Source organism: Acipenser ruthenus, chromosome 49 (genome assembly GCF_902713425.1).
Source record: "Acipenser ruthenus chromosome 49, fAciRut3.2 maternal haplotype, whole genome shotgun sequence".
Classification (NCBI taxonomy): Eukaryota; Metazoa; Chordata; class Actinopteri; order Acipenseriformes; family Acipenseridae; genus Acipenser; species Acipenser ruthenus.
In genome coordinates, this window is record NC_081237.1 from 855,323 (window position 1) to 961,866 (window position 106,544).

The 106,544-nt window shown below is 41.4% G+C and overlaps 2 protein-coding genes and 2 long non-coding RNA genes across 11 annotated transcripts; 3 read left to right on the top strand and 1 right to left on the bottom strand.

The window, feature by feature from the left end:
• Positions 1-36,474: 36,474 nt before the first annotated feature.
• LOC117970308 (single-pass membrane and coiled-coil domain-containing protein 3-like) lies at positions 36,475-49,486 on the top strand. 3 transcript variants are annotated; one of them, XM_059014883.1, is made up of 3 exons: positions 36,478-36,634; positions 44,796-44,843; positions 46,681-48,225. In XM_059014883.1, exon 3 carries the CDS (start codon positions 46,703-46,705, stop codon positions 47,375-47,377), a length of 675 nt encoding a protein of 224 aa, XP_058870866.1. In that variant the 5' UTR covers positions 36,478-36,634; positions 44,796-44,843; positions 46,681-46,702; the 3' UTR covers positions 47,378-48,225. The 3 variants fall into 3 exon arrangements, with proteins under 3 accessions (XP_058870867.1, XP_058870866.1, XP_034774025.1); XM_059014884.1 differs by lacking the exons at positions 44,796-44,843; positions 46,681-48,225 and adding an exon at positions 48,238-49,486 and having other exon boundaries at positions 36,475-36,634; XM_034918134.2 differs by lacking the exon at positions 44,796-44,843.
• Positions 49,066-82,400, bottom strand: LOC131721844 (uncharacterized). Its single transcript, XR_009319930.1, has 3 exons — positions 82,305-82,400; positions 81,791-81,942; positions 49,066-49,142 (listed from the first exon to the last, which is right to left on the bottom strand). It is a non-coding gene; the product is annotated as an uncharacterized LOC131721844 (long non-coding RNA).
• LOC131721843 (uncharacterized) lies at positions 66,833-72,013 on the top strand. The gene is made up of 2 exons (XR_009319929.1): positions 66,833-67,230; positions 68,751-72,013. It is a non-coding gene; the product is annotated as an uncharacterized LOC131721843 (long non-coding RNA).
• On the top strand, positions 80,377-101,808 carry LOC117401297 (HEPACAM family member 2-like). 6 transcript variants are annotated; one of them, XR_004544328.3, is made up of 7 exons: positions 80,379-80,668; positions 84,990-85,307; positions 85,908-86,180; positions 88,360-88,455; positions 89,460-89,542; positions 100,614-100,650; positions 101,621-101,808. XR_004544328.3 is itself a non-coding variant. In XM_034001868.3 (7 exons), exons 1-6 carry the CDS (start codon positions 80,611-80,613, stop codon positions 100,635-100,637), a joined length of 813 nt encoding a protein of 270 aa, XP_033857759.1. In that variant the 5' UTR covers positions 80,379-80,610; the 3' UTR covers positions 100,638-100,650; positions 101,621-101,808. The 6 variants fall into 6 exon arrangements, 3 of the variants coding, with proteins under 3 accessions (XP_058870865.1, XP_033857759.1, XP_033857760.1); XR_004544329.3 differs by having other exon boundaries at positions 101,625-101,808; XM_034001868.3 differs by having other exon boundaries at positions 89,460-89,503.
• Positions 101,809-106,544: the final 4,736 nt, after the last annotated feature.

Consider the following 106,544-nt stretch of genomic DNA (forward strand, 5'->3'; position numbering starts at 1 on the left):
AAACGGGGCTAGAGGAAGAAAGACAGCTGTTGGTTCCGCAACAGTATAAACGCACGGTTTTGGATCTGGCACATGGACATGTGCTGGGAGGTCACTTAGGTGTTGAGAAAACTAAAGACAGGATAACCAGACGGTTTTTTTGGCCAGAGATACATGCCGAGGTAAATAAACATTGTGCATCATGCCCAGAGTGTCAACGTACTGCACCCTTCAAGGCTTTTCATAGTCCGCTAATACCATTACCTATAATTGAAACACCGTTCGAATGCATAGCCATGGACTACATAGGTCCATTAGGGAAATTCGCTAGGGGACACCAACACATTTTAGTTAATATTAGATTATGCCACTCGTTACCCGGAAGCCATACCTATACGTAACACTTCAGCCAAGACTCTAGCCAAAGAGTTAATGCTATTGTTTAGTCGGGTCGGTATACCAAAAGAGATTTTGACAGACCAAGGGACTCCTTTTATGTCCAAGATTACCAAAGAGCTCTGCAAAATGTTAAAAATTAAACACCTCAAGACTTCAGTTTACCATCCACAGACGGACGGTCTGGTGGAAAGATTTAATAAAACCCATAAAGCCATGCTACGGAAAGTAGTAGATAGAGATGGTAAAAATTGGGATTATTTACTACCCTATTTAATGTTTGCAATTCGGGAGGTACCTCAAGCATCCACGGGGTTTACACCTTTTGAACTTCTGTATGGCAGACATCCTCGGGGCCTCTTAGATATAGCGAAAGAAACCTGGGAACAGGAGGTGACACCCCACAGAAGCATAATTGAACATATCACTCAGATGCAGGACCGTATTGCAGCGGTTATGCCGATTGTAAGGGAACACATGAGACAGGCTCATGATGAACAAAAACACACATATAATCGCTCCGTGGTTATTAGGGTATTTCAGCCAGGGGATAGAGTGTTGGTATTGGTCCCAACCGTAGAGAGTAAATTCTTAGCTACGTGGCAAGGGCCTTATGAGATTATTGAACGGGTAGGCCAAGTAAATTACAAAGTACACCAACCGGGACGAAGAAAACCGGAACAAATTGATCACGTAAACTTGTTAAAAGCGTGGAAAGACCGAGAAGTACTAATAGCCACTGAAGTAAAAACCGGGCCAATCGATACTCAACCAGAACCGAAAGTACAAATAGCGGAAGGTCTTACACTACCGCAAAAACTGGAGGTAAGACAGTTTTTGTGGAACAATAGGGATGTATTCTCCCCTGTTCCAGGAAAAACTAACATTATTGAGCATGAGATTTTAACCATCCCAGGAAAAAGGGTCAATTTAAAACCCTACCGAATCACAGATGCTAGAAGAGAAGCTATTCGCTTAGAAATAAAAAGAATGCTTGAGTTCGGGGTTATTGAAGAGTCTTTGAGTGAATGGTCAAGTCCAATTGTGTTGGTACCAAAACCGGACGGTACGGAAGGTTTTGTAATGATTTCCGAAAATTGAATAATATATCCAAGTTTGATGCATATCACATGCCCAGGGTTGATGAACTAATTGATAGGCTCGGCACAGCAAGGTATCTGACCACCCTGGACTTAAATAAGGGATATTGGCAAGTCCCCTTAAATCCCGAAGCTAAATGTAAAACAGCATTTTCCACTCTGGATGAGCTATTTCACTATACAATACTGCCATTTGGGTTACATGGGGCTCCTGCCACCTTCCAACAAATGATGGACCGTATACTGAGACCCCACAGAGAGTATGCAGCTGCATACATAGAAGATGTCGTTATACATAGCTCAGACTGGGACTCGCACTTAAAGAAAGTGAAATCGGTGATTGACGCTATCAGAGCCGAAGGGTTAACGGCTAATCCAAGTAAGTGTGCTATAGGCTTAGAGGAAGCCAAATATCTGGGCTACACAATTGGGCGGGGACTGGTAAAACCCCAAAATAGCAAACTCGATGCTATTAAAAATTGGCCACAGCCGATTAATAAGAAACAAGTAAGGGCTTTCTTGGGCCTCACCGGTTACTACCGGAGGTTCATTGCAGATTTTGCATCGATAGCAGCTCCCCTAACCAACTTAACCAGAGCTAGAGCACCCCTAATCGTGAAATGGACTGAGGAAGCTGAAAAAGCTTTCCAGTTATTGAAAAGCGCATTATGTGCCCAACCCTTTTTAATAACTCCCGATTTTAATAAGGAGTTCTTGGTGCAAACTGATGCATCTCAGGTTGGCCTGGGAGCAGTGCTTTCTCAGGTTGTTAATGGAGAAGAGCACCCTATTATTTTTCTCAGCAGAAAGTTGAGTCCACCAGAGAAAAATTATGCAATTGTAGAAAAGGAATGTTTAGCAATCAAGTGGGCCTTGGAATCACTTAGATACTATTTATTAGGAAGACGCTTTAAATTGATTACAGATCATGCCCCGCTAACATGGATGCATCAAAACAAAGAGAAGAATGCACGAGTCACCAGATGGTTTTTAAGCTTACAACCATTTAACTTCTCTTTGGAACACAGAGCAGGAAAGAAGCAGGGAAATGCAGATGGGTTATCACGTGTTCACTCCTTCTTCTCACAGGTCGCTCGCCCCATTGGGTCTGAGCTGGGGGGGGAGGATGTGTAACAAAGTACGGGGCAAGGTAATGGATGGGATATACATTCGGCCCCGATTTGTACAAGAGAGAAATGTAGTTCAGCGTCCGTGGCCTACTGAACTACACTTCCCAGGTTGAAAGACAGGTTCTAATTGAACAAGTGCCAGATTTGATTAGGCACCTGTTGGCAATTAGCACAGGTTTTTAAACTGGGCTGAAGCAACAAGGCGTGGCTTTTTGACAAGGCTCAGTCCTGCACACAGAGCTGGCGTGTTGCTGAGGAAAGTATTGTTTTCGATTGTGGTTCTCTTGTAGAAACAATTACACTAGGAAGGCGTTTGTTTTGTTTGAATTTATTTTGTTTTGAAAAGTCATATGTATGTCAGTGTTTGAACAACCTGCCGAAACAAAGACTAAGAATAAACATACGAGTACCGTCTCGTTCAACCAAACTTGCGTTGTCAAAGGAATCAATTATTTACACTAGAAGACCGTGGTTCGACAGGAAGTATGTGACAAAACCTCCCCCACTTTGTCACAATATATATATATACAGTGCCTTGCGAAAGTATTCGGCCCCCTTGAACTTTGCGACCTTTTGCCACATTTCAGGCTTCAAACATAAAGATATGAAACTGTAATTTTTTGTGAAGAATCAACAACAAGTGGGACACAATCATGAAGTGGAACGAAATTTATTGGATATTTCAAACTTTTTTAACAAATAAAAAACTGAAAAATTGGGCGTGCAAAATTATTCAGCCCCCTTAAGTTAATACTTTGTAGCGCCACCTTTTGCTGCGATTACAGCTGTAAGTCGCTTGGGGTATGTCTCTATCAGTTTTGCACATCGAGAGACTGAAATTTTTGCCCATTCCTCCTTGCAAAACAGCTCGAGCTCAGTGAGGTTGGATGGAGAGCATTTGTGAACAGCAGTTTTCAGTTCTTTCCACAGATTCTCGATTGGATTCAGGTCTGGACTTTGACTTGGCCATTCTAACACCTGGATATGTCTATTTGTGAACCATTCCATTGTAGATTTTGCTTTATGTTTTGGATCATTGTCTTGTTGGAAGACAAATCTCCGTCCCAGTCTCAGGTCTTTTGCAGACTCCATCAGGTTTTCTTCCAGAATGGTCCTGTATTTGGCTCCATCCATCTTCCCATCAATTGTAACCATCTTCCCTGTCCCTGCTGAAGAAAAGCAGGCCCAAACCATGATGCTGCCACCACCATGTTTGACAGTGGGGATGGTGTGTTCAGGGTGATGAGCTGTGTTGCTTTTACGCCAAACATAACGTTTTGCATTGTTGCCAAAAAGTTCGATTTTGGTTTCATCTGACCAGAGCACCTTCTTCCACATGTTTGGTGTGTCTCCCAGGTGGCTTGTGGCAAACTGTAAACGACACTTTTTATGGATATCTTTAAGAAATGGCTTTCTTCTTGCCACTCTTCCATAAAGGCCAGATTTGTGCAGTATACGACTGATTGTTGTCCTATGGACAGAGTCTCCCACCTCAGCTGTAGATCTCTGCAGTTCATCCAGAGTGATCATGGGCCTCTTGGCTGCATCTCTGATCAGTCTTCTCCTTGTATGAGCTGAAAGTTTAGAGGGACGACCAGGTCTTGGTAGATTTGCAGTGGTCTGATACTCCTTCCATTTCAATATTATCGCTTGCACAGTGCTCCTTGGGATGTTTAAAGCTTGGGAAATCTTTTTGTATCCAAATCCGGCTTTAAACTTCTCCACAACAGTATCTCGGACCTGCCTGGTGTGTTCCTTGTTCTTCATGATGCTCTCTGCGCTTTAAACGGACCTCTGAGACTATCACAGTGCAGGTGCATTTATACGGAGACTTGATTACACACAGGTGGATTCTATTTATCATCATTAGTCATTTAGGTCAACATTGGATCATTCAGAGATCCTCACTGAACTTCTGGAGAGAGTTTGCTGCACTGAAAGTAAAGGGGCTGAATAATTTTGCACGCCCAATTTTTCAGTTTATTTGTTAAAGTTTGAAATATCCAATAAATTTCGTTCCACTTCATGATTGTGTCCCACTTGTTGTTGATTCTTCACAAAAAATTACAGTTTCATATCTTTATGTTTGAAGCCTGAAATGTGGCAAAAGGTCGCAAAGTTCAAGGGGGCCGAATACTTTCGCAAGGCACTGTATATATATATATATATATATATATATATATATATATATATATATATATATATATATATATATATATATATAATAATGAATGAGTAGAAAGTAGCAATGCCGGCGCTACAAAGATGCCTCAGTCACTTTGATCGGAAACGAGGTGCTTCGTCCCAGGAAAAAATAGAAGTTATTTGTGTGATGTTTAAACCACTGAAGAATGAAGACGGCAACTCTCGCTGAAAAAAGATATTAAAAAGATATTAAAGTGTGTTTCTCATTATTCATGTTTTATTTGATTAAGAACAAGGCAAAAAAATTAAGCTTGCGTGTTTCGACATATTGTCTTCATCATAACATGTAAAAAATGGAGTTCAAAAGATCTATTAAATGCAGCTGGTATTCATTGTCAATAGATCTAATTGTCTAATTAGTTAAAAGTATGATCACATCAATTGATTCAATTACACCCATATAGAGTAAAACACAAATATGGACCTGTTATTAGACATTTCATCACATAAAAATCACAATAGTATTAATAATTTACATATCCAATAGCACATTATTTCGATTAGAATATAATTTCCATAATTTCATCAATGGGAGTTAAGATAACTGAGGTTTGCCCACAAGCTTCCTGTGTGTGTGACGTCATTGCTGGTCCTCCCAAAGACTACACTTACTACCCTCTAACACTATGTTAGACATTTCGTTTTTTCACACACAATTCCGTACTTTCAATGTTCTAAACATGTCCACTACCAAAGTATCACAGCAATATTAATAATCTAAAAGATGTATTCGGGAACTATTAGTATTTAAAGCATACCAGTAGAGTTAACCACTTAACTCAAACATTTTTAGAGAGATACTATAGACTTAGGGGCCTCACAGCGCCAGGGTCCTGGGTTCGATTCCGGCCTAGGGGTCGTTTGTTAGGAGTTTGCATATTCTCCCCGTGTCTGCCTTTGTTTTTTCTCTGGTTTCCTCCCACAGTCCAAAGACATGCTGTTCAGGGTGATTGGTTACTCTAAATTGCCCTCTGTGTGAGTGTGTGGTGACCTGCGATGGACTGGCGTCCCATCCAGGGTGTAGTCTCGCCTTGCGCCCTGTGTATGCTGGGTTAGGTTCCGGCTCACCGCGACCCTGTAAAGGATTAAGCGGTTAATGATAATGGATGGATGGATACTATAGATTTAGTATTTAAAGAATAAAAGGTAGAGAAATGGAATGAAAAACTGAATGAATGAACCAATTTGTTTAAAGGCAAAATAAGGTTGTTTTTCAATTCTCGAATTTAAGGAGTGATCACTTTGCAATATCTGCCACTGTTTTGACACTATCCCTTTTATGTCATTGGACAAATAATTAAATTAAGAGATGAAGCAAATAGTTGAATTACTCTTAGCATTTTTACCTTTACTCTGTCCCATTCTTTGGCTTTATGCATTCATTCTTTAAGAGATTGTTCGTCATATCCTTGAGCAACAAATTTTGAGTACATTTCATCAGATTTCATTTTTAATTGTTCCGTACTGCAATTCCTTTTTAAGCTTAAGAATTGACCTCTCGGTATGTTTCTTATGAGTGAACGAGGATGTTGACTTTTTGCTAAAAGTAACGAGTTCCGATCCATTGGTTTGTTAAATACTGTATGTTGTAACGTACTGTCCTCGCCTTTTGATATTTCCAGATCCAGAAAAAGTATCCTATCTAGATCAAATTCACATTTAAATTTTAGATTACGTTTTACAGAATTAATGTAGATAACAAATTGATCAAGTTCAGCTTTTGTACCAGACCATATTAGTACAATGTCATCAATGTATCTAAGCCAGAGAAGAGATGTGGTAAAAATATATTGTCATTATTATAGATAAATTTCTCTTCCCACATCCCATGTACAAATTAACATAGTTTGGGGAAAATGCTGCACCCATCACTGTACCTTTTATTTGGGAAAAATATTGACCCTCTGTGACACGATGAATGGTGCAGTGCAAGAGATGAATGATGTCCAGACTCTTGTCTCCCAAAAAAAATCAACTTTTAATCAAAAAACAGAAATAGTACAAACATAATCCACACTGGAAAATAATAAATAGCCCCACTACCAGCGATGGAATTGGGGCAAAACACGCCAGGGTCCAAACTCAAACAAACGAAAATAAACAGACACTCCGATAACCACAGTCCCGTGCACGAAAATGTGCTCTTCTTCTCCGGGGCTTGTGGTGTGTGCGGTGTGTAGTGTAGTGCTGTGTGATGAAGGGCGTGCTCTGGGGTAAGTGCTGGCTCGCTGGCTACAGCATCCCGTCCTCCGGCTCCTCTATTAACAGACAAAACAAAAACACGTAACACACACAAAACAAACATCGGCCGGTCGCTTTCATTACCTCAGCACAAGGGGAGGTTTTGACGTAGCTGCTTCCCCTTTGTACCCAGCAAACTCCTCCCTGCAGTCAACGTGTCGCCTGTTTTCTCCAATAGAGGGCTGCCCCGCAGCTGACTGCAATGGAATCGTCCTGAGTACTTGCAGCTACGCGCCCCTCCTAATATGGTTACCTTCTGGTTTCCAGCTACCACCGAGGTAGTAGATCTAGGAGGCAGCTTACCTTCCCCCTTACACAGCACCCTTTCTAATCAGGAGGGAGATTTACAGCATCAATCCTTTCTCTCGCTATCACATATCTCACCCCTCAGAGTGATGCCGAAGGAACACTTGGCCAACTCTACATTCCCCAATGGTCCCCCCTCCCTTGAAAAAAAATCTGCATTTTGATGCTCCTTACCCACACGATGTTTCACTGTATAGTGGAAGGGTTACAGCGCCAGATACCACCGAGTTATCAGAGCGTTATTGTCCTTCATCGTATGTAACCACCTTAAAGGAGCATGATCAGTGATAAGAAAAACCTACCCTCGATCCCACCTCCCTCCAGAGCTACCGTCCTGTCTCCCTCCTACCCTTCCTCTCCAAAACCCTCGAGTGGACCGTACACCGCCAGCTCTCTGCTTTCCTGTCCAACCACTCTCTGCTTGACCCTCTCCAATCTGGCTTCCGCTCTGCTCACTCCACTGAAACCGCCCTCTTGTCTGTCACCAACTCACTTAAGTGTGCCCGAGCTGCCTCTCTCTCCTCTGTCCTAATTCTCCTCGACCTCTCTGCTGCCTTTGACACTGTTGATCACTCTATTCTACTATCATCTCTCGCTGACCTGGGGATCTCTGGCACTGCTCTGGCCTGGTTCTCCTCCTACCTCTCCAACCGCACTTGCCAGGTAACCTGGCATGGAGCAACCTCCACACCTCACCCTCTCTTAACTGGAGTCCCCCAAGGGTCAGTCTTGGGTCCTCTCCTGTTCTCTCTCTACACCCGCTCCCTGGGCCCCCGCATCGCATCCTATGGTTTCTCATACCATTTCTATGCTGATGATGCTCAGATTTTCCTCTCCTTCCCCACCTCTGACTCCACCATCTCCTCCCGTATCTCTACCTGTCTGTCTGCTATTTTGTATAATTCTTTCAAACAGTGTGACATGAAGTTCGTTCTGTGATCAGTGAGGATTTCTTTTGGAATCACTACTCTCGATATAATATTCACTAACTCTTTAGCAATGGCTGTGGCACTAGTGGATCTCAATGGTACTGCCTCTGGATATCTGGTCGCGTAGTCCACCACTACTAAAATGTGCATATATCCAGAGTCAGACTGGCTCAATGGACCCACTATGTCCATAGCAATGCACTCAAAGGGAACTGAGATCAGGGGCAGTGGGACCAGAGGGGCCGGGCGAACTCGCCCCGGCGCTACTTGCTGGCATTCCGGGCATTCCGCTACATATCGCGCCACCTCACTAAACACTCCCATCCAATAAAATCGAGCCAATATTCGTTCCCGAGTCTTATCGATACCTAAATGGCCCGAACAGGGGACATTGTGAGCTAACCGCAGGATCTCACGTCGAAAAGACTGGGGAACGAGTAGTTGTGTTACAATCTGACTTGTGCTCGTGGCTTGGGATACTCTATAGAGTAAATACCCAACAATAATGTGGTGGGGATATGTAAGCGGCCGGCTATCCTCTACATCCTTCCCCTCGATAGACCAAACCTGCCCCCAGATGTGGGCCAGCGAAGGATCGTTCTTTTGCTCCAATGCTAGGTCCACATCTCGGTCCCAGAATTTCGGGATATCGAGCGGAGCTAAAGTAGCTTCAGCACTGGGGGCCTCAGTAACCTGCCCCTGCAGGTCACACTGGGTCCCAACCCCCTTTCCCTTACATTTGACTGATCCTGAGGCTTCCCCCACCAAACCCCAACCTTGTTTCATTAATGTTCCTTCCCATTTTTCAACCCTTCGCTCTTTTTTTTTTTTGGCGAAATCGAGAGTGGAACAAATCGGTGTGCAGCGGGAAGATATTCCCAATAGTTTCCCCCGCTGCTCCTATGGTCTTACCGGAGACTGGCTTTACCGTTTTATTAATCATGCTGTCAAAATGCGGCCAGTCTCAACCTAAAATAACTGGATATGGCAGCTTCTCTGCCACAGCCACGATTACATGGCGGGCATGACATCCAACTGTCAAATCTAATTTGGTGAGGGGGTAGTCCTTGTTATCCCCATGAATACAGGAAATAACCACGACCCCTCGTGACCACCAAGGTACCCCCTTTAATAGAGCTCGTCTAAATTCAAGTCTGCCCACATCCTGAGTCCACTAATGCGTGGGTGCTCACCTCACCAACCCGTACATTAACAACACAAGGCCCCTCCCAATCATTACCCCAGGTATTACCTGATGCTGTCAGGATGTAATGGAAGGTCACCCCACACTCCATGGCCGCTGGACAATTCCGCGCCAGGTGACCGACCTCCTGGCACCGGTAACATGTGGGGTGAAAGGGTGCCCACAGAGCCTGCGTGTCCCGTTGCTGGTTTGGCAACGGGGAGGGGTACTTTGCTCTTACCCCGCTGGGGGTCGCCCTCGCTCTCCACTGTGTTGGTTCTGTCGCCGGTCCCCCCCGATTGGCTTCCAGGAACATGGTATGCATCCGCTCCATCATGGTTGCCATTCCCTCCTGGTGTCTTCGCTCCTGCGCCTCCAATATTGCTCCTAATACGGCGGCATCCATCCTGAGTCCCTCTTCTGATCACCAACTGTGACACGATGAATGGTGCAGTGCAAGAGATGAATGATGTCCAGACTCTTGTCTCCCAAAAATAATCAACTTTTAATCAAAAAACAGAAATAGTACAAAAATAATCCACACTGGAAAATAATAAATAGCCCCACTACCAGCGATGGAATTGGGGCAAAACACGCCAGGGTCCAAACTCATACAAACGAAAATAAACAGACACTCCGATAACCACAGTCCTCCGTGCACGAAAATGTGCTATTCTTCTCCGGGGCTTCTGGTGTGTAGTGTAGTGCTGTGTGATGAAGGGCGTGCTCTGGGGTAAGTGCTGGCTCGCTGGCTACAGCCTCCCGTCCTCTGGCTCCTCTATTAACAGACAAAACAAAAACACGTAATACACACAAAACAAACATCGGCTCCGGCTGGTCGCTTTTATTACCTCAGCGCAAGGGGAGGTTTTGACGTAGCTGCTTCCCCTTTGTACCCAGCAAACTCCTCCCTGCAGTCAACGCGTCGCCTGTTTCCTCCAATAGAGGGCTGCCCTACAGCTGACTGCAATGGAATCGTCCTGAGTACTTGCAGCTACGCGCCCCTCCTAATATGGTTACCTTCCGGTTTCCAGCTACCACCGAGGTAGTAGATCTAGGAGGCAGCTTACCTTCCCCCTTACACAGCGCCCTTTCTAATCGGGAGGGAGATTTACAGCATCGATCCTTTCTCTCGCTATCACACCCTCTAACATAAAATAATTAGAATTTAGACACAAATCAAGGAAATCGATAATTAAGAGAGTGGAATAACTTAAGCAGGTCGGGACTTTAAATAAAAACTGACTGCATTAGTACCTCCTGTATGTGGAATATTTGTGTATAAACTGGTGACATCAAATGTAACGAGAAGACTAGAGGGGGTCACTTTCATTTCATTAATACGGTTCAGGACATCACATGTGTCAGATATGAATGAAGGCAGTTTGCAGACAAAAGGCTGTAGATAAAAATCTATGTTTTGGCACAATGGTTTAATAACTGAGCCTATTCTTGCGACAACAGCCAATGCCTGCGAAAAATGTCGATACGCGTAAGCTTAACATTTTTGCCTTGTTCTTAATCAAATAAAACATGAATAATTGAGAAACACACTTGGGATTTAATATCTTTTTTCAGCGAGAGTTGCCGTCTTAATTCTTCAGTGGTTTAAACATCACACAAAGTACATTTCTCATATATATATATATACACAGTGCCTTGCAAAAGTATTCAGACCCCTGACCAATTCTCTCATATTACTGAATTATAAATGGTACATTGAAATTTCGTTCTGTTTTATATTTTATTTTAAAACACTGAAACTCAAAATCAATTATTGTAAGGTGACATTGGTTTTATGTTGGGAAATATTTTTAAGAAAAATAAAAAAACTGAAATATCTTGCTTGCATAAGTATTCAACCCCTGTGCTGTGGAAGCTCCCAGTTTACACCGATGAAAGAAATTGCCCTAACGAGGACAAAATTACCTTACCATTGGCCAATAAAGTTGCTGTCACATTTTCTGGATAAAAACCCCACTGTTGAAGGATCATTGGTCAGGCTGTGAATCTGAAGGAAAATGAAGACCAAAGAGCATTCTACAGAATATAGAGATAAAGTAATACAAATGCATAGATTAGGGAAAGGGTGCAAAATAATATCCAAGTGTTTGGATATCCCAGTGAGCACAGTTGGATCAATAATCAGGAAGTGGAAGCTGCATCACACCACCCAGGCACTACCATGAAAAGGCCATACCTCAAAACTCAACGCTCAAACAAGAAGGAGACTTGTGAGAGAAGCCAACAATCACTTTGAAGGAGCTACAGAGTTCAGTGGCTGGGAGTGGAGTAATGGTGCACCAGTCAACCATATCAAGAGCTCTGCATAACACTGGCCTGTATGGGAGGATGGCAAGAAAGAAGCCGTTACTCAAAAAGTACCATCTGAAAGCACGTCTGGAGTTTGCCAGAAAGCATGAGAGACACCCAGCTGCGATGTGGGAAAAGGTTTTGTGGTCAGATGAGACCAAGAAAGAGCTTTTTGGCCAAAACTCAAAGTGCTATGTGTGGCGCAAACCTAACACTGCCCATGCCTCAAGACACACCATCCCTACAGTGAAGGGACTGGGCATCTTGTTAAAATTGAAGGAAGTATAATTACAAAATACAGGGAAATACTGCAAGAGTACCTGCTTCAGTCCGCTAAAAAACTGAAGCTTGGGAGGAAATTCACCTTTCAGCAGGACAATGATCCCAATTACAAGTCCAAAGTAACATTGGAGTGTGTGACAAGGAAAGACCGAGGTTGAGACTCAGACAGTTTAAAGTTCAAAATAAAGTTTTTAATTAACAAAAATACAAAATAAACAGGCACAAGGGCCAAACATAAAATAAACACAAAACAAAACTTACAAATAAAGTTTCCAGGCTGGGCGTTGCCTTCACTGGTCAAAAAAATTTACAAAACACAGCACACACAAAAACACTTCTTCTCTTCTAGAACTCTCTCTCCCAAATGGGAGGCTGAGGCCTCATTTTATGCCAGGTGGCTAAGTCCATAATTGAATAATTAATTGACTGATTGCTCCCACCTGACACAATCAACCTGGGCAGGGAGTAGAATTTAACTCCTTCCCTGCCAGTATTTCTAAGGGCAGAGCCCTGCTCTGCCACAGAGTGGCTCAAGAGCAAAAAGGTGAACGTCCTTCAGTGGCCCAGTCAAAGTTCTGATCTCAATCCCATTGAGAATCTGTGGCACTATTTGAAAATTGCGGTCCACAAGCGTTGTCCAACCAACCTGAACAACCTGGAGCAAATCTGCCAAGAAAAATGGGCCAAAATCACTCCGACACTGTGTGCAAAGCTGGTACATACTTGCCCAAAAGACTTAAAGCTGTTATTGCAGTGAAAGGTGGCTCTACCAAATATTAATGTGTGGGGGTTGAATACTTATGCAAGCAAGATATTTCAGTTTTTTATTTTTCTTAAAAATATTTCCCAACATAAAACCAATGTCACCTTACAATAATTGATTTTGAGTTTCTAAAGGAACCCTAGGCATATTGTAAATTAGTAAATGAATCCTAATCCTAAATCCCAAACCTGTTAATTGTCACAGTTTGTTTTTATAGTCATTTCATGATGTTTTCTGCATTTTGTTGTATTATTGATTGTAAAACTACTTCCAGTTGTATTCATATTTACATTATGTCTAGTTGAAGGGAAAGTAGAATTTATAGTTCTAGTAGCTTGTAGCAGGGCGAGCAGCCCTGTACATTGATTTGTTTATTTTATTTTAGAGCGGGGTCCCCCTCCGCCCCTGTGTTTATTTTGTATTGTTTATTTTATTTTTATTGTATTATATTTATGACGGCGAAGCGCCGCCGTGTTATTGTTTTGTTTATTTTTAAAACGTGTCCTGGCAGAGGCAAGATCGGTGCTCGTCCTCTGCCAGGAGTAATTGAAAAACTCGTGCAGAAGGTGGCCATCTCCCGAATTAATTAGGTGATTAATTTTGTTGCTGATCGGGAGATGGTCACCTGCATATAAAAAGCCTGCAGCTCTCCAACTCGGGGTGGGTGTATTAGGAGCGAGGGTGGAGAGAAACGAAACGTAAAAACGAAACGTAAAAACGAAACGTAAAAACGAAACGTAAAAACGAAACGTAAAAACGAAACTTAAAAACGAAACTTAAAAATGAAAGAAAGATTCCAGGAACAGTGACGGCGACTGCCCAGCCTGACCTGGGATCGTATTATTTTGTGTTCATGATTTGTTTTTGTTAAACCTTTTATTTTTGCTCTGCGAGCAAGTGTTTATTTTTGTTTAAATATTTTATTTATTTTTGAATTAAAACGGCGCAAGCCTTTAAACTGCAGTACTACCTGGTGTGTTTTTAGTTCCTGCTTCTGCCGTGATGTCAGACCACTCGTCATTCCTGTCACATAGCTGTATGGAGGTGAGTTTTTTTTTTTTATATAGTCAAACCCACTCAAAGAGTAAGTGGCGGGATTCCAAAAAATATAACGTTACACGTCTCCACGTGTTGCTACAATTGTTTAAATAACGTTCCTGTCATTTCTTTTCATTATTACAACCTGACAACTTTTTACACTTAGAACTTTAAAGTTGGCCGCTCTCGTTCACTGAGAGTGTAAGGATTATTACAGCAATAATGATCCATGCTGTGGTACGGAAAAGAAACACCAGAGCATTTCTGTTTTTTTTTTTGTTTTGTTTTTTTTCAATCACTCTTCCTGCAGTGATTTCGAGGTCAGATCTCAAACCCCAGTGCACTAGAGCGGACATTTTGAAAGAGTGTAAAATGAAATACTTTACGCAGATGTTAAAGCATTTTCTTTGCAAAGAATAATTTTGTGAAAGTTTCTTAAATTCACAGAGAAATTGTTTGCTTACAAAATGACTTGTTAAAACATCTTGTGTAAAAACACAGGGTGAGGGGTTCTTCTTTAACTTCCTGTCTCGCTTGGCTGTTGACAAACCCTTCCTCTCTGTGGCATATCACAGCCGCTTCTTAACCACATTCTGCACAATAAGTTGTGTAACCTCTTTGACAGAGGGGCTCCTCCTCGAAGCTCCTGAAAATGAAAGCCAGAGTTTGAAAGCACTGCAGTGTCCGACATTCACCATGGCCCACAGGCCCGGGGCCAGTAGAAATTGTAGTTTGGCCTGTAGCAACATAGCACCACAGGCCTCACTGAGCCAGTTACTTTTTTTTTGAACGAGTATGTATAAGTGTAAGTGTGTGCCGCTGGGAACTTTTGTATCCTACACTGCTTCGACTTTGCTGCCGGTGCACTGTAATTCCGTGTTTTTTTTCTCATTGGGTCCTAGCCATGACTATGATGAATATCGCCATGTAATTGGTTTAGGGCTGTAGTGGGAGGGACAATTTTTTTGTACCTCAATATGAGCTTGACTCACCACCATTACAGCCAAGTTCAATGTGGAAAAATGGGTAAGTGAAATGGACCCATTTCAAACGTCTATGTTTCCCGTTCTACGTGTTAAAAACATCTGATCTGCAACTCATCTGAAAGCTAAGACCTGGGAATAGCTAGTCGTTTTTTTATTTTTTTAGTTATTTAAAAAAAAAACTTTATATCCGCCTTTTATAAAATACTTCCTCCCGCTGTGTGAGTGTGTGTGTTGATTTAATTTTTTTGACTGTTATTTTAAATATATATGTTTTTATTTTATGTCCTGTTTTGAAAATATTTTCCCAGATGGAGACGGACAGAGTTTCTGGCAAAAGTATCTGATGCCTGTAATCTGGCAATATTTTCATTATTTTTTTATTAATATTAACAGTGTAATTTGTCTTCGTTTCTATGTGTGTAAAACGATGGTTAATTACGTAGCTGTAGTCATTACTTTTATTATTATTTAGCTGTTTTTATTGGCAGTAGTTTATTTTTTATTTTTTTATTATTATTATTATTATTATATATCAATTATTATTTATTAATATTATTTTTATTAGTACATAGCAAATAGAGTTTATGAGGGATGGCAGAGTTGGGGTCAAATCCGAATGGAATTTAATTTTTTGGTCAATTCCAATTCAATTCTTGATAAATTAAATACTAGTATTTCATGGATTGGTATTGAATTGGAATTGATAATTGGAATTGGAATTTGAATTGAGTATTTCTGGGTGGAATTGGAATTGGAATTGACCAGATTGAATTGAGGTGGAATTAGAATTGGAATTGAAAAACGGAATTGACCCTGACTGATGGATGGGACCTCTGCTATAACTAGAATTTGGTAATCTAATGTTTGTTAAGAGAAAAAAAAAAAGATACATTGGGCCACATAAAATTGAATTTGGGCCAGTAAAAACATTAGCTCAGTGGCCCAAGGGGCCAGTACTTAAAAACCTAAATGTAGAACCCTGCATTGAAATGAAGAAAAAACGAAAGAAATGTTGCTGTGTGAGATTGTGTGTGTGTGTGCGCGCCTGTGTGTATGCGTGTGTATGCAGCTAATTTAATAAGTGGTGGGATAATTTAAGACAGAATAATGTTGCTATTGCGGTATGACACTTCAGTTTTCATTTCAAAATACCCTCTGTTTGCTATTGCCGACTCTCATGTGCTCTTAAAGGGAATGTAGTTGAATCTTTATTGTGTTTTGAATGGCTGCGCTATTTGTTCGCTATTTGATGTGCGTTTGCCAGGAAAAAAAACCTGACTTCTATATCACATTTTCATGCGCTGTCGCCGTGGTTCGCTAACGCTCCCATTTTTGCGGAAGTGACTGCGCAGATATTTGCTAAATAGGGCCCCTGGTGTGTCACCACCTCCTACAGCCAGTGTGGCTCCCTCCCATGCCCCAATTCTACACCATCAACATCACAGAGCCCATGGTCCTCGGTACTGTCTCCATCCCAGTTCTCTTGGACGTCACGCCCCTCAACTTCACTGTCACTGATTAGTATGCTCACTTCAACATCCGAGCATAAAACAAAGGAGGTCAGGTCTGACAGTGAGTTTGAGGCGTGAGCTCTGCCCAAACACACGATGCACATTAAGTGGCGATGGTCCGAAGACAGAACTCCCACACTGACAACCAGCATGGTCTCCAGGTGCCATGGTGGACTTGGAACATTAAAAAAAAAAAAAAAAAGTGAACCATGTAGAATGAGATGAGAAGGGGAACTGAAGAAACAAGGACCCCTTAATTATTTCATTATTTATCTGGGACATTTTTGTCAAGATGGGCTTGCCATACTTCTCTTGAGTAAGGCAGAGGGGAGACTGACGTTTGAGGTGCTGTGCATAGCAGTGTGTGTTTAGAACCGCTTTGTTTTACATGGCTTTATTGTGACATTTCATTAGGACTTGAAGCGCTTCCTATTGCTGTATGTGAGGCACTTGTATGTATGATGCAGTAAAAAACAAGTTAAATCAAGAGCACAGCCATTTAAGAGATGTCAAAGTTGACAAGTTAGAAGAAACAATTGGGAAAAAGTAGGCCCACATCAAGCAAATGGGCAAATCTGCCCTTGATATTTCCATTATATTTTAACATCATATACCCTTTTATATGGCTCCCATTTCAGACAGTTTTAATTCTGTTTCTAAGTTGGAGTGTATTTTTATTTTTGTCATTTGGCGTATCATGTCTATCACTTATTTTGCTGTTTTTAATAAATTTATGTTGAACTGACTTTGCAAAAACAGAAGCCAAGGCGGTTTGTCTGTGAAGGAGTTCCCCGTATAATGAGATGTTCTGCTTCAACAATCGGCGAACTAATCCAGAGAAACCAGGAAACTGGCTCTGTGAGGGACAGGCCATCGTCCTGGAGGTCAGAGAGGTTACCACACTGGCCCAGGAGTGTCGCATCCGATGATCCATCTGCATAATCGTTTTCAGACTGCAGTGAATAAAGCAGTATCATTTCATTGTGACAGTGTGGCCGGTTTCATACTGAAAACTTTATGATTCTTTGATCTGTATTTTTGTTCACACTTTCTGTGATTTTGTTTAATATCTGTTTAAAGATATTTGATTAAATCCATTTGACCTGAGTGTTGCGTTTTCATTGTGCATCAGTATAGATACACCGCATTCATACTGTAGCCTTGGGAAGTTTGAGCAAATAACTACCGTTGGTGTGTTGTAAAATTTTAATGTCACAATCTTGTATGAAAGATTGAATTAATATTTGTCAGCTACTATGAATCTAATGCAGTGCGGTGATGGGCTGGGAAGCCTCTTTTATTATTATTATTATTATTATTTATTTCTTAGCAGACGCCCTTATCCAGGGCGACTTACAATTGTTAGAAGATATCACATTATTTTTTATATACAATTACCCATTTATACAGTTGGGTTTTTACTGGAGCAATCTAGGTAAAGTACCTTGCTCAAGGGTACAGCAGCAGTGTCCTCTACTGGGGATTGAACCCACAACCCTCCGGTCAAGAGTCCAGAGCCCTAACCACTACGCCACACTGCTGCCCATGGTCCACTCTTCCACACAAGGTCAAGATATGAACTTTTAAGGTAGATTTTGAAATTTGAAGTGCAACAGACATCTGGTATCTGTTTGTGTAGCATCAAATTTTCGGGTGGGGGGGGGGTATTCGTAAAGGGCTGTTCGGAGTGCTGGGTGTGATTATTATTATTATTATTTATTTCTTGGCAGACGCCCTTATCCAGGGCGACTTACAATCGTAAGCAAATACATTTCAAGTATCACAGTACAAGTAATAATACAATTAAGAGCAAGATAAATACAATGACTTTGGTTCAAGCAAGTACAAGTGTGACAAAATACAATTCAATAATACAGCAGATAACAGTGCCAGCGATAGTTACATCAGGATATGATTAAATACAAAATACTACAGATTAAACACTTGGCAGATTACAGTACTCTGAAGTATTATTATTATTTATTTCTTAGCAGAAGCCCCCTTATCCAGGGCGACTTACAATTGTTACAAGATATCACATTATTTTTTTTACATACAATTACCCATTTATACAGTTGGGTTTTTTACTGGAGCAATCTAGGTAAAGTACCTTGCTCAAGGGTACAGCAGCAGTGTCCTCTACTGGGGATTGAACCCACAACCCTCCGGTCAAGAGTCCAGAGCCCTAACCACTACGCCACACTGCTGCCCATGGTCCACTCTTCCACACAAGGTCAAGATATGAACTTTTAAGGTAGATTTTGAAATTTGAAGTGCAACAGACATCTGGTATCTGTTTGTGTAGCATCAAATTTTCGGGTGGGGGGGGGGGTATTCGTAAAGGGCTGTTCGGAGTGCTGGGTGTGATTATTATTATTATTATTTATTTCTTGGCAGACGCCCTTATCCAGGGCGACTTACAATCGTAAGCAAATACATTTCAAGTATCACAGTACAAGTAATAATACAATTAAGAGCAAGATAAATACAATGACTTTGGTTCAAGCAAGTACAAGTGTGACAAAATACAATTCAATAATACAGCAGATAACAGTGCCAGCGATAGTTACATCAGGATATGATTAAATACAAAATACTACAGATTAAACACTTGGCAGATTACAGTACTCTGAAGTATTATTATTATTTATTTCTTAGCAGAAGCCCCCTTATCCAGGGCGACTTACAATTGTTACAAGATATCACATTATTTTTTTTACATACAATTACCCATTTATACAGTTGGGTTTTTTACTGGAGCAATCTAGGTAAAGTACCTTGCTCAAGGGTACAGCAGCAGTGTCCCCACCTGGAATTGAACCCACGACCTTCTGGTTAAGAGTCCAGAGCCCTAACCACTACTCCACACTGCTGCCCAAGTACAGGATTAAATGCAGTAAAATAGGGGGCAGATAAGAGCAAGTAAAGCACATTTAAGGAAGGGTGATAAGTGTCCCAAGGGAAAAACAGAGGAGATCTACAGGTGCTGTCTGAAGAGGTGAGTCTTAAGGAGGCGCCGGAATGTGGTCAGGGACTGGGCAGTCCTGACATCTGTAGGAAGGTCATTCCACCACTGCAGAGCGAGGGTGGAGAAGGAGCGGGCTGTGGAGGCAGGGGAGCGTAGAGGAGGTAGAGCCAGTCTTCTAGTGCAGGGGGAGCGGAGAGGTCGAGTGGGGGTGTAGGGAGTGATGAGGGTCTGGAGGTAACTGGGTGCAGTCTGATCAAGGCATCTGTAGGCTAGTACAAGACTCTTGAACTGGATGCGAGCGGTGATCGGGAGCCAGTGGAGTGAGCGGAGTAGTGGAGTGACCTTTGCTGGTAGAAAGAAATTGTGTAATATATACAAAGTTTGGTAAAAAAAAAAAAAAAAAAAATCTGTACATTTCTTTTTATTTATCATTTATTTATCATTTATTGAAATATTTGTTCAGTTATGGTTACTTTTATTTCAGTTTGCCCTATAGAAGACATTTTCCACATTTACAACAACATTGTGCACAAAGATTGGACATTTTGCTGGGCAACACATTTTGTTAAATACAGAAACCTACAGCGTTTGTTTAAACATTGCCTCAATGGGGAATATGCCTTGTATCTGTGACCGTCTTGAGCGTTGTTGGAGTACTTTCGGTGTTGCTGTCGGTAGATTTCATTTCCTTACGTTCCCAACCGCTAACGACGAAACAGAACGAATGTTTACAGTGCTGATGATGTCATCAAAACGAGACGGATTTTGTTCTTGAACAACTATACAGCCATTTATAAATTGCTTGCCGACAGTCGTCTGTCCGCACAGATCATTTCATGAATAGCAGTACAGACGACTTCTGTTCGTTATAAACTGAAGGGGATTAAATACGACACTCGGCAAGTACTTTTATGGCAGACCCCTGGGACCCTTGTCTCTCCCACATACATTGCTGTTGTTGTTTTTTTACCTGACCCTGCTGCTTCACTTGCTTTTATTTTTGTCTCATTGAAATTGCCTGGCAGGGAGCTCTCCCAGCGCTGTTAATAAATTGGTTTTGCTTACTGAACTCCTTGGCACTGGTCTTTGGAATTCTTGCAATTAGATTTGATAACCAATGCAGGAAAAAATGTGTAATGTTTCAATGGTAGTGCTTTTTATTCTTTCTAGTTTCAAACATAATGAGCTGATTGTTTTTAAAATGTGTATTCAGTTATGTATCAATGACTATTAAGCCTGAATTGGAAATATCAAAATGTATTTGACAGGAAGACAAAGGAGCCTACACTTCTTGTATGCTAAGATAGTGTGTAAAGGGAATACTGAAGGGAAATGTCTTATGTGAGAGATAGACTTCGATTTTTGGATTCACTGAACATGTAAAGTATGAAACTATTTGTTAAACCATTTGACTGTTTGAAGTGTTAAAGTGAATTTGTGGTTTTGGTGTTCATTAGTTGTTTTGAAATGGTAACATGACATGTTTTTTTGTGTTTGCCATTATGTGTTAACCCTCTGGACTACATGGCTTTGTTGCATCATTAAAAACAATGTACTGCAGGATCATTGTAGGAGGAGTGGGCAGGAAATGGGGGATTGTGCAAAGCTTTCTTCAGAAGGAGGCTCATGCTCAGATTCCAGGAAAGGGGGAGTGAACCTGGACCTGTTCCAGCACAGCTCACTGTATATAAGAGCAGTGGATCACCTGAGCCTGACCCACAGTCAGCCTGACACCGAGGCGACAGAGAAAACCAACACACACCTCCAACAGAGAACCTGGTGAGCTGTGTTCATTCTCGGGTAGAGTGGGAGGAATTAATAGACTGACAAACTGAATTCATTGGTTTTAAATACAGACATATTTCTGTGTAATGTTTTACTCCCAAAACACGTTGTGCCTCATTTACTGAACAATGGTAAAATGCTAAAATGACTAGGTGGTATAGGGAAGACACTTTACTTATTTGTACTTTTTTTCCCATTCAAACTTATCTGCATCCACATTGTGAACGGTTGTGTGTTTTGGAAGGTAGGGGTTAGGCAGCTCTGTGGAGAAGAGACATTCATTTAAAATGCGTTGATACATTCCCAGTTACTGTCCTTGAACAAAGAACTGGCTACCATCTGAAAGGAGATCCTCCACAGTATATCCAATGCAATGTGTACCTCTTATAACTGACTCCCCTTTTTTGCCTCATTTCCCATATTGGAAAATATGACACACTGGACTACCACTTAATGTGCACCACCTCTTGTCTTCATTTTCTTTTCAAATCCAGGTCCTCACTCAGAATGTCTTGGAGTGACTTATTCTTTCCAGGCAACCCCGGGCGGCGTGAGGAGGTGATCCGTCTGAGTCAGGAGCATGACTCAAAACTTCAATGCCACCAACCGTCTTTCCAAGCTCCTCAACACAGAGTTCAAGTGCTCTTTGCCACACATCACTCTTAACAACCAAGCCAGCATCAGAGAAAACTGTGATACCCTAATTGGTGCCATCAGCAAGATCCAGAAGGAGTTGACCCACATTGATGAGAAGCTGAAGGCAAAACTGAACCCAGAGTTGTACAAAAAGCTCCGCGATATATCTACACCTATTTCTGACAGGATTAAAATAGCTTCTCAGGCTCTTACTACCACAATGGGCATCGTGACAACGGCTGCTTCTGTTGCTGTAGTTGAACTAATTAACAAAGGGGTAATCTTTAGTCGAATCGTCTCTACCCTGGGCAGGATCAGTACCTGCACTGTGGCTATGATTGGTTTAGGGGTGTTAGGGTTTGCCATCGATGCGATTGCCAGTGCAATCCTTGGGGCCATCGAAAAGTCCAACCTTGAGACAGTTATTCAGGAATACAAAGATGCAGTGGAGAAATTCAAACCGAGCTCTGAGCAGTACCAGGATGACATAATATATGTCATTGTTAAACTGGAGGTCATGCAGGAAAAATAAAAATTAGGGCATGGTGTTGTTTTTTTTTTTTCGAGGGGCAGCTGTAACATGCTAAATACAAGCCTTTCTTCATTAATAACATTTTACATTTTTCTATATCATCTGCTTCTGCTCTGCTTGGATTTTTGAGAGATGCTTTTTTATGTTATGCAGAATTGTATCTGTAAGTGTGAAATAAACTGTAAATCCATCATTAATAAACATGTTCTTTTGCTGTTCTTAACCTCAGCGATTTATTCTGCTTGTAAAGCACTTCTGAGTTATCTTGCACATGAATAGCAACATAAATTTATTAGAATTGCTTACAAATATCATTAGGGACAAAAATCATACAGAGATGAAATTATTTTACAGACATTTAACAGTGAACAATCTTCTTATTGGGTTAGACTGGGGAGGCTGCAAAATGAACAAGTATCTCCAAAAAACACATGTGAAGGTTCAAGTTTGACAGTTTAAGAGTTCTTACACATGTGACAATATATGGCATTCCTATTATGGCGCCACCTATAGGCCATTTACCACCAAATAAGACTATTGAGAAAAGCATGTTTCCATTATCCACAATGTCCTATTTTTAGGCACTTTTTTCACATAACATTTAAAAATAAGGAAATTGAGTGGTTGCTGGTGGCCATCTTTGTTTTTTTGGTAAACTTAACCCTCTCAGTGCCACAGGCGACTATAGTCAAATTTGAAATGTCAGGAATCTCCCTGTATCACTCCTCCTCTAGTCACGCCTCACTCACTCTGGAGCTGCCCGCCCCCTCTTCCAGAATGAAATCACTCCTGCTTTTCCCCCGGAGTCATTTCAAAATATGTGTTTCCCTGCCGTCATTCAGTACATGCCAAGGTTTTCTTTTAAATCAAGAGGATTATTTTCAGGTTGAGTCAAACAATATGTGGTGTAAAAAGGAAGTCTGTGTTGTGTTATTCACTTTCTGTTTTCTGGGTTGTGCATATTTTATTTAAACAGTTAAAGTTGAATTTAGAGTTAATAATCATTTTACTGTCTCTGCTAAAAATAAAGCCAACGATTTGTAACTGGTTAATTGGTCTTGTGTTGTTTATATATTTATGTATGTGCCATGTCCCGTTCAAATCGACACATTTCAATTGAACGCATTTACAATAGGTAGGTTTCTGCTGTTGTCAGGTGTTACCTCATCTCATTTAACCTTTTTAAATGTTATGCTCGTGTTTTTAGAGAAAACCTTAAAGGGTAATTACTATATAAAATTATTGGAATTATAGTTCAGTCTGGTAGTATGGAGTAATGGTTAGAGCTTCGGACTTATCTATCGGCGATCGAGAATTGTTTAGCTAAACCGCCCTAAACCATTTCCCATTCCTTCTCTATGGTAGTGCTAAACCACTATGGATGTAATACTGCTGCTGTCGCTTCACGGTTCTGGCGCTGTTGTGCAGCTCTGTGCCTAAACCAGAGCTCCCGCCAGGGTTTCCCCTGGGTTCTAGATTTTTGTAGTCACTAGTGACTAATACTTTATAAAAACATTAGTCACTCCAGATATTCAGTAGTCACTACTGGCGCACAGCTCAAGTTTTCAAGGGAGTCCTGTTTTTATTTTATACCTTAAATCACTGTATTGACCAAAACAATTATTTAATTTAAACCATTTTAATAATGCTCTACAGTTTAAACGCATTATGAATTACTTATACCATGTATGTCTTTTTACAATAAAAAGAAAAAAAAACAGTGTTAGAATATTATATACAACCCATGGAAACAGAGTTTTGCAATAAGGCTGAAACTTTGCTGCTTGTTTTCTTTTTCTGTTATCTGATGCATGTGAGCTTAGTTTGTTCTTTTTTTTCTGGTGTTCCGAATCCAAGTCTTCATTTTCTACAACTTCTTGATCTGTTTGTTCTATTTCACTCTTGCTGAAAAAACAAGTGGATTTTCTTCCGCGACATTTTACAGTATTGCCTAACAGTTTTGTTTTTTAATTCGCGCGCACAAGTTTACCGCAATCATGTATTTATATTGATGATAAAGTTATAGAAAAGAAGGTAAAGAAAAGTTCACTATCCACGCATCTCTACAGCTGACCTCAATATGAAAACATATTAGACATTTTTTAATTATTGGTGACTAAAACGTACAGTACTGATGCTAATTAAATAATAATAATAATAAAACGCTTACCTAGTATCAGTGTGATGGATGTCCCTGCTTGTTACCACACAGATCACTGATGGTGGCAGGTAAATTAGAGAGAGCTTCAGTCGCAAGACATTTTTGGCGTTTTTAATCTTTGATGGTATTTCGTCTTGATCTCCCTTTGCTAGTAATGTACTAGTACTGAGCAAACAATCCACATTTTTTCACTGGATTGAAAGCTAAAAACTCTTACTACTCTCACACCAGACGTAACGCCATGTCAAACTAGACCGCATAACAATACTGCGGTTTCTGACTGGCCATACATTCTGTATTTTGAAATGAACCAATAGTACTTCAGTTACAATAAACTTTAATCGGGTCATTGAAACCAATAAATATCGACTTGCAGGCATGAACGCACAGTCTGTTTTGTATCCCAGACAGACTGCAGTAACCGCCTGTCACAAAGACGGCCAGAGTGGGTGGCGTCAGACCAGACAGGAATACACAGACAGAGACGGTGGTGATGATGAGCTGAGTGCAATGGCTGCACTCAGCGTTTATTAACAAATAAAAAGGTTTTAAACGGTACACAAAACAGGACACGGCACTGGTAGCCAAAATAAACAGACATACAAAACGACTAACACTAAACAAACGGTGCACGGACAGACAGACAGACACGGCGAGTACAAACAAACTTATCTTTACTTTTACGATCTTAATTACTCCTCTCTCTCACCCGTTCTCCTCTTCCGAACACCCAACCCTGAGTGCAAGAAATGTGCGTCTATATATACACTATTGTGCTGGGATTCAATTACTAATTAATTATTCACTTGAATCCCAGCACGTGAATTAATTCTGTGCAACCCCGTGCTCACATATTACATTTAACCAGCACGTGAAGTGATTTGTGCTCTCCTCGTGCCTAAATACAAATCTACACTTTTTAAATACACGTGAAACACAGACCCGTTTATATCCCGTGTACCAATCTATACACCGACATTAACACACGCAACATCCAACATACAACACAGATCACACAAATGCACACAGGGGCGGGGCACTTTGCCACACCGCCCAACTGTTTATATTACATTTAAACAACAGGGCTAATTTAAAATGTACATATTTACTATGTAAATTAGTCATGTGTGCACTGAACGCTCTGTCACAGCACATCAGTCTGGTGTTAGCGATTAAACGTTGATTACATGACAAAAGTTTGCAATAGATTGGCAAGTGGTACTAAATAAAATGCGTTGTCTGCCATTTCATCATTTTTCTCGAGTACTCCCAGGGGTACGTGTACCCCAGTTTGAAAACTGCTAGAAGAAACCACATTACCAACAGATACAGTTTAATAGTAGTAGTATTTAAATCCCGTTGTCCTAACTGTTAAATTCTTCCAGCTTCCCCTTTATTTTGACAATTTCCATATAAAAAATGGCATTTTTATCTTGACATTTTTCATTCTTAGTCACCAAGTACATATTTTGGACAGTTTTCAAAACAATTGTTGCTTTATTTAACACACGTTGGTGTTGTTGATAATGTGATAAACGCGTATATCTGCTTCAGGTTAAACGATAGGCGTGATACACAGAACACTACAAATAAAATGTCAAATATACACTATGTATTTCGTTGGTTTTGTGGATTTGCTATGTTTTTTACTTATTTTAATCCTGCACATAATGATATGGTTTTGAAAATGCTACTTACCAAAAGTATGCTGCACGTGAACTGTAATACATAATAATTTCCTTTATTCCGATTCCAGTGGTGTTTTCTCAATGCAAGATGTATTGTAGCCATATATACAGTGCCGTATAAAACCACATACACTGTATATATTGTAACGAGCGGTGGTCTCACTGTTTCGGTCGATACCGTTTAGTTCAGACAGACAGACAGACACGTTGCTTTTGAACAACGCTCCGGTTTTATTGTCTTTTATTTCACAAATCCCTAGCTGCTGGGACCCACGCCTCTAACACAAATAATCTTAAAATCTTCTCTGTATCTCGCTCCCTTCACAGGCCCTTCACGGCCGGCGACTGTGCAGCCACCTCCTCCCACGGTGGCCTCTGCTGCTCCTCCACCCAGCGCAGCACCGCCTCCAGTTCAGGGTCCTCCTCTTGGTGCGTCCGCCAGTCGGGGAAGTCCATTGGCAGCACCGCTCGACAGATGGGCTCACCTGACCCCCGTAGCCCGGCCTCCCTCTGATCGTAACGGCCGCAGTACCGGCATCCATCGTCCGTGCAGGGCCTCCAGGACAGGGCGTCTGCGTTCCGGTGCTGCTCGCCCGGCCGGTGCTGAATGGTGTACTGGAAGGCCTGCAGCTGCTCTATCCACCTGGCCACCTGACCCTCCGGCTCCCGAAAAGACATCAGCCACCGCAGGGCGGCGTGGTCCGTACGGATGGTAAAGGGGAGACCACACAAGTAGTGCTTAAAGTGCCGCACCGACTCCACGACCGCCAGCAGCTCCTTCCGGGTCACGCAGTAGTTGCGCTCAACCTTGTCCAGTGTCCTGCTAAAGTAGCTGATGACTGCCTCTCCTTCGGTGGTCTGCTGGGCCAAGACTGTGCCGATCCCCTCGTCGCTGGCGTCGGTGTCCAGAATGAAGGGCCACTGCGGATCTGGGGCAGCCAACACAGGTGCACGGCAGAGGACTCCCTTTAGCGCATCAAAAGCCTCCTGTTTCTCCCGGGACCACGAAAAGGCCACGTTCTTGCGGGTCAGGTGGTTAAGTGGGGCGGCGATGGTGGCAAAGTGGGGCACAAAGCGGCGGTAGTAAGAGGCGAGTCCCAAGAATGCCCTCAACTGCCTCAGGTTGGTGGGCTGGGGCCAATCCCTAACGGCCTCAATCTTATCCGCCTCGGTGGTGATCCCATTCTCGCTCACCCGGTGGCCCAGGAAGGATACCTCCCTCCGCAGCAGGTGGCACTTCTCCGGGTGGAACTTCAGCCCAGCCTCGGTCACCTTCCCCAGGGAGTCGACAGTGAAAATAAATGTTTGTAGTCATTTTTCTTTTACCCTACCCTGCCCTGTCTTTTCCCTGCCCCTCTTTTGCGCAAAACCTGCACTCCACTTCCTCTCCACACACGTGTACCACCATGCAACCCCGGCACGCACACACCACCATGCAACCCCTGCACACATACACCACCATTAGACCCCTGCACACACACACCACCATGCAACCCCTGCATGCATACACCCACCATGCAACCCCGGCACGCACACACCACCATGCAACCCCTACATGCACACACCACCATGCAACCCCTACATGCACACACCAATATGCAACCCCTGCATGCACACCACCATGCAACCCCTGCACGCACACACTACCATGCAACCCCTACACGCACACACCACCATGCAACCCCTGCACGCACACACCACCATGCAACCCCTACATGCACACACCACCATGCAACCCCTGCACGCAGACACCACCATGCAACCCCTACATGCACACACTACCATGCAACCCCTACATGCACACACCACTATGCAACCCCTACACGCACACACCACCATGCAAACCCTGCACGCAGACACCACCATGCAACCCCTACACAGACACCACCATGCAACCCCTGCACGCAGACACCACCATGCAACCCCTACATGCACACACTACCATGCAACCCCTACACGCACACACCACCATGCAACCCCTACACAGACACCACCATGCAACCCCTGCATGCACACACTACCATGCAACCCCTAAACGCACACACCACCATGCAATCCCTACACAGACACCACCATGCAACCCCTACATACACACACCACCATGCAACCCCTGCACGCACACACCAACATGCAACCCCTGCACGCACACAGCACCATGCAACCTCTACATGCACACACCACCGTGCAATCCCTGCACGCAGACACCACCATGCAACCCCTGCACGCACACACCACCATGCAACCCCTACACACACACATACCACCATGCAATCCCTGCACGCACACACCACCATGCAACCCCTACATGCACACACTACCATGCAACCCCTACACGCACACACCACCATGCAACCCTTACACAGACACCACCATGCAACCCCTACATGCACACACCACCATGCAACCCCCGCACGCACACACCACCATGCAACCCCTACATGCACACACCAATATGCAAACCCTGCATGCACACCACCAGGCAACCACTGCACGCACACATTACCATGCAACCCCTGCACGCACACACCACCATGAAACCCCTGCATGCACACACCACCATGCAACCCCTACATGCACACACTACCATGCAATCCCTGCACGCAGACACCACCATGCAACCCCTACATGCACACACCACCATGCAACCCCTGCACACACACACCACCATGCAACCCCTGCACGCACACACCACCATGCAATCCCTGCACGCAGACACCACCATGCAACCCCTACATGCACACACTACCATGCAATCCCTGCACGCAGACAACACCATGCAACCCCTACGTGCACACATTACCATGCAACCCCTACATGCACACACCACCATGCAATCCCTGCACGCAGACAACACCATGCAACCCTGTCACAAAGACGGCCAGAGTGGGTGGCGTCAGACCGGAAGCAGGAAGGAATACACAGAGAGATGTGGTTTGGTATAAGCTGGGCGCGTGATCGCGCTCAGCATTTAATAAACAGAAAATAAAAGGTTTGAAACACAAAAACACGGGACACGGCACTATACGCCAAAATAAAGAGACACACAAAACAGACTAAACAGTGAACAGACAAACGGACAAACACGGTGAGTGAAAACACTAATTACTTTACTTTACTTTTGACTTTCTTTTCTCCTTCTCTCTCTCCCGTTCTCCACTCACCGAACACCAACCCCGACTGAGTGAAACTGTGCATCTATATATACTGTTGTGCTGGGATTCAATTACTAATTAATTACTCACTTGAATCCCAGCACGTGAATTCATTACGTGCAACCCCGTGCCACACATTATACACATTTTATCTGCACGTGAAGTGATGTGCCATCCTCGTGCCTAAATATAATTATACACTTTAAACACACGTGAAACACAGACCCGTTTATATCCCGTGTACCAATCTATACACCAACATTAACATACGCACGCATATACACAACACAGAACACACAAATGCACACAGGGGCGGGGCACTTTGCCACATATACCCCCCCTTGTGCGCAGCACACATGGCCTCAACGGCCACCTCCCCCCTTAAATACCCAGCAGTCCAGGCCAAAGTCTCGGGCTGGGAAGGGAGGCTTTAGTGGGCCCATGGCTGGACATGCTGTCAACTCCCCTGCCGGTAGTGGCATGGCTGACAGCATGCTGGTCCCGTCCTGCAGCGAAAAAGCTGCGGGGGCAGGTGGTCCCCCGACCTCCCCCTTCTTCATAGCCGGCAGCTCCCTCCTGTGGGGCTCCGGCCACAAGAACTCCTGCAGCGAAACTGCTGCTGGGGAAAGTGGTCTCCAGACCTCATCCCCCTTCTTCGTGGCCGGCAGCTCCCCTTTCTGGGGCTCCGGCCACCGTACTCCCTGCGGAGGTACGGGCAGCAGAGGCAGCTCCAGCTCCTCTGCTCCAGGCGGTGGCGGAGGCAGAGGCAGCTCCAGCTCCTCTGCTCCTGGCGGTGGTGGAGGCAGAGGCAGCTCCAGCTCCTCTGCTCCTTCCGGTGGTGGAGGCAGAGGCAGCTCCAGCTCCTCTGCTCCTTGCGGTGGTGGTGGCGGAGGCAGAGGCAGCTCCTGCTCCTCTGCTCCTTGCGGTGGTGGTGGCGGAGGCAGAGGCAGCTCCTGCTCCTCTGCTCCTTGCGGTGGTGGTGGCGGAGGCAGAGGCAGCTCCTGCTCCTCTGCTCCTTGCGGTGGTGGTGGCGGAGGCAGAGGCAGCTCCTGCTCCTCTGCTCCTGGCGGTGCTGGCTCCCTCTGCTGTGGCGGCTGGGCATGTGCGCGCCGTGCTGCCTTCAGCAGCATAGCGAGAGGCTGCTGGGGGACACCAGCATCCTGCCCTTCTCCCCCCCAAAAATTTTCAGGGGGTTGAGCCTGTAACCCCTCCCCTTCCGGCTCTTGGGGCTGAACCAGCAGGCATTTTCCCTCTGCTGGTGGCTTGGGTCCCAGGGCTGTGGAAGCCCCGACTTGCCTCCCTTTGGGCTGTGGACGCACCGACTCCTCCCTTTTGGGCTGTGGACGCACCGACTCCTCCCTTTTGGGCTGTGGACGCACCGACTCCTCCCTTTTTTTTTGCTGTGGACGCACCGACTCCCCCCTCTTGGGCTGTGGACGTTCGGGCTCCCCCCACTCAGGCGTAGGACGTTCGGGCTCCTCCCACTCAGGCGTAGGACGTTCGGGCTCCTCCCACTCAGGCGTAGGACGTTCGGGCTCCTCCCACTCAGGCGTAGGATGTTCGGGCTCCTCCCACTCAGGCGTAGGACGTTCAGACTCCTCCCGCTTGGGCTGTGGACGCTCAGGCTCCTCCCGCTTGGGCTGTGGACGCTCAGGCTCCTCCCATTTGGGCTGTGGAGGCAAAACCAGCAGGCATTCACCCTCTGCTGGTGGAGATGGGGACAGCAGGTACTCACCCTCTGCTGGTGGAGATGGGGACAGCAGGCATTCACCCTCTGCTGGTGGGCCTGCTACCTGGGCTGCTGTTCCTTTTATCGTTGCCTCCAGGTAGCTGAGGAGAAACTCCACACCTTCCTCCAAGGTGTTTGGGGTGTGTTCCTCCTGATAGGCCTCCCATCTCTCACTGTCCATCATCCACAGGGCCCGGACGATTATGGGCAGAGACTGGGCCTCCAGCCCAGCATTCTCTAGGAACCAGCCCCGCAGTTTGATGGCGTCTTCTGCCATTGACTTTTTTTTTTTTTTTTTTTTTTTTTTTTTTTTTTCCAGACCCCTCCTGGTCTGACGCTTGGAGGCGCGGCTATCCCACGATGACACCACGTGTCACAAAGACGGCCAGAGTGGGTGGCGTCAGACCGGAAGCAGGAAGGAATACACAGAGAGATGTGGTTTGGTATAAGCTGGGCGCGTGATCGCGCTCAGCATTTAATAAACAGAAAATAAAAGGTTTGAAACACAAAAACACGGGACACGGCACTATACGCCAAAATAAAGAGACACACAAAACAGACTAAACAGTGAACAGACAAACGGACAAACACGGTGAGTGAAAACACTAATTACTTTACTTTACTTTTGACTTTCTTTTCTCCTTCTCTCTCTCCCGTTCTCCACTCACCGAACACCAACCCCGACTGAGTGAAACTGTGCATCTATATATACTGTTGTGCTGGGATTCAATTACTAATTAATTACTCACTTGAATCCCAGCACGTGAATTCATTACGTGCAACCCCGTGCCACACATTATACACATTTTATCTGCACGTGAAGTGATGTGCCATCCTCGTGCCTAAATATAATTATACACTTTAAACACACGTGAAACACAGACCCGTTTATATCCCGTGTACCAATCTATACACCAACATTAACATACGCACGCATATACACAACACAGAACACACAAATGCACACAGGGGCGGGGCACTTTGCCACAAACCCCTACGTGCACACATTACCATGCAACCCCTACATGCACACACCACCATGCAACCACTACACAGACACCACCATGCAACCCCTACATGCACACACTACCATGCAACCCCTACATGCACACACTACTATGCAACCCCTACATGCACACACCACCAAGCAATTCCGGCACGCAGACACCACCATGCAACCCCTGCACGTACACACTACCATGCAACCCCTACATGCACACACCACCATGCAACCCCTACATGCACACACCAATATGCAACCCCTGCACGCACACACCACCATGCAACCCCTGCACGCATACACCCACCGTAGCAATTCTTTGCAAAATATATTTTCGGGTATTCAGCCCCATTCATGTCTATGGCAGTGTTAAAAAACACATTTTCAATCATATCTCTCGAACCAGAGCACCTACAACCGCCATTCGAAGGGTTCTAGACCAGCCTGAATGTAACATGCCCAGTTTTGTAGCAATTCTTTGCAAAAAATATTTTCAGGGCGTTCATCCTCATTCATGTCAATGGCAGGGTTGAAAAACACATTTCAGGCATATCTCTCGAACCAGAGCACCCACAACCACCATTCGAAGTGATATAGACTCAGGGGAGCACCCCAAACCACCCCCTAAAACGGTGTGGTGGTTCACCCAAAAACTCATGTCATGACGAAAAATTCACTTCGCCAAGCCGTCCTGGCATCTGAACCATGCAAATGGTGACTCCTTGTGTGGGGCCTCATGGGGTCCCGCTGCAAAAAAAATCAAGTTCCTAACCCCCAAATAACCCGAGATACGCCCTGTCAGAAATGTCCAAAAACTACCCTTTTCGGGGGCATATCTCCATGACCCTGGGGCCTAGAAAGCGGGTTGAACTTCCTTGGGTCCTGTCTGGGGCCCTCTTTCACAGGGAGCCACCCGTTTTCAAATGCTACATTTTCAACAATTTTACACATTTTCAGCATGATGGCATGTCAGGGTTGCATTTCCAATAGCTTTTGAGCTCCAGGTTGGCAAAAAAAGTCTAAACTGGTGTCCTTTCTAGCTGGGGACACATCGCTTGGAGGGATCGACAGAGGTCCCGAGGTGGACCTCCGTACCGATTTTCAAGTCTTGGGGACCTCCGGAACCCGAGATATCGCACCCTGAAAAATGTCTATGGGAAATCCCATAATAAAACCCCTTTGGGGCAACGCCCACCATCTGGCGGTGTGGTGGCGTATGAACCCGTGGCCGATGACTTTCTTTAGCTAAGACTCTTGTGCCCTTCTGAGTTTGTTGGCCCAGGGGTCGTGGAGATACTGGTACAATAAGAGACCACCCCCTTCCCTATGGCAAATCCCATTATAAAAACATCATCGTGGTAAGGCTCAGCCAATGGCGGGTCGTGGGTCGTACGAACTCGAAGGACCCCATTTTCTTTAGCTAATACTGTTGTGCATCTAAAGAGATTACTAGCGAGTTTGTTGGCCCAGGATTTGTGGACTCATGGGGTACGACAGGGGGACACCCCCCCTTCCCACCACGATTTCCTAAAGCAAAACACATACAAAAAATGTCCATTATATATAAGACCTGAAATGTGCACATTTTGTAGTGTATTTATGCAACAGAAGCACAAATTTAAGTCCATTTCAAGTGTTTTGTGATCACAGTATCAGCTTGAGTGTATCGGAGCATAGTTTTGCACCAAAAGCGAGCAGAGGCGAAAAAAAGCACTATATACCCTATTCTTTAAAATATCACTTTGCAGTGCAAATTTGAGGAACGCAACCACTTAGCAACTTGCAAATTGGTACTGCAATTTAAAGGCCTGTAGTGTCAGACTAGTAGTCCCTAACTGATTCAAGTGTTTTTGGAATGATTCTTGCAAAGATTTATAAGAAAAAAGAGAGATTGACAAACAGCATTTTGCTCTACATGCAGAAACGGGCAACTACAAGAGGGTGTCAAACAAGCTGTGAATGTCCTAGGAGGCTATAGAGTACCTCTGGGGATGAATCCAGATGCTCGCAGTACCTGTTCTTAGATGTCAGAAACCACTGTATCGCTGTATAACTGTATACCCTATAAATATCACTTTTTATTGTGTATTTGAGGAACACAACCAATTACAAACTTCATTTGAATTGCTGTGCTATCAGAATATCAGTGTATAACTTTGCTGGGTATTGCAGTGTATGCTGGGTATCAAAAGGCCTTCACTTTTACAAAAGGCCGTCAAAACAATCACATCCCAAAAGTAGACAATTCTAAATCTAAAACAAAATGGCCAAAATGGTTTAATAGATAAATTTAAAAAAATATTCAGTGAAAAAAGGCACTTTACAGAGCATTTAAAAGGGACCAAAAACAAAGTACACAGAAAGAGTACTTGGGACTGCAAACACAAGTCAAGGAAGTTAGAAAGGCCAAGAGAGATAGAAATCAATATTGCTAAGAGGGCTAAAACCAATTCCAAAATATTTTTACAATATTATAACAATATTATAAGAGAACATTCAAAGAGGAGGTTAAATGTCTCAGAGACACAAATGGCAAAATCATAGATGAAGAAAAAAAATAGCAAATATATTAAATGATTACTTTTCATAGGTTTTTACAAAGGAGGACACAGACAACATGTCGACCTGTTCCTATCCAATTTTAAATAACTTTAGCATAACAGAGGCAGAAGTGTTAAAGGGACTAGGAGCTCCTAAAATAAACAAATCCCCTGGGCCAGATGAGATCCTCCCAATAGTACTCAAAGAAATGAAAGAAGTTATTTACAAACCGCTAACCAAGATCATGCAACAGTCTCTTGACACGGGTTGTTCCGACAGACTGGAAAATAGCAAACGTAATACCGATCCACAAAAAGGGAGACAAAACCGAACCAGGTAACTAAAGACCAATAAGCCTGACTTCTATTATATGTAAACTTGTGGAAACTATAATAAGATCCAAAATGGAAAATTACCTATATGGTAACAATATCATGGGAGACAGCCAGCATGGTTTTAGGAAAGGGAGATCGTGTCTAACTAACCTACTTGACTTTTTTGAGGATGCAACATTGAAAATAGATAATTGCAAAGCATATAACATGGTTTATTTAGATTTCCAGAAAGCTTTTGACAAAGTCCCGCATAAAAGATTAATTCTCAAACTGAACGCAGTAGGGATTCAAGGAAATGCATGCACATGGATTAGGGAGTGGTTGACAGGTAGAAAACAGATAGTACTGATTAGAGAAGAAACCTCAAAATGGAGTGAGGTAACCAGTGGTGTACCACAGGGATCAGTGTTAGGTCCTCTGCTATTCCTAATCTACATTAATGATTTAGATTCTGGTATAGTAAGCAAACTCGTTAAATTGGCAGACGACACAAAAATAGGAGGAGCGGCAAACACTGCTGAAGCAGCAAAGGTCATTCAAAATGATCTAGACAGCATTCAGAACGTGTGACGACATATTCATGTGACAGAAATGGACCAATCAAAATGCGAGACCGTTATGCAGTTCCATCCCAAAAACCAGGCCTGTGTCATACCTCCGCACAGATCATTTCATGAATAGCAGTACAGACAACTTCTGTTCGTTATAAACTAAATGTGATTAACTACGACACTCAGCAAGTACTTTTATGACAGACCCCTGGGACCCTTGTATCTCCCACATACATTGCATTTTTACCTGACCCTGCTGCTTCACTTGCTTTTATTTTTGTCTCATTGAAATTGCCTGGCAGGGAGATCTCCCAGCGCTGTTAATAAATTGGTTTTGCTTACTGAACTCCTTGGCACTGGTCTTTGGAATTCTTGCAATTAGATTTGATATCCAATGCAGGAAAAAATGTGTAATGTTTCAATGGTAGTGTTTTTTTATTCTTTCTAGTTTCAAACATAATGAGCTGATTGTTTTTAAAATGTGTATTCAGTTATGTATCAATGACTATTAAGCCTTAATTGGAAATATCAAAATGTATTTGACAGGAAGACAAAGGAGCCTACACTTCTTGTCTGCTAAGATAGTGTGTAAAGGGAATACTGAAGGGAAACGTCTTAAGTGAGAGATGGACTTCGATTTTTGGATTCATTGAACATGTAAAGTATGAAACTATTTGTTAAACCATTTGACTGTTTGAAGTGTTAAAGTGAATTTGTGGTTTTGGTGTTCATTAGTTGTTTTGAAATGGTAACATGACATGTTTTTTTGTGTTTGCCATTATGTGTTAACCCTCTGAACAACATGGCTTTATTGCATCATTAAACACATTGTACTGCAGGATCATTGTAGGAGGAGTGGGCAGGAAATGGGGGATTGTGCAAAGCTTTCTTCAGAAGGAGGCTCATGCTCAGATTCCAGGAAAGGGGGAGTGAACCTGGACCTGTTCCAGTTCAGCACCCTGTGTGTACTGTACTTTTCCATCACCGATTTCTGATTACTGCAGAAAGAGGAAGCAGGAAATGGGGCACTGTACCAGCAGGAGGAGGAGGGGACCGTGACTCAGATTCCAGGAAAGGAGAGTGAACCTGGACCAGCACAGCTCACTGTGTATAAGAGCAGTGGATCACCCGAGCCTGACCCACAGTCAGCCTGACGCCGAGACGACAACCGACACACATCCAACAGAGAACCAGGTGAGCTGTGTTCATTTAAAGACAGGGTGGCAGGAATTGTTAGACTGACAAACTGAATCGGTCAGTCTTATGTTTGTGTAGTTTTTTTTATTCCCAACACAAGTTGTGCCTCATTTACTGAACAGTGATAAAATGCTAGAATGACTTGCTGGTATAGGAAAGACACATTACTTTTTTTTCTTTTTTTTGAATGCACATGTATGTGCTTCCACACTGCAAACTGCTCTATGTTGTGGAAAGTAAGGGTTAGTATAAGTGAACAATCTTGCACTTTTATTCAAAGTTTCCAAAAATCAGCAGAACATGTGCGTAGACCCCCCACAACGATACTGGTTAAGGGTAGATTCGGGTGGCGGCGCTCAAAACAACAAAGTCAAGAAAAAGAAGAAGAAGAAAAAAAAACCTCTTAAAGTTTCGGAGTTTTTCTTTTTATTCTAATGATTCGGAATGGGGGTAAAAATAAAACAAACATGTTTCAACCTCAATCCTGGTCCTGGATTCCCCGTGTCTGCTGGTTTTTGGTCCATCCAAGCTCTTAACTACTGAATTGAACCCTTAATTGATCTCATTTTGCCTTTCTCAGTGGTTTTCCTCCCTTAAACAGGCAGAGGTAGTTCAGATAAGCGTTCAACTAAGTTACTGATAACTCAGCTGGAACGAAAGCCAGCAGACACAGGGGTAACTCCAGGACCAGGATTGAAAACCACTTTTTTAAGGGGCACCTATTAACTATTAACAAATGAGTAGATATTACATTAATAAACATTACTTACTGGTCTGTTAATAGTTAACAGTTATTAGACCATTGATTACTTGATTTATAGTAAATCTTCTCACAGTTAATACATGGCTTAGTAAATTATCTGCTATAATGTAAAGTTATGGAGTAAATGTTGTAGTAGCACTTACCTATTAACACACATAGTAGTAAACATAGTAATAAAACAATATATGCTATTCTATTAATAATCGGTGGCATACCAATTTGTTAAGTCATATCTTGTAACATTTCTCACAGTTAATAAATCAGTTACTGAATTAACTTGTTACAATGTAAAGTTATGGTCTAAAAGGTGTGGTGGCACCTATTCATGATAAATAATCAAAGAGTAAACCTAAAAATCAGCATTTTCTTCTTCTGTTAAAAGTTACTTAAGTGATATTAAAAGGGTTCGTTCAGAGACCTATTGTCTATTTCCACAGTCAATACCTTAATTACTAAGATGTTAAATTATGGACGAAATCAAAGTTTTGACACCCCCTGTAATCACACACAAGAAACCTGGTACTGCAGGTGTTTTTCTTTTCATTTTGTTAGAGGATTATTGCTTCTATCACAGAGGGAACCCAACATCAATACTGGGATTATAATTTGGGATTAGCAGGTGTGTGAAAGTTTTTATTTGGTCAGGTTTAAATGTCATGTGTAAAATAGCGGGTTATGAGAAACAGCAGGGAGGGGGTTAAAACCTCCCTGCGAGAGAATGTACTTTTGTTTGGTTGTTTGCTTTATTGTTTCATTTCATTTGTTTAATTGTTTTATTGTTAATTATCATCCGCACCTGGGCGTTATTGGAAATTAAGCCCAGGTGCGGGGGTTTAAAAAGAGAGCAAGCAGTCTGCTCGAGGCTGCTGAATGGAAGGAGGCAGAAAGGAGTGCTCTGCTTCCTGGCAGTCCCGAGAAAAGGTACAGTGCAAACCTGTGTGGTTGAGTTTTGTTGGAACAGGGAAACGGCTTAGCCGTCCTGTAATAGTTAGGTTCCTGCGTGTGTAGTTAATGCTCAGAAGAGCTAGGTGTTTATTTTGTGTACTTTGTTTTATTTACTTTTGTGATTATTAAAAAATAGCGCGTGAGCGCTGGAAAAAAAAATCCATTTCTCGTGTCTGGGTCACATTCTTAAAGGGGCAACGAACCCGAGTGAGGGTGATCCGTTTTACATTTGGTGGCAGAGAGTGTGGGCGCCCCTAAGACCCAGAAAATGGATTTACTACAGCTGATCGAGCAGATCACCAAGAATGCCGTTGCTCAGGGAGAGCAACTTGAGAGATGGGGGAGAGAGATGGGGTTGGCTCCAGTGAAAAGGAGGGAGCCAACAGAATTGGAGCGGTTACTCCTGGAATGGGAGCAGGCTAGCGTAGCTCCACAGTCTCCTGAGCCCAGAAGGGAGGAGCTGCCGCTTCCAGAGCCCAGAGGGGAGGAGCTGCCGTTGCCAGAGCCCAGAGGGGAGGAGCTGCCGTTGCCAGAGCCCAGAGGGGAGGAGCCGCCGCTTCCGGAGCCCAGAGGGGAGGAGCCGCCGCTTCCGGAGCCCAGAGGGGAGGAGCCGCCGCTTCCGGAGCCCAGAGGGGAGGAGCCGCCGCTTCCGGAGCCCAGAGGGGAGGAGCCGCCGCTTCCGGAGCCCAGAGGGGAGGAGCCGCCGCTTCCGGAGCCCAGAGGGGAGGAGCCGCCGCTTCCGGAGCCCAGGGGGGAGGAGCCGCCGCTTCCGGAGCCCAGGGGGGAGGAGCCGCCGCTTCCGGAGCCCAGAGGGGAGGAGCCGCCGCTTCCGGAGCCCAGGGGGGAGGTGGAAAGTATACCTCCACCACAGCCCCGACCACCGCCCCTACGGTCCAGTCCGGCACCGCTGCGTCCAGTCCCTCACCCCTTGCTCCAGGACACCCGGACGGTCTTCCCGGACCTTCCTGCGCTGGACCTTGAGCCCAGGAGTGTGCAGCACTGGCCACAGCTTTTCCCCTGGTTCCCTGCTCCGCTCTTCCCGAGCACCCAGACGTCGCTGGGCTGCTGCCAGACGTCGCTGTCGCTCCCCCTGTTCGCTGCTTCGCTTCCCCTGGGTGATCGGACATCACTGCGCCGGTTCCCAGGGGAAGATCTCTGCCCACTGCTGCATCCTCCAGTGCCACGGTCTACGCTCCGGTCGCCCCTGTCGATCCGTTGGGTCCCCTTGTCGCCGGTGCGCGGTCCTTACCTGGCTGAGCCGGGATGTGGACCGATCCACCCTCAAGCCTGCCCGTGGAAGAGGGCAAGAAAGGACATTTATGGACTTGAGGGTGGGTGGTTATGTTTTAGGGGAGGAGGTGGCCGTCTCGTGGCCTGTGTCTTGTAAAGACAAGGGGGGGGATGTGTAAAATAGCGGGTTATGAGAAACAGCAGGGAGGGGGTTAAAACCTCCCTGCGAGAGAATGTACTTTTGTTTGGTTGTTTGCTTTATTGTTTCATTTAATTTGTTTAATTGTTTTATTGTTAATTATCATCCGCACCTGGGCGTTATTGGAAATTAAGCCCAGGTGCGGGGGTTTAAAAAGAGAGCAAGCAGTCTGCTCGAGGCTGCTGAATGGAAGGAGGCAGAAAGGAGTGCTCTGCTTCCTGGCAGTCCCGAGAAAAGGTACAGTGCAAACCTGTGTGGTTGAGTTTTGTTGGAACAGGGAAACGGCTTAGCCGTCCTGTAATAGTTAGGTTCCTGCATGTGTAGTTAATGCTCAGAAGAGCTAGGTGTTTATTTTGTGTACTTTGTTTTATTTACTTTTGTGATTATTAAAAAATAGCGCGTGAGCGCTGGAAAAAAAATCAATTTCTCGTGTCTGGGTCACATTCTTAAAGGGGCAACGAACCCGAGTGAGGGTGATCCGTTTTACACATGGTAAATATGCTGCATGAACTCAGACATGTACAGGCTTACCTTCAAACCCCAAAACTGACTCCCTTCGTCTTCATCAAATTGTCTTAGTTGTGTGTGCGGTTCACCCTTCAAAACGTTGTGCAGAGCTACAGGTCATGAAGAAAGGACATGTAACTACTTTAGTTCATAGTGAACAGGCCCCCTAAAATAAAGTGAACCCCCTTTTCATTAACTAACACGCTTGTAAGCACTTGAAGCAGAGGCGTAAAGACATTAATAGAGCCAGTCAACAAATATAAGTCCACTCTTTAAGAATCCTCATAAGTCTAAAGTGACTACCGAAGTACGAATAAGAAGATTAAATACAAATGCACAACAATATGGCAGTTTCACCCTCTCTTTATTACTCATTCAATACACATTCAACTGACAGTGTTGCTTTTGTTTTCTCTTTCAATACATGGTATAAGCTGCTCTTGCAAACAGAAGTAACAAACGTACCAAGAAGTAAGACTGCTCTTGAGTGATTGAGGCCAGACGGCCGAACCAGGAAAAAAAAACAAAAACAACTTGCAATGGATAATCAAATACTTTACGAGGTCATTTTTAAAATAAAATCCTGGAAGACCGCTCAGCTTCGAGTGGCCGAGTGACAGGGACGTTGAGGTTATGTTGTAATGTTGTTTTTATAATAGATCGTATTATATTGCTTGATAAACCCTTTGAGTTTTCTTGGATAATGGTGTCTTCTAAATGTAATAATAATAATAATAATAATAATAATAATAATAATAATAATAATAATAATAATAATAATAATAATAACTCCAATGCAGCCGCTTATTAGCTACATTAGAGAACTCGAGCTAGTATTTATTTTTAGTTGCGTTTCGGACATCAGCATCTCAGTACTGCTTCCTTCACAGACACCTCAAAACCTATGCATTTGGACCTTGTCTCACGCTCTCACGCCCAGACACGAAAATCTCACGCAATTTGCAAATGAAATACTTTTTCTCCTAATTTTCTCCATCCAAAAGTGTTGTGTATGTATAAAACGAATTGGCTGCAATTATGCCATTTATACTATCTAAACTAATGAGATTTCAATTGGTTAAGGTAAATAATGCCTGAAACAACAGCCAATAGAATTACAGCCAATAGAATTACTTACCACACCTTGTACCTACCTCCCTAATGGTAGCTTCTGTAGCAGTGAAGCAGTGCTTCAGAAAAATGTCGGGAAAGAGGAAATTCAAGGGAACTGACAAGACAAAAAACAAAGTTCTGCCCTGATTGGACTTCTTCTGTGCCAGAGTTTTTATTTTCAATTTTTAAATTATTTTGTGAATTGTAATGACCCTGAGGCAGATTCATAAATAACTTCAATAGTGTTATTTGATATAAGGTTATCTATTGTCATCTTGTGGATCTCTTTGTATTGACAGCTGCAGAACGTGATATATAAAGCCCTTAATAAATTAGTTATTTCAATACGCAGGTTGCCCTCATCATCAAGAAAACAAAAAAAAAATCTCAGACATCGCACTTTGCTGACCTTGAGATCTCTGCCTTCATAATTGAAAATACATGCTCTGTAAGTCTTATATAAGATTAAATACATACAAACTGTACACTAGCTCTGTAGCAACAACTTGGGTATCTGTTTCATTGAGGTTGCTGAAGACGTTTCATATGGGGATCGTGAGAGTGAACATTCATGGAACTGAATCTGCCATGGACTTGTCCCTGTAATCCTGTGTGGAAACCAAAGTTACTTAACCGGAGAATGATTAGGTCCAAGCAGGTAGAAGCAAGGTCCAGAAACCATGCAAAAAGAAAAAGGGAAAAATAATGGTTAGAATGTGTGTGTGTATGTATTATAAAATCCTAATGCTTTACCAGAACAGGATCCTGTTACCAAATCAGAACTCACTATTAACTCAGTCACTATTCAATGTTAAATACTTGTTGCCCCTCACCTTAATTCATCACCTGAGATACTAACTGGGGATGATCTTGTGGTTAGTACGCAGATCCATACTAAACTAGTAGGCAGGTTAAATACCAATTGCAACGAACAAAGCAGCAGAAGATAGTCTCCAGCTGTGAACTAAAAATGTTCTCAGTTGCAACAAACCCACTTTAACTGCTATTGCCCTCTAGAGCAGGTATGTAAAACCTGGAGGGCCGCAGTGTCTTCTGGTTTTTGTTCCAGCCATATCTTTAGTGACTTAATTGGTCTAATTATGTAATTAGTGTGATAGATTTAAATCTCCCTGGTGGAAGAGAGTTGAAACAGCTGGGTTCAGATAGGCAGAAGCAGGGAAAAAAAGAAACTTAGTCAAACACAACCACCACAAATCCAGACATCCAACAAATTTGAGCCACTTCAACATTTAGATGACCAAAACCAACATTAAGAGAATGAAAGAAACAACATCCAGGACCCTATAAACAGTGCTGGCCAGGAAGCAAAAAGAAGGGAGGCCATGATTGTTGGGGACTCCATATTGAGAAACACAGCAAGTTCAGTTCGCAGTTTAGACCCCCTTACTACAACAGTGTGCTGCCTTCCAGGAGCCTCTGTCAAGCACATCACTGAGAATGTCTCCAGACGTGATTGAAGTTGTGGGATTTGGTTGGTTGTGGGCACCAAAAGCACACCAATTTGCTCCCAACCCTGTAAGCAACTGTTTTAATTCTACACGGCTGCATTTCCGTAACTCCACTGAAACTCGTAGCCTACTAGTGCTCAAATTTGTTGGTACCCTTACAGCTCATTGAAATAATGCTTCATTCCTCCTGAAAAGTGATGAAATTAAAAGCTATTTTATCATGTATACTTGCATGCCTTTGGTATGTCATAGAATAAAGCAAAGAAGCTGTGAAAAGAGATGAATTATTGCTTATTCTACAAAGATATTCTAAAATGGCCTGGACACATTTGTTGGTACCCCTTAGAAAAGATAATAAATAATTGGATTATAGTGATATTTCAAACTAATTAGTTTCTTTAATTAGTATCAAACATGTCTCCAATCTTGTAATCAGTCATTCAGCCTATTTAAATGGAGAAAAATAGTCACTGTGCTGTTTGGTATCATTGTGTGCACCACACTGAACATGGACCAGAGAAAGCAAGGGAGAGAGTTGTCTGAGGAGATCAGAAAGAAAATAATAGACAAGCATGGTAAAGGTAAAGGCTACAAGACCATCTCCAAGCAGCTTGATGTTCCTGTGACAACAGTTGCAAATATTATTAAGAAGTTTAAGGTCCATGGAACTGTAGCCAACCTCCCTGGGCGCGGCCGCAAGAGGAAAATCGACCCCAGATTGAACAGAAGGATAGTGTGAATGGTAGAAAAAGAACCAAGGATAACTGCCAAAGAGATACAAGCTGAACTCCAAGGTGAAGGTACGTCAGTTTCTGATCGCACCATCCGTCGCTTTTTGAGCGAAAGTGGGCTCCATGGAAGAAGGAGGACTCCACTTTTGAAAGAAAAACATAAAAAAGCCAGTCTGGAATTTGCTAAAATGCATATTGACAAGCCACAATCCTTCTGGGAGAATGTCCTTTGGACAGATTAGTCAAAACTGGAGCTTTTTGATAAGTCACATCAGCTCTATGTTCACAGACGAAAAAATGAAGCTTTCAAAGAAAAGAACACCATACCTACAGTGAAACATGGAGGAGGCTCGGTTATGTTTTGGGGCTGCTTTGCTGCGCCTGGCACAGGATGCCTTGAATCTGTGCAGGGCACAATGAAATCTCAAGACTATCAAGGCATTCTGGAGCGAAACGTACTGCCCAGTGTCAGAAAGCTCTGTCTCAGTCGCAGGTCATGGGTCCTCCAACAGGATAATGACCCAAAACACACAGCTAAAAGCACCCAAGAATGGATAAGAACAAAACATTGGACTATTCTGAAGTGGCCTTCTATGAGTCCTGATCTGAATCCTATCGAACATCTATGGAAAGAGCTGAAACTTGCAGTCTGGAGAAGGCACCCATCAAACCTGAGACAGCTGGAGCAGTTTGCTTAGGAAGAGTGGGCCAAACTACCTGTTAACAGGTGCAGAAGTCTCATTTAGAGCTACAGAAAACGTTTGATTGCAGTGATTGCCTCTAAAGGTTGTGCAACAAAATATTAGGTTAGTGGTCCCATCATTTTTGTCCATGCCATTTTCATTTGTTTTATTATTTACAATATTATGTTGAATAAAAAATCAAAAGCAAAGTCTGATTTCTATTAAATATGGAATAAACAATGGTGGATGCCAATTACTTTTGTCAGTTTCAAGTTATTTCAGAGAAAATTGTGCATTCTTCGTTTTTTGTGGAGGGGTACCAACAAATTTGAGCACGTCTGTATATGTATTTATATTTTAACAACAAATAACTAACACCTGTGACTCCATTGATGGCCCTTTTTTATTCACTTGCAACCGGTTCTGTGAAATTTGGCATAGTCAGCTTTCTTGTGTGGTCTGAGCCTGCATTCTGGCAATGGAGATTCCCTAAGACTCATCCTGTGCTATGGTTTCAGGGCAGTCGTGGCATTCAGAATTTGAGGTTTCAGTAGCAGCAAAGTTTGGTAAGTTACTTTATTAACACACCATGGGGATCTCTGCATGTGGGTAATTGTTTTTACTGTCACGTTCATTTAATTTCTGACATTATTTTAAACACAAATATTCAATGCTATTTTAAATAGCAACTATACGACTTTACATCCAAACAGATTACGTCAATAATCTATTTGAGGAGTTACATTTAACATTTGAATATGGAGGACCAGACAACAATTTTGGATTATAACTTGAGCAAAGGTTACAAGGCAATGACGAACGCTGTATTAAAATGATTACAGAAACGTAACATGATACATATTCTACAGTACCGTCTACCATCAGGTATTTGTAACGCAGCTTGCCATAATCAGGAGCGCAAACCCGGCTGTACAATGATTACCAAGTTCCGGAATTCAAAGTCGACTAACATCCGGTACCTGGCTCGAATGCAAGGTCAACATGCGATAATGTCATGAATTAGTACACTGTTTAATATATCTAATTGCAAAGCGTTGTTTAATTGTAAACAATAGGAATGCATTCAGAATATAAATATCTACATCGGGACCTGTTATTTGCTTTAAATTTGACTCCAGTCCAATATCTCCTTTAAAGAGCAACTATCGCAGTTTGTAGAAAATGTTGTTGTATGGCCTAATGTGTTGGTATGAATGCATAAGTAAAGCATCTGCTTTTATCCCTTTCCCTGTTAACATCCTGACAACTTATAATTTTTTTTTTTCTAACTCCATCATAAAATGTCTTTAATATGGCGGCTTATGGACAGCACTTTGGTGCAGCAGGATGTCACGTGGTCTCACGCAAGAAATACTTTATAAAACTACAAGAGGAGTGGTTTCGTCGTATCAGGAATTGCAAACCTCAAAATGTCAATCAAGTGACTCGAGTGGAACTCATCTGAAGAGTAATTAGCACACCAGCTAGTGGGAACTTATCATAACCATCTTAACAAGTCACATTTACTGACATATTTAACTACGTTTGTATTTCTGCGTACTTCAGTAAGCTTTTCAATCCGCAGTAACAAATTGAAAATTTAAGAAAGAGAGCATCCCTTTTCCATCCTATAGTGACACAGCTTAAGATACTGTAGAAAACAAAGTCACCTTACAGAAAATGGCACTATTTCGTTGGGTTTCTTCAGTTATTCATGAGTGTTTAACCAGGAAAAAAATGAACGTGTAGCATTTTGCTAAATTTAATATTGTTGCTTGTACCCTGTGCAGCAATAATAACAATAATAGTGTATTCCCTTTATTTTATTTTCAAATGTAACAGTATCTTCAAGCAAACAAAACCAGCTGCCTGCAAATGCAAAACTGGAAAATGCGTTCTGTGCAACATTATTAAATTGGATGCAGTATAATTTACCAAACATTTGGAAAATGTCTATAAAATCTAATTTCTAATTGAAATATATTATTTTCAAATTGTGTTTTAATTCAAAGCGTCTATTTTTTAACTAAACTCTACTATCTGTAACTTAACCTAATTAACTTTACAATAATTAAGTGTAAATACTGTACAACATCAAATAATTGGCGGTTCTCAAATAATCGCCTGTCTGCATTAAAAGCCGGGTCGGCTCGCAAATATTGTAAATAATTGCCTGGTCTCTATTAAACGCAATAAGTAATAATATAATGCGCGTGATACTGGATGTTTCCGTGATGTCAAACATCTGAAGTTGATCTGTATCATTTATTTCTGTAATAATATATCAAACAGTTTGTGTTCAATACGTTTACTTCTCCTTTAACCTATTAGTCTCTTCTTGCATTTAAATCAGTGCCGCCCTTGCACAATTTCCTAAATATATGTTTCTCTCTTCATTTCAAGAACTCAAAATAAACAAAGAAAAATGTCTTGGAGTGACGTCTTCTTCCCTGATAACCCTGCTAAAAGGGAGGAGGTCATCCGCAGAAACCAAGAGCTTCGGGAGTTGATGAAGAACAACTTCCGAGCCACTAACCAGCTCATTGAAATTCTTGACAAGCACCTGGGTTTGTCCTTTAGTCCGATATACCTGAACAACGACGCCACCATTAAGGAGAACTGCGAGGTGATGATACAACGCATGCATGAGATCCAGGCAGAAGTAAAGAAGATCGAGGAGAAGCTGAAGGAGAAGCTGGAACCTGACTTATATGAGAAACTGAAAACCCTGTCACCCAGCATCAAAGACTTGAAACAAATTCAATTAATACTCAGTGGATCATTGGGTGCCTTAAGTTTAGTGTCCGCCACTGTAGTTTGTTACCTAATCAAAAGTGGAAGGATACTTGTGAACGTAATATCCACATGTGCTAAAGCGTGTGCAGGGGCTTTTTTCAGTTTGGGCTTAGGGGTGCTGTTCATGGGCGTTGATATGATGATCCAAGCCATTTTGGGGGCAAAAGACAGAGATCAACTTGAACAGGCCCTGGAAGAGTATAAGAAAGCTTTGGATGAATTCAGGCCTGCTTCTGAAAAGTTCCAGGATAATATAACTTATGTCAAGATTAAAATTGAAATGATGCAAGAGGAAGGGAACTAACGGTCACCATCCTTAGGTTAGCTTTGAATTGTTGCGTATCTAGCTCTATTCATTAGTACTGGATCATCTACACTATCATGATTTTCAGTTACTCTGGTAATCCATGCCTGATATCTTTACATATGGATTAATAAGAAACTGATTAAGAAAGTGGTAATTCTTGATCAAACTGTTTTGAATGTTAAATGGTACTTCAGTGATTGTTTTCTTTCTATATTGCATTCAAGATTTTTCTGTTTTTCAACATTAAAGTTTACTAAAGATACTAATCAGTTGAGTTTTTTATTCATATAATCTGAATTTCAGTTGATCTATTCATCCATATGTCCTCCCTCCCTTCTTCCATGCTCTTCCTATCCCTGCTCTCAATCCTCTTCATTGTATATTTGAACATTTTTGTTAAAAAAGACTCAATCTTAACCTCAGCAGGGGCCATCCGTTGTTCATTGTGAACACCCCTTAAGCAGTATTAGAGCAATAGGCATCTGCTTTTGACTAGATTAAAACCTTTTGGTGTTGGAGTTTGTTATTGTGAAAGATCCCTGCAAATATCAACTCATGCACTCTCATCTTTTCCATGGATTCCCGCATTGTCTCATAACTAAAGTGGTACATTCTAGAATTTTGTAAATGATGAAATGTCAATGGGAAATACGTCACTGTTGAATACTTTTGTTCCACCATTAAACCTGTAGGATAGATGCAAAACTACCTGAAGCAAATAATGCATATCACAAACAAAAGCTTGTCTTGTTAAAGAGGTGTCAGCCGCAAAGGTGATGTGTAATATTCAACAGCCAATACAACACAAGTGCATTACTTTATTGTATAATTGCAGTGCATTTCCTCTTTACTAACAGAAACCACCAGGATGCTGTCGCTGTTCTTTGGAGATAAAAAAAAAGAAGAGGAGCTGATTCGCTCTGCCCAGCGCCTCCACCACTATCTCCACAAATACTACACCATCACCAACAAAGCCCTGGGAATCCTCAACACTCACCTAGATGAACAAATCTCCCCAGTCTCAGCGAAAGAAAGCGAAGGAATTGAGGAAAGCTGTGTCAGGGTGAGCCAAGTTATGTCTGAGATCTCCCACGTCGCCGAACGGAGGGACAGACATGTCCAAAAGAGTATCGAACCCGCCCTGTATGACAAGATTGCCTTCTCTGGGGTGTCACTGAAAGAGAAGGCTGCGGTGGTCAAGGCACTCAATGAGAGCACCTTGGGACTGTTGGGGAAAATCTGTGGTCCTCTGGTCGCTGTCCTACTGGCCAAAAGTGAGCTGGGGAATGTGGCACCTCCAGTGGAGCAGCTCAAGGGCCTTCCACTCTGCTCTCTTACCCTGGGCGACCTAGTACAGAGCAGCGACAAACTCACTAAGCTTCTGAGTACATCGGGGAGCCAGCGAATTAGTCTCGATGAAGCCATACAGTTGTTGGAAGAGACCCTCTCGGTTCTGAAACCACCTTGCGACGCCTATGATGACATTGTCAGTGAGGTTCAAGCCTATGTGACACTTGTAACTGAAAACATCTAGAGAAGGATTTTTTGGAGGATTTTTTTTGTTGTTGTTGATGTTCAAAGAGGGTAAAAGAAAAAGAAAAATAATATTATAAAATCAAACAGATCATGCTAAAAAGTAGGAGTGGGGAGGAGTAAGGAATGAAATAAATCACATGGGTGATGTCTCATTTTTGTTGTTGTGTTTTATTATTGCTCTGCTTGGTTCTCAGTAGTTTCTTTTGCCTTCGTTTTTGTGTTCATCCTAAAGAAAAGTACAAAAAAAAGAATTCAATAAATATTGTACACCCTCCTGCTTCACCCAGAAACTGAATATGACAATCAGTCTATTAGCACTGCTGGTTCGTCCACCCTTCATTGTGCATGGAACTGTGGGATACAGGGAGTCCCAGTGTTATGACAGTTGATCATTTGTAGATGAGCCCTTGCGCTTTGTTGAAAATTGTGTTGTAAGTGCGTTCTGTAAAATAAATAAATTCATTTCATTTTTTGGAGTTTTTTTGAAACCAACACCAACATAACACCCAGAACAAAGATTATCCATATTCTCCAGACATTCACTGGTAAATGTGAACGATTAACTTGTTACTTACTCAGACATCCTAAGACGTCAATCTCTGACACTAATCTAAGGAATCATTAAAGTGCTCAGCATATATCAGATACTGGCATTCTGCATTACGGGGCTGCTGGGAGAGAGAACCTAAAGAACAGTAGATTGCTATTTCGCCAAATATGACAACAACCCCCCCCCCCCCCTAGTGGCGTAACGGCTACATTTGTGATATTAAGAGTATAGTTGAAAAGTTTATAAATAACACCAATAGGCTGCAGGTGTTACAAAAAATATATAAATTTACTTAATCCGTGGTTAAATTTGACAAACCACGAAACACATCTCACTAATCCCCCCCCCCCCCTTTTATTTATGTATGTCCAATTATTTTAAGTTTTATTGTATTCTTTCATGTTCCTGTTATGTTTGTTTGTGTTCTTGGCATCGGAAAAATAAAAAGTAGAGCGTGTAATTAGAGACGATATCAAGATATGCTTTTTAATTAAAGTATGTATCATATGCCACACCTGGATGTGCCAGTATTATATAGGAAGCTGGACATTACATGTTGAATGTACCGGCAAGATTTCCAGCAATACATTGCCAAATGTAGATTAAAAAAATTGCTATCAATTATTGTCGGCAACTATGTGTAAACAGACTTTAACACCCCTAAACCAAACATAGCCACAGCCCCCGAGATCCTGCCCAGGGTTGAGACGATTCGACTAAAGATTACCCCTTTGTTAATTAATTCAACCACAGCAACAGAAGCAGCCGTTGTCACGATGCCCATTGTGGTAGTAAGAGCTGAGAAGCTATTTTAATCCTGTCAGAAACAGGCGTAGATATATTACGAAGCTTTTTGTACAACTCTGGGTCCAGTTTAAGTCTGGGTCCGGTCTAGTTCCTTTATAAATGGGAACACTTTAACAGAGTATTTATAGAGTGACAGTAGTAGCTGACCTCTACAAATGATTTAGTTTGATGTTATTAAGAAAAAAAGTGAATATAAACACCCAGCTAACCGATTTCGACCTGGCAACGTTGTGTGAGGTTGTAGTTTGGTTGTATTTTGCTTTTGACAAATATGACGTGAGGAAACTGTTGCAGAAACGTATTACTCTGACAACATGGTGTGGTTAAAATGGTTCCCTGAATGTTGCATAGTAACGTTGTATGCACATTTCATAGACACATCTCTTGAATTTCCATACATATTCAGACCAATTCTATTATTTTGCAAGTATATATTCAGTGTATTTTGTTTATTTGTTTCATTTAACTTAAAGAAACTTGTTATATAAATCAAATTTTATAACGTTATTTTACAGTGTTTTGACAAGATCGTCTGGAGTCTACAAATTTGTGTTGCTAAAATGTCACATGGTTCTGTTTGCACTTTGATACAATGTTGCCACAACGTTATTTGGTTTGCTGGGCACTCTATAAATGTTTAACTCAGGATGGATTGTTTATTACTCATAACTAAAACAGAGGTCAGAGAGCCATTGGCAAACTCAGACCACAACATCTCATTTGAAATATTTTTTAAAACCTCAAAAGTAATGACTAAAGCTAAGGTTTACAATTTTAGAAAAGCAAACTATGAAGGTATGAAACAGAGACTAACAGAAGTAGATTGGAGTAAAATAGAGAAAACATCCAAAGAAAAAGGATGGCTGTTTTTTAAAAATGTAGTACTACAGGCACAAAACAATTACATCCCAAAAGTAGACAAATCTAAATCTAAAACAAAATGGCCAAAATGCTTTAATAGATCAATTAAAAAAAATATTCAGTGGAAAAAGGCACTTTACAGAGCATTTAAAAGGGACCAAAAACAAAGTACACAGAAAGAGTACTTGGAACTGCAAACACAAGTCAAAAAGGAAGTTAAAAAGGCCAAGAGAGAGATAGAAATCAATATTGCTAAGGGGGCTAAAACCAATTCCAAAATATTTTTCCAATATTATAACAGCAAGAGAACATTCAAAGAGGAGGTTAAATGTCTAAGAGGCACAAATGGCAAAATCATAGATGAAGAAAAAAAAATAGCAAATATATTAAATGATTACTTTTCACAGGTTTTTACAAAGGAGGACACAGACAACATACCCGACATGTCGACCTGTTCCTATCCAATTTTAAATAACTTTAGCATAACAGAGGCAGAAATGTTAAAGGGACTAGGAGCTCTTAAAATAAACAAATCCCCTGGGCCGTATGAGATCCTCCCAATAGTACTCAGGGATTGTACCGACAGACTGGAAAATTGCAATACCGATCCACAAAAAGGGTGACAAAACCGAACCAGGTAACTACAGACCAATAAGCCTGACTTCTATTATATGTAAACTTATGGAAACTATAATAAGATCCAAAATGGAAAATTACTTATATGGTAACAATATCCTGGGAGACAGCAAGCATGGTTTTAGGAAAGGGAGATCGTGTCTAACTAACCTACTTGCACATGGATTAGGGAGTGGTTAACAGGTAGAAAACATAGTACTGATTAGAGGAGAAACCTCAAAATGGAGTGAGGTAACCAGTGGTGTACTACAAGGATCAGTATTAGGTCCTCTGCTATTCCTAATCTACATTCACTGGTTGCCTACGAGGGCTTGAGAGGAGGTGAAATTGGGAGTGAGATATTAAGAATGAGACCAGATGAGAGGATTTCTCCGGTTGCTTAGGAGGCTTGAGAGGGATGAGACATTTAAGAGTTTAAGAGTGAGACGAGCTTGAGGGATGGCGAGATTGAGGGCTGGAGTTTGGGAATGGTGCTTAGTAACATTGAGGTTAGATACTGATAGCAGGACGAGATAGGGGGGACGAAGAGTTTTCCCTTCTCGTCGGGTCAGGCAGCATCCTCTGGCTGCTGGGCGACGTAGAGAGGGAGACATGAGAAGAGCAAAGGATTATATATAAACACTTTCCGCCAGGTCAGGCAGCATCCTCCGACTGCTGGGTGACGTAAAAGTGAGAGAGAGAGCAAAGTTTAGACATATAACATACAACAAACTGACTCTCGCTCCCGACGGGTCAGGCAGCATCCTCTGGCTGCTGGGCGTTTAGTGGAGCAAGAGACAGGAAGGGGACGAACAGGACAAAAGGACAGATCCTTCGCAACTCAGTGCAGCATCCTCAGGCAGCTAAGCTGGCAGCTGGGCGGCGTGGAGAGCTTAGGAAAAAGTGTCTCGGGTCCGTTTAGGAGAGACGAAAACAGAGAAACCCCCCCCCCTCCTCGGTCGGGGCCCGCTCGGCAGGTGGAGGCACGGCCTACTGCATGAGGGGGCTGAAATGGTCCTGGACCTGAAATAGAAGAGAGGAGATGGGACAGCAAGGTTGAGGCCTGGAAGGCTTAGCGCATAAGCAGCAGAAGAATAGGATGTGGCCGGGGGTCCCCTCAGGCCGGCGAGGAACAGCCGGGCGGCAGTGGTTGAGACGAGAGGCCGACCCGGACAGCCGGGGGAGTGAGACTCACTTCCCCCCAAAAGAGGACCCCCGGCTCCCCGCAAGAACCACACCGTGGGATAGAAAAGAGATCGCAGAGCCGCACACATAAACAAAAGCGAAGAAAAGAGAAAAGACAAGAGATGTTAGTAGACAACCTATGCCTATAAGCCGTCCGCACTGTGGAGAGGAAAAACCCCCCTGCAGGGAGGAAACCTCTGGTGGGCCTGGCGGAGAGGGCGCCCCCCACTCCGGGCAAGCTAACAAGTGCTTGGTGAGCTGTGGCGATGTCTGCAGAGGATGATCTAATATAAAGTTCACAGCTGAAGAGATCCAGCGCCCCATAGACTTAATCAAAGTGTTGATACCTGCGCTAGCCGCGGAGGCAGCTGCTCCGATCCAGAATGAATGGGGGGAAAAATAGTAGAAGAAAGTCCGATCCGTGACGAGAGGGTGCATAAACGGGATGAGAACCAGTGACTCGTAAGTATAGATCTGGAGCTGTCGAAGAGGGGATCTGACAGAAGATACTGAATCCTCGGCTTAATTGGACCGTTTTTGAAGATCTGATGAAGAGGATAAAGTGGTTTCCGGGGATTTGAGAGAGATCTGAGCACTTGAGGCCTAGAGCTGGGAAGTTGGAAATTGATGGTTGAGAATTCTGCACAGCGGAGAAATCCAAAGGCGACGGTCAGGCACAGGGTTTCCATGACGATGTCGTTGAATAGGTTGAAGCATCCTTGCCAGAGAGCAGTGATGAGACAAAGGAGAAGGTCAGTAGAGATTGATTAACTTGATGGAGAGGAGGGGAGCAGGCTTTTCTCCATACCTCTGAGCGTTCTCTCTAGAGATCCGCTATCTCTAGAACGGACGAGAGGAGAAAGATTGGAGGCGAAATTGATACTGAATGCCCGCTAGGTAGCATCTAAATAGAGGAGGGGGCTAAACATAGAGACAGCCTGAGGTGAGTGATGAAGGCGAGGAGGTGCTGTAGGTTGAAAGAGGTAAGAGATCCGTTTTTTTTGGTTTTTTTTTAAATTATTTATTTATTTATTTTTTACTCGCAAAAGTGAGTAAATGAAGACCAGGCAGTCGAGTAGGAGGAACGGGTAGATGGGGCGAGAGCGTTCTCCATGAATCCACGTGGTGATTGAAGGAGGCCGGAGAGAGAGTTATTCAGTTGAATATTGATTTGCTGAAAGGTAGTACGAGACGAGGGTTGGGGTCTGCTCCTGGGACCAGGTTGCAGAACTTCTGGATCTTGATGTAACTGTCTGTATTGAAGTCCTGATGAAGTCCTGATTTTTTTTTTTTTTATTTATTTATTTTTATTTTAACTGCAAGGTGTAGTGTTCTGTAGTAAAATTACTACAGCTGGCCAAAGTCCAGTATCTGGGTGCGTGGAATGGTTCACAAGACCTCATGGTTGAAATGGCTTAACGGTCAGAGTCTATCCATTGTATTCCCCTTGATGTCTTGGTACTCTTGCTTTTTTTTTTTTTTTTTTTTAAAAACGGTAAATCACAGGTGTTGTCACGGTAAGTTCACAGGGTGCACTCTGTTCCTTCAGGAATCCTGCAGAGGAAGTGTTTCACAAGAGCAGTTAGACATAGTACTTACCAAGGTAAGGTCATTGCATAGACAGAGCAGCTTTTTCTGAGGGTAGATATTAAAGAGTGAAGAATGTCTATTGATATAGGGAGCCAGGAGGGAGCGGGGGGGGGGGGGGGGGGGGGGGTTTGAGGATCTCTCCGAGTGTCAAGCAAACTGATGGGATGGATAGGAGTGTTGAAGAAGGGACGGAGATGAGGCGGCAGAAATACTAAATTCCGGAGATGTAGGCTTTAACGGTAGAGGGGGCTAAGTGAAGAGAATCCTTTGCATGGGCGATGGAGGCTAGAATCCGTTGCTCATTAAATCAGAATGGGATGTATTTTGAGTGCAGAAAGTTGTAAATGTTTTCCATCCAGAGGTAAATGAAGATTTGGTCGCTGGGACTAAGAGTGTGGCCATGTAGTGATGAGCAGATTGCAGAAGGTTGGAGAGTGTTGTATTTAGTTGAACGGCAGATGTTGGTGTTGCAGAGTTTGATGAGGGCTGAGGTGGCAGCTGGACCTGAACAAATATATGAAATAGACTGCTGAGATGTTTTTAAAACTAAGGCAGAGAGATGAGATGCCAACCATCCTGTGTTAGTTAATACGGGATTGATCAGCGGTTTGCTACCATCTTGTCTGTTTGGAATGGAAAAGGTGAACTCATAAATCAGAGATTTGGGTTTCACAACTCCAATCATTCTCCAAATAGTGGAACTCCTTAATTCATAAATCAAACAGATTTCCAGTCTCGTACCATATATTAAAGCTTGTAGTATCTGAGAGGATGAGCGGACATATGACTAAATTGCTGAGGAAGTCAAGCTCTCCGTGTATATATATATATCTTAGATCCAGGTATTGGAGGAAAGCTGGAGTGTTGGAAGCTCTGGAGGAGAGCAGTTGCAGATTTGAACAGTAAACTAAAGCCACTTTTGTATGCTGCAATAGAAGCAGATCTGAAGAGGGAGTCGAGATTTGCTGTAATGAGGAGATATTAACAGTAGAGGCAAGATCTGCTGAACGGGCAGAGATCTGAGGGGTAAACGATGGAGTGCTGTCAGTAGTCTGCAGTGGCCTGCTGTAGAGAGCAGAGAGCTGCTGAATGCGGTGAAAATTGGTATTTGAGAGTTAAGGCGTTTTTAGATGATGTCGGCGATGGGGCTGCCTTTGGGCAGAAATGAAGAATGCATAGATCTGAGGCCGCTGCAGAACCTGAGAGGATAGGAATGCGTTGCTCGGAGGCTGCTACAAAACCTATTGATTTGAACAGGAGCAGTCTAAGAGTGTATTGTCCATTGCGGGATACGAGGACGCTTGACTGAAATGTTGATAATCGTAGCACATAGTTTCCGAATGTGACTGGTAGCTCAAATTGAATGAAATGGACTTTGAAAGTTATATTAAGTGCCATGATGAAGTTGGGGGCAAATAAGGAAGTGCAAATCCAGAAACAAGAAGGTTGCAGGAATGGCCTGATGCAGGGAAGCTGTAAATTAATGTGACGGTGGATTCTTAACATCTCAGAAAGCTGATAAGCATGGCTTCATGACAAGGTTCTCAAGGGGAGGAGTTTGGATTTGAAAAAATTCAAGTTAATATATGTAGAAAAAGAGGTTGAGGCAGGAGGGTACTGAGAATCCCTCAAAAAGACAACGAACTGCAGGAATTGATAGAAGGTTTGGAGAGTGCCAGATTCGCAGCGATAGCAAATCATCTTAAATTATGTAGAGCTTGTGGTATTATGCTGCCATCTAGAGGTTTTGATTGGAATTGAAACTATTGGCTTCAGTGAAGCAGGGTAGCATATATTTGGTTATTGCGATTACAATCCTTGTCTATGTATAAAGCATTTGCTTTAGAACAGTTAGTGATGATATAAGTAAGTTAATGTAGGTCTAGAAGAGGAGCCTGCAGTATTTAGATGTCACAATTCGGCGAGTTGAAGCTCTCATGTTGCAAAAGCGCTGCAGCAGGAGCCAGAAATTGCAGTCGTGTGGCACAGGCTCTCATTGCCTGTTAAAGCTGCCTGGTCGCCGTAGCAACTTACCACTCCCAGTAGTCACTCGCTGAGGCGTTGCCGTGGTAACCATGGTCTGTGAGGCGCCGGTGTAAAACAGTTGCAGTGCAGTGGTGACATTGAAACTGATGAAAACGCAGACCAAGTTGAGAATGACGCTGCGTTTTGAACGGCGCAGACTGAGCAGGTAGGAAAACAGCTGATACTATCTTGCGAGCGCAGACAGAGAAACGGCTTGCAGTGAAAGAAACGAACAAAAAACAAACACAGACAAGGAAGCGGAAATAGTGCTGGGTTAAAGTAGAAAAAGAGAGCGAGATAGACAGGAGGGGCAGCCAATAACACATACGTGGAGCAGTGCTGGCCATGCCCTAATAATTGACGTGGCGAGCGCTGCATTGTGCGATTGGCTGGAAATACTAAATGAGGCTGAACTGGGATCAGCTTCCACCCGGAAGAGATCGCAGACGCTACCGGGCAGGATGCCACGGAGGGAAGGTAAGACAGGCTAAAGAAAAGGAAATAGGATAAGAAGAAAAAAGGAGCGCAAAGCGGGAGAGCGCCCTCTACGGCATCCCCCGAATTACGCCTAAAGGCTAACATTTAATGATTTAGATTCGGGCATAGTAAGCAAACTTGTTAAATTTGCAGATGACACAAAAATAGGAGGAGTGGCAAGCACTGTTGCAGCAGCAAAGGTCATTCAAAAGGATCTAGACAGCATTCAGAACTGGGCAGACACATGGCAAATGACATTTAATAGAGAAAAGTGTAAAGTATTGCATGCGGGCAATAATAAATGTGCATTATAAATATCATATGGGAGATAGTGAAATTGAAGAAGGCAACTATGAAAAAGACCTAGGAGTTTATGTTGACTCAGAAATGTCTTCATCTAGATAATGTGGGGAAGCTATAAAAAAGGCTAACAAGATGCTTGGATATATTGTGAGAAGTGTTGAATTTAAATCAAGGGAAGTAATTTTAAAACTCTACAATGCATTAGTAAGACCTCACCTAGAATATTGTGTTCAGTTCTGGTCACCTCGTTACAAAAAGGATATTGCTGCTCTAGAAAGAGTGCAAAGAAGAGCAACCAGAATTATCCCGGGTTTAAAAGGCATGTCGTATGCAGACAGGCTAAAAGAATTGAATCTATTCAGTCTTGAACAAAGAAGACTATGCAGCGATCTGATTCAAACACTCAAAATCCTAAAAGGTATAGACAATGTCAACCCAGGTGACTTCTTTGACCTGAAAAAAGAAACAAGGAACAGGGGTCACAAATGGAGATTAGATAAAGGGGCATCCAGAACAGAAAATAGGAGGCACTTTTTTACACAGAGAATTGTGAGGGTCTGGAACCAACTCCCCAGTAATGTTGTTGAAGCTGACACTCTGGGATCCTTCAAGAAGCTGCTTGATGAGATTCTGGGATCAATACGCTACTAACAACCAAACAAGCAAGATGGGCTGAATGGCCTCCTCTCGTTTGTAAACTTTCTTATGTTCTTATGTTCTTATTTAAAAGCTGTCATTTGCAACCCCTAAACTAAAGTGTTACCACAACTGACATCATATTGCAGGTTAATGTCCAACCCATGCATGGGTATACTGGCATTGTACAGGTACATTTATCTGTGTTGTATTACTTCTTTTTTGGGTAGCATGGAAGTAAGTTATGTCACGTCTCAACGGTTCATCCTACGGTATCACTGCAATGGCACCTAATGGGAAACTACCATATCCAAGCTCTTCTTCACTCAATGTTTATGTATCCATCCATTCTAGGTGATGATTGGTCTAAAATGCACTGACATCAGGGCTTGCTAGACACCGTGGAAAAGATAAAAAATGATCAGTCATCATGGCAGAGGAACAGGCGTCACAAGGAGAAATTAAAGTGGTGCTGATCAGCTCCCAAACCGCATCATGGTGGAACCATCTCACATCCAGAGGCACTGAGGCCTCCAGGATATACTGGTGGACGGTCTCAGGATGTGCTGTCACTGTGTGCCCTCGTCATCATCTGAGTAATGGCCTGGTGTTTGCACCACACACTCAAACTTCATGAGCGTGCACTGTTGGGAGTACACGCTGCAATTCATGTAGTCACCCTTATAGGCAATATTGCACCACATCAGTGAAGCAAATTGTGGCTACAACATTAGGGTGGAAGATGTGGTGTGATAAGTAGTAAAGGCACGACAGCGTCTGTCACTTTTCCAAGCCTCGCCCCTTTCACACCTTTTGATTGATTTATGACGCGTCCCTTTTTACCGGACATCCGTCAAAAATGGCATCTGTTGTACCCTTATTTTATAGGCTATTACAAAGAAAAGACAGAAAGAAAGAAAGTTGTATTGGAGTGCATTGTTTTTTGACTATGTTCGAGACCCTCCGTAACAATAACCAGGAGTTATTACCATACAGAGTCCCTAAACATTTTTCACTATGTTCAAGACCCTCCGTAACAATAACCAGGGATTATTACCATACAGAGAGTCCCTGAACATTTTTTCATTATGTTTGAGATCCACCGTAACAATAACCAGCAGTTATTACCATACAGAGAATAAATAAACATTGAAAAGAATCACATAATCAATATATTATACACATATTACACTGAAAATTAACCCATAAGAGCAAATCTCAAATGCGCCGGGCCCTACATTTCGGTTGGATTTCCAGGCCGTGGTAGGTAGCTGTGTCAATTCCATAATAAACATGTATCCATCTAATGGTTGATTTTAATATTACAACATGTTCTAAAAAACGATTTAAAGTTGTTTTTGAATACAATAAAGGTTAGCACAGGCTGCATTGTAAAGGATTTGGGATATTTTAGGAGCTTACCCATAATGCCCCGTATTTGCATACTGGTTTCTATTAACATTACAGAGAACTCTAAAATACGATTTAAAAGGTATTTTAGAAGTTGATAGATGTTACCAATACGTTCTTTGTCTTAATGTGATTACCTGTATACAGTAGATAGAAAGATCCCATATTCGAATATCAGCCAACGGCCTTGTGGGAACAGTCCATGCATTGCCCTTGAGCAAGGTACTTTACTCAGATTGTTCCAGTAAAAACCCAACTGTATAAATGGGTAATTGTATGTAAAAATAATGTGATATCTTGTAACAATTGGAAGTAGTCCTGGATAAGGGCGTCTGCTAAGAAATAAATAATAAAAAAATAAATAATTACACAGTGAACAGCCCACCCCCAAGTCTACCTCCCTGAAAAAAGAACAGGCTCAATAGACTTTTCACAGTTAGATAAGGTTCTTTTTCAGTGTAATAGTTTAAAATATTACATATTGATTAAGAAGCCTTTATGTAAGATGTATTCTTCTGAAGGATAGTAGTTAAGACTCTTATTTAAGAAAAATCTCTTACTAAATAAAAAAACAGGTTTTTGTACCTTTTCTTCTCTAGGACTGCTTCTTTCTTCTTGGCCAAAAGACAGGGTCTGTTCACCATATTCCCCATAACTCTGCTGCTTGGTCAAAAAACAGACTCTCTTCCTTCTTTCTCTATAATTTCTTACTAGTCCTGAGAAATCCCAAAATATATTCAGTTTTAACAGGAAAAGATGACCCTTACTCCTAATCACGTATTAAGCCAAAGAATGTAGTGGTCAAATTTTTTAGCTTCAAAAATAACATTAATTAGATGTCTTTGCTTACAATTGTAAGTCGCCCTGGATAACGGAGTCTGCTAATAAATAAATAATAACAATAATAATAATTAGAGTTCTCTGTAATGTTAATAGAAACCGGTATGCAAATACAGGTGCATTATGGGGAGGCTCCTAAAAAACCCTAAAACCTTTACAATTCAGCCTGTGCTAACCTTTATTGGATTCAAAAACAACTTTAAATTGTTTTTTAGAATATTAAAATCAACCATTACATAGAACCATGTGTATGGACACAGTTACCTACCACGACCTGAAAATCCCACAGAAATGTAGGGCCCCCCAGCACATTGCATGGATGCTGTTGTGGGTTATTGCTCAGTGTAATATGTGTATAAACACACTGATGAGGAAACTCTTTCAATATCTTTAAATCGTTTTTTAGAGTATGTTACACATATCCAGGTCGTAGCCACTGCAATATTAAATTCAACCATCAGATGGCAGTAGGCGGCATGCATTGATACATTTTTTTTAACAGAAAAAATATTATTCTTATACCTAACAATGTCTTGTATGGTCTTAAAACAAGCACAATAAGACAAAGAACGTATTGGTAACATCTATCAATGTCTAAAATACCTTAAATACCTTTTAAATCGTATTTTAGAGTTCTCTGTAATGTTAATAGAAACCAGTATGCAAATACGGGGCATTATGGGTAGGCTCCTAAAATACCCTAAATCCTTTACAATGCAGCCTGTGCTAACCTTTATTGTATTCAAAAACAACTTTAAATCGTTTTTTAGAACATGTTGTATTATTAAAATCAACCATTAGATGGATACATGTTTATTATGGAATTGACACAGCTACCTACCACAGCCTGGAAATCCAACCGAAATGTAGGGCCCGGCGCATTTGAGAGTTGCTATTATGGGTTAATTTTCAGTGTAATATCTGTATAATATACTGATTATGAGACTCTTTCACATGTTTAGGGACTCTCTGTATGTTAATAATCTTGGTTATTGTTATGGAGGATCTCAAACATAATAAAAAATGTTTAGGGACTCTCTGTATGGTAATAACCCCTGGTTATTGTTATAGAGGATCTTGAACATAATAAAAAATGTTTAGGGACGCTCTGTATGGTAATAACCCCTGGTTATTGTTACGGAGGATTTTGAACATAATAAAAAATGTTTAGGGACGCTCTGTATGGTAATAACCCCTGGTTATTGTTACGGAGGGGCTTGAACATAGTGAAAAAAGTTTAGGGACTCTCTGTATGATAATAACCTCCTGGTTATTGTTACGGAGGGTCTCGAACATAGTCAAAAAACAATACATTACAATCCAACTTTCTTTCTTTCTGTCTTTTCTTTGTAATAGCCTATAAAATAAGGGTACAACATTTGCCATTTGTAGGGAGGGCTATTTTTGATGGATGTCTGGTAAAAAGGGACGGGTCATAAATCAATCAAAGTCTGGGGAAAAAGGGGAGGAGCTTAAGGATCATAGCACTACTATGAACTCTTCAGAAGAGTCATTTGTTGAAAACACTGAGAATGGGTTACAGATTATTCTGTGGCATGCTTTATTCTGTGGCATGCTTAATCCTGCAGCATTGATACAGTTTAACAGAATAAATATTATTCTTGTACCTAACCACGTCGTGTATGGTTTTAAAATAAGCACAATAAGTCAAATAATATTGTGGCAACATCTAGCAATGTCTAAAATAACAGGGTTTAAAAAAAAATATATACTGTTAACTGAAGGAGGCATAATCAGATTAGCCATTAAACCATTCCTTACCGCTATTGATTATTTGTTTTCAAAGAGATGTCTACCCCATTTGAATACAGTACACAGAACGATCAATTAGACACTGCCTCGTTACACGGCGTCTTTTTTACAGCCCGCGGATGTAGGCGAGGTGAAACTATCGAAAATACTTTTATTCATATTAAAACATTAGTTTTCACTTTCAAACATGCTTTTTATAAAATATTTATTTTGAAAATAATTAGAAACTGATGCTCGCATATTAAAAACGAGCTACAGACACGATTCTGCGGCATGCTTAATCCTGCAGCATTGATACAGTTTAACAGAATAAATATTATTCTTGTACCTAACCACATCGTGTATGGTTTTAAAATAACCACATTAAGACAAAGAATGTATTGGTAACATCTATCAATGTCTAAAATACATTTTAAATCGTTTTTTTATAGTACGTTACACATATCCAGGTCGCAGCCACTGCAATATTCAACCAGCAGATGGCAGTAGGTGGCATGCTTAATCCTGCAGCATTTATACAGTTTTTTTTAACAGAAAAATATTATTCTTGTACCTAACCACGTCTTGTATGGTCTTAAAATAATCACATTAAGACAAAGAACGTATTGGTAACATCTATCAACTTCTAAAATACCTTTTAAATCGTATTTTAGAGTTCTCTGTAATGTTAATAGAAACCAGTATGCAAATACGGGGCATTATGGGTAAGCTCCTAAAATACCCTAAATCCTTTACAATGCAGCCTGTGCTAACCTTTATTGTATTCAAACGAACATGTTGTAATATTAAAATCAACCATTAGATGGATACATGTTTATTATGGAATTGACACAGCTACCTACCATGGCCTGGAAATCCAACCGAAATGTAGGGCCCGGCGCATTTGAGACTTGTTATTATGGGTTAATTTTTAGTGTAATATGTGTATAATGTACTGATTATGTGACTCTTTTCAATGTTTATGGACTCTCTGTATGGTAATAACTGCTGGTTATTGTTACGGCGGATCTCAAACATAGTGAAAAAATGTCGGCTGAATCATTGTTCAACAAACTTTAAAAATATCAGCTGACTTCCTATAAAAAGGAAGCACTCTCGTTCATTAACAGTCTCAGTATCGTGGCAAGAGAAAGAGAGAGACTTTTGACTTTCAAAGGTCCTTTATTAATCATTAAAAGCAAATGTGCAAAAAAACAAACAGGTTAAAATCTGATATAAAACGAACAGTCTGCTGGCTTTGGGGATCAACCGAAGCCTCCCCAGCGCATCAGCTCTAAAATCCCCAAAACTACTTGTAACATTTCTCAATGTAAGTAGTTTTCCACTCTCCTGTTCCTCCTCCTCCTCCTCACAGGGAGACAGCAGCAGTGCTGGGAAACTGGTGTCCTCACTCTTCTCCCTACCTCGCTCCATTTCCTCCCTCAGGACCTCTCTGAGCCCTGGGGAGAGATAGCCTCTGACCTCAGCCAGCACCCTGTCTACCTGTCTCTCGCAGCACCAGCCCAGCCTGCCACCGAGTTCAGCAGCATTGAGCCAGCGAGAAAGCCCAGGAGACATTAGGTGAGCCAATCTGACCACTCCTGCCCTCATGAACCTGGCACACAGCGCCTCTGACTGAAGGCAAGGTGTCGAGAAAAGCGAGTTGTAGAAAAGAGGCTCCTCCAACAGGTGCTGACCATTCAGATTCTCCTCCTCTCTATCTACCTTCACACCTTTCCAGACTTTTAAAATATTCACATAAAATAAAGGCAGGTTGAAACTTTTCAGAGTGCTGTGATCAATTAAAAAAACATGTTTTCCTAAACCCAGCCCCCCCCCCCCACATTGTTGAAGAACAAGCAGGCCAGCTTTCTCCAGTGAGCTTTTTCTTCAGTGTACAGGAGCCTCTGCACCGCCATCATTCTAAAAGCTGCTAACCTGCTGGCGATGTCAACCAACCCTTGTCCTCCTTCATCTTGTGGGAGGTACAGGACCGCTGGCTTCAGCCAGTTCCTCCCACCCCAAAAGAACTCCAAAAACGTCTTCTGTATCTCTGAGACCAGCCCCCAAGGAGGGTCCAGGCACATGAGCCTATGCCATAGCATAGAGGCCGCCAGGTTATTAATCACTAGGACCCTCCCCCTGAAGGACAGGTGAGACAGCAGCCATCGCCAGCTCTGCAGTCGCCCTCTCACCTTGTCCGTCAGGCCGTCCCAGTTTTGCAGCCTGTCCAGTCGTGCTCTGACTATGCGCTGTGATGTGTGATGTGACCAGGTGTATTGGCGAGTGGTGGGATGCATACACCTCCAGGTGTCAACCAAGTCAGTGGATTCCAAAACTGCAGCCAACTCTCTCGCGGAGGGAGGATGGGGTTCTGCACTTTTACGATCTTTGTTAAAATCCACAGTACAATTAAAATCACCCCCCATTATTAACATATTTTCATCATTTACAGTTAAAAGAGTGCTTTAAAATCTCTAAAACTAAAATCCTTCCACTCCCAATATTTGGAGCATATTTAAAATATTTTTAAAAATATAGCTAAAATCCTCTATTTTTGCTGTTACTTTTAAAATCCGCCCTTTTATTATCTCTTCTGTCTTTAAAATGTCAACTTCCAAACCTGGTTCAAAAAGCACAGCTACCCCTGCGCTATTATTGGAACCATGGCTCAGAACACACTTCCCCTTCCAATCAGCTCTCCAGTCTGGGTCATTACTGACATCAGAGTGCGTCTCCTGCAAAAGAGCCACCCCACCCACTTCTGATCTAAACATTCTAAAACTTGTGCTCTTTTAAAACTCTGTCTACAACCATTTAGATTAAAAGAGATCAAATGTATTCTTCATGGCGGTAAAATTGTTTAAAACCATAAAAGAAAACCAACAAAAATTATTTAAAAAGTTATAAAACTGGGCCATTTTAATCTTTAGAAGTTTCCATCATTCTCCTGACTATTACCACAATTTTTTTCGTCTGTACCTCCTTGGCTGGTCAATTTCATGCAATGTGGCTTTGTGACTTCTCCGCCGCAGCGCCGCCAGCCCAAATCTCGGACCCCGGTCCTCCAGCAGGCTCGATCGCCTTCAGGGTGGGCGGGCATAACTAGCCTGGGATCTGTAGGTACTTTCTCAGAGCTCCGCTCCAGCTGCTTCTTCTTGCCATCTTTTTTTCATTTTTCTTTATTTTCCTTTTATTTTTAGCTTCAGTGAAATCAATATCTTCACCGTTTTCTTCACTGGAGTTTTCTTCTGATTGAGCACTAGGCTTGTTTTTTTGCCGCATCCTGCAGCGGCTCTTCCTCCTGTGCTCCCTGAACCCCGACAGCCTCCTCCTGTTCTGCCTGCCCTGCCTCAGCCTCTCTGATCGGGAAGTTTATCCTTTGATGTCCCTGGACCCTGCACTTGAAACAGCGCATGGTGACAGTGCTTGCAAACAGCACGCAACTGCTTCCTTCTACTGTAAAGGTCCAGGCGACATTTATTTCACTGTAAGGATCATTAATTAAGTAAAATAAAAGTTTGTCTCCTAATAGACATGACATGTTTTAGCTGAAGGTCTTTACACCCCAGCGGAATGGACTTTATCGGGGAGCTGAGTTTCCCCTACCTGCTCAGCTCTCTCTCCCGCAATTCATTTTTTAAATACGGGGGTACATTTGATAAAAATCACCTTTGTAAAAGGTGTAGCAAGGGGTGCTACTTGTACTAAATTCCCCTGCACTACGAAACCCTCCTTCACCAGTTTATCTGCATACTGCGTCTCTTTAAAAAAAATCACCAGCCCTTTATTCATTCGAGACCCTGAACTAATCCTGTCATCCCCAACTACCTTGCACACCGCAAGCAAACAATCCTTCACTGACACCGCACTGTCCGGGACACAGCGACAGCACTGCCGGCGGGTCAGACCCCTCACTCCACCGGCATGAGAACTCGTCACTAGGATTCTACTGACCAGCCGTCAGCACAAACCCCCGCACACAAAACACACACGCACACACAAAACACCAAAACAGAATCAACAAGTAAATTAAATAACCAAACTATTTATTTTAAACTAAAAAAACTAAGCACAAAAGCAAAACAAATATTCAAAACAACCGCTCCTACCCTACGTCTTCCTGAAGCTTCCCACAGGCTCCTCCCACACAGAGAGAGGAAGAAACAGAGAGAAAGAAAGACAGACGGCATTTGAAGAGGATTTGCCGGATTAACGTTTCACTTTGAGTTGAAATGAAGAAAATTAATTCAAACAAAACTGCATCATATCGAGACCGTTTATGCTTTCAAGCGAACCAACTAAAAAATGTCAAAATACGTTCCACTGTTCCATTCAGTTGCTACATCCAACTTCATTGCATACAAAACAGAGTTTTATCTTCAAATTAGTAAAACGCAGAAAGGGTCATTGTAGTCTGCGTAGCAGCATTTACATTTCAAATACAGTGGTAGCCTACTATAACCTCTACTAAAACCATTATACACATTAAACAGCAATACAGCAATTAGAAAAAAAGGTTGATTTTTACTTACATAATCATAGAGGAAGTCCCTTGACTATTTTGGTTTTTTTTGCTGCAAAGTTGAAACTGGAAAGATGCTGTATGTGATTTGTGACTTGTCACAATTTTTAATAATAAAGATGAAGTTTATGTGGGATTTGTACTTGATATTCAAAGGGGTTGCTATCTTCATGTTGGTGGTTTCTCTGCTTGATTAGTTTCTGTTTACTGTATTTGGATTCCTGAACGGAGCACCAGTCTTTTTTTTGTTTAAACACTTTTGTAGCACCTGCACAATACTTTAAATTCGTAGATTTGTAGTTGAATTGAAAAACAATTTGGGTAAGAGCAGTAAAACAAAGTATTAAACAAGGCAAACAAAAGGCACAAGCCACGGCACACTGTGTAATTTTAACACTATGTCACATGACAGCCATAAATTCCATGATGTAGGTTTATCGAGTACTGTGTTCTCTGTGCACGTAAACGAAGGTTACATATGTAACCGTACGATTTGCTCCACAGCATTTATTTGCATGAAAATTGCACAATCTGCACGCTGCATTCTCCATTACAGATTTCTGATGACTGCAGAAAGAGGAAGCAGGAGGAGGAGGCCGTGACTCAGATTCAAGGAAAGGAGAGTGAACCTGGACCTGCTCCAGCACAGCACACTGTATGTAAGAGCAGTGGATCACCCGAGCCTGACCCACAGCCAGCCTGACACACAGACAGCAAAGACATCCAAAAGACATCCAGGTGAGCTGTGTTCATTTACGAATATGGGTGGAGGTGTACTTATATATGCTTTTTGTTAACAACATGCTTTATTTTTTTAATTTAAAGTACAGTGGGCTTGAAGTACAAATCTCAACTAGAAAAGGGAAAAGAAAATACAAATCAAATACACAAATGAAAGCTAAAAAAGTACTTGTAAAACTCAGAAAAAGCAATTCAAATATAATGAAAATTAAAGATATACAAGTAGAAAAACAAATACAAACCGCAAATACAAATTCAAGCAGGGCTTGAAATTAAATAAAAAACCTGAGAGAATCTCCAGGTTCTTCACTGAAGTTACATTCATATTTACACCCTTCCACTTGTAAACAAGTGTTTTGTGTTTCTGTTAAACAATGCATTTCTTGTCTGTTTTATGCTGATGTGTATTATGTTTGTGTAGCATGTGTGTTTTCAGACCTCAGATTAGCAATCTCCGTGTTCCAGCTGCGTCCACATCTCACATCCACTATAAATTTAATTTCACTTGCACTTTCTTTGCTTGGATGTAAGTTTTGTTGAGAAGCTGCTGTAAGATTTTTAAAAAAAAAACTGCAGTGTTTGTCATTTCCGTTGTCCTAGCCCCCTTGCTTCTGGCAAACTTGTGAGAAATGTGCTAAATGTTTGCCAAAAATGTACTGAACATTTTCTGCCAACTTGCTGCACGGTCACTTTTTTCACATGCAAAGAGGTGCTGTGTCGAAGACTTGTGGCAAACAGCTATGGCAACTTTCTCTTGGAAATTTATGACAGTGTTGTTGCAAATAGTTTTTGCAAATGTCCGATGAACGTGGCAGCAAACTTGTGTCAAAAAAGTTTTTTTTGTTTTATGATGCCTATCCTGCTATACCAACTAGTTTAAAAACAGGCGAGTTCTGGAAAATATTATAGTAAATAGTAATCAGCACTGGCAATTTTGAGGAAAATAGCAAAACAATATTATACATTGGTTTAAAAGTATATATATATATATATGTGTGTAGGTATTCTTCATAATCTTTGTTCATTGAAAAAAATAAACATATTAAAACCATTACAGACCCTTTATATATTCATCAACCCCCCCCCCCCCCCCCCTGTTTCATCTCAGCAACCTTCCCCATCCCCCTGTTTGCCTTAAATTAGAATATACAGATATACAAAAAAGGATGTTTATGGTGTCTTTGTATACACCTGGACCAATTCAGATTTAAAGGGACAGTCTGTATACCAGGACTTCAAAAGAAACAAAAGCCTCTCTATAAAGTATGAACTGTAACAATATATACAAAAAAAAGAAAAATGATAATTCACACTTCACTTGACATATATGCCTTGCTGTCTCAGCTTCTGAGGCTGGTGTTTTTATCCAGCGATATTTTCTCATGACTTGTCATTTCTCAACTGCCACAAGAAAAAACCAGCAGAAGAACACTTCTGGAGCAATAAATCAACAGGTGAAGTAAACGTGCTAGGGTGCAAATATGTTTTTTATTATTTATGATTATTGTATGTTACAGGAGACAGATCTCTCAGCAAAAATGTCCTTTTCTGATCTCCTGTACCCTGACAACCCCAAAAGGCGTGAGAAGGTAATACAGCTGCAGCAGGAAATCTACTCTCTGATGTCCAACAACTTTCGAGCCACCAACCGCCTTATCAACACCATTAACGACCACCTCCACTTAGATTTCCCAATCATCAGCATCCAGGAGAAAGGCACAGTGCAGGAAAACTGCAATATATTAATCAACTCCATGAGGAACATCCAAAAAGAGGTGGAGAAAATCGACGAGAAGCTGAAAGAGAAACTGGAGCCAGAAGCCTACAAGAAGCTCCATACCTGAACCTGCCGCATGAGCAGAAAAAAGCTTTGTTGCGTCTTGTTGTCCCAATCATAGGGTCTATAAGCACTGTTGCTGGAATAGTACTTATCACACTCATTGTTAAGGGGGTTATTCTGACCGGTATGGTAGTAGCGATTGGCACTGTAGCTACTTGTGGGATAGCAGGGCTGGCCTTGGCTGTAGTATTCATAGGGGTTGACTTAATAGCAAGTGCCATTATGGGTGCAGTGGAGAGGGACAAACTAGAACATGAAATAAGTGAATATGAAAAAGCCCTGGATACATTCAGGCCAGCATCACTTAAATACCAGGAAGATATCTTCTACGCCATCATAAAAATAGAAAATATTTAATGGGCAAACACTAGGGTGACCAGATGACTCTATAGGGATTTTAACACTCCCCTTAAACTGAATGCAAAGAAGCTGTAAATTAAGCATTGACACCTTTGCTTAATTGAGTGTTGTTGCCTTTACGGTGTACAGCAACAGTAATAATGATGTAAAACATCTGCAATTCTGAACATGTTTCACTAGCTTCTCTTCTGTGAATTAAAAATAAGTGGCCCTAGTGTAGGGTTGCCACCTTTTCCACAAACCAAAACCGGACATATTTCTCAATTAGCCTATCAAACACCATACTATCAGATCCTGGTACATATCAATAACATCATACTGTTGGTATTTTTAGCAGTCGAACTTGCAGGCCATAGTGGATACAGTAAAGTAATTCCTGCCTGGTTGCACATTTCGCTAGTTCAGTATCGTGTACATAACTGTGTAACACCATTGAAAACTCACAGAAAAACTCAATCATTCATACTTTCTGTCTACGGTACCCACGTTTGCTCTTATATAGTGTATTATACAGTACATTACTTTTAATGGACAGAAATCTTTAATTTAGTGTCTGCTAAATGTCTATAATAATAATAATAATAATAATAATAATAATAATAATAATAATAATAATAATAATAATAATAATAATAATAATCATAATCATAATAATTAATACATGTTAACAGTATGTATGCTTTGCCTTTGTATGCATTTCACCTAAAACCGGACATTCGGGTTTGTTAATTGGCACCCGGACACAGATGCCAAGAACCGGACTGTCCGGGTGAAACCCGGACGGGTGGCAACCCTACCCTAGTGACACGCACTGATGCTGAAATCAGTATCTGATTGGTCCAATCAACTGCAGGAATTGTTAACAGCTAATTAGTATTCCGGGTTTACATGGCATGGTAATTTAACAACAATACTTATTTACACAGAGGTGTAATGGTTCATTCATACGTTCTCCAGACCCTATCCGCAGCATCCCGGCATTATGGAGTCATCTGGTCACCCTAGCAAACACCCAATCCATGTAGAGCTCAGCATGTGACTATTTTTCAATATTGCTTTCGCGTTATTTCTTGAACTTCTGTTCCCACCTGCAACAAGGCATAGAGATCCTGCAAATCCCACAAGACAGAAATATTCCCCACTGAGAGCCCCTTCCCTCAGCTGTGTTCATCTTGCTTCCATGCCCCTGGGCACTACCGACTCCCACCCACCTCTGCGTCATTTTCTTGCATTTTAGAGCAAACATATTCTGTATACACTTTGATAACCTTAAACATATTGACTTCAAAACTTTGACCCACCCACTAATAGCAAACAACTCAGAATTGAATGGCGGTTGGTTTTGTGAGTAGAAGAAAACGCCTTCTTTTGAACAATCACACCGCTATTAAGTACAGATTTATCATTTGTGATAAGAGGGGTGAGTCAAAGTTTTGATTTAATCTGGCCCCAGGTTTTTAAATAACATATTTACTTTTACTTTCAAAGATCATGAATTTGGTGTTTTTCTGCAAATTACCCCTTTTTTTTTTGTTTACCCAACCAATCCCACCCACTACAACATATATTCGACCCGCTACTGCTCTATGGCAGCGGCCTGTACAGGATCCCAGTCCAGTTGCAAGTTTAAATTCCATTCATTTTACGATATTGCTACATAGTTTCCTGGTTTTTGTTTTGTTTTTTTGCTCCCCTTCATTAGAAGAATCTATGTAAATGGCAAAATCCCTTTCATGGGCAGCTTCCGATGGCTCAGAATAACCCATGTGATATGCGTAGTGTATGTTCCCACTTCCTGTTTGAATTACTTTGCACTTATCAACATTAAATGTCATTTCATAAGTGTCTGTTCAATCCATGATTTTGATCCCCAATCCTGTTCCTGGAGGAGCCGCAGTCCAACATGTTTTCTAGATCTCCAAAATGACCAGCACCTTCAGAACTGGGAAGAGTAGCTAAATTGGTCCAATTAGAACAAGACTTAGTTGAATTAGGTAGTTCAGCCCACAGCTGGAATGAAAATCTGAAGACACCTCGGCCCTCCAGGACCAGGATTGGGGACTCCTGGTCTAAGTCATTTAGTAAATTCCTTGCTGTTTGCCACTTCCCCACTTTGTATCATCTGTAAATTTAACTAGTTTGCTATCTATACCAGAATCGAAATAATTTCATATAGATCAGAAAGAGCAACAGATGTAAAACAGACCCCTGTGGTACACTGCTGCTTACACTGGCCCTGATAGAGGTTACGACCCTTAAGATGAATCACTGTTCCCTGTTTCTCAACCAGTCCATGTGAAGACATTACCTTGGATTCCTACAGTTTTTAATTAAGAATTCACCTTTTATGACATTAAACACGATGTAAATTTTGGCAATTTTTCTGTTTTCTTTTTGTCTTTGTATTTCACACAATTAAGAAAGCAGTTATTATTACGTTATTGATGCATATCACAAACACCTGTCACTGTCATTCAGTGAGCAACTGTTTAGACTCTATTTGTAGTGCAGCAAAACTTTTGGGTCATTTGCCAAAAACCTTGACCTCCTTTGATTTCAATAAAACAAAATTGTAATGAATGTTTGTCTTTGGGAGAAACTGTTAATTACGGGGGATTTAATACCAATCCGGACCTCCAAAATATTTTGTAGGCGACGTTTTGCTGAGTCAAGAACCCATTTTAAATCACCAACTATATAATACTTCGACAAAATCTTTAAAATGTCAAATTGAGTAAATAATTAGATCAATTAAGTCATTAAGAGCAGAAGTTGGAATCCGGTAGGCACTGCGGCCCCCCTTCCAGGAACTGAGTTTGACACCCCTGACCCCGTCCCTTTCGGGGGGAGCACGACTGCTATATTTCGTAGTATAAAAATTGTTACAATGTTCGCACAGTTAGGGATAGAATATAATTGAAAACCAGGCTGTGTAATGAACTTTTTTTGGAGTGGGTTGTTTTCAATAAAAGTATGAATAATGTATTTTGTAAACTTCAAAATAAAAGCAACAAATAGAATAGCTGAAGCCAGGACACCTTAAGAACAACTGTTGTAGTTCACTCTGTTGCTCGTTAATTGTTCATAATCGAGGAGGAAAATAAAATACATGATACTGGAGAGGATTCGGTCCAATAAGACCTGGGTGTCACTGATCGCACCCTGGTGGCTGAGGTGCCTGTGGCTTGCCCCACTTAATAGAGATGCTTTTGCGGGGACCCGTGGCAGCTGCCAGCTCACAGGAGTCTGCCGAGCCAGGCAGCAGGAAAGCAGTGGCATCCACTTCAACTTTCGGATTCGACCATTGAATGGCGCCGGTTGAATGCGCTGGGCCTTCCAACTGCGGTGGAGGAGACACCGCAACCTGCTAGAGCTCCCGCTACTAGAACTTTGTGTTGTTTTAAGATCAGTATGCCTGCTGAACAGTCTCTTTATATACCCCATTCATATTCTAACTTTCTTTTTCAAGTCAAGGCTCTTTCAGCTCCTTCAAAACATACAAATCAATAAAAAATAAATACAAATGTCCTCCTGACAAAAAATAAATAGTAGAAATACTACACCTTCTGATATTCAGGCCTTTTTGACATTAAGTTTGAAGTACCCATCTTGTTAAACAACATTTTAACATGACAACATTCATCCATATCTGCTGTGTTAGTGGTGGATGACAAATTGTAAAGAATGTTTGTGGGGTTGCGTGCTTCGGCTAGATGGTAATTGAACTGGGTTACCGTCACAGAGATGATGACTGTACACAGAACGAGACGGCCTGGCAATGTATGTCGAATGTATAGGCAGGGGATGCGTTTGAGCTATTCAAATTTTGTGTGCAGACGTCAACATTTCTTTGGAAAAATGAGTCAGCTTGAAGTGGTGCAGCTACGTTTGCCTGAGAAATACTGGTATGTGGAGTGACTTTCTCTAAAATGTAAAAAAAAAAAAAAAAATGTGTCATTAGCCTCTTAGTTAACACTGTAAGATGATTCCTGTAATTCTTACAACAGACGTTCTTCCCAGGCTTGTTGCTCTCTTCTCTGCCTCTCCATCCGTCATTGGTATCTGAAGACAGTTCAGACATTTAATCTAGAAATCTAATATCGGTGCCTTGGTTCAGAAGGACAGCAAGTGGCAGGGAGCCAATTCATTTGTATCACTTCTCCTAAACCATGAATTTAGAAGGTTCAGCACAACTTGGCTTGATATTTTTCATTGCTTTAACGTACTGTGCTTTCAAAAGCTTCCATCTTGTTTCCACTTGGTCAACCCTTCTGTTGTTTGTATCCAGCAGATGGCATTTTTTTTTCTACCACTCTTTCGAATATGTTGTTGTTTCAATTGCTTACGAACCATCAATGTTATTTATAATTTGGATTTCGTCAAGATATTCGATTAACAAACCAGGACTGCTTTTCTGATTTCAGTTCACATGCGCGCCAAACAATATTGCAATCCTCTCTCTGGTTTCACAAGGTAGCAGAATCGGGTAACCCACGTCTCGCAAATTCGATTACCTTGAATCTGTTGACCAAGAAAAACCTGATTTCCCAATGGCAGGATTTCCTGATCTGATGACTCTGTAGTTGGATTCAAACAGAATTTGACATGTCATGTAAACAAACTGATTGAGGAGGTAGTCATGTCGTTGTGTTGTTTATTGTATTCAACTGTATTATTTTGCTTGCTAATTTTATAAACCCTGTGTGTAGCTTTGGGAAAAACAAAAAATAAAAGAGAGAGGCTTTCAGCTCAAATACAATGCAATTTTATTTCCCCCAAAATGAACTCATTATGAAAAGCAGAACTCTAGAAATTCATTGGGCCGTCCGATTGATATCTTGCTTGCTAAAGTTAACCCAAGCTTTAAGTAAAGTAAACCCAAGCTTATATACATAGGAATAAACAAGTTTCAGTTATAGTGGATCTTTTCAGTGATTGGCAGTATATACAGTTTTTGGGTTATTAAGAGTTGCATAGCTTTGTGTACACAATGTGATTGCAGAATGCATCCTACCAGTACTTATAACATAACCCGTTTCTTATCTAAGAAAAATCTGCTTTTTTCAGAAAACAGCTTTTTTCTCTCGAAAGTCTTCTGCAGTTCTCAGAATTCAAGACTAATCTATCACCCCCCATCTTCCACTCAGATGCTGTAACCACAATCTGTTCCCCTACCCTGTCTCACTTCTGCTTTACACAACTCTGCCTCTCATATTGTACTTGATTTTTGGAAGGAAATAAAAATTACATTGGATTTGAGCATTGTCTTTTTCTTTTTTCTTTTTTTTTCCCCCGAAGCAACTTACTGGGTTTCTAAAATTATTTTCCAAAACAATACTACTAATGTAATAAACAACAACAAAAAAATCAACATTGCTTAGCAAATTCAACCACATTGAACATTGGAAGTTCAAAATAAAGAAATAATATATGCAGATGGATCAAAAAGGTGGAGGAGAAGTTTTGCTGCATCTCCAAATTGAATCTAATCAGTTTTGAGGAAGATCCAGAATGCGGCGAGGCATGTTGTAGGCATGATTGTCACAGGCAGCTGGATCCACTATTGGGGGAGGGGGTCAAAAGAGGAAAAGGAGCGAGCACTAGCAGTACAACACTTAAAGGAAGGCACAACAAGTTAGCCTGCAGAAGAGGACCACAGAGGGCGAGAGCGGATATAGGGAGAGATAAGAGATTGGAGGAAGGAAGGAGCTAGCGATGAAGCGATATAGGGATGAATTGTTGAAAACGATAGTCATGTGAAGTTACGCAAAACAGCCGAAGCAGAGTGTCGCTTCTTCGCCTTCAGAAAAAGATACTGACGGTAGCCTTATATCATATGTGATGGTCATCCAGTTGGTAAAATGTGTCACAAAATGCACATCTGCAAAAGGAGGAACGAGTTCAGATCTGACGTGGCACTTGCGTACTTATCATCCATCGGGGATCTCACTCAGCAATCAAAACACAATCTCTCTCTCACACACAGACACTCACACACAAAATGATTGCTGTCTCCTTAAATTTGCACAGCGCATATCAAAAAGTGTTTGTAAAACAATGACTGCACTCGCACCACAGCATTTTAAATAACAATTTCTCCAACCAAGGCTTCCCTGTAACCTATTATTATTATTATTATTATTATTATTATTATTATTATTATTATTATTATTATTATTATTATTATTATTCTGTTTAAGTATAACGTTGTTACTGTACTGGTGTAACGTACCATCTTAACATTTTGGAATTTGAATATGAAATGCCCGTTTCCAGGCATAATTATTTCAGAAACACAATCAGTCTGATAAAAAAGAACTTTGCTTAAATGTAACTGACAAAAAAATGATTTGGGTCACTCGAAGAAGCAGCTTTCAAGTAATGTATTTCAAATACATTGTGTAGCCACCTTTATAACATTTTAAATATTGAAATAGTTATTGATTTACATTAATCAGGCCTTCAAAATCATTACAAAGTTCTAGTTTTTACTTTGAAAATCAGCCTGAATCTATCTGAAGACACACTTGGAATTTTTAATAATTTAAAAAAATTGTTTTAATTTTTTTTACTCTCAATGGGCGCTATACTCAAAAGTGTCGGTACCAACATTTCTTAATAAGGAACATTTAATGAACGTTTAAGGAGTATTTGCACTCCTTCCCACACCCCGACTATTTAAGGAAAGAAATACCGCAGGCGTAACAAATACCGAATATTGACAAAATTCCGACTGTTTGGCTTGTTATCACCTCATTAACTGGTCGTGTAGGAGCTCGAAGTGATACACAAAAGTTTTAGTAGTGTTTAAGGAGATTTTTTTACCGTAATTATATTAACCGACAGTTCTGGTCTGCCCTTAAAGCATATAAGCTTAGCGTTCACCATAGGAACTGCCATTTCGTCAGCGTAAAACATGGATTTGTGCGCTGGTGTTATGGCATGATGAGTGATGCTGCCGCTGTTGCCATTGGTATTGCTCTAGTTCAGCTTTTGCACCATGATCCCGCAGCACATAAACAACAAGATTTCAGATGGCTTTTACCAAAAAGAATAAATGCAGCATTTACTTTAATAAATATGTTTTAACAAGAAAATCAATCAAGAATTGTGCTTCAGTACATTCGGTCTGCGGTTGGCCATATTAACTGTAGTCTATGTGGGCTATAATCATAAATAAGTGCACATTCAAATACATTGCATGTCAGATTTTCTTTGGAAGGGTAGGGTGAAGAAAGGGGATGGGGGATTTTATTACACCACTCATGCTAGCGCCTTTTGTGACAAGAAAAACACCACTGCAAAAGTGTATTCAACATAATGAACAATGAATGAATAAATATCAATATAACATGTAACTGTTATGTTGCATACTACTACTACGACTACGACTACTACTACTACGACTACTACTACTAATAATAATAATAAGGCTGAAAGTCCGGTTCGCATTGCCTTGCAGAAACAACCTCGGGATACGGGCTGCATATATCTACCAGAACCAGCCTACATTGTGTTCTGGGCTTCCCATGCAGAAGCAACTTGATCAAAAAGCAGTGAGTTATAAGAATGCAACTAAATATATTATTATTATTATTATTATTATTATTATTATTATTATTATTATTATTATTATTATTATTATCAATGACAATACTGTACAACACAGACAACCGCTGAGGAGTTAGCTGACCGTCTGATATAAAAAAAAAAATGAAACTTAAAGATAAAATGATTATTTCCTAATAAACCTGCATACTGAACAGGATATAAACTAGCAGATGAGGTGACTGCTATATGCTGTTTGGAAGCAAAAATAAAAATAAAAAAGGATATCATAGCAGGTTTAGGTATCTCCATATATCGCAACATTAAAATCCTTCCAAGCCTCTCTCCGTGCTCCCCCTTCTCGATGTGACGTTAGCCTCCTGCAGAGCTGGACCAATCAAAATGCATTTTCTTACAGTTCTCGGTCCTAAACCTGGCCTGAATGTCAATTATACACTTTGTTTTCACTGATGGAATCCTAATTGATTCATCCTTAAATCCTTCGGTACAATGTGGGCTCACCAAATTTCCTTATTTCAGTGGATTTCATTTGAGTATCGCTTCGATTTTCCGACAAAGTGGTAAAAAAAAAATGTTTGGAAAAATATTTACCACACCACTATAATACCGACACTTTTGAGTATAGAGCCCAAAGTGTTTGTTTTTTTGCGCACTGTTTGAAAAATGACAGTTATCAGTAATATTATGATAATATATTGCTGAATTGTTTTGTATTGCTGACCAACCAACCGCATGGCGATACACTCAATGTATGCCGCCATTCCCGCGCCAACTACACAAAATATTGTAGCGATCCTGGGGTCGCGCATGTAAAGAGTTAAATATGTGTTGTTGTACATCTTATTCTGTAATGTTCTGGCGGGAGTTGTTGCAATGTTGTGCGCCAAATGTGTGCTGCCAGTCCCGCCGTGATCGCCCAGTCCTAGGCATGGATGCAGGTTCTGTTTAGCTTGTGTTGTGTCAGGTAGGACGCAAGACTCTTGTACTTATAAACGTTGTTGTTTATTATGTGTCAGAACAAACACTCACTAACACTCAGCTTTATTTCAGAAGTCCGACCCTGTGTTCCTAGCCCAAGCCGTCCCCCCAGGAACCGTCACCCGATTTTCCACAGTTCCCCATTACGTCACCCCTGTAGCATCGAACATGCAAAACTCTAAACATAACAGCTTGCATGCCTGGGATTAGGCGAGCTCGTAGGTACGGGGCGGGACAGCTGTTGAAGAGCATAAATACTGGGTGCAGGGCCCACGAAAAGAAAGAGATTCTGCTGAGGGCTGACTAGAAACTGCATGTGTTCCTGATTAGAAACTGCATGTGTTCCTGATTAGAAACTGCATGTGTTCCTGATTAGAAACTGCATGTGTTCCTGATTAGAAACTGCATGTGTTCCTGATTAGAAACTGCATGTGTTCCTGATTAGAAACTGCATGTGTTCCTGATTAGAAACTGCATGTGTTCCTGATTAGAAACTGCATGTGTTCCTGACTAGAAACTGCATGTGTTCCTGACTAGAAACTGCATGTGTTCCTGATTAGAAACTGCATGTGTTCCTGATTAGAAACTGCATGTGTTCCTGATTAGAAACTGCATGTGTTCCTGATTAGAAACTGCATGTGTTCCTGATTAGAAACTGCATGTGTTCCTGATTAGAAACTGCATGTGTTCCTGATTAGAAACTGCATGTGTTCCTGATTAGAAACTGCATGTGTTCCTGATTAGAAACTGCATGTGTTCCTGTCTGTCAAGCTGCTGCTTATTGTGTCCGAATAAACCGTGTATTCAAAAACGGTACATAAAGTCTCTGCCTACCTTCTTTCCTGGGTTCGCTACAATATAATGCAGTGAGAAGAACGAGCAAAAAACAAAACAAAAAAAATCCCAAAACAGATTTGTTTGAGGCAGTATGTGCATTTAAAATGAAATCGCAGCTGCACAAACCAGGTCAGAATTTCTGGTTTGGTAATTTCGTTTTTGTTTTTTTGTTTTATTGTTTTATCACACGCTTTTTTTGTTGGCACAACTGGCAACCGGCAATAAGATTAGCTCCCCATTGGCTAATAAACACAATATGTCCCCCCAACATCTTAAGCCCTTTAACAATATCTACAAAGTATTAAACTGTTTATCTAAGCTTTCAGATAATATTATTTAGAATATTCCAATACTTTAATATGGTCCCAAATTGTGCAGGTGTTAGGTTTTCTATCAGAAACGAGACAAGGCATACTTACAAATACTTATAACAAGAGAAAATGTTTTTTGAAGGGTTAAAAAAAAAATTATTAGAAGAAACAAGGGATATTGTAGATTTTGTCAGGCATTTGTTCACACCCAATGGGAAAATGTGATTAGACCGGAAGTGACCGGAAGAGACCTGGGGATGTACAGTTGTGTTAGGGAGTTGTCAACCAAAATAATAAGAATAATAAGCTATGAAAAAGAAGCCACACATTATTAAAAGCTATTGTTTCATTATTTATTTATTTATTTTAAGTGATCATCTCAAGAGAAAAATTAAAAGACTGATGTTTTGGTCCTAAACGATAGATTTGTATTTTATTTTTTGCAGTTTTATAATAACTTGATAGCGTATTATTGAACAACCAGGGAGGGCCTGCAGCCACACACTCTTCCCTCTATGGGTCACATTTTCGCGCTTCTATGCGAGGTTATACGGTAGGACACCGCGATCATTCTAGGTAGGACAGGCTTGTCTTTCGAACAGCTGATTGGTTAAATCACTCTTGAATGATAAAGGAAGGTGGTTCCTTTCCTGGGTCCAGCCAGTAGGGTATACTCTTCTCGTTCCAGCTCACTTCCAGCTGTCTGATTGGCTGAGAGCGCGGCGTATCACCGTTTGGCGGAGGGTTCTGTCAGAGATACTGGCTGCATTCGCGTTACTCCTAAATAGTCTGCGTGTGACGTCAGGGTCTGTGTAGACGGAGCGCGGACAGCTTTTGGGAGGTCAGACGCCAAGCAGACCTTACGAACACGAAAAAGACCGATTTGTTCCGATTTCCCCGTGACATATTTCTGCTCCTGTCCTGTCATTTGCGTTCTGCATGATTTTATGCAATTGTTTCCATGGAGCGATTTGTAATTGTTGCTGATTATGAAGTTTTGCTCTGACGGATTTTTGTAGTATGTAGTATAACCCACCTTTTGACTCACTGTGTATTATTATCTCCAGCATTGACTCGCAATGAAATGTATGTATAGTGAGTGTCCATAACATCTTAATATTATTAATGTAAGACATTAGTGGAAAAACAGTGGTGATTTATCTGTCATTCACACCCCCATCCTAGGTGGCGCTACCACGTTCACGAATCCTGCATGTGGTTCTCTACGCCCTCTTGCACTAGTGGCGCTCTTCATTGTTTTGAGTCGGGTCTGCTCCAGCGCAGCACGTTTTAGAATGTGCAGCGGGTGCGCAGACTCTGCGGGCAAGCAGTTTGCGTTGCTCGGACAGGGTATGCGCGCAGACTCACGTCATTTGAACGTGAACGCACCCTACATTCTTAGTATCTCTAGCTCTCTAACTTAAGTATCTTAGATTATCAGCTACCGCTGCAGCTTCAGCTGCTCCAGCACACATCCTCATCATGGCTGAGGAATGTTACAAGCGTGGGATCCGGTTATTCGTGCTCTCAGCACTCACAGGTACCTGTTCAATAACAACAGCAGCAGCATTGTATGTGATGATAATACTTTGTGTTTATCTTACACGTTTCTTTTTGACTGTTTTAAACGGTTGTCGAGTCACTCATTTCCCCTTACTTTCGCAATATTGCTGGAAACGTTCTTGCGGGGTATTATAATTGTAGCGAAAAGCCCACTAAAATATGAGCACAAGTCAACTTATAACGGGGCAAGTGACGTACTTCAACACATACTAATGAAACAAGGTATACCTTACACTTGTCTGGGGATACACACAAAATTCATTATACAAATCGTTTACATTGCAGTGCTGCACAGCTGAGTGCTTCCAACCTGAGTCATGAAACATGGGTTGTGTCGCAGTATGTAATTTAAAGTGCTTTAAAAAATATATACTCTTGTTATTTGAAAGCGAAATCGAATGTCTTTAATCACTGCATGCCGAACATGGACATTGTAACTAACCTCTTAGGTACGTTTAATTGTTTTAGACGTCCTCTTGAAAGATTACACAAGTTAAGATGTAAATAGCCTGTCTGAATAACATTAGCTGCTCATTTAGTTCTAGTAATCAGGTGAATTGAATGTTTGCTTATTCAATAATATAGAGAGAGTTCGAGATCTACCATTGTCTGAAAAGGTGATGGTTACCATAACTTTTATCATTTCACTGAAACTTTCAAAACGTTGGTATGAATGGAAACCGTACACTGGTACTGACTTTGTTAAATACTTGTCCGCGGTAGCTCTTGGTTTCAATCTGTCTCGGACATTACAAGGCATAGTCCGCATATATCCCGGTCGCGTAGTTATGAACAGATTTAGACGTGCACTTGTGTATTTCGGTAAAGAAAGTATTTCAATGCCAGTGATCTATTAGGGAGCAGCATTTAATGTCAGACCCGAGGGCTGTGACTCAGTGTCTAGTCGTCACGTACACAGCAGTGTGCGACCAAGCAACAGTGTTGCCAGATCACAAAAAAAAAAAAAACTCCTCTGTCCAAGGTAGAAAAAAAACTCTAGATTTGGACTGGAACCCTCCAGATTTTTTATAAACAACTAGTAGTCAGCATTCCTTACTGTATTTTTGAACAAATTTCAATAATATGCAAATAAGCATACCTGTGAAAGACATGCTGTTCAGGTTGATTGGTTACTCTAAATTGTCCTCTGTGTGAGTGTGTGGTGCCCTGCGATGGACTGGTGTCCCGTCCAGGGTGTGGTTCTGCCTTGCGCCCTGTGTCTGCCGGGTTAGGCTCCGGCTCACCGCGACCCTGTAAAGGATTAAGCGGTTAATGATAATGGATGGATTTCTTCCGCAAATATATATATTTTTAAATCAACATAATAAAGGATAATGATGGTAAATTTGGCAGAATGTTGTGTCTTTGAGTATGTGAGTTAAGTGTACTGTACCCCATTTTTCTGTAAACCATGCAGGCCGAAATGTGGTAAAGGCTTAGGCCTGTTACTATGTGGCGAAGGCCTGTATTTGTGAAACTAGGCTCTGCACAACCGGACTACAGTAAGAAAGTTAAAAATAAACAGGAATTTTTATTCCAGCGGTATCATGAACAAAATTAAATATCACAATTTGATCATTAATTCAAATATAACAGTTAAGATTTTCATTCACCTTTGAAAGCATCTTCAGCTTCCCAAGCTTGAGTGTATTTCTGCTTGTACGGATGAGCCAATGCGATGTGGCAATGTGCAGTAAAGAACTAGACAGAGACAACCCGCGCCCGCCTGTTAATCTCTCCCCCCCCCCCAGTTTTGCAGATTGCAACATTGGCTCTTCAGCTGGGATTGAAGCGTTTTTTCTCATATTGGTACATCTTACTTCTACCACTACGTCTGCCATATATTTGTAAAGGGAATGCTTGGGAGGGGTTTAATTCATCTTAAATTTGAGCATTTTTAATTAAGAAAAAAAACTCAAAAAAATCCAGATTTACCTTTAAAAAAACCTTTGTTAAATTGTTACCTGAGCATGGGGAAAAAAACTCTAAATCTGGAGGGAAAACCTCTGATCTGGCAATACTGCCAAGCGAGCATCACTCACTCACTTCTCGTAACCCGCTTCATCCAGTACAGGGTCACAGTGGGTCAGAGCTCATCCCGACAGTCACTGGGTGCAAGGCGGGGTACACCCTGGACGGGAACCCAGTCCATCACAGCCAAGAGAGCAACGGTATTTTTAAACAGCCTCGCAGCAAACACCATCATATACTGTTTTATTTATGATTGACACTACTTATTTTAAGATCATTAAAAAAATAAGAGAAACTGCGAGCTTCCAGGTTGTGCCATGTGACAGGATATGGAACATTTCTGCTGATTTTATTCTGGCGCAGTAATTTAGAATAGAGCTTGAATAAAGTCAGTGTTTTTTTTTCCCATTCTGTGCATGTGGTTGTACATCAGGGGTTTATAATTCTTGTCCAGGAGGCCCACGCCCGTTGTGTTTACGCCTCCAAAATCCTTTATAGTCCATCTCAGAGTATCTGAACAAAAAAAAGACTTGTCTCATAAGGCTCGGTGTGTCCACACACATCATTAGCTCACCTAAGTTAGATCACCACATGTTGCACTGTTTTTTTTTTTTTTTTTTTTTTGCAACCTCGCGCAGATTGAGCCGATCAGATCTAGAAAATAGTCTCTCTAATATCCCTCTTGTTTTCTTACGTGTTATTATGGCTCGTTTCTCCAAGTCCACACATTTTTAAAAGAATGTTTGTAACACGTATTGAACATGGTAAAAAAACTAAACAAAAAAAAGAATATTAACTGTAATAAGTATAATAGGTTTCTGGATTTAATTCCTTATTGCTCTCTCACCAGGAGTTTTTCCTATCAGTGCCAAGTGAAAGGGAGTTTTTCTGGCTAACAGGTTTGATGCCAGATAAACCTCTTTTACAGATGTCCATCAGAATAGGGTAATTGCAAGAGATCCAGCTGTTTCCAAGGAATTATCACATATAATGACATAATCCATTCTCAGCAAGAGAGGAAAATTAGAATGGGAATTAGAATTAACAAGGAACACACTAAGAACTCATCTCTTATTAATAATTTCAGTCCATAACTGAAGTAATATGGTAGTATCGACTTATAGCTGCACACCTATTGAACATGATAACAAAAAAAAAAAAATAACGTGATGGAATGTAAATGTGTGTCTTCAGCTATAATAAGGGGTTTCGTCTTCCGGCTTTAACTCTTAGTGTTCTGTCTGCCCTTTAAGCTTGATCTAGATTTTGAAACCACCTAATTTTTATTGATTAAAGTAGTAAATAAATGAATTAGAGTTTCATAATGTCATCTCTACTCTGAATTTGGTGGGACAGACTTTAGTGTGAGACTTTGCTCCTCTGTTCTGGTCTCAGTGAGTGAGTCTCATGACTCAGGTGGTTTGAAACAACTCACATTCCATACAAAGGTTGAAACTGAAAATCTGCAGGCCTCCTGTACACATTATAGATGCTACGGAATTGATTACTGTTTCATATCAATCCTCTGCCTGCCAGTTTGAGAGTCTTCAACCGTTTGCATGAAAAGGGTGTTCAGAAAAAGACGCTATAGTTTTAATTAGTAACTAATTTGAACTGGAGCATCTTATTTTTTTCTGAACCACCTCGGTGGTTATTGTTAGTAGATTGTTACTTTTCCGAATTCAAATTTCTCCTTTCAGTAATTAAGTACAAAACATTAATTAATAAGCCTACATCAGAAGAAAACAATCTTGTTCTTTTATTCTCCCCTTGCACTAATCCCAGAGTGCACACAGCGCACACTGAAACTACCGGCTGCTCGCCTCCCGTTAAATGAATGAAAGACCAAAGCAAAGTAAATGAAACTCGTCAAACCATGGAAACTCTTGAATCGTAATTGACCACGTTGTTAAAAAGGAGTCCGATTTTCTTCTTTATTTATTCCAGTGCTTTATTCCAGTCTAAAAAGCTACATAAGGGAATCCAAGGGGGGGAGGGATATTTTAATGTCGTCTGATAACTACATTAGTGCTGACAGCCTATTCAAAGCAGATTCTTAAAGTGACAGGAAAAGAAACCGTCAATCGCAAGTTCATCTTACAGATTACTAAAATAAACCCTTCTAACATCAGCTCGAGTCTCATGTTTCCGAAATGAGTCCGCTAACCATTTTGAAATTTGGGCAGAAAGACAAACCTGTAAAATACCTAAATAAAGTTGGTGCCTGTTTGCCTTGCCAGTTCCTTGTTCCTCGTTGTCTTTGTTGATCATGCACCATGCACTCGGGACTTTTCATTTTCAGACTTTCTCTTTTGTTTTATTCACAGCACTGTGCAAAGCAGATGAATTTCTGGTGTATGGAGAGAGGCAGTCTTCTGTAATTGTTCCCGGATTCAGTGATTTGGAAACGAGTGGACGTTTAAACTGGCAATTCTCCAGCCGTAAGACCAGCGCGGCTATTCTGGATTATGTCATTGGAAGTGCGGAAGCCAACATCAGTCCCATGTACAAGAACCGGGTTCAGTTTTTCCCCTCCAACGCATCAGTGCTCATTAAGGTCTTGCAGTACAGTGACGAAGGCAACTACACCTTGACAGTGCAGGGCGCTGTAACCAAGACAAGAACCATCCTCCTGCAAGTCCTGGGTAAGTAGCACCGATGTCCGTTTTTGTTTACCGTTGTCGAGTTTTGAAATTTTGAACCCTTTCAAACGGTCAATTGCCTATTCGATTAGTATTTTTCTGGGAGAACGACACTGAGGGGATTGACTCTTGCGATTGAGGAACGGCTGCAGGACTTGGTGTGTTGATTAGTCGGCAGAAAGGGAAGAAATAAGGACTACTGAATGAGCTGATCGGGTTTTCAGGGTTTTGTCTCTCTTTTGCTCTTCAATTCCAAGCACCAGTCGCCTCAGTCTGTGTTGTTCTGTACCCCCTGCGAACATGCAGTACTAAGTGTAAACACTGGTTCACTGATATTCAGTTCAGCTTTCCGCTGTGCCTCCCCACAGACTCTGAATATAAGTTTTGAAAATATTTTTTCAGAGCTCTGTTCTCTACAGTCTGTGCAGCACTGCTAATACTTTCACCCCTTGTTTTTTCTCCTTCTCAGACAAAAGTCTTTTAATAGACAAGCAGTGATATTGTTGGGGGGGGGGTTATAAGCTGCAAGAAAACCAGAATCAAACAATGTAACAAATGCTGCTTAACCTTTTCACTTTTCCTTTTGCTCTTTCTTTGGACCAGGACCACTGTCCGACCCACTGATTTTCAGTTATGAGCGCAACTCCTCCGTGGTGCTCAGGTGCTCTACGGTTTCGGGGTCACTGTTGACGTTCAGCTGGGAGAGAGGGGGCTCCACTCTACATAACGACACCAAGTACAATCTGATGGAGGACTACAGCGCTCTCACTTTCACCCTCACAATACGCAACCTACAGAAGTCCGACTGTGGGAGCTACAAGTGCAGAGTGTCAAACCCGGTATCTGTGAAGGAAAGTTCTTATGACTTGTCCAGTGGTAAGTGTCTGGTTTTTAGTTGCGGTATGCGGTTAACCGAATTAAAAAAAAAAAAAAAAAACGACACCGAACTGGAGCCTTAACTATAACAGGTTTTTTTTATTTATTTTTTTATTCCAGACAAGTCATTCACGAAAATTCGCCAGCGTACCTAAAGCCGAGGGGACACTAGTCTACATGTTGCTAGAAATATGTAGAAAGGGAGATTTTTTTTGTCGAAAGTGACGTGGAAGCTACACTTTGTCAAAGGACTTTTGATTTTGTAGAAGCAAGAGGAGGCGTTGTGCCTCCCTCAACTAGGGCTAAAACTGCCGTTTTGTAGTATTTTACCCGCGCTGACAAATGTTTCTGCATTTGTAAACTGTGCTTCAATAAAAGTGAGTGCCAATCATGGCAATACCAGCAATTTAAGGAGACATTGACAGGCAAAACACAAGATGCAGTCAGTTACATGTAATAGTCGCCATTAACCTTCTGGTTGTAACTTCTCCTCTTCTGATCACAGCAGATCACTGTCAGGAAATGTGAAACAGCTGATAGGCGTCAACATTAGATTAAAAAAAGTTGTAATAGTTTATGCGTTCATTTCTTTCAGGAGCAATTTACCCGTCTTATATTAATTTCCCAGATTAAAAACTAATGTGTTGAAATTCTGCACAAAATGGGTCAGTAGTAGCCTACTGAAACATTTTGTGTAGCTTTTTGCATTGTCTGTGTGGTATACTGTGCACCGCATCTTTGAAAAAACCCGTGTGCGTTGTGACATTGCATTTAACTTTCTTTTGTATTTTAATCCTCTTTGAAAGTGTCGGTAATGCCGAATTTGTGTTAAATCCTTTGAGTATAGAGCCCACTGTTGATTAATTTGACGGCCTGCGTGGAGGTCTATAGCCTTCAAAATAAATAAATAATGCAAAACCAAATTTGTGGGAAAAGCTTTGAGTATAGAGCCCACTGTGTGCCTCAAACATTCCAATACAGAGTCTGTGCTATAATGAATAATATAATAATATAGCTGTGCAAAGATAGGTGGTTTGAAGTTGAATACTGTGTAGAACCCCTAGTTGTTGTTAACCTGCAAGCATGTCTTGCATGCTGCTACCTTCAGGGAAAAAAAAAAATCAAATACCAAAAATATAATAAAACATGTCTCAAAATAATAATACATTTTACATTAGAGATCTACTGATAGTATCCAGTGTTTCCTCACTAAATTTTGCAATATACATGTAAATAACAAATATTTTCCTACCAGATAGTTTTTTTTTTTTTTTTTTTTTTTTTTTTTTAAATGAAAACCGAACCATAACCGAACCGAACTGAAATTTCCAAAACTGCACACCCCTAGTTTTTAGCCAGGACACCGGGGTTAGTCCCTCCTACTCTTTCCGAAATGTGACATGGGATCTTTAATGACCACAGAGAGTCAGGACCTCTGTTAAACATTTCATCCAGAAGACGGTGCCTCCTACAGGACAGTGTCCCTCTGTCACTGTACTGCACTGGGGCATTGGTTTGCTATTTCCGGTCCAGCGGGAAGACTGCACCCTACTGGTCCATGAGTATATCGCAATAACTACGGTCAAGTTCACATTTCTAAAGAGCCAACACACCAAGATTCTTGAAAAAGTACATGGGACTTTCAATTGAAATATGAAAATGTGAATTTCTTTTTCAGGAATTATGCAAAACTAAAACTATTGCATAACACAGAAGTTTTTTTTCTTTTTGTTTCTTATACAGTCAAATGAAAAAGAAAGGTATTAAATCGATATACATATGGCAGATAAGAGGAACGGTCATAAATCAAAGCAATTCCAAGAACCTGCATATTGGTTTTGTTTTTATGCTTGTGCGAAATTTATTTTAATCTTAAGTATGCTTCATTCTCAGGATAAGGGAAGTCATTCATGTGGAATTAGTGCTCGGTCTTCTAGACAACTAATTTATTGAGCATTTGAAGCCTGTATAATAAGCTGTGTATACCATTATGTAGAGGGAAAAAAAAAGGTATGTCATTCTTAAATTGAAGAAATATACTATTTTCTCAAGCGTTAATGCAGATTCTATAGTGAAGGATAGGATTCTGAGAAGAATGGTAGGTGGAATTATGGCGTCTGTAAGAGAAATGATATTGACGGGCTTTTGTCTATGATGTTGTGTGTGCTTTCTTTCCCAGGTGACGTGTGTAGGCAGGAAGTGTACCTGCAGTGGTTGGTGCCTGTCTGTGCCCTCGTGCCTTGCGGGCTGTTCCTCATTGGCTCAGGGATTTTTTGTGAGTGCTGAATCTTCACAACCCTGTAATCAGTATACTAAAGTCAATCATCCTCAGTCCTGGCCCTCGAGCCCCAGCCTTGCAGGTTTCTTGCCGTTTCTTCAACAACGGGTAGCTTGTTCCAGTCTCACACAACCTTTGTGTAAAAAAATAAAAATAAAATAAAAAATAAAATAATGTGCCTCCTGTTCCTCAGAACCAGTAGTGAAGAAGTCTGGTTTACCGGCCCTAATTGGTGATTTTTCAGGCTAGGTGATAGTCAATATTCCTGGCTTATTTCTCTGCTGATATTCAATGATTATAAAAGACTTCTGCAACTAGATTGCTCTCCTAGGCTATAACAGATATCAAAGCTGATAGGTTACCTGGTATTATAAGATGGCTGGCAATCTGCAAATCCAGTCAGAAAACCTGCCTGCCAAACACAAATTGTAATCCCAGTACTGTGGTGTCTTTCGGTTCCTGTCCAAGGTAAAGTCTTCCTGTTAGGAGGACAGTGTTAAGCACATGTGCCTTCTTGGCTTTCATATTTCTCATTGAACATTGGGCGTTTCTCAACCCGGTTCCTGGCGCCCCACTGTGTCTGCTGGTTTTCATTCCAACTGAGCTCTCAAATACACAAACCCGTAATTGAAGTAATAAAGTGATTAACTAGAGAGTTTTTTTTTTATTGTTTTCAGTAACCAAAACATTTGTTGGGAGTTTGGTTAAGGTTCAGTTAAGCACTTAAGCACTCCGTTGGTCAAAAACCAGCAGACACAGTGGGGCGCCAGGAACAGGGCTGATAAACACTGGAGTATTCTCTCTTTAGAGGGAATTCAATCCGCCCGCTAAGCACAAATTATAAATCTGTACTTAATAGCGGCTTGATAGTTTGTAACAAGGCACCTTTCTACTATTTATCAAACCAACCGCTATTAAAGTTGCTGTTAGCGGGTTGGTCAAAATTTTGATTTAATCTGGCCTTTTGTTTAGAATTTTTTTTTTGTTGTTGTTTTTTTCAGATTTCATTAAGAAGAATATGAGAGAGAGGCATGAAATGAGCGAGGTAAACAGCGTTGTGTGAAATGTGTTCCTGCGCAAAAAGGTATTTGGGCAGCATCGATCGTGACACAGTAGCGGTCTCTTCTGGCATTCTTTGTCGTTTTGCCGGTTGTGATTTACATAAGGGGGGTTGACATCTTGGAGTAGAGTGACCTCACTGTCATGTTTCTCACAAATATTACTGACATTCGGGGTAAAAAAAATGACACGGCTTGAAATTAACTTTTCCTTACACATGAGGACTAGTGGGTGGCAAAATCCACTGGTGCCTTAAGCCCACCACCCACTGGCCCCGCGGACCCTCCACCCAGTGGTGCCGCAGACTTTTCACTGGCCTGGTATAATGTCGGTTGATAGTGAAGTCTCAGCAATCTGTACGTTTATCACTTTCTGCTCTTCAGCCCTTCGAGAGAGTTGTTTTGAACGACTGAAAATCGTTGTGTGAACAGCCATTACCAAGAAAAAAAAAATGTTGTTTCTTTTTTACAAGTTTAGTGTATTCCACAGCTGTAATGCGTCCCGACTTTAATCCCAGTGTGTTTCTCTCCTCACTACCTGCCTTTAAAAAAAAAACCATTGTGTGATCAGCATCATTTAAAAATCTCCAGTTCTGGCAAAGCAAAGTGAAAGATTCCTTTAGTTATACAATCGATAAACCGAACCGATCGCCTTTAATAATTTCCAAACAGTCAATCTGTCCAGAGAAGCCCAATTGTTTAAAGGAGATATTGGACTGGAGTCAAATTCAAAGCAAATAACAGGTCCCGATGTAGATATTTATATTCTGAATGCATTCCTATTGTTTACAATTAAACAACGCTTTGCAATTAGAAATATTAAACAGTGTACTAATTCATGACATTATCGCATGTTGACCTTGCATTCGAGCCAGGTACCGGATGTTAGTCTACTTTGAATTCCGGAACTTGGTAATCATTGTACAGCCGGGTTTGCGCTCTGGATTACGGCAAGCTGCGTTACAAATACCTGACGGTAGATGGTACTGTAGAATACCTTGCAAGCATGTATCATGTTACGTTTATGTAATCATTTTGTAATCATTTTCATTTGTGCCAAAATTAGAAAACAAATAAATAAATACAATTCGAAATAAATAATTAAATAAATTAAATAAAAAACAAAATAAATACATACAAATATGTTAACAGGTGCAGAAGTGTCATTGAGAGCTACAGAAAACATTTGATTGCAGTGATTGCCTCTAAAGGTTGTGCAACAGAATATTAGGTTAGCAGTCCCATCATTTTTGTCCATGCCATTTTCATTTGTTTTATTATTTACAATATGTTGAATAAAAAATCAAAAGCAAAGTCTGATTTCTATTAAATATGGAATAAACAATGGTGGATGCCAATTACTTTTGTCAGTTTCAAGTTATTTCAGAGAAAATTGTGCATTCTTCGTTTTTTGTGGAGGGTACCAACAAATTTGAGCATGTCTGTAAATATAAAACAAAATAAATACATAAATAAGTAGAAACTGAAATATATTTAATAATTTATCTATTTATTTATTTATTTACTTATATATTCCGTTTTTTATTTCGCTTTTTATTTAGTTTTTTATATCTATTTATTTCATTTTTTATTTCTTTATTTCTTTATTTATTTCGTCTTTTCATTTTGGCACAATCTTTTCGAGCTACCGTCAATCATGCTCGATGGGCGGGACAATAAGTGAATCTGTGATCTACTAACTTTGCCTGGTAGTAGTGCGGAGAGGTGTGCAGTCAGGGCTACAGCGTCGTTGTTGTACAGTTTCAATGCTCTGAATATTCCATACGTTACAAATGTGTGCAATATGACTTATAGGAGTCTTTTCCTAGAAAAGATTAGGGAGCTTTTAATTCAAGTTAAATGTGGGTCGGTAAATGACGACTTTATTTAGAGTCGAGTAGATTGACTATTGGAAAGAATAGGGCAGATATTGGCATGTACTGATGAAAATATTGATGATGGTGGCAGAACTAACTTGCAGATAATTCACCATCAAATTCTACGCAGTACCAGTGACGACAGTATAGCAGAAGAGTCCGCAGCGGTAGGCCAAACTGGGACGGGAAAATCTGGACGTCCCAATATATTTTTACCAAGGGAGCCCTCTCCGCACTAGTGATGTGCAGTTCGCGAACGAATCGTTCTTTTTGAATGACTCACTACAATGGGAATCGGATCAGAGTCCCCATTGAATCGGTTCTTTTGATTCACCCTATGAACAAGCTGCGTGGCACACATGGAGTCGAGTTACCAGCCTATCAAAACTCATGAAGTGATTCTTTACCTCTCGAGTCTGGCTGATTTGTTCGTTGTAACAATGAAACCGGGTTGTCGCTCAACTCGTTGAATGTTATGAAACTGAAGACCGTATGTGCCATGTTGGATCCAAATTCCTGCTTACTTAGTGCATGATAAGAACTCTGTGTGAGCCAAAATGGTGTCAGTTACATCCTCCAGACCACAGCTATATATCTATGATCCAGACTGTGTGTACTTTCTTTCTAGAGAGCTGCTTCACGCTGTAAGGAACTCAGATTACAAGTTTGTGCACCAGAATTTCTTAAAGTTCTTCTTAGTTTACTATGTACGTAACCTTGTGTAAGTCTGCCAAACAAATAAATAATAAAATTAATCACTACTAGTTGTAGCCTATGTGTGTTTGTTATACACATACAAAATTAATCATATCTATAGTTAACTATTTTGCACAAATTATGATTAATACTTCTAAGTCATCTTGAGTAAAATCAGCCAAATTACTAAATACTACTACTACTACTACTACTAATAATAATAATAATAATAATAATAATAATAATAATAGAGATATACACCTAATTTCTAAAATAAATAAATACAAACATCTACTGGTATTGTAATGTTATTGTACCCAAGGCTTAATTATATAACTTGTGATTACATATTGTGATTACATGACGATTTACAACTACGGATAAATATTTTATAATTTAATAATGACGACGATTCCCCTTAGTCCACAAGGTGACACGTAGTATCAGCTACGATACAACGACTTTTTAGGATGATATTGCACATTCTAACGGATGACGTTCTTAAACGTCTATTATATTTTACATTATTAAATATACATTTTCTAAATGTTATTTTACTGTGGTAAATACTAAATATATACACATTTAATATTTACACATATCAGTTTATATAAAATGTACATGTTGCGGTTATGGGTGTGCTTCAACGTGTGATTGATCACATGACTATAAAGGTTTACTGGATAGAAGAGGAATTGGGCAAACAGCGTTTTGCTCTGTGCTGAATAAATACCACGGATTAGTTCCACAAATACCACTCGTTCGAGCCTCTCTTTTTTTTGTTGAGAAAAACAATGAGTGACTCCAAATGTATAGAAAAAAATACGTAAGAAATGCAATTGACTTTTTTTTTTTAAAAGATGAAATTAAATTCGATTGATACTGATGGCTAAACAATGCTAATGGTTGAAACTGTTGTTATCTCCAGTATTCTAAATATATATTATTATTTTTTGTCAAACTATATTTAATTTAATATTTATGAACCCAGACAACCAAATATAGATTCTCCCTCGCTTTTGTGATGTGCAGTTCGTGAACGACTCGTTCTTTCCGGTTCAAATAAACCTACGTAAACAATCTTAATGCGGTCTACATTGATTGGTTTTGTGTCATTGAATCAGTGAATCAAATGAACGAAATGAATCGATTCACCAAACTGAAGTGAATCAAATGAATCGAGTCACTAAAAGGAATCGAACTGCCCATCACTGCTCTGCACTACTACCAGGCAAAGTTAGTAGATCACCGATTCACTTATTGTCCCGCCCATCGAGCATGATTGACGGTAGCTCGAAAAGATTGTGCCAAAATGAAGACGAAATAAATAAAGAAATAAAAAATGAAATAAAAAACGAAATAAAGAAATAAAAAACAAAATAAATACAGATATAAAAAACGAAATAAAACGTGAAATAAAAAAACGGAATAAATAAATATAGAAGTAAATAAATAAATAAACGAAAAATACGTAAATAAATAATGAAATAAATAGATAATTTATTAAATATATTTCAATTTCTAATTATTTCTGTATTTCGTTTTACATTTATTTATTTATATTTGTATGTATTTATTTCGTTTTTTATTTATTTATTTAATTATTTCGAATTTTACTTATTTATTTATTTTTTAATTTTGGCACAAATTATCCTCCATAGCGTTCGTCATTGCCTTGTAACCTTTGCACAAGTTATAATCCAAAATTGTTGTCTGGTCCTCCATATTTGAGTGTTAAATGTAACTCCTCAAATAGATCATCAACTTAATCGTATAGTTGCTATTTAAAACAGCATTGAATATTTGTGTTTAAAATACAAGACTGCATTTGTGACGGTTCCTATATCAAAAGTATTTATACACCTAAAAAAACAGGTATGTGTGTGAGAATGTTAATGTGACAAAGCAGCATGAGCTGGGAGTTGCTTTGACACTTGTGCATCGCGAACCACGTACTGTGTATAAATAAAATGATCCCAGGCTCATGTTAGTTATCCTCACCTTGTTATACAGAGTATTAGACATTTTCGATTAAGCTAAAAATAAATAAAAGACCAAAATAATACATGCGCTGATCAGAACGGCTTTCGAAAACAGAGCTACCCCAGGAATGCTAAACGCAATGAATATGTAACAAACTTAAAATAAGTGTTGTTATCTTAACGTAAAACATTAACATATAGAACTTTATTAAACATCTTACCACTATTTTTTTAAAACCTCTGCGTGTTTGAGACACTTTCCCACATGTAGATTTGATAAAACTTTTTCCTATGAAAAAAAAAAAAAAAAACTATTGGGAAAGTATAAAATTAACCAGGAACTTAGTTTAAGGATTGAACATAAATTACACAGGCTGTACTAATACAGTAACGTTAGCTCGTTATGACTGGAAAGATGCTACTGAAATACAGTTTGTTACACACACAATTATACTAACAATACTTTACTATTTTACAATACTAAAAAAATACATTGTAATTGTCAAAGTCATTCGAAGAAAGGCATTCCAGCATCTGGTGAATGGAACCTCCCATTTGAATTGGAGCTCAATCCTCAATATTTCCCTGTGACACCGGCTTGCATAACTTGCCTGTCATTCAAACTGCTGGTACTGTGTAATGGGTGGGGAGGAAGGTAGCTCACAAAGAATTATGTGGTATGATTTATTATTACCTATTATTATTATTATTATTATTACTACCGTGATTTTTTTTTAGATTGGGTAAAACAAAAAAATATATATATCTGAAGAAGCCGCAGGCAACATTGGAGGGTCTGGCGGCGAGCCTCAGGTTGGGGACCACTGGTCTAGATAGATAGATAGATTAAAACTTCAAATAAAGTCTCCAGTAAGCGCCGGGTCCAGTCGCAAATATTGTAATAATATAATGCGCTTGATACTGGATATTCCCGACAATGCGCACAAACAGCTGTACAGTGAGTGACTGCACCGTGAGGAAAATGTGGAGCTTGAGCATTATAAACTAATAACTGACAGCGATGGGAAGGGAACACTCAGGATTAATCTGGGACAAAGCTACCATCATTGCAGCGCAAATAAATGATTATTATTATCATGGTAGATCTAATTCTGTGTTTTTTTTTTTTAAATACAAATTCCTGCTTCTGCTTGTTATTTAATATAGTTTTGCATGCCTCTTGTCTAACAGTAAATATAATCGCCGGTCTCCAATATGCGCCGGGTCTGCTGACAAATATTTTAAATTAAGGGCGGAGGCGTTTTAATATTGTTTAATATGTTTTACGGTAGATATTTTACAGACCGTAGACTGCTTTCGTAGAAGACCTGACACAGTAACCATTTTCGTATCGGAACTAGAGTTACAAAGCACTGTTTCCACACGGCATATAAAGGGTGAGACACACACGATTTAAAGACTGGACGCGGGATAGACCAGCCTTTTTAGGCACCTTCATGTACGTGATTTTGTAATACATATTTTGACGTTTTGCAGAGGATTTGATATAAATGAATAGCATGAGATGGACACTTTGTTCAAAAATCACGATGAGGTACAGGGTATTTTATTTTGACTAATCTCAACTGTGGCCTTTAACTCAGCAGAGAGCATAAGATGAAGATTGGGTTAAGAAACAGTTGCGGACTGATTACATGTTTGCATTAAAGAAAGTGCTAGTGAAATTATAACTCTAATCTGTTGATTCCGATGATGAAGGCTGAGTTTGCAGCCAAAACATCAGATTGTTTTTTAATTGTTTAACTAATAGATTTTTTATTTATTTTATTGCTATGAGCGAGACCTTTTTTTCCCTTTTATATGAAAACTACAACTACCAGAAATGAGAGAGAGGCTGTCTGAGTACGTTGGACAGAGTAATCCAACAGCTACAGTTAAATGAAAAGAAAAAAATATATATTATTGGTGAACCAGAAAAATAGCATGGGAACGGGGATGAGTCGTACACACAAAAAAACAGAGCTGAAAACAACAGCAAAACGAAATCGGAAATTGTAATGCGGCTTTGGAGTAGTAGAAATTAGAAAAATATAGAAAAAATGTGTTTGAAATGCAATGGAAATAAGTGACATGAAAAAAGTATTAAGGATTTACATATGAGGGGTACATATGCTGCATGTACAAAAAAAACAAAACAAAGAGTTCAAGAGGCTAAGAGAGACCTCCCCAGGAAACATTTTAATTCGGTCTATAAATTCCTAATCCAGGTTTCAGGAGGTACAGAAAACACTTTTACAACTGATGCGTTTAAACGGTTTATTGGAATAATGAAATACAGAATAAAGTTGTCGTCTCCTTTGGCTTAACCCGCTTGGATGGAGGGAGGACTACCTGGCCGTAGAGACGAGGTAGTTGGGATTCCCCCACACAGACTGATGAGTCTTTGTCACAAAGACGGCCGGAGTGGGTGGTGTCAGACCAGAGCCAGGAAATAAATAAACAGAGAGATGGGGTTTTGGTGAGGCTGAACGCGTGATCGCGCTCAGCATTTAATAAACAGAACAGAAAATAAAAGGTTGGAACAGACAAAAACACTGGACACGGCACTATATGCCAAAATAAAAGGACAAACAAAACGAACTAAACAGTGCACAGACAGACAAACACGGTGAGTGAAAACACTTATCTTTACGCTTTTGCTTTCTTTTACTTTCTCCTTCTCTCTCTCCCGTTCTCCACTCACCGAACACCTAACCCCGACTGAATGAAAATGTGCATCTATATATACTGTTGTGCTGGGATTCAATTACTAATTAATTATTCACTTGAATCCCAGCACGTGAATTAATTCTGTGCAACCCCGTGCTCGCATATTATATTTTAAATGCACGTGCGTGATGTGCAATCCCGTGCCTAAATACAAATATACAATTTAAACACACGTGAAACACAGACCTGTTTATATCCTGTGTACCAATCTATACACCAACATTAACATACGCACGCATACATACATACACAGAACACACAAATGCACACAGGGGCGGGGCACTTTGCCACATATACCCCCCCTTGTGCGCAGCACACATGGCCTCAACGGCCACCTCCCCCCTTAAAAATCCAGCAGTCCAGGACAAAGTCTCGGGCTGGGAAGGGAGGCTTCAGTGGGCCCATGGCTGGCCATGCTGTCAGCACCCCTGCCGGTAGTGGCACGGCTGACAGCATGCTGGTCCCGTCCTGCAGCGAAAAAGCTGCGGGGGCAGGTGGTCCCCCGACCTCCCCCTTCTTCGTAGCCGGCAGCTCCCTCCTGTGGGGCTCCGGCCACAAGAACTCCTGCAGCGAAACTGCTGCTGGGGAAAGTGGTCTCCAGACCTCGTCCCCCTTCTTCGTGGCCGGCAGCTCCCCTTTCTGGGGCTCCGGCCACCGTACTCCCTGTGGAGGTACGGGCAGCAGAGGCAGCTCCTGCTCCTCTGCTCCGGGCGGTGGTGGAGGCAGAGGCAGCTCCAGCTCCTCTGCTCCTGGCGGTGGTGGAGGCAGAGGCAGCTCCAGCTCCTCTGCTCCTGGCGGTGGTGGAGGCAGAGGCAGCTCCAGCTCCTCTGCTCCTGGTGGTGGTGGAGGCAGAGGCAGCTCCTGCTCCTCTGCTCCTGGTGGTGGTGGAGGCAGAGGCAGCTCCAGCTCCTCTGCTCCTGGTGGTGGTGGAGGCAGAGGCAGCTCCAGCTCCTCTGCTCCTGGCGGTGCTGGCTCCCTCTGCTGTGGCGGCTGGGCATGTGCGCGCCGTGCTGCCTTCAGCAGCATAGCGAGAGGCTGCTGGGGGACACCAGCATCCTGCCCTTCTCCCCCCCAAAAATTTTCAGGGGGTTGAGCCTGTAACCCCTCCCCTTCCGGCTCTTGGGGCTGAACCAGCAGGCATTTTCCCTCTGCTGGTGGCTTGGGTCCCAGGGCTGTGGAAGCCCCGACTTGCCTCCCTTTGGGCTGTGGACACACCGACTCCTCCCTTTTGGGCTGTGGACGCACCGACTCCTCCCTTTTGGGCTGTGGACGCACCGACTCCTCCCTTTTGGGCTGTGGACGCACCGACTCCCCCCACTCAGGCGTAGGACGTTCGGGCTCCCCCCACTCAGGCGTAGGACGTTCGGGCTCCTCCCACTCAGGCGTAGGACGTTCGGGCTCCTCCCACTCAGGCGTAGGACGTTCGGGCTCCTCCCACTCAGGCGTAGGATGTTCGGGCTCCTCCCACTCAGGCGTAGGATGTTCGGGCTCCTCCCACTCAGGCGTAGGATGTTCGGGCTCCTTCCACTCAGGCGTAGGACGTTCAGGCTCCTCCCATTTGGGCTGTGAAGGCAAAACCAGCAGGCATTCACCCTCTGCTGGTGGAGATGGGGACAGCAGGTACTCACCCTCTGCTGGTGGAGATGGGGACAGCAGGTACTCACCCTCTGCTGGTGGAGATGGGGACAGCAGGTACTCCTCTGCTGGTGGTCCTGCTACCTGGGCTGCTGTTCCATTTATGGTTGCCTCCAGGTAGCTGAGGACAAACTCCACACCTTCCTCCAAGGTGTTTGGGGTGTGTTCCTCCTGATAGGCCTCCCATCTCTCACTGTCCATCATCCACAGGGCCCGGACGACTATGGGCAGAGACTGGGCCTCCAGCCCAGCATTCTCCAGGAACCAGCCCCGCAGTTTGATGGCGTCTTCTGCCATTGACTTTTTTTCTTCTTTTTTTTTTTCCCCCAAAAACAATATTTGTAATCCTTTATATATATATTTTTTTTAATCCAGACCCCTCCTGGTCTGACGCTTGGAGGCGCGGCTATCCCACGAAGACACCACGTGTCACAAAGACGGCCAGAGTGGGTGGTGTCAGACCAGAGCCAGGAAATAAATAAACAGAGAGATGGGGTTTTGGTGAGGCTGAACGCGTGATCGCGCTCAGCATTTAATAAACAGAACAGAAAATAAAAGGTTGGAACAGACAAAAACACTGGACACGGCACTATATGCCAAAATAAAAGGACAAACAAAACGAACTAAACAGTGCACAGACAGACAAACACGGTGAGTGAAAACACTTATCTTTACGCTTTTGCTTTCTTTTACTTTCTCCTTCTCTCTCTCCCGTTCTCCACTCACCGAACACCTAACCCCGACTGAATGAAAATGTGCATCTATATATACTGTTGTGCTGGGATTCAATTACTAATTAATTATTCACTTGAATCCCAGCACGTGAATTAATTCTGTGCAACCCCGTGCTCGCATATTATATTTTAAATGCACGTGCGTGATGTGCAATCCCGTGCCTAAATACAAATATACAATTTAAACACACGTGAAACACAGACCTGTTTATATCCCGTGTACCAATCTATACACCAACATTAACATACGCACGCATACATACATACACAGAACACACAAATGCACACAGGGGCGGGGCACTTTGCCACAGTCTTCCAAAGGGGGGGGCTGTAAAGGGGTGATGGGGTGGTGGAGGGATGCAGATGAACGAAAGCTAGGGAAGGAGGGGAAAAGCTGTGGTATTTATCCCCTATCCGGGAGCGAACTTCAGTTATAAACTCCATAAAACGTCCTCAGATTCCGAGATTCCACTAAAACGGATCCAGCTTTGAGAAAACTTTGCGTCGCTAAAATAGCTGTCCCTATTTTTTGCCTTTCTTGTCGCGCGCCTCGAATGAAACAGACCTGTGGGGGTCATGGGAAATGATAAGGTAATTGTTCACGTGTATAAGGAGTTATTCAGTCTTTCTTTCTTTTACATGTGACGTGTTCGAAGGTCATTTTATAGCATTGATACTCATAAACTCATCCCCTTAAGCCCTGAGATTCCTGGGTTATGCCACTGGGTCCTTGTCATGAGGATTAGCATATTAGCTTGCCAGCCACTAAGTGAAGACTCCAGTTCTCCCAGTGTGAGTGTGAGCCTCGTGTACAAATGATCATCTTTAAGTTAAGGTTTTTCATACAGAGCAGGCAAGCTTTTAGGTGACTTTGACACCTGTTTCTGGTTCTTAAAGTTAGCAGCACCTATTACTTCAACCCCATTGCCATACTTAAACAATCTTTCAATTCAAACAGCCGAAATTCCAGAAGTTTGTAAATCTGCTGTCGTTCAGACTCTTTTTAAAGGGGGTGACCGATCAGATCCCAGTTGCTTTTGGCCAATTTCTGTGTTACCCCTACGTAACTAAAGTAATGGAAATATTTTTAAACCAAAAACATTTTTGAGATAGTAGCAAGATATTATCGAATGTGCAGTCTGGTTTTCGTTCAGGTCATGGGTGTATGGCAGCTGCTCTAAAAGTTTTGAATGACATAGTAACAGTTTCAGCTGCTGTCTTTTGTAGAGAAGGTTCCTCTATCTCCTCATGCTAGATTCAAGTTAATTTTGACAATGTGCTGAAGGCTTTTTTCTGATTTACACCTTTTGAATCCCAGTAAAACCAAATAAGTGTTTAATAAGAAAGATTCCACTTGATTATGGTGATGTCATCTGTAAACTGCTCTTGGAAAATGACCCTTTTTCTGAAGTTGCGATGCACTGTTTCTTTGTTTTTATACAGGAAACAGACCACATCAACCCCTGAAGCTGATGATACGGTGTGTTGACTTTTGATACGACCAGGGCAGACACTTCAAACAGTTTTATTCAGACCCTTTCGTATCCAGTCGGTGAAATGAGGTGTGATTAAAGGCGCCTTCACGCTGGCAACCTGGGTCAAATTTCCTGCTAGTGTGAAAGTACATATCCAGGGTCATCAGTGTGTTTCCCCCATATGGATAGCAATGCCAAGCTCCTCAGAAATGTCAAGCACAACACCTGGGTCAGGAAAGGCAAATTGTACAATGCACACAGGTTCCAGTTCCAGAGAGGGCAGACATAAGAGGTCATTAAAAGACAATGTCATCATTCTATGGAGGCGATTGTTCTTTGGAGAAACTTGTGTCCCAGCATGAAATTAAATAATTAAAGGAGTGGTGGTTTCATGTAAATGTTGCTCCTTTCTGTATAATTATGTTTGTGCGTTGTGTGCAACCTGCTTGTTCAAGCTGCAGTGTGAATAGCAGAATACAGACGCTATGACCAAGGAGGCTGAATGTTGAATGTTAGGGGAAAAGGCCCTTGAAAACCAGGACCGTCCTGTTTCAAACTCCAGTTCTGTCCCTGACTCACCAAGTTTGACCTTTCACAACTTGTTTCACTTCCTTGTGCTTGGCCCTTTGGGTGTGATTTAGTCATGTTCTTAGTGACTCTGCAGCAGCTGTTGTTGATGTGTGATTTCTGCAATCTGCTAAATGACAAAATGAAAATGAAAAAAGAAGCAGGAGATTAGCAGCCAGACACACAGATCAAATGCTTAAGCCCTTTTATACTGTTCTCTTTACAAATGTAGAAGCTACGCAGTTGAGGTCCAGAAGTTAACAAAACAGGTTTGTTTTTACACTGGCTTTGTCGAAGGAAGACAGACATGATCCGAGTAGGGGTATCCAGGCTTTATTGACGATGAATCTTGTGAAAACTAAGGTCATGGTTGATAACCTAACAATGTTTGTGTTGGTTTTGTTCCAGATAGCTTCCTGCATTGCTTTCACTGATTCAAAAGCCTGTGAAGGACTTCCCCTCCCATTGGATCACTCCAGCAAAAAACAGAGATAAACGCGGAGTTGCCTTGTGCCACCCAGAAGGAAGAATTGTTTTGTTTGTTTTTCTTCTTCAGTGTTTCCAGTTGATTTACGCTTTAAAGTTGGCATACCCAATTGTCTTCTCATCGCATTATTTTCTTAAAGGGATTGTGATTACCATTTCATGAAAATATAATTATCAGTACTAACCACTCCATTTCATTATTGGTATTAAGATCATGTACCGTTTTTATTGTGTGTGATTGCATTCTGGAGCTCAAATTTAAAGATTAAAAATATGAAAATGCCCAGCGCCTGGAGAGCGCATTCAAGTCTCTCATGCCAGGCTTCGAGTGACGTCACGGTACCAGCAGCTCAAGAAGCTGCTACCACAAACGCAATGCACTGTTTCCCGGGGTGCTTTGGAAAAGTTTGTCATCCGAGTAGATGGAGCAATAGTTGAAAAGCTCCAAGCGGTCGCTTCAGTCTTAGCAGTATACATTTGTATGTTTTAATCTTTAAATTTGAGCTCCAGAACAAACGGTACAGGGTCTAAATGCTACTAAGGAAATAAAGTGGCAAGTATTAATATTTTTAGTTTCATTATCCAGTGCTTATTATCCCTTTAAGAAACTGTAGGTTTATCTTAAATTGAAAAAAATCAGATGTTCTGTCGCTTTTTAAATATGTAATACCGTAAATGTTAGTAGGTTCACGCATTGTAATTGCTGCAAAAAACCTTAAATTGCTACTGTCCTCGTGAAAGTCAGTACTTGCATAGGCTATTGGGTTTAGTTTTCAGTGGAGTTCTGATGGATTAGGATTATTTTTCACGATTATATATATATATATATATATATATATATATATATATATATATATATATATATATATATATATATATATATATATATATATATACAGTGCCTTGCAAAAGTATTTATAGACACCTGACCAATTCTCTCATATTACTGAATTACAAATGGTACATTGAAATTTCATTCTGTTTGATATTTTATTTTAAAACACTGAAACTCAAAATCAATTATTGTAAGGTGACATTGGTTTTATGTTGTGAAATATTTTTATTATATATTTATTATATTGTCTAGCCTGTCGGTTTTGCGCTTGTTGAAGGTGGCTAGTGACAATGGGTGTAATTCGATCTATCCTGTCCTGCATTTGGATAACATGATCTATTACATTCTTACCCGTACTATTCTGTTCTTCCCACATCTCTCTGGCAATGTCTAAGATCCCTCTGGGTTGACGACCATATAAGAGCTCGAACGGAGAAAAACCTGTGGATGATTGGGGTACTTCCCGAATAGCAAACATTAAATAAGGCAATAGCAAATCCCAATCCTTCCTTTTCCCAATCCTTCCTTCCCAATCCGTCTTTTGAAATTACTTTTTGCAACATGGATTTTAATGTTTTATTAAAACGTTCCACTAGCCCATCGGTTTGAGGATGATAAACAGACGTTCTAAATCGGTTTAATTTTTAACAAAGCACACAACTCTTTCATTAACCGACTCACAAAGGGCGTTCCCTGATCTGTCAAGATCTCCTTAGGTATCCCGACTCTAGAAAATACTTGAATCAATTCTGTAGCTATGGTTTTCGACGCCATGTTTCTTAAAGGAATGGCCTCTGGATACCTTGTGGCATAATCTAAAATAACAAGAACATACTCATGTCCCCGGGCCGACTTATTTAGAGGACCTATTTAATCCATGGCAACCCTCTCAAAGGGTATTTCAATAATGGGCATTGATTGGAGAGGGGCCCTGAGATGGGGTCGGGGGCTAGCTCTCTAACACTCTGGGCATGACTTACACAAAACCGTTCCACTGCTTTGTGGATCCCTATCCAATAGAACCTTTGCGCAATTCTCTGTAATGTTTTTTCACTCCCTAAATGAGCTCCAAACAAGTGACTGTGCGCTAACTTCAACACCATGCTCTGATAAGCCTGAGGAACCAACAGTTGTTCCACCAACATATCATTAACAAAAACAACTCTATATAACAAATTATTTTTAACAATATAATGTTCTCTCTGGTTTATTACAGCCCCCCTCTACTGGTACACCATTTACCACTACTACCCTCTCCCGTATATGAACTAATGTTGGGTCCTGCGCTTGATCCCTTCCAAAATTCCGAGCAAAGGTTTGAAAAGGATCGTACCAATTCTCCGTTTCAGTACTATCCACTAAATCCACTATCCCCTCCCCTGTTTCATCTAAAATGTCCTTGGCCATACACTGAGTACCTACTCCTTTGCCCTTGCTTTTCCTTTGTTCTCCTACTAACACTGTTACCCCTGGAGAACCCTGTTTCTTTTCTAGTCATCTCTGCCGACGTGACTTGTTATTTATTGGGTTTTGATCCTTCAAATAATCCAGTATCTGTAAATGGGAATACAGTAAAGAGACTTTCAGCAGTGGCATTATCCACCCTATTGATTTGTTCTGGGTTAGTCAATGTCCCCTGGAATTTCACTAGGTTTTTAAAACCGGGGTAATCTCTTCCAAGGATTACTTGGTGCGGTAACCTCTCCACCATGCCCACTCTTACTTGGTATACAGAGTTCTGAAATGATACATTTACTAGAGCGGTTGGGTATGGTTTTAAATCCCCATGTATACAAATAATCCCTGTACTGAGATTATAATCCATTTGGGTGGTAGGCACCAATTCAGATGCTACCAGTGTGACTGCACTACCCGTGTCAATGAGAGCCTTAGCCTTATTCCCATTTAATTCTACCTGAGCAAAATAAGGACACATCTCCTTTACTTCTCCTGGTATAACAATACCGCTGCAAAAATGCTCCCCTAGGTTACACTGCATAGGTTCATCCCGTTTACAAAATCTAGCAATATGACCCATTTGATTACATTTATAAAAAGAGTAGTCTACTCCCTCCTTTTTTCTAGTCTCCCCCAGTCCCTGCAATCGTCCCTTCGTGGCATATAGCCGCTCTTCATTCCCCACTAAGAGTGGCTTACCCTTCTGGTCGGGGGAACGTTGTTTCCATGTTGAGGGTCCAGGTACATTAGCTTTGGGAGGGGTGGTTGAGCGCGCTAATTCTTCAGCCGCTATTTGGCGTTCGACTAGAGATATGAATTCGTCAAAGTTGCTAGGGTTCCCTTGGCCCACCCACTGCCTCATTGTTGGTGGTAAGGCCCGAAGGTAGCAATCCATTACCAGGCATTCGATAACCTGGTGACTATCATGCTCTTCCGGTTTCAGCGACCGGTTGGCTAAGTGAATTAAATCAAACAGCTGAGACCTTGGTGGTAACGAGACTTTATAACTCCAGCTGTGATATTTTTGAGCTCGTAGAGCAGTAGTAATTCCTGCCCTGTCATGTCATCTCCTGCGGTCATCTTGTTCAAGACATGTGTAGACCGTATTGATGCATTGGTGGAGACCGGTCCAGCTACCCCTGACGTAATATGGGTGGCCAATTGCTCCACTCATAGCATCAGGGCTTGTGTGGCTTCTCGTTGAGCCTGCGTGGTGTCTTGTTGAGCCTGCATGTTTGCCTGCTGACCCCCTACGACGGTGGCGAACATGCGAACTACGGTCTCTAGGTCGGTCATCTTGTCTGTAATTCTTGTACAGCCCAGTGGGTCCTGCAGTGGTTGTCTGCAGGGTTAAGCAGATCCCACTTCTGATGCCAAGTGTGACACAAATGTGTTCACGTAGTTTGGGACCTGGCTAAGGTGTCTGTATTGTAGTGCAGACAAATGTGATCCAGACCGTAATTGCAAGTATTAGTTCCAAAATTAAATAAACGAAACACACAGAAGTTCTTCACAATGAACAACTCCTACAGTGAACACAGTACAGTATTTTCTTCTTGGCTGGACTGTTTCTGGAGGTGACCCTTTGCACCGGAACTCAGGTAAGTACTTGGTGGTTCTCTTCTAAATCTTTTCCTGTTGTTGGTTTGTTGCTGTGTCCCCTTTTCTCTCTTTCCAAGTGCTGTGGAGCTTCCAGCAGATGGCGCTGTGGAGTCAGGTCCCTCTAGCTTCACTATGTCCAGGTTTGTACTTACTATTGCCCGGTGGTCCTTTGCAGAACTGCACAGCCCAGTCAACCTTTTGTGAAGGTAAAAACAAACTACACTTAAAGTTGAATAATTTATTAACTATACTGTAACTTGTCAGAGTACTGTTCATAATTCTATATTATATCTTTCCTTAAAGGGTTCCTCTCTTTATGGAAATCAATTCCGTTGTGCATCGCACCACTTAAAATACCCCGTACGTTGTGAGCTTTGAGTTACCGTCTCGGTACCCCATTGGCTTCAGCCAGGGTTTCTTAAAAATAAACACCAGTCCCGTACCACAACACATCCAGGAACAAACACAACACGCTGTACTCACTGTGACTGGGTCTGTGTTGTATACGTTGTTCCTCTGTGTTGGTCCTCTGTCAGAAGGTATTTGTAATCCACAGTGATCCTCTGTTCTATGTAGCAGACGTGAGTCGAGTGCAGCGTCTCGCTCTCATCTGGTATTAACTGTGCACTCCTTACGCTCACCTCTTCGACAAGTTGTAATTTGAAACCGAGTGGAACATCTCGGTTTTGTTTGATATTTTGTTTATAATCCTTAATGCTCACCACTCTGTAATATAGCAGACTCGGGCCAAGTGCAGCGTCCCCTTCTCGTCTGCTATTTTAATTTCATCCGTAATATTAATATCACCTGTTCTCTCCTACCTAGCAGCCTTTTAAAGTCACCGCCGTTCCCCGTCATGCACTGGCGGGTTTCCTGGTGGTCGTTGGGAAATGTAGTTTCTGGTCCTTCTATGTAGGCATTTAATCCCTTAAAAACCTCACTCCCATCACA

Bases quoted from the DNA above. Each gene is read 5' to 3' on its own strand.
- LOC117970308 (XM_059014883.1), top strand. From the start codon at position 46,703: ATGTCTTGGAGTGACGTCTTCTTCCCTGATAACCCTGCTAAAAGGGAG.
- LOC117401297 (XM_034001868.3), top strand. From the start codon at position 80,611: ATGGCTGAGGAATGTTACAAGCGTGGGATCCGGTTATTCGTGCTCTCA. The intron at 80,669-84,989 runs GTACCTGTTCAA...TTTTATTCACAG, and splicing joins CGTGCTCTCAGCACTCACAG to CACTGTGCAAAGCAGATGAA. The intron at 86,181-88,359 runs GTAAGTGTCTGG...TTTCTTTCCCAG, and splicing joins TTCTTATGACTTGTCCAGTG to GTGACGTGTGTAGGCAGGAA.